General features: G+C 36.1%; 14 protein-coding genes and 1 long non-coding RNA gene across 19 annotated transcripts; 9 read left to right on the top strand and 6 right to left on the bottom strand.

Annotated features, from left to right (window-relative positions):
• Positions 1-20,337: 20,337 nt before the first annotated feature.
• On the top strand, positions 20,338-26,992 carry LOC130729404 (probable mitochondrial-processing peptidase subunit beta, mitochondrial). Its single transcript, XM_057581157.1, has 9 exons — positions 20,338-21,147; positions 21,532-21,696; positions 21,884-22,021; positions 22,102-22,253; positions 22,335-22,443; positions 22,874-22,972; positions 23,715-23,780; positions 26,424-26,531; positions 26,652-26,992. Exons 1-9 carry the CDS (start codon positions 20,491-20,493, stop codon positions 26,736-26,738), a joined length of 1,581 nt encoding a protein of 526 aa, XP_057437140.1. The 5' UTR covers positions 20,338-20,490; the 3' UTR covers positions 26,739-26,992.
• Positions 26,993-28,455: 1,463 nt separating this feature from the next.
• LOC130719721 (uncharacterized) lies at positions 28,456-29,316 on the top strand. The gene has a single exon (XM_057570334.1). The coding sequence runs from the start codon at positions 28,456-28,458 to the stop codon at positions 29,314-29,316; it is 861 nt and encodes a 286-aa protein (XP_057426317.1).
• Positions 29,317-30,630: 1,314 nt separating this feature from the next.
• Positions 30,631-35,545, bottom strand: LOC130729405 (enoyl-[acyl-carrier-protein] reductase [NADH], chloroplastic-like). The gene is made up of 13 exons (XM_057581158.1): positions 35,351-35,545; positions 34,129-34,448; positions 33,835-33,944; positions 33,651-33,706; positions 33,485-33,569; positions 33,348-33,395; positions 32,235-32,309; positions 32,049-32,160; positions 31,916-31,967; positions 31,786-31,837; positions 31,586-31,643; positions 31,030-31,128; positions 30,631-30,937 (listed from the first exon to the last, which is right to left on the bottom strand). The coding sequence occupies exons 2-13, from the start codon at positions 34,409-34,411 to the stop codon at positions 30,783-30,785; spliced, it is 1,185 nt and encodes a 394-aa protein (XP_057437141.1). The 5' UTR covers positions 34,412-34,448; positions 35,351-35,545; the 3' UTR covers positions 30,631-30,782.
• Positions 35,546-41,573: 6,028 nt separating this feature from the next.
• On the top strand, positions 41,574-45,305 carry LOC130729406 (uncharacterized). Its single transcript, XM_057581159.1, has 4 exons — positions 41,574-42,599; positions 42,696-42,789; positions 43,881-44,515; positions 44,621-45,305. The coding sequence occupies exons 1-4, from the start codon at positions 41,607-41,609 to the stop codon at positions 45,131-45,133; spliced, it is 2,235 nt and encodes a 744-aa protein (XP_057437142.1). The 5' UTR covers positions 41,574-41,606; the 3' UTR covers positions 45,134-45,305.
• A 3,366-nt stretch (positions 45,306-48,671) lies between these two features.
• LOC130729407 (U-box domain-containing protein 9) lies at positions 48,672-51,792 on the top strand. The gene is made up of 2 exons (XM_057581160.1): positions 48,672-49,291; positions 50,445-51,792. Exons 1-2 carry the CDS (start codon positions 49,007-49,009, stop codon positions 51,519-51,521), a joined length of 1,362 nt encoding a protein of 453 aa, XP_057437143.1. The 5' UTR covers positions 48,672-49,006; the 3' UTR covers positions 51,522-51,792.
• A 3,175-nt stretch (positions 51,793-54,967) lies between these two features.
• LOC130729408 (disease resistance protein RPV1-like) lies at positions 54,968-62,379 on the bottom strand. 3 transcript variants are annotated; one of them, XM_057581161.1, is made up of 9 exons: positions 59,414-60,116; positions 57,301-59,214; positions 57,149-57,210; positions 56,564-56,635; positions 56,354-56,391; positions 55,787-56,260; positions 55,566-55,646; positions 55,395-55,445; positions 54,968-54,984 (listed from the first exon to the last, which is right to left on the bottom strand). In XM_057581161.1, the coding sequence occupies exons 1-2, from the start codon at positions 59,654-59,656 to the stop codon at positions 57,382-57,384; spliced, it is 2,076 nt and encodes a 691-aa protein (XP_057437144.1). In that variant the 5' UTR covers positions 59,657-60,116; the 3' UTR covers positions 54,968-54,984; positions 55,395-55,445; positions 55,566-55,646; positions 55,787-56,260; positions 56,354-56,391; positions 56,564-56,635; positions 57,149-57,210; positions 57,301-57,381. The 3 variants fall into 3 exon arrangements, with proteins under 3 accessions (XP_057437144.1, XP_057437146.1, XP_057437147.1); XM_057581163.1 differs by having other exon boundaries at positions 55,743-56,260; XM_057581164.1 differs by lacking the exons at positions 54,968-54,984; positions 55,395-55,445; positions 55,566-55,646; ... (2 more) ...; positions 56,564-56,635; positions 57,149-57,210 and adding exons at positions 60,602-61,676; positions 61,810-62,379 and having other exon boundaries at positions 59,075-59,214; positions 59,414-60,447.
• Positions 61,508-62,321, bottom strand: LOC130719730 (TMV resistance protein N-like). Its single transcript, XM_057570342.1, has 3 exons — positions 62,216-62,321; positions 61,810-62,152; positions 61,508-61,676 (listed from the first exon to the last, which is right to left on the bottom strand). The coding sequence occupies exons 1-3, from the start codon at positions 62,319-62,321 to the stop codon at positions 61,508-61,510; spliced, it is 618 nt and encodes a 205-aa protein (XP_057426325.1).
• Positions 62,380-74,579: 12,200 nt separating the features above from the next.
• Positions 74,580-77,827, top strand: LOC130729409 (pentatricopeptide repeat-containing protein At1g74600, chloroplastic). The gene has a single exon (XM_057581165.1). It carries the CDS (start codon positions 74,705-74,707, stop codon positions 77,420-77,422), a length of 2,718 nt encoding a protein of 905 aa, XP_057437148.1. The 5' UTR covers positions 74,580-74,704; the 3' UTR covers positions 77,423-77,827.
• Positions 77,828-82,580: 4,753 nt separating this feature from the next.
• Positions 82,581-87,720, bottom strand: LOC130729411 (adenylylsulfatase HINT3). 3 transcript variants are annotated; one of them, XM_057581167.1, is made up of 7 exons: positions 87,373-87,720; positions 86,446-86,501; positions 84,825-84,882; positions 84,016-84,082; positions 83,367-83,449; positions 83,196-83,249; positions 82,581-83,101 (listed from the first exon to the last, which is right to left on the bottom strand). In XM_057581167.1, the coding sequence occupies exons 1-7, from the start codon at positions 87,571-87,573 to the stop codon at positions 82,967-82,969; spliced, it is 654 nt and encodes a 217-aa protein (XP_057437150.1). In that variant the 5' UTR covers positions 87,574-87,720; the 3' UTR covers positions 82,581-82,966. The 3 variants fall into 3 exon arrangements, with proteins under 3 accessions (XP_057437150.1, XP_057437151.1, XP_057437152.1); XM_057581168.1 differs by having other exon boundaries at positions 83,367-83,422; positions 83,998-84,082; XM_057581169.1 differs by having other exon boundaries at positions 83,367-83,422; positions 87,373-87,717.
• Positions 87,721-90,775: 3,055 nt separating this feature from the next.
• LOC130729410 (protein MAINTENANCE OF MERISTEMS-like) lies at positions 90,776-92,720 on the bottom strand. Its single transcript, XM_057581166.1, has 3 exons — positions 92,158-92,720; positions 91,312-92,072; positions 90,776-91,223 (listed from the first exon to the last, which is right to left on the bottom strand). Exons 1-3 carry the CDS (start codon positions 92,387-92,389, stop codon positions 90,882-90,884), a joined length of 1,335 nt encoding a protein of 444 aa, XP_057437149.1. The 5' UTR covers positions 92,390-92,720; the 3' UTR covers positions 90,776-90,881.
• A 5,655-nt stretch (positions 92,721-98,375) lies between these two features.
• On the top strand, positions 98,376-99,918 carry LOC130729412 (serine/threonine-protein kinase OXI1-like). The gene is made up of 2 exons (XM_057581170.1): positions 98,376-98,820; positions 98,930-99,918. Exons 1-2 carry the CDS (start codon positions 98,444-98,446, stop codon positions 99,852-99,854), a joined length of 1,302 nt encoding a protein of 433 aa, XP_057437153.1. The 5' UTR covers positions 98,376-98,443; the 3' UTR covers positions 99,855-99,918.
• A 2,227-nt stretch (positions 99,919-102,145) lies between these two features.
• Positions 102,146-103,377, top strand: LOC130719738 (uncharacterized). Its single transcript, XM_057570349.1, has 2 exons — positions 102,146-102,167; positions 102,818-103,377. The coding sequence occupies exons 1-2, from the start codon at positions 102,146-102,148 to the stop codon at positions 103,375-103,377; spliced, it is 582 nt and encodes a 193-aa protein (XP_057426332.1).
• A 1,257-nt stretch (positions 103,378-104,634) lies between these two features.
• Positions 104,635-107,074, bottom strand: LOC130729414 (60S ribosomal protein L32-1-like). The gene is made up of 4 exons (XM_057581171.1): positions 106,929-107,074; positions 106,128-106,224; positions 105,129-105,310; positions 104,635-105,031 (listed from the first exon to the last, which is right to left on the bottom strand). Exons 2-4 carry the CDS (start codon positions 106,215-106,217, stop codon positions 104,902-104,904), a joined length of 402 nt encoding a protein of 133 aa, XP_057437154.1. The 5' UTR covers positions 106,218-106,224; positions 106,929-107,074; the 3' UTR covers positions 104,635-104,901.
• A 14,542-nt stretch (positions 107,075-121,616) lies between these two features.
• On the top strand, positions 121,617-123,289 carry LOC130729415 (uncharacterized). Its single transcript, XR_009015973.1, has 2 exons — positions 121,617-122,431; positions 122,550-123,289. It is a non-coding gene; the product is annotated as an uncharacterized LOC130729415 (long non-coding RNA).
• A 2,589-nt stretch (positions 123,290-125,878) lies between these two features.
• Positions 125,879-128,112, top strand: LOC130719785 (uncharacterized). The gene is made up of 2 exons (XM_057570398.1): positions 125,879-126,350; positions 126,443-128,112. Exons 1-2 carry the CDS (start codon positions 125,879-125,881, stop codon positions 128,110-128,112), a joined length of 2,142 nt encoding a protein of 713 aa, XP_057426381.1.
• The last annotated feature ends 417 nt before the right edge of the window (positions 128,113-128,529 follow it).

Here is a 128,529-nt window from a genome sequence, read left to right on the forward strand (position 1 = left end):
AATCATATATACATCATCGGTTGTACCATTTCTAGTCCTAAATTAAAACAAGCCTGTCCCCACTCTCAAACCAATTCAAGGGTGCTCTACATTTTCTTCCATACAGAGCTTCATATGGTCACATGTCAACGCTAGAGTGGAAGTTGTAATTGTTATATGTCAGCTCAACTAGAGGCAAAAAAATGATCTTGACTTGCTTTATGTTCTAACACAAAGTTCCCCTCCTCTAGAGTCTTACGGTTCTTTATATTTGTCCATCGGTGCGGCCGTGCGGGGATGATAAGCAATTAAGCATAACTAAACTTGTGCTTAGTCCCTAAAGCCTTGTGGAAACTTCCCCAAAACCTTGAAGTAAATTTAAGTCCAAAATTAAGTATCCTTTGAAGAATGTTATATGTGAATATAGTATATTAGGATTTGCAAAGGTTTCAAGGTTCATCGTTGGAGGCCAAAGTGGAAACAGAGAGTTTGATGGCAATCGCATTGAGGGGATTAATGATCAATCCCCTTTTAAGAAGATTAAGAATCTCTTCGAGAAGATTGGGGAAATTAAAAGCATTTAAATTAAAAGGCATAAGAAGCTTGAAAGATTCAAATTTGGGTTTGTAGGGTTCGAAAATGACAACCTTGCAGCTGTCGGGGAAGCAATAAGGTTATAAGCTAAGTAAGCTTGCACGTAGAGGTTCAAATTTGGGTTCATCCTTAACAATTTAATATCTATGTTTGTAGTTAAAATAGCAAAATTCCCTAGACCCCTAAGGCTAGGGTGCCAACTTTAGGGCATGGCGCCCTGCCCAGTCCACATGCCCACATGACATCAAGTCTGAGGCACGAGGATGAAGTGCGTTTTTATATGAAATTGCCAAGCTTCCACATGCAACCTGACAACTCCATCCTTTTAATCTCTCTCAAGTCACATCATGTGACGTCCTCAACATGCCTTCTTACCTGCTCCGGGCAAAAGATGTTATTTTCGAATATCATGATTGCAACATTTCAAATCATCCTCAAAGAAGGCACTTGCCAATAGGAAACAACTTCCCAAACATCACTTGGCGAGCCCCGGCCCAAACGTGTTGTAGTGTTTTCACGGTGTCGGTGACCCCCACAATGGCTATCCTAATGTTTGGGGTTGTTACAGCAAATAATCTTTGGGGTTAGTGTCTCCTAAGTAAGACTCGAGCACCAAGGCCTTCAGGTGCTCCAGTATGATAGTGTAGGCGACCGCCACCGCGAACAGCTGGGAGTTCACGAAGGTCGCCACCGTGCGTACTTTAGGTAGTTGTTATAGCATATCCCAATGGAAACATGGACTGACCAACTTGTAAGAAGTGGATCAAATTGTTTGTAAGTAGTCCCAATGGAATCATGAACTGACCAACTTGTAAGAAGGACAAAAGGAACATCAATTAGGAACTATCCAACTTGTAAGAGGGACAAAAGGAACATGCATTAGGAATAAGGATCAATCATCATTCACATAAGTCGTATCTGTTACATTACAACAAGTTGATACTACAACGACTTAATATAAGGATCTTTACCGGTTGGTCGATCAGTCCCTTAGGTGATTAGATTATTTCTTGTATTGATTAATATTATGACTGAATTGATTTTAATTTATAAAAATAACAATAAACAGGATTAAATAGAACCAAAACAATAAACAGGACTAAATGGGGATCCAAAATATGTAAAATAATAAGAATTTTATAGTAATTAAAAATATATGTACGTAGTTCAAACATACAATTGTATTTAGTCGTCCATCATTTTCTTATATATTTATCCTTATTTCAAAATAATCTAAATTTAATCATCGACCACTACTACAGAAAAGGCCTTTCGTCACGGTTAAAACCGCTCATTCGTCACGGTTTAACCGTGACGATAGAAGGCGTGACAATTGCTCAATTGTCACGGTTATAGGCGGAACCGTGACAATTGACTCACCTGTTATCGCGGTTAGTAAATCGCAACCGTGACAATAGGTTCCACCTATTGTCACGGTTACGTACTTAACCGTGACAATAGATTCCACCTATTGTCACGGTTAAGTACGTAACCGTGACAATAGGTGACCTCTATTGCCACGGTTTTAACCGTGACAATAGGTCATACAGATCTGTTCTGCGAAATAGCTACAGATTTTTTGATTTTTTTTTTCCTGGTCTGTGCATAAATTTTAGTACGTTTATATTGAAAAATAAATTGCATAAAATCACCAACATTCAGATATTCTAGCCAAATTACTCAAATATTCCAACCTTGAATAAGAAAACAATACTAATTGTTATTGAGAACATACTCTCACAAGGAATTAAACCAAATAGCCCACACTAGCTAGTACAGTACACTGTTTGAACCAAATACTTTCAAAAAACATGCAGTACAGTTCCTAACCATAAGTAGTCCATACTCTCACAAGGAATTAAACCAAATAGCCCACACTAGGCAAAATTCTTTAACACATAAGTAGCCCACTCTTCTTTAATTTCATTTAGTTGATCCTCATCATAGAAGCCAAATTGACAATCGGAGAAGTACTGCAAAATAATGGTAAAAGTAAAAAAATGTGCACCCAGTTATCAATCCAGAAAGTCTACAGCACAAAAGAAGAGCACAGGTAAGGACTGTGCAAAGGACATGTGAAAAAAGGGGACCTACTTTTCGATCACTTGCTTGATTAGCACGTCCATCTTGAGAGAAGAAAGCCAAAACCAAATTTCCCAAAAATGCTCCAATGTCAAACCCTATTAGTCCATAGAATGCAAATTCTGGATCAATAAATTGTGTTGATTCAGGAGTTACCATCACAGAACCAGTGTGTAGATCTCCATGTATTAGTGCCAGAGCCCTCTCACAGAACCTGCACGGATATAAATTCTTATAAACAAAATGCTGATAACATAACTACTAAATAAAATGGAGAAAAAAGTGAGTCATAATACTTCCATTTGAGCTCAGCAACTTCAAGCTTCAGAAGAATGTCTTCCCAAACAGCCTCCGCATCACTATCGAGATAAAGGGAAGTCCAATGATTATATTGAGAAACTTTATAAGGATCAGAGAAAACAACCTGCTCAGTGAGCCTGCATAACTCCACATTCCCACAATATTCGCCAACTGCATGAAGCTAGCACGAGATCAGGCTAATATGTAAGAACCTTTCTTATCCTAACAGGAAGATAATATCATTTCTTCCATCCATTTTGAAAGACAAAGCTTAATTATCAAAACCAATGAATCAAAGCACATAAGAGTACGACTATCATAAATTTAATCTCTTTCATTACAACATTCTGCTCAACAAAGACATAACCAAGCTCAGTATCTTTCTCTGAAATGATTCCCAGCAATTGGGGGAGCTGAAACAAAATATTCCACACACAAAACCAATTATCAAATTCAAAATCAAAGAAAGTTGAAAACCAACAAAAACCATAAGAATGAAGAAACAAGGAATAACCCCTAGGTCACTTGTATAAAAGCAAGCAAATGAACAGAGTGCTAGTACTAGCTATATTTCAGACACAGATTCCATAGATGTCATATGCTCCTAAATTCCACTGCCATTAAGTATGTAACGTTAATTATGATCAATCTGCATAAATACTTTCTTTGGCTGTGGACAAATCTTCATTTCCACTATGATTCATAAAGAGGCAAAACAAAACACACCCTACTTTTAATTAGACAATGATAAGAAATAAACACAGTGTTGATATCGTTTCCCTACTGGAAAATAAGATGGTGCAAAAAGACTTGCCAATAGTCATTTTGTTCCACCCTCCACAAACGCAGATTTGAGATTTCACACAAATTCAGATATTTCCTGAGTTGCCAAGTTCAAAGTTAAGTGGTAAACGATCCAAATTTATATCTCTGAGCTGTCCATTTCATGAACCTTCGGATCTCATCAACAAAAGCATCTCTGCAATAACAGTAACAAACACACATGAAAAAAAATTCCATCCTCAGATAAATGGTTAAATACCCATGAAGCAAATCCATCCTCATCAAACTTCAGATGACAAAAGAAGCAATTCCCAGCAGATATCAATTTCAAAAAGCACATCAAGATCTATGAACACAAAATGGAACCCACAAAACTAAAAACAAACATCGTTTAAAAGGGGCGAAACGAAAACATTTTGACGATTGTAAGATAAAACCCATCACAAAGAGATCACCTTGATTTCATCCTGCCGCACCGTCCTGTCCTCCCTCCGCCTCTAGCATGACGATGATGGGCGATGGCGCGATCGAAGAACAACCACAGAAAACGGCGCGATGGAGAACAACAGAACGAAGGAGGAAGACGCGACGGAGACCTGTAGATGATAGAGGAAGAGTAACGAGCTTGACCTCACGAAGAGGATAAGCGAGGCCATGGGACCGTCGCCGTGAACAGAAGAGAGGCCGCGAGCTCGAGCTCGACCTCAAGAAGAGAGAGCTTGGGTTTAACGCCGTCGTTTTGAAGGGTTGGAGTCGTCTCCACCGTCGTGAATGGTAGCGACCTTAACATGCTCACGCCGCTGGGATGGAGTGTGGAGAGTGGGAGGGAGAGGGTTTAGGTTTAGTGTGGGAGAGAGAGGACAAAATCAATGGGGAAAGTGAAAAATTGGGCAAACAACTTCTATTGTCACGGTCCCTCAAATAAATAATAAAATATTACCCCCTATTACCACGGTTCCGCCCATAACCGTGGCAATTGAGTTTTTGCCACGGTTCCTTCTATAACCGTGGCAATTGAGGCGTGGCAAAATGTCATTTCTGTAGTAGTGGACATTAACACTATGTTTGGTATGAGAGAGGTTGAGAAGAGAAGAGAGAGTTAGAGGAGAGAAGGGAAAATCACCCTTGTTTGGTGAGAGAGAGGTTCAGGTGAGAGAGAGATAGAGGGGGCCACTTTTCCCCTTTTTCTTCTCTTTGCAAATTGCGAAGAGATACGTCCCTGTCACCTTTTTTTTTCGTCTGCTGTGCAATTAGTGGCGGTTTCAAACCGCCACTATTTTTTTTAAATGCTTTTTGTGTGCAGTTAGTGGCGGTTCTGAACCGCCACTATTTGCTTTCTTGACTTTTTTTTTTGAAAAAAATATTTTTTAATCAAAAGTTAATTTTTTCTCTCTCTTCCACCTCATTATTACTCATCTCTCTCCTTTATCTCTATCATACCAAACAACCTCAAAATCTACTTTATTTCTCACATATTTCTCTCTACTCAAACTCTCTCTTCTCTACTCTCTCTTCTCTATCTCTCTCTACTCTACCAAACAGAGCGTAGGACTAAAAACATATTGAATTCAAATAAATAGTATTTTTTTTTTTCTGAAATAAATAAATAGTATATTTGTTGTTTGCAGGGCTAGCTGGTAGCTGGTAGTAATCTTCATGTGTCCGAAAGGTTGATTAGAGAACCTAAAAAATAAATTGCACTGAACTCGAGGTCAAAACTTAATATTGTTGTATAAGAATAATGTTAGTTACACACCTCTCATTTGAGGTGGAAGAGGTGGAATGAAGAGAGAGATATGAAGAAAAGAAAAATTAAGAGAGAGAAAGTATGAGATGTGATAGATGATAAGATGAGAGAGGTAGAAACAAAAAGAGGTGGAAATGAAGTGTTTAAAAAATGAGGTATGTATATATCATTGTTGGTTATATAAATGAGGTCTTACCCATTGAAAACAAATAAAAAAGCTTTCTTTTTTACACAATAATTTTTTTTAATACTTCATCCGTCATAAAAGATTGTTGTTTTCTGCTTTTAATATTTCAAAATATTTGTTATTTTATGTCAATGCACTTTTTGTTATTTTTTCTACCTATACCCTCATTTAATAAATTTTCTCTCACTTATCACCTTTCATATTAACCAACTACAAGTCATCTCTATCACTACATTCTTCTGACTAAGTAGAAGTTAATAGTTGCGTGTAATATATACTATAGTAAAATTAAATAAAGTTATTTTAGTAACATTATACTATCAATAATTGTTACCTTACTCTTTATGCCACAGTTTTAAACAACAATCTCTGTGGAAAGGCAGAGTTATGTAAAGGCCTAGGCCAATGGGGCTATAGCCTAAGGCCCCGAGTCAAGAAAACAAATTTAGGACCCAAAAAAATAGTTACTATTACAAAATTTAGTAATGAGATCACATATTCACCTGAAGAATCTTTTCGTATTGAGTATTTTACTATTTTTACACATAATAGACCATTTTTATTGAGACATGATTTAAACAATTATTGCAATATCAATACAAGTATTGAGTTAAAAGATTTTAAGGTTTGATGAATATTGTGATGAGGGTCTTAATTTAATTGAAAGTATTAAGAGAAATGTTAATAAAAGAAATTAGCACATCAATACAAGTATTGAGTTATATTAAAACTTTAATTTTTTTTTCAAATGTATATATTGATAGGGAGTTCATAAGTGTATATATTCTTAAAGAATACTAGTTAGTTTTGATAAATTCACAACTCAATTTGTATAATAAGTATATGATATTATACATATGAGCATTTTCATATTAACAGTGAGTTCACTTATGAACCAACTCTTTACTAGTCACAAAAGTCACTAACATACTAAGCATATTATCACAAGTCCACAACCATCCGTTATAATATCATCACTAGAAATAATACACGTGCGTTGCACGGGTTTATTTACACTATTTTTTTTTAATGTAGTATAAAAATTATTACAGTGTAATTAAATTTCTTTTGTATTAGTATTAAATTAATTTTAAAAACTTTGGTTGTAATATATTTTATTGATTTGGGTTCTCTGTTTTTAGGTTTATTATTGTGGTTTTAATTGCAGAGGTGCTGATTTATCATATATCCGGTTGTAAACATTGATACTCAATTATTGTCCCCATATGTTATTCTATTTTTCAATCATAACTAATCTTTAAAAACCAATTTAATAATTTGAAAAATCCTTAAGTGAATTCAAAATATTTTAAATCAAGTAATAAGGTTTTAATATAAGTTATAATAACATATTTTTTATACTTTTTTATCAACAATAAAATAATTTTAACTTTTTTTTAACTTGAAATATTTTTAACTTAAAAATTATAATAAGTTATAATTTTAGTATCGTAAAATATTATTTAGTAAATTTAAATTTATTCAACTTTTGTTATAATTATTTTTTCTCTATTATGCTTCCTCAAGTTATTTTTACTTCTATATAATAGATCAAAAATCATATTATTTTTTTTTTCAAATAATATACACATTCGATATAGTAATAATAATATCTCATAGAGTCATTTTTTTAAATTTTCAACTATTTTTTCGATATTAATTATTAATATATATTTTATTATAAGTAGTGAATAGTAATAAGTTTTATTTTTTATTTTTTTAAAATTTCTCAACTTATGATTAATAACTAATAAGATGACGTTTGAAGCCATTTAGAGGATAATGTTTTTTGAGGGGTTGCTTATTGTGTGGGAACTTCAGTTTTTGGGTCTTTGTAATTTGTATCTGCTTTGAGAAGCTTTTCCTCGGGCTGGATTTTTATTAATAATAATACTTTCATTTTCAAAAAAAAAACTAATAAGATTTATAATTATTATTAACAATAATGTAAAGAATATAAACAAATTATTATTAACAATCTATTATTGTCATTAATGTAAGGTAGTCAATTTCAATTATTATTTTTTAAAAATTCACCTCAAGTTGTAATGAATAATTAAAATTTAAATAATTTAAATATTTCATTTTAAATTAGAGAAATTGAAAAGTTTTAAATTTTAATATTTACTTTTAAATATGAGAAATTGAAAAGTTTAACAATTAATAATTAATATAATGAATAATAAAGTTGATGTAGTTTTTATTTTAGTTTTCAATTTTTTTATTTAATGTTTTTAATTCAAAATAAATTTACTATTTTTTATGTGTTTAATGTTATTTTTTCAAGTCTGCTTTACATATGTATATAGATAAGCATGTTCAATCATAAGCAACATAAATCTTGTTCTCCAACGATATCATAGGTCAAGTCACTGTTAGATTCTAAATCAGTCAATCTATATGTCGACTCTCAACAAAAATCAGGATATACGCCAACAACCACACATGGGAGGCGGGACAATCACATAAATACTCAGTTCACTAGTCTTTCGCAGCCATCATATAAAATAAATAGAAGGGTTAGCTCAGTTGGTAAGAATTAGTAAACATAAGGGTTGGGGGAACGAAGGTTAAATGATCTAGAGTTCAAACCTTAAGGAGGGACTAATTTACTAACATTATTGACAACTAACATTTACCAATAAAAAAATATAAATTAAAATAAATAGTTAAAAATAATAATTGCAGAGATAGTACTTTCAGAAAAAAAAAATTGGAGAGATAGTGAGTATATTAATACTTGTAGTTGTAATATTTAAAATTTTCATATTAAAAATAAGAGACATCATAAGCATTTTTTTTTGGTCAAAATAAGCATTTTTTAAAAAAATTACATAGTTTTAACTTTAAGCAATGATGACATATATATGCGTCGAACAAGCTGTCTGCACTACTTTCTACTTTGTCGGAGCCCATGGTTTAGAATTTAGATCGAAGGCACATTTTTTCAATATAAATGACTATGTATAGTGTATGAATAAACGTATAAATGAATTAAAAGCTTTTAAGAAAATAAACTATGGAAATGGATGAAGTAGTAAAGTCAATTTGAGTTGTACTTCACAAGGCAGCAAAGAAAACCCGGCCTATACCTTCAGCAATTTAGTTATGATTTGTGACTGAAAGGAAAAGAATTAGACTCAAATTATCCACAACACTCTCAAAACACTAGCAAGAAGCAAATGCCAACAATTTCATTTTTCTGACCATAAAAGAAATACTATTCCTGTGTGATGTGTTTGTTTCAATTTGGGGGTTAACGGGGCTCAGTTTTAAGGGCCTTTTGATCCTTTGGTTTAGGCTTAATACTTGCTTAAGCAAAGCTTAGATCTGATGAGTTTGGGCCACGTTACTTGTTTGTAGTAGAAATCCATTTCATTTTAGTTATGTTTAAGAGTTTGTCCAAAAAAGAGTTTGTCCAGTTTTTTTTTTGTGAACATAAGTTTGTCATTGAAGTGGGTTTATTCAGTGTTAACAAATTGGGGATAAGTTAAATGGATATTTTTCGCCAAAAGAGTTAAATGACTACTGACTTTCTTGGTTCGCAACACCATTTAGTGTGTGAATTTCAATTTGTAAAATAGTGTTTGAATGAATGAGAGTTTGTAAAATAGATTAGGATTAAATTGGGTTGATTGTAATGTAATTTATATTTTGATACTTTTATTTTGAAATAAGGTTTGATATCTCTAATTGCTAAACATCAAAGTAAAAGTAAGAATTTTGTTAAGTTGGGTGAAAATGGGTTTTGGGTCAAAACTGAGTTAGGGTGAAAGTTGGTTCAACTTACCCAAACATTATAACACAATGTTTCGTGCAAACCAAAATCACATTGAGTTGGTCAAACAGGAAAACAAACACAGCCTTACACATTGAGTAAAAGCAAACATCATCTACATAAGGCTGAGCAAACAAGACACATTTAATTTGATACAAGTGGAATGAAGAACATTAATTTACCTTAATTAACGGGAAAAAAATATCAAAGGGAACAAGATATTAGCTCGTCATTAATCCTAATATGCATGCATCGTATTTGGCTTATGAAACAAGATTGCGATAATATTGATTTGTCCGTACGAAAGTTTGTTTGGAAGGAGACGACTCAAAGAGGGATTCATTTGGTTAATCTGAACCTTTTAACCCAGCTTAAGAAGTTGGATGAGCTTCGCCTTGCATCTGGACCAACTCTTCATAAAATTGCGACTGAATCGCTTCTCCAAAAACCTCCATCTCCAAACTATCTAATTGAAAGAAATCCGGGAAAATATCTTCATTCAATAAAGACATCTCATCATAGCCAGAAAAAGAGGGAGTCCTTGAAAACTCATCCAATAAGAGTGACTGCGCACCAACCTGATAGGAGCTAGAGGCCATAAGTTCTACAAAAGCACATGAACTAAAATCGAAGCATCTTGAGCAGCTTCTCTAGCAAAACCCGATTCCAAGAGTGTAAGATCAAGATTTGGTCATGTGGTACAACTCTATGTTTTGATGATAACAAGTATTTATTTGTGGATGAACAACTATGATACTCTAATGTTTGTCTTGAGTGTTTTGACAAACAAGTTCTGATTCTGACACCAGAAGATATATTCGTCAGAAGATCAGAGGATCTGAAGATCAGAAGATCAGAGGATCAGAAGATCTGAGGATCAGAGGATCAGAAGATCAGAGGATCAGAAGATCTGAGGATCAGAAGATCTGAAGACCAGAAGCTCTGAGGGACCAGAGGCTCTGAAGGTTCAGAAGCTCTGAAGGTCCAGAAGCAGAAGTTACGAAGGTCAGAGGATCCAAGCATCCCTCTGACTCTGATCACCAAGCTTCACAAGTTCCAACACGAAGCATTCCTCTGATCAGAAGTCATTGGTTAAAGGCAAATGTCTCTATCAAGAAGTACAAGAGCAGTGTACTATTCTGAAAAGCCTACCTACCAAGGTTCAGCCACAGCAGGTTCTGGAAGTTCCAGAAATGCCCTCCAACGGTCATATTCTCTCAACAGAAATATCCTTTGCACCTTGGACTATAAAAGGCTGAAGAAAAGAAGAAAGAAGATATAGCAAGAGAAAAATCAAGAGCTGCAATACAAGAAAAGATTCAGCCTCTACTTTCTTCATCTGTTCTTATTTAGTTTACACTCAGCTTATTTAGAAGCAAACCTTTGTAAACACCAACCTCAAACAGTTGTTTGATTTTCCTTAAGGGACCGGGTAGGTCAGTATCCTTAAGAAGACTAAGAGAGTGAATCTTAGTGGTGATTCCTTTAGGAGATCAAGGTTGATCGGATCCTAGAGAAGACTAAGAGAGTGAATCTTAGTGATAGCTAAGTCAGTGTATCGTTAGTCACTTGTAAGTTTCAAGTGCAGTTGTAACAATTATCTGATTAGTGGATTGCCTTCATTCTAAGAAGGAAGAAATCACCTTAACGGGTGGACTGGATTAGCTTGAGGGATTTATCAAGTGAACCAGGATAAAATACTTGTGTGCTTTTCTCTTCTCTCTATCTTTATCCGCTGCACCATCTATCTTAGAGAAACCGAAAAGATTTACTTTAAATCTTAAGGGGAAAGTTTTTATATTGAAAACGCTATTCAACCCCCCCTTCTAGTCGTTTTTCACACCTTCAATTGGTATCAGAGCGCAAGTTCTGATTACCACACTTAACAGTGTTCAGTAGATCCGGGCCAGTGTGAAAAACTCATGGATTCCACCACTACTACAAGCAAATATCAATACAGTGCAAGACCACCTATCTTTGATGGTCAGAGATTTGATTTCTGGAAAGATAGAATCAAAAGCTTCTTTCTTGGCTTTGATCCTGATCTCTGGGATTTTGTTGTTGATGGCTACACCCCTCCTGTCGATGAACATGGTGTAAAGATCCCAAGGGAGAAGATGAGTGAAGATCAAAAGAAGGAGTTCAGAGATCATCACCGATCAAGAGCTATTCTACAAAGTGCCATTTCATATGAAGAATATGAGAAAATTACTGATCGTGATTCCGCCAAGGGCATCTTTGAATCCTTGAAGATGTCTCATGAAGGAAACAAGAAAGTGAAAGAATCAAAGGCACTGTCTTTGATCCAGAAATATGAATCTTTCCAAATGGAACCTGACGAATCCATTGAGGATATGTTTTCCAGATTCCAGTTGATTATTGCTGGAATAAGACCCCTCAGCAATAGCTACACCACTGTGGATCATGTCATGAGGATCCTTAGAGGTCTTCCTGAAAGCTGGATGCCTTTGATAACTTCCTTGGAGCTAACTAGAGATGTTGAGCAGATGAGTTGGAAGAACTCATAAGCATACTGAAGTGTCATGAACTAAAGCGTGCTGAACATCAGGATCAGAAGAAGAAGTCTATAACCTTGAAATCCAAATCTGAAAAGGCTAAGGCTCTCCAAGCAGAAGCAGAAGAATCTGAAGAAGCCTCTGAAGATTCTGATGAAGATGAGCTGACTCTGATATCCAGAAAGCTCAACTGCATCTGGAAGCACAGGCAGAGCAAATACAAAGGTTCATCAAAGGACAAAAAGTCAAAGAAGCATTTCAAGACCAAGAAGAGTCTGATGGTGACTGTTGATGAATCAGAGTCAGAGGATGTTGACTCTGATGGTGAAGTCCAAGGACTCATGGCTATTGTCAAAGACAAAGGAGCAGAGTCAAAGGAAGCTGTTGACTCTGACTCAGAATCAGAAGGAGATCCAGACTCTGACGATGAAAATGAGGTATTTGATTCTTTCTCAACTTCTGAACTTAAAGATGCTTTGTCTGAAATTATGGATAAATATAACTCTCTCTTGACTAAGCATAAAAGGTTGAAAAAGAATTTCTCTGTTGCCTCTGAAACTTCTTCTGAACATGAGAAAATTATTTCTGATTTGAAAAATGATAACCATGCTTTAGTTAATTCTAACTCTGTGCTTAAGAATCAAATTGCTAAGTTAGAAGAAGTTATTGCCTGCGATGCCTCTGATAGTAAGCATGAATCTAAGTATGAAAAATCTTTTCAAAGATTCCTGGCTAAAAGCGTAGGTAGAAGCTTGATGGCTTCATTGATCTATGGCGTGAGCAGAAATGGAATGCGTGGCATTGGGTATTCTAAACCAATTAGAAATGAGTCCTCTGTGCCTAAAGCTAAATCTTTGTATGAATGCTTTGTTCCCTCTGGTACCATATTGCCTGACCCTGTACCTGCTGAAGCTGCTAAACCTCCTCTTATAAAGGGATCTTTCTCCATGTCTAAATATCATGCAAAAATTCCTGTATATTATCCTGTTGAAAGACCCAAAGTTGTCAGAACTTCTGGGCTAACTAACAAGAAAGGACCCAGAAAGTGGGTACCTAGGGATAAGATTATATATGTTGCAGATATCTTCAGTAGGTCCATCGAAACTCCAACCATGGAACTTGGACAGTGGATGCAAGCAACACATGACGGGAGAAAGGCATATGTCCCAAGATCCAATACTTGAACCTGAAGGTGAAGTTGATCTTGGAGGCATCAGTAGAGTAAGATTTGGTCAAGTCAAAGCTAGCTGAAAAAGCTTGCAGAGATGAGCATGACCGTTTCAGAAAGAGACAAAGACTCAGAACTTGTCAAACCAGAAGCAACAACATCAGAAGATGCTACTACAACTTCTGACTTGCGTCATCAGAAGAAGAGTAGTTTCATAGCTTGTCATTCTGAAGCATCTGAAGATGGAATTTTTTCCAGAACGGAGATGTCACCAGAACCACACTTATGCTCTCATCAGAAGATATGCTAATCAGAAGCCAAGTATCCCTTGGTATTCCTTCTGAGGGGGAGTATTTCGTCTTATGCTCTTACTATTTTTTTTCCCACCTTCATTCTTTTTGCTTATGACAAAAAGGGGGAGAACTTATAGTATCTTGACAACTCCTATTTTATTTAGCTCAGAATCTAGATATTACTAACATTGATATTAAGTATTAGATTCAGGGGGAGCTTAGCTCAGAATCAAGCACGAGTCTTGGATTCAGAAGGAGCAAGATAAACTATACACATCAGGATAAGTTTTAACTCTGATACCCTATACTCTGAGTGTATTCAGTTTATTTGTTTAGAGTTGTTCATCAAAATACATGGTTTTGTCATCATCAAAAAGGGGGAGATTGTAAGATCAAGATTTGGTCATGTGGTACAACTCTATGTTTTGATGATAACAAGTATTTATTTGTGGATGAACAACTATGATACTCTAATGTTTGTCTTGAGTGTTTTGACAAACAGGTTCTGATTCTGACACCAGAAGATATATTCGTCAGAAGATCAGAGGATCTGAAGATCAGAAGATCAGAGGATCAGAAGATCTGAGGATCAGAGGATCAGAAGATCAGAGGATCAGAAGATCTGAGGATCAGAAGATCTGAAGACCAGAAGCTCTGAGGGACCAGAGGCTCTGAAGGTTCAGAAGCTCTGAAGGTCCAGAAGCAGAAGTTACGAAGGTCAGAGGATCCAAGCATCCCTCTGACTCTGATCACCAAGCTTCACAAGTTCCAACACGAAGCATTCCTCTGATCAGAAGTCATTGGTTAAAGGCAAATGTCTCTATCAAGAAGTACAAGAGCAGTGTACTATTCTGAAAAGCCTACCTACCAAGGTTCAGCCACAGCAGGTTCTGGAAGTTCCAGAAATGCCCTCCAACGGTCATATTCTCTCAACAGAAATATCCTTTGCACCTTGGACTATAAAAGGCTGAAGAAAAGAAGAAAGAAGATATAGCAAGAGAAAAATCAAGAGCTGCAATACAAGAAAAGATTCAGCCTCTACTTTCTTCATCTGTTCTTATTTAGTTTACACTCAGCTTATTTAGAAGCAAACCTTTGTAAACACCAACCTCAAACAGTTGTTTGATTTTCCTTAAGGGACCGGGTAGGTCAGTATCCTTAAGAAGACTAAGAGAGTGAATCTTAGTGGTGATTCCTTTAGGAGATCAAGGTTGATCGGATCCTAGAGAAGACTAAGAGAGTGAATCTTAGTGATAGCTAAGTCAGTGTATCGTTAGTCACTTGTAGGTTTCAAGTGCAGTTGTAACAATTATCTGATTAGTGGATTGCCTTCATTCTAAGAAGGAAGAAATCACCTTAACGGGTGGACTGGATTAGCTTGAGGGATTTATCAAGTGAACCAGGATAAAATACTTGTGTGCTTTTCTCTTCTCTCTATCTTTATCCGCTGCACCATCTATCTTAGAGAAACCGAAAAGATTTACTTTAAATCTTAAGGGGAAAGTTTTTATATTGAAAACGCTATTCAACCCCCCCCTTCTAGTCGTTTTTCACACCTTCAAAGAGCATATCAACTTCCTCACAAACAGTCGGGTACACACCCTTCCTCTCCCCCACCAACACGTCTCGTCGAGTTTGAGCAAAGACATTTACTACCTTTTGAGAAGCCAAATAACCAAATGGAACGCCTCCCGTCGTCGCCTTCCGAGAAAGTTTTGCCAATGTTACAGATAAGGATTCCCCACTCACTCTAATACCATCCAAACAATTGATCGCCTCGGCATCAACCTTCGCGGAAAATAATGCACAAATCCAAAGCAAAATCGATGATCACCCTTTTTTCCCTATGCACAAACACATTCACAAATTTTTCGTATTGTGAGAAGAGATCTCTAATTTGGAAATAACCAACCATCTTTGGCTCTCTGCAGTACCATCGACACAGAGATAAACGCAAGACCTCCCAACCCCATCAGAACCTTGGCTAAAGATCGCCCTAACTCCCTCAACCCCCCGCACACAATCCTCGCCATCATCATCGCTAACAACCCTTTCAAGAGATGGCCCAAGACCGGTAGTAGAACCTTACAATAACACCATATAGAGATTTTCGCCCTGATAATTGATGGGGAAATGGAACCCTAAGTAAGCATGCTTACGCAAGAGGGGTAGACAGATCAAGACCAACACAGACGAAACAAAGCCACAAGCAAGCACATTCAAAGCAAATAGAGGCAGAAAATGAAACAAGTCGCAGCTCAGATCATGACTCCCTAGCATTGTGTCTACCAGAGCAGGTCGTCACCGCATGTGAGGTAATGATGCTTGGACCCAACAACTCGCGGTCCCCTGAAGCAACAGTGGTTCAGGTTCGGCGGCGAGGGATCTTGCGGTATAACAGTGACAACAACGACACGATGATCCAAATCTGGTGTAGTAAGTTGTGTGGTGATTGCAACGACGTGGAGGTGCGTGGCTGCAACCTGAATCTAGGGCTGGAACAGTGATATCGAACGGTGGAGCTCCTCTAGTGGTGGCGGAGTTGGATCTTAGGAAGGAGAAGTGGTGGTGGCTTGAACTAAATAATATTATTTTTTACAAAATATGAGATCAACATTTAAAAAATGTATGTTTCATCTTTCTTTTAAATCATTATTCAAAAAGCAGAAATTAAATTATTTGGAGAAGTTACTTTGATTAGCGTATCAGAATAATCTATAATGACAGATTTAAAATTGACAAAACCCCAAAGGTCTCACAGACTACTCTATCTCATACATCAGTCCGTCCGTGAACCTGGCACAAAGATATGTTTCATTCACATAGTTGTTGAATAAATGAAAGTTCCTTGACGATGATTCCATCTTTGTTTCACAATCAAGCAAACGACGCAGAGTTACACAACCTAGCACAACATACCTATTTTCCAACAACTCCTTAAAGACTCGATTGACTTAGTACATCTACTAACAAGCTCAAAATGAACCTTATGATGTTTCATTATTCCATAGAAAAATGAGAGTTAAAAATATAAAAATTAATTTTAGAATATTACAATAGTATATAAATGTGATACATTTCTCTCAAAAAATTAATAACTAAAAGTAAAAAAATAAATCATTTTTTCAATAGAAAGACTTGTGAGACTAATTATAAAAATATTATTTAAAGGTAGAAAATATATCCAGAATCCAAAACTTGAAAAAAAAATCGAAAAGAAAATTTCAAAGATTATTAATATAACCAATAATAATTTTCCACTATTCATCTACCTAAATTAGTTTAATATATATACGTGTGTGTTTCTAATAAAAATATTTTAATTTATGGATTGAAATGGGATCTTTAGCTCGCCCAATAACCAATGTGTGTTAAAATTTTACTTTGGCCCTCATGTGTGTGTATTATATATACATCAATCAAATCACACACAGTCATCCCTATGGTTAATTTATATGCCATGTTCACGCAATTCTCTATAATCTGAACGTAAATGCCAACGCATAATGGAGATGGGACAATCACCCTCATTGATGAACACACTTAACAATTAATTGATAACCTCATTGCCATCAAGAATTGAATACATACACGACCTCATTGTCGCACTGAACAAAAGCAGATACAACCTCATTGTCGTCCTGAGAATGCAGGTACGACCTCCTTGCCTCCATGGGAAAGTATGAATGCATGACATGATCACATGGTTAGTCATACAAAACGAAATCAACCTCCATGGTATCCAAATTCGTTATCGAGACAGTCGCAGCGAAATCACCCTCTATGGTCACAGACAGTTGCACTCCTCTTTTGAGTGACCAAGCTCCACTAAATACCATCTATCTCTTTCACAAAAACATATCTCTTTCCTCAAACCAATATTGACTAAAAGTCCTATATGAAAGTTTCTTTTCTCAAAACAAGGTTTAATCCTCAAATTAGTCCATGTCTTTGTCTTGCCGTCTGATCTAAGTCCCTCATCGGAAAAATTTGTGCAAAAGGTCCTCATCAATGCAAAACGTTTGGAGCAAGTCCTCACCGGAGGGCGGAGCTCCGGCGAGTGATGATATGGCCTGCTGACTGTGTTAATGAGGCTTACATGGATTTTTAAAAAAATAAAAAAAACACATCAGAAATTTAAATTTAATTAAAAAAATAAAATTAATTAACAAATCTAACCCTAAATTAATTAGAAAAATTAAATCCATCTTCTTCTTTCATCTTTCCAGAACCTACCCTTTCTTTTCCTTCTTCCTGAACCCATCAACCTCTCTCTCTCTGTACACCAAACCAAAGCCTTCACCACCGCCGGCCAAACCATGGAGGTAGGAACCACCCCCATGGCAACCTTAAAAGCTCGAAAGAAAGCCATGGTTCGATTCGTGTTCGCTTGGTCTTGATCTGGCTCGATCTGGCGTGATCTGGGTTCAGATGCGACTGGGTCTTGCTTCAGTTTGGGCTTGAGTGGTGGTTATGGCTTGTTGGTTGTCGATATGGCTTCAAGAGGTCGATCTGGGTTTTTCCTTGCTCGTCGTTGGCTCTGGGTTCTTCTTGTTTTGTTCCCTTCTTTCTTCTTCTTCTTAACTGATGGAAGCACGATGGTCGTGGTGATAGACTCTGTGGACGGCGACGAGAAAGCTTGAGGGAGGGCTTCGATCTGTTCCTGGACGGTGGAAACGGTGGCATCAATTTGTTCCTGAGGTTTTGGTTGTTTGTAAATTGGGGATTATGGTTATTTGATTTTGGTGTTTTGGGTGTTGTGCTCTAGAAATTCTGGGTTGAAATTGGGGGTGGGGTTGGTGCTGGATAGGAGATCGAAAATGAGCGATGAATAATCTGATGAAAGATCACTTCTTGTAGCTCAATTGAAATTTGGAACACTCAATTCAGCAGCTTTTTAATGAAAGAATGAGAAGGAGAACGAAAAAGGGGAATTTTTGTGTAATTGAGAGGTGAACCTGGTCGAGATTGAAGAAGGGATTGGTAGCGCGTCGAGGAAGAAGAGAGGCAAGAATTCGAAGAGGAATCAGCGCCCATGATTGTTATCTCCAAGGCACACAAGAACGACATCAAGAAGCCCAAGAGACACAGCCACACTTCCACCCGAAGAAGAGTAAATTGCTGTCGCTAATGGAGCTATTAGGATTCTCAACTTAGATTTCTTATTTAGGCTCTATATGTTTTGTTTTTTTTTCAAACATGTCTCTATATTACAGTCATTTTCATGGTTTGTTCAGAATTCAGACAGAATGGTTGCTTTGATCTGTTTCGTTGAAGACATTTAAATTTTTCTGGGTAGTTCATATGTTTCTGATTTTCTGGATTTTGGGGTTTTATTTTGTGGGTTGGATGTTGTTTTGGAATAAGGTTAATTTGTGGGTAAATTTTTGGAGTTTGGGGGAGGGGTTGATCTTGATTTTCATGTTTCTGAGGCTAGTTGTTGGTTCAAGAACATGAAGAATGTGAGGAAGATGATTTGTTTTTCTGGGTTCAAGTTTAGTTGAGGAAGATTTTTTCTTAGGTTGGAGATCATGAAGGGAAGAACATTGATGAACTCATAATTTTTTTTTGTGTGTGTGTTTAGTTAGGATTAATATTTATGAAATTAGAAATTAAGGATTTTGTAATTAATAATTTTAATTAATTTAATTTAATAATTAAATATGTTATTTAAAATTAATTAAAAATGACGTGGATAAAGCCACATCAGCATTCACTGCCACTCAGCAAGCTCGTCGGAGCTCCGTCCTCCGGTGAGGACTTGCTCCAAACGTTTTGCATTGATGATGACCTTTTGCACAAATTTTTTCGATGAGGGACTTAGATCAGATGGCGAGACAAAAACAGGGACTAATTTGAGAATTAAGCCTCAAAACAATGGCACAAAGTCCTTTTTCGGAAATCTCTTTTCTTGTAACAATGGAACAACGTCAATCTCTTTTCTCAAAACAATGGAACATCATCATCTTTTGAGAAATCTCTTTTCTCAAAACAATTCATTACAAGTCATCTTCAAAAACAACTTTCTCATTCTTTGAAAGTCTTGTATTACAAGAAAACCTCATTTTAATTTATGAAAGACAAGTCCACTTTGATTACTTGTATTAAATTTGGTTTATAAATAAGTAATGAACATGTTTCTTCTCTTCTCTTTTGGAAACTTTGGTAAATTTGAATAAGGTCCCCCAACCCTTTTTTTTATTCTTTTTGAAAAAACACCTCCCATTTCGAAAAAAAAAAACCACTAACTCAAATGCATTGTCAGATCTTTCATCTGACCGACACTCATTTCAATCCCTCCGCCTTCACATAGGGCAACAACAATACAACACAATCATATAACTCAAACACGCATTTAAAGTGTTACTCGCAATATTTCAACAAACACATAGGAAACAATAAAATCAACAGTCACATAGTTCAATCATGCACTTAGAAGTGCCAACACAACAATTCTAAGTCAATCAAACAAATCAACACAACAACAAACAATTGTAATATCAAAAACTCGAAGTGGATTATTTACATTGGACGCATTCCTTTCCGCATACACAATCTCATACAAGTGTCCCGCTAGCACCTTCACAAGGACACTAACTCTAATTAATTTCCTTGGCGCTACTGGAAGAAAATCTGCAAGTGTACAGATTGCCCGAAGTAATAAAAAAAATCAAACCGCAAGATTTATATACGTTTATGCTAAGTTAAAATTTTTATAATTTGTCTGAAGAGTTTTGATTCAAATTTAACCAATCTGATATTTAAAATTCAAATACCTTTTGAAATTATATCCAATTTTTTTTTTATACAAATAGAGATCATATATTTAAAGTTCAGTTACCTTTATAAACCAATTAATCCACTCTGTTATCAATTAAAAGGGAAATTTTCCTCCTAACTTTAAGAAAAAGAGAAAGAGAAAAATTCTTATAAAAATAAAAATAAAAGAAAAAGTCTCTCGAGAACTATAGAAATCTACAATACACGCATCACATTGATTCTCACTCTCTCTCCCCCCTCTCTTCATTCTTCACATTGAAACCCTAGACTCTGCGCCGGAGCCATGCCCACCAACCGCCTTCTCATCGCGGCCCGCCGGCGGGCCTCGGTCCTCTCCGCCGCGCGATCCCTAGCGACCTCTTCCGCCGCCGTGGCCCACTCTCCTTCCGCCGCTCCCCCTTCCCCTCCGCCGCCGAACGCGATGATCTACGATCGCCTCGCGGAGGCAGTTAAATCGAAGCTCCACCAGCTGGAGAATCCTGACCCTCGGTTCCTCAAATACGGAACGCCCAAACCGAAACTCTCGGATCACACCAGGATCCTCGCGGCCCCGGAGACCCGCGTGACGACGCTGCCGAACGGGCTCCGCGTGGCGACGGAGTCGAATCTGGCCGCGCGCACGGCCACCGTTGGGGTGTGGATCGACGCCGGGTCAAGGTTCGAGACGGAGGAGACGAACGGAACGGCGCATTTTCTGGAGCATATGATCTTCAAGGGAACGGAGAGGCGCAACGCGCGCCAGCTCGAAGAGGAGATCGAGAACATGGGTGGGCATCTCAATGCGTACACATCGAGGGAGCAGACCACGTACTACGCTAAGGTCTCCCAAAGCGACGTCCCCACCGCGCTTGATATCCTCGCCGATATCCTCCAGAATTCCAAATTCGAAGAAAACCGCATCATCCGCGAGCGCGATGTCATTCTCAGGGAGATGGAAGAGGTATTGATTTGATTCCCTTTTCCCGGATCCATCCGTTTTGGTTTGTTCAGAACTTTTACTTTTATCAAGCAATTGTTGTTTTGAATTTCCAAACCATGGTTATTTAGATGAACCATAGATTAGATGAACCATAGTCTAATGTAGTTAGAGATTGAGGAGATCAGATACTACTGTAGGCCAAACTATTGTAAATGATTTGTATTTTGGTGGTTTGTGATTTATGATATGACATTATGGCGGAGTTTGATGTACAAAGCGAACCCACCTAGTGGGAAAATATTTTGGTTGATGTTGCTGTGATTCTTTTCTTTAGTAGCTACCTATTTTCTTTTTAAATTGGCATATGTTGTGTTCTCATTTGTTTGCTGAATTTGCTATTTGTAGGTTGAGGGTCAAACTGAGGAGGTGATCTTTGACCACTTGCATGCAACTGCTTTCCAGTACACCCCTCTTGGTAGAACCATTCTTGGCCCTGCTCAGAACATTAAGACAATCACCAAAGCTCATCTCCAGAACTACATTCAGACACACTACACTGCTCCTAGGATGGTATGTGGGTAATTGATGAAGTTGTGTTTGTACATGCCTTTTTGTTAGTGATGTGTGCATAGTGTTCATAACTCCGGAGACATGGTTATTTTATAACTTTTACTCCATGTATAGTTTTTTGTTTTTTTAACATCTAAATATTAAAGTTTGTCTGATGGCTGTTTTATGTGTGGGTCTGCTTTCCAAGGTGATAGCTGCATCTGGAGCTATCAAGCATGAAGAAATTGTTGAGGAAGTGAAAAAATTGTTTACCAAGTTGTCAACAAATCCCACTACAGCATCTCAATTGGTTGAAAAAGAACAAGCAATTTTTACCGGTTCTGAGGTAAGAATATCCATGTCAAGCTCATCCGAATCTGTCTTGATAGTAACTTTAGTTAAAATTTGACTTGTTCTGATAAACAGGTTCGAATGCTTGATGATGAGATTCCACTTGCACAATTTGCTGTGGCTTTTGAAGGGGCATCTTGGAAGGATCCAGATTCAATTGGTCTGATGGTCATGCAAGCTATGCTTGGTTCTTGGAATAAGACAGCAGGTGGTGGAAAACACATGGGGTATGTAACTCTACTGTCATCCCAACCCAAAAGAAAAATATCCTGATACTGATTTAATTGAGTGACTTTAACTGTGAACAGTTCTGAGTTGGCCCAGCGAGTTGGCATTAATGAAGTTGCAGAAAGCATGATGGCTTTCAACACCAATTACAAGGACACGGGTCTCTTTGGTATTTATGCTGTTGCTAAGGTTAGTCTTCATGTGGTTTTCTTATGTTTTTTTGAAACAAAGTAGCGCACATATTTTTTCATTTTAAGGATCACATGACAAGACACCAATCATGTATCTGGTACCGCCAGATGATCACTTATCCCCTCTTTTAAAGTTGTTAATAAATATAACACCTTTTTACTTTGTTTCTTTTCTCCTTTTCTTCTTAAGACTTTTCATTTTCCTTTTATAGTCATTAGGTTTGAAAATGTAATGTTTATTAACATGTGTCTCTGCAATATATGGTGGATTAATTAATCACTTGAAAGAGTAGTATGCTTATGTTGTCTTGAAGATGTTATGTCTTATGTATTCTCTGGTCTTACTAATTTCCGTTTTTATTTCTATGTTCATATTTCAATTATTTCTTGGATAAATCTTTTACCCCCTTAATTTGTTGGTCTTTCAGCCGGATTGCTTGGATGATTTGTCCTACGCAATTATGTATGAGACAACCAAGTTGGCTTATCGTGTTTCAGAAGATGATGTCACCCGTGCTCGTAATCAGGTGTGCTGCTACTTTGACGTATACTGATTCACTGTCTGGCTAATAAATGTGTTCATTGTCCAAGTCATAATAGGAGTTACTTTGTTTTGGCACGTGAGTAGTGTAGCATATTGCATCTACAGTTTACACAATAAACATATGTTCAACTGTATATTTAAGAACTTGTACTCAACATATATTTATTACTTCCATGGTCCAGTTCTTGAGGTATTTTCTGTTTAAAGTGTTAAATTTCAAATTTTACCTATGGTGAGTGAAAATAAAATCCATTGGAGTTATGACTTAGTGCTGCCAATTTTGATGATGAAAATTTCAGATAAATGGAATCAGTGATGACATTTGTTCTGTCATTGGGCACTTCGCTTATGATGCTAAATTTTGCAGTCTTTATTGAACATCTGTTCTATGAAAATTTATTGCAGACATGTATGTATCAGTGCATTAAATATACATTAGCTGGTAATTCAATTGCATTCTAAATTTGTGATGGTTAGCTTTAGCCTCCTAAAAGTTGTAATGTTAACTACTGTGAATTCAAGGTTTGTTAGTTAGAATATATGTGCACACATATAGCCTTCAGTATGCTCAAAAGGTCGTTGGATTGTTCAAAGTGCATTCATGCTCCTTAAAGATATATGCTGTTTTTCGATATACGGCTTCCTTACATAACTTTTTATAATATTTACATTCATTTTATTTCTCTTTCCTTTACTGAAGTCACTTATAAATATGTTATTTGCAGTTAAAATCTTCTCTGCTGCTTCACATAGATGGAACAAGTCCAGTGGCTGAAGATATTGGCCGTCAGGTATAACAAAACTTACACGTCACAACTTCAAGATGAACATAGGGAGATGAAAGAATGTTCGTTATAACTTTAGTATGTACGACTTTACAATGACTCTAGACTGAATCTGGATATATTATAATGAAAGAATTAATAATAATAAACACACAAACATTTAGAAATTGGAACTTGTATGGTCCTATTAACTGTTACTCCTAGAAATAATGTAAATAGGATAATTGTAGGCTGATTTTATGTTTTATATTACTATTTATCGTGGTAATTAACTATTGATCCTTGTATTCATCACTCCTTTTATATATAGTATTCTCTGGTGTGTAATTCCAACACACAGATTAACTCAATTTTCACTATTTCATCTCTATTACAATGTGATGGTCTATAGGATCTCATGAGAGACAAACCTAATTTGTTATTACCACAGTCCATCAGTGCAATTTTTATTTAGAAACTGTGTCCTCATTTTAGTTCCCTTCCCTCTTGACTAACATTTCATCATTCCAATTAAGCTCCTTTTGTTTGACCACCATTAGTGTTGTCTTACTTCTTCCATAGCTAGCAACCCACCAACGCCTCTACCTCTTCTGGATTGGTCGTTTCCTAGTGGATGCTAATAGCCCCACATGTTCTCATGATTGTCATTCTGCCAAATAGGTTGACTGCGTGCTACCATTCTTATTGCGTGTGGTGGTGCATCATTAACCTTCTTAGATAGATCTTCACGTCACCTAACACATGCTTCTATGCTCGTCCCTAAGCTGTGCTTTGTTGACCCATGGCAAGTTCCAGCCTCCTAAAAGTTGTTATTCCCGTTTTCACCAATAATGCTTGTGCCCCCCCCCCCCCTCTCCCCTGATAAATTGGATGGGACCAACTATCATACATGAGCTTTTAACATCATACGTTATGAGGATACCACGTTACCATGAAAGCTGATTCGTGGCTTAAATTGATTGTTCTTTATGGAAGAATATCAATGCCCAACTTTGTAGCGTCATCATATCTTCTCTTTTTAGGGTTTATTGGGGAAGTTTGGGTCCTCTTTATTCCAGTGATACTTAAGGCTTATATGGGGTTTGTGGAAACTCATGAATGTTGTTGGCTTGTTGCCCCTTGACATCTTAATGGCTCCATGGTCTTCTATCTGGCCCTAGTCCATGGTTTCCTGCGTGACCTTAATGAATTCTTGCCCTCTGCTTCTACCCTTGCTAAGGAGCTTTAGCAGAGACATACCGTTTTGATGTTCCTCGGTCTTCATTTAATGTATTGTTCGTTAGTCATCTGACTCGTTCTCTTGACTGTGCGGTCTCCTTTACTAAAGATTCTATTTTCTTGTAGGATCAGACTTTAGGGCGGATGATTAGTGGCCAATGTTAGTCCCATGGCCCTTACCATTTTAATACCTCAACTCTTGCTAGTTCAGTGGTAGACTCCTCTTCTCGTCCATGCTGAGTTGGGTCGTAGCCCTACGAAGTTACAACATTTGGTGCCAAGCCTTTCTAAGTTGTCAACAGTCTCATGAGTCGTATCAAATTTGAAAATATGTTTGTAGTTCATTTCGTAGTGGCAGGGTACGCATCATGCGACGTCTCATTTTACTTTAGTTCACGCTAATGTACGGGTTCCAAGTTTTACTGTGTTCACTTAGACTATGTCTCCTGGAGAAGCAAGATATTGAATGTTGTTTCAAGATCAACGGTAGAAGCAAAATATCGGGCCATGACTTCAGACACGGGTGAACTTATATGACTCAAAACAATTAGTTGAAGAACTGAGATTTGGACACTCGTTTGTGATGATCAGACAGTCTTGCATATTGACTCAAATGATCAACTGACATATAACTTGGCTTAATTTGTTGGAGGTCCTCAAATCAATTATATATTTAATTTATATGCTGCAGCTTGAGGAGAGTGTTAGAGATAATATGAATAGGATAATTATAGGCTTAGTTTATGTTATTATGATGATTAAGGTTATTATTGATCCTTGTATTTATGACGCCTCTAGTATATATATAGTATTCTCTGGTTTGTAGTTAAATTAGATGGATAAATTCACTCAATGCTCTCTGTTTTATTATCTGTCTCAAGTCTCAACAGTAACTTTGTACTATATAATGTTTTCAATATGTGAATAAATTTAGAATAAAATAATAAGCTATTACGGGATAAACTTTGGGCTCATGTGAAGAGAGTAGCTTTCTCATTGATCTGTACGACCGTACCCCTAAATTCATTCTTAAGTAGTTTGGCAGCACATATGGTACTTCTTATAAATGAAAAAAATTGTTCTGAAGAATCACAAATGATGGCCATATTAGTCCTTAGGTACTAGACACATTAGTCTTCGAGAGGGAATAACATGCCTGATATTTATGGTTCCTTGTGGATGTACGAAATTGAGGTTTTGCATTATCTGGGACTGGGACTAGTGAATGTCATTGAATTTCTCAAGCACTAAACATTTCCATGGCCAATATCTTGTCATGCTGCATTGTTATCAACACTTGAACTAGTTTATAGATTGAAACAAATTATCATCAGACAACTTTTTATCTGCCTGTGGCAAGCCTTTTTTTGCAAAACAGATACACTGCTGCCATTTGATGTTTCATTACTTTATATTTTCATATTTTTTCAGCTACTCACATATGGTCGAAGAATTCCATTTGCTGAGTTGTTTGCTAGAATTGATGCTGTTGATGCCAGTACTATAAAACGTGTTGCAAACAGGTTTATTTATGACAAGGTAATGAATGATAATTGAAATATATCCTATTCAGTAGCAGAGACTCCAGTTTTATCCTTAGAATTTTCTGGTAGTGTCATGCTTCTGAATTTATGGTCATATGATATGTTTCTCTTGCAGGACATTGCTATTGCTGCCATGGGACCCATTCAACGTTTGCCTGATTACAACTGGTTCAGACGCAGAACCTACTGGAACCGCTACTAGTTCATCTTAGTTTTTTGCTTCATTTAAACATTATGGGAGGCCTGGCGTAATGTTTTGTTCAATTTTACACCATATATGCCTCTTGACAGCAGCTTTGGCTGTCATTTTTCATTTATTTGTTATAGGGCCTCTTTCTGTAATATTTATGCAATAAAATGCATGCTGTTGTGAGTGATGTAATTGGCATCCTTCCATACTACTTTAATTCTTGTTGAAAATGATACTTGCCTAAAAGTGGCCCTGGTTTAGTTTCACCTGATTTTGGAACAGTTTTCTAATCCCTTGAGTACAGCATTGAAATGATCAAGCTTGAGTACTCTGATTGATTTACTTCATTATCTGACTGTTAAGAAGCCAGAATAACTGGAAAACTGAGTTCTGAGGGTTATAGATCAAAAGTTGGTTGTGCTCACCGGTTTTTCTCCCGTTCAGATTTGCTTCTTGTGTTTTTATGCCTTATTGAAACTGGTACATGGGGTTGACAAGATTAGGTCTATAGATGCTAATAAAATTAAGTATTGGAACAATATATTTAGATTACAAGTGAAGTTCAAATGTCTCAGAAATCTGGTGAAAGACGCAAGTTCTCCAATCATAGATATAACTTGGATTTATTCATTCCTGAGCATCAGACATACAAGTAGATTTTTGAATAAATAAATATTTTGGATGATATTTGGATGTTGATAAAATAAATATTTGAAGGATTTTTTTTGTTACAAGAGCAAGATAAATATTTGAATAGTTAAAGTCCAACCCAATAAATATTTAATTGTTTAAATTAATTATGACATTGTGAGGGAAAATAATTTTTATGCTAGAATGCTCGTTTATTTATTTATGTTAAAATATACTCAAGTGTAATTTATTTTTATCTCTGAGGCTATGTTTGGATGAAGATACGTTGAGTGATATAAAATTTGACCTATTTGTAAATTAAATATACTTTAAAAATATATTGACTTAACTTAATTAGAACAGATCCCCGATTGATAACTCAAGTGTTAAGAATGATTTAGATGAAGGAGGTCCAGAGATCTGCCGGGTGTAATTTATCTTTCCGATGTAAAAAAAAAAAAAACTTAATTAGAATATATTTTAGAAAAAAACTTAGCAAAAATTTAATTTGAAGATAAGCTTAAAGTAAATCACAATCTCTTGTTAAATTGTTTAAGCTATTAGTCTCACCCTACTTTTAAGTTTTACAATTTAATTTTGAATTTTTCTTTATAATTTAAAATAAATAGAATAAAATTTTTATTAATTTATTTAGAAATAAATTTATTAATCTATTGAAATGAAGTTAAGTAACCCTAACGGGTCATTTAGCGAGATGGCTTTGCCTCACCCCATCATCATTTTTTTGACCTATTTTATCCCATAAATAGTTTATTTATTATGCCATATAATTCAAGTTCTATTTGCTGGTAATTGTGGAAATATGAAATGAAGTTGAAATTAATCGCCATCCATCTTTGGTTTTCCATGGATCCATTCTCCCCCATTCCCGGATATGCCAAAAGCATCTACAAAATATAACAGAACCGGATAAGATGAACACGCTACGTACGGAGTAGGAACTGCTTTCCACGAATATTCTCCCCGTAATTCCTCCCTCCCTCCTCTTCAAAACCACCATGATTCTTCAATTCTCAACTCATTCCTCCAATTCTCAAAACACACACCATTTTCATTTTCTTAATCTCTCTTCAAATCCATGGCAGCTTTTCCCAGAACAAACCAACCCACTCACTCATTCGCTCGACTCGTCGGAACCGACCACCGGAAACTCACCTCCGCCAGCGACGACGACTCCTCCCTATCCCTCTCCGATCTCGTGCATAGCTTCCTCGAACAACCCACCGATGACTCGCTGGGTAGCGACTCGGTCGACGAATCTGCCAACTCGTCGGAGAACAACACACAAAGGTGGAGGACTGCAATTACTCTTGCACTCGCGAACAATGCGGATCCATACAGGAACACGCTCCACGCGCACGTTTCAGAGGCAACGGAGAGGTTTGAGTTTCTGAGGGAAATGCGAAACGTTTCGGCTTTCCGTCGAAGCGTGGCGGCGTTTCTGAAAGAAAACGGTCACGACGCGGCGGTGTGTAGAACCGCGTGGGAGTCTGGCAGTGGTGTAACCGCCGGGAGCTACGAGTTCATCGACGTGGCGCGATCGGGATCGCGGTACTTCGTGGACCTTGATTTTCGCGCGCAGTTCGAGATTGCGCGGCCGTCAGGGGAATTCTTGGAGGTGCTGAGCGCCGTCCCCGTCGTGTTTGTTGGCGGAGCGCCGGATGTGAAACGCGTCGTTTTGACTGTGTGCGACGCGGCGAGGAGGTGTTTCAGGAGTAGAGGGCTTTCGGTTCCGCCGTGGAGGAAAAACCGGTTCATGCAGAATAAGTGGTTTGCCCCGTGCCGGAGAACAGTGAACCCGGTTCATGGGAACCCGGTTCGGGCAGCACCTATAAGGGTAACTGCAGTTAACGGTGTTAGTTGCAGGTTAGTTGGGTTCGATGACGTTGTGTTGGAGGCAAGACGCGGCGGCGGCGGCGGCGTTGTCCGCACGAGATGATAGCTTTCATAATTGAGATTTAATTTTGATAAAAAAGTTCAAAATGATCAATTTTGGTAAAAAATTCCCTAGTTTGGAAAAGCGTATGTATTGATTAATGTAATTAGTTTAGGTACTTTGATGTATATGAGATAAGATTTAGAGAATCTCTAAGATTTATAGGTACAAAATACTCCATATTTGTAATAAATCAGCTCATTAAGTTGAGTGAGGATTATCAGTTTTTATTGTAGAATAATTTAATGAAACAATTTTGGATGGATGGATAGAATATGCGGCGAATGCACACATTGAGCACTAGTTGATACTTGAAGCTATAATCATGTCTAATATGATAAACAGTTCTCTCTAATTTTGTCAGGTAGTAATGGTTTTTAAACAGACACAAAATTTTAACACACAAGAGATCTAGTAGTAACCTCTGTTTAAATTGTTTCATTTAGCATTCCATAAAAAATAATGTAAGTATATTAATATAAACACTTGATACTAATTATGTAGATCTATGTAGCACTGACTCTAACTTAAACTACGGTTACTCTTTGTCAATAATAGCTATAGTTAGATAACTATAGTTACTTTAAAGCTAACTGCTATTACTTTAAGTGAGTTATTGTTAATTTTAAGATGTGTATAACATTTGAAAAAATTGTAACATATTTGAAGCCTGGCCTTATGTCTACTATTCTCTTGTGTGTTCAACTCTTGTATTATGTGGATTTTTCGTGTAATAAAAAGATTTTGTGTATGTTTTGTGAGTTGTTAATTCTTATAAAGAAAACACAAAACAACTCCCTATACATGCTGCCTATGCTAATGAGTTTCAAAAATAAAGCATAGCGACTCATTACAACGTGAACACTTTCTCTAGAAGAAGAAAAAAAGCTAATTTATCCAAAATGATAGCTGATGCCGAGGAAACAGTTTTTGTTTCGTCTTCTTCTTGATCATTATCATTGAAAAAATAGAATCCAGCTTTGGATAGATTAGTTTCTCTATTCATACGATTCAACTTTGCATATATGCATTCGAAGGGGATGTTTTGTTTATGGAGCTGTTCAGTTTGGGGAAACTGGAGTCAAGGTTCTACCCTTGGTGCGCTCAGGGAAGATACTATCTAAGGTTTTCACTCCAAAATTTCTATCTCTGGCAGTAAACGAGGGTAGCTTAAAGACACTTGAAATTGTTAACCTTTCATAGCACCGTAGTGTTAGTTTAACCTTTGTTAAAGAACTAAAATTGTTCAATTTCCGTAGTTACACTCTTCGAATTATACAAAAAGTTTTGTGGAGGACAACACAACATAGATAACGATTGATGGAAAATCAATGGTTATTAAGTTCAAGTGTTCAAACAACCAATTACCAATTTAAGAAACTGTGAAAGTTAACTAACAGTTTTCTCATCATCCTAAGCCATGTAGGACTTGAAGAAACGAAAAACTAATCACTTCAAGTTCTATTATTTCAATGATGGCCGCTTGGAATGTCAAGGTCTTTAAATACTGGACTGTCAACTCCAACGCCCATGGCGTTAAGTCCATTGTCAACATAGATAATAGCACCAGTGATAGCTGATGCCAAGGGTGATGACAAGAATGCAGCAGTGTTGCCTACCTCCTCTGTTCAAACAACTCCAAAGTGTTATGCAATTGCAGACAGAAGGTGGAAAAGGTTTCATTTCAGAAAGGAAGAATCTTAAGGGTAGCATTACCGGCATGAAGTTCTTTCTGCAGTGGTGCATTGGTAAATGAATAGTCAATCATCATGTCAATGAAACCAATTGCTTTCGCAGCGCGGCTTCCAAGTGGACCTAGCAATTGTAAACATTTTAATAAGTCAAACATGTCTCACTGAATTCATTGAGAAGCAAAAGTCCATCTTGAAGGAAAATGTAAACTTCCATTTAGAATAAAAGTAGTAACACCACAGCATGTTGAGAGTAAAATAGCTCAGTAATTATGATTTAGATATAGAAAATGATATAGTATAGAACAATTTTCAGATAAATATAGTTTTAATTTAAGCTCCATCAGCCCAAAATATAGCCTAATTTTCAGATGCCAATTGTGGATCAGGATATGATGTATCCGCCATCACCAGTCACAACTTTTGCAGGGAGTTAGACATCAACAAAGCTTGTAGAATGTAGATATATAACACAGACAGCATGTAAAAATTTAGAATAATTCCTTTTTTATTCTGATATATATTAACAGAATTCCAATTGACTTTGGAACTAACTAATGAAGTTATGAATCTTATGATACCTGCAGATATAGTATTCACTCTGATTCTTTTCTTTCTACCAGCTTCAAAAGCAAGCACCTGATACAGTAGAAAATTTGAGATAGAATTTCTAATATTCTAAGGGAGAAGGAGTGGGGAGGGGGGGTTAGGAAAATGAAAGTACCAAAAACACACATCTACGCTTATAATATGAAAGTTTCAAGAAAATAGGTAAACTCACTCTCGTATCACTTTCTAAAGCAGCTTTGGCAGAACTCATACCACCACCATATCTGCATATCAGGCTTTGTTAATGAATTTTTTTATTAAAAAACAAAAAACATGAGTCTGTGAAAGAGTGTCCAACGCACCCAGGAATGATCCTTTCTGAAGCAATGTATGTAAGAGAGATTGAAGATCCACCTAAAACCATAATAGAAAGGTGAGACCAACATAATGAAGAATGAAGCAACAAAATCCAGCCCTCTTGACTAGTAAACATGCCTGGGTTCATGATTGGAAGAAAGTGTTTGAGTAAAGAAACATAAGAGTAACTAGATGCAGACAAGGCAGCAAGATATCCTTTCCGAGATGTCTCCGACAATGGTTTGCTAACCTAAAACAGAGTTGATTGTCTGTTAAATCAGAAGACAGAACACAACAAGAAACTTCTTTATGTAACTATTATACCTCTGGTCCATTAGCAAGTGAGTGCACTAGTATGTCAATAGTACCAAAATCCTTCTTAACGGATTCAGCAACTTCCTATAAGGTAGAACAAATGAGTAGAGTTAGTACAGCTGCATTATTCTAACAAAAGAGAAGCAACCTATGTTTCAACAAAGCATGTCTAGAGTTCATTTCACATATGAAAAAAAAAAAGAACAACATCAAGTCATCATTTGAAATAATCAAATAGAAATGAAGGTTTCCAGCTTCAAGCTTGGTTAGAGAAAAGTAGAAAGTGGAAAACCCTGCGGCTTGTCGATAATGACATCATCTAAGAAGTTTATATAACTGCTGATTAAATAATTCATACGTGGTACTAAATTTGAAAAGCTTCTTGTCAACAACCCAGATAAACTTTAGCACGGAAATTAACCAGGTTCACTGCAAGCACCTTTCAGGAAGGGAGAGGAAGAAAGACAAGATAAGTTACTGTTTATTCCTTCTTTAAATTGCATATCCAAAAGTAGATCGAATCTCGTTATGGAGTTGCAGGCTTCTATTTTCCATATTTTTGGATATGTGACAGTCTGATCGATCATATATACGAGCATGGACTGCTTTCCCCGTCTCTACTAAAGAAAAAGGTTCTAAAATTTATTGAAAAAGGCTCAATTATAATTGCCATCTCCAAATTTTTATGAGCTTACTAGTTTTGTCCTGAAACTACCACTTTATTGAACATTAATCACATGCTACAAGTCCTATTTATATGGGTTTCTGAAATAAGCACTTTTAATTTTAATAATTGTTTTTGGTATTCTGTAAATAAGCTTAATAGCTATTTAGCGGACAAGATTAGTTCAAACTTCAAGTTGATGTATCAGGGGAAAAAACTGATATCAAGTGATCTACTCTTCTTTATGCATCTTAATATGTACAAAATTCCATGTTAATGTTTATGACGCAAACTATAAACTCATCCACACAAGCAAACAAGACTGTTGATATATTCATAGTTGAAGATAATTTGAATTTAAAAGCTTTGTGGGAATTTTTTTAACTTGTTTTGCATCAGAGAAATTGAAAGAGTACTGTAACTGTAGAGAAACATAGATAATAGAATAATTAATATACCTGGACAGTCCAATTTGAGGCTCCAGCATAGCGCTTGTTAGTTTTTACCTAAAAAATTTCCGCAGAAATCATTAGATTGTATGTTTTGTGGAAGTATTTTGTATCTTAATTTTGATAACAGTTATGAACTTGCTTACATCTTCAGGGACATCATCAAGATTGTCATAGACTGCATCCAAAGGATAAACTTTAGCAATCTCCATCAATGAACCATCTTGTAATCTGGAAAATGGGGAGTTTGTGGTTAGCAACACACATAAGTTTAATTAAAAATGAACTCAACAGCAGAATTTTGAAGTATACTTGCGCGACTCGTCGAATTTTCCACGCCGTAGACTGGACTCAAATATATTTAAAGCCTACATGAAATTGTGAAGTTAGTACCTGGCTACTTGTATAATTGCAGAAATATAACTTGATTTAGGTTAAAACTAAAGAATGTACAAAGTACAAACAGACAACATTGTTATCTGCAATATTTACTTACAGGTACCCAGGTGCCAACAAGAATTTCAGCTCCTGCCGCTGCTAGAGATTTTGCTATTGCCCAACCATATCCATTGTCATCAGCCACACCAGCAATAAAAGCCCTTTTACCTGCATCACACTACTTTCAGTGGAGAGCTACTTGTTCTTGTAAAACGATTTCTAGAGTATCGAATAGATGAAGTAAAAACACATTTAGTATATGATGTTTGGACATCCTAGTTCCTAGAACATATATATGTAAAATAAAAGTAAAACATAAATGAAGGATTAATAATTATTAAAAAAGTGAAACCTCTCAAATCAATTGGCAATCCTGTAACTTGGTTGTTTGAACTAGACTCAGACATTGCCTTTGTTATGATTTTGTCAAATTTTACGGTACTTGCACATGATATTAAGCCGTGGTGGAAGGGTCGTGCTGAAGCAACATGACTGACACTTGCTAGTTTATCGCATGAACCAAACTTAAACCTGCCTCCGAGAATTGCAGGACCTTTATTTGCAAACCTTTGTGATGAAGGAATCTGGGGTCTTGACGTTGCCATTGACAAGTTAGAAAATGTTGTTGCTGCCATCTTGAATGAATGTTATATGACGGCAGAGTGCCTAAATCTGCACACGAAACTTACATTAAAACCAGCAAATAATAATACATTGAGAAACTATAGTTTTTCATTTTTTTTCATTTGTCCAAACCCCATACCTGAAAAACATAAGATAAAATCTAAATCCCAAATACCAAATAAGGACAGTTTGATAAGAAATTCAGAAGTTAAATCAGTCCAAATAGTCACCAGTTGAAACTTTCCCAGCATATCCTATATCCATTTGATTACAGAATTTGGCTCCAATTTATATCAAGCATTCTTTTAACTAGACTAGAATTGTCACAAAGTAAAGATTGGCACCATCAAACATATTTTGTAATATTTTTTTAAATAAGAAAACAAATAAAAATTTATAACCAAGTAAAATCATCTAAGCCGGATGAAGCCAATGATTCTACTGATGGCCAAGCATGATCTCACGAGTAAAAAGCATTCACCTTCCATTTTGATCAATTGATTCTAGAAGTAGACAATACAGGAGAGTTAAAAGGTAAGCTTTTTATCTATTACCTTTCAAGTTTCAACACTAAAGCACTTTACTACATTACTCACACATTCTGCAAACCTTTTTCATTACCCATACTAACCCTGAGAAAATTTATTAGATGAGATCCAATACATCTCCCACTTGCTAAAAATTTCCAATTGTCACTGTCTCTGATGACAAAACCGTTACCTAGTAAAATACAAATTGCAGAAAACCAATGGCTACTCCATAAAAAAATGGTAAAACCAAACACAAATCGCTTGATCAATATATATATATATATTTTTTAACAGGTAACATAGTAACATTATTGATGCAGACTGATTAAAGCTCTGTTTCTGAATACAACCCACATTCACATAGCTTGCATTCTACAAACTAAACAAACAAAAACATGATCAAGGGAAGTGGGGTGTTACCTTTAGCCGATGATAAAATGGATCAATGTAGAGAGAAAAATAAGAGAGTTCCAAGTTGAAATGCAAGAAGGGAAAAATGGGGTTTCCTTGTTGGTGTGTATTAGATTGGAGGTAGAAAATGGAGAAGTAGAAGAAGCTTTGGAACTGGGTCTCGATGAAAACGAAGTTGTTGTGTTTTTAAGTGAAGTTGTTCAGATTAGTTGGGAGCTTTGGAACTGTCGAACCTACGTAGTGTAACAGGCCCTGGAAGTTTTCTTATTTTTTTTTTTATCAGGGAGTCCAGGAAAAAAAAAAAAAAGTGATTTACATAGTTAGTTTTCAGAACAGGACTAGTAATATGTACCAAAAAAAATAACAGGACTGGTAATTTATTACTGGTAAATAAATAAATATATGGTTACATTTATAATTATAACATAATATATGATTTATAGTATATTAACCTGCATAAAAATAAAAATGAAAACTAAACTAAACTAAATGTTAGGCCTAGAGGCCCTATTCTCTCTCCACTCTCTCATCAGACATATTTTTGTAAAGCAAAAAATAAAAATGTAGAGGGGCATTTGGGTTAGAATAAAAAGGGGCCCAAGTAGATCTAAACTTAACTTAACCTCTCCCCAGCAAACCTAATCCCTCCCCAACAATTGATGCCTTAGTCGGCCATCAACGAGAGTGTGCAAGTCGTCAATCAAAGCGAGATAAATCTAAGCAAAAGAGCGAGCAAGGGATTATCGAAAGATGGTGGTTAGATGCTTGGAGGAGGTATGCAATGCTTATAGATGGCGAGAAGGTGGAAGAACATGGCATGTTTCTTCATTTGCGTTGTTTGTTCGAGAGATGGTGTCATCTAACGTGGTCGTGGAGTCGCCGAAGGCACATAAACAGGAAAACGACGATCGCTTCGTCGAAGGGATAAGAAACACACAAACAAGAACATGAATGACGTCATTTAACTATAACTCGTTCAGACTGGTAAACCACTGATGTGTATCTACTTCGCCGATTCTTGATCAGTTCCATCGGTTTTTGGTTGATTTTGGTAAGCTTAAGTTACATGCATGGATCGAACCGACCTAGGCATCAGTTCATGGTCAGATCATCTGGTCTTATTTGGTTCTGACAACATTGCTTAAGCACAATGTTTTGAAAAACGGTCAGACTATTGAACCATTGAAGACACTGGTTCATGGTTTACTAGATAAACTGTGGTCAAACTGATAATAATTAAATACTATTTATATAAAAAGTTGCAATAACACATTTTAAAAAAATGAATTAACTACGACTCATGTCCGCTGGTAATTTAAATTCATCACATTTTACGTAAAGACCAGTGACCACCTTTTCAATTTTTGGTTGTTAGTTACAACCAAAGTCGTCACTAGGTCATTGATAATTTCAAATAATTTCTGGCCTCAATAACCAACAATAAGAATTTGAAAAGGTGGTTACCTAACAACCTAATCTAATCAGTAATTTGAATTTACATATGGTTTTAACGGTGCAATTCAAATTGTCGATGGTTACGATTGCCAGTAACATCTCAACAGTCACATTAATGACATCATGGTGAATTCAAGTTACCGAAAGTCTTTTGGTAAATTCAAATTACCGATGACCAAAGTTGTAGGTAACCGACAATCAGAATTTGAAAAGGCCGCCAAATTATCAATGACCTAGTCTATTCGTTATTTGAATTTTTTCCCAAAGGTTTTAACGGTTAGAAATTCAAATTATCAATGGTTGCAATTGGTAGTAGCATCTCAATGGTCATATTAACGAGATCGTCGAGTTACTAACGACCACGATAATTTGAATTTTTAACGACTAGACCGTTAGTAACCTATAAATAGGTTCACAACCTTATTTCTCCCCACGCCATCCTTTTTCTCCTTCTCTTCTCCACTTAAATTTTCTACTTCTTCGAAGTTTAGTTGATCCATTGTTAGTTTTGTGGTCAATTTCTTCTTCATCTTACATTAGTTTTGTGATTTCCTCTTCATAATGCCTTTTTCTAACATTTTCACTTACCTTTGTAGTTTGATTGCGCATGGTTTCTTATGAGGTTGCACATATTTGTTATGCACGTCATTGAGGTTGATAACTGATATTTTTTTCTTAATCTTCTATATTTAGAGTATAATTCATATGAAATAAAAATAGTGAGCATGTATGATCAGAAATGTATGAAATTAGGAATACCTTTTTGTTTTCTAAGATATTTACACCGTCGACAGTCATAAGAATAACCCCCTCGAGGCTCAAAGATCACAGGAAAGGGGTAAGTCTCTTCCAACAAATCATTCTCTATATGTACTGCTTGGGGTCGAATATTGAACTAGATACTTAAGGAATCAACTATCTTATAGTTGTGCCAACCAGACCTTGTTGGTGAAATTAGGAATATTGAAGCATATTGTAAATGTATGAAATTAAGAATTAGAAGAAATATTTGGCTGTTGTGAATGGTCACAAATGTAAAAAATTAGGACATTTGAGCATGTTGTAAATGTATGAATTTAGGAATTAGGAATATAATTGAGCATTTGTATGATTAAAAAAATATGAAATCAGGACTACTGAGTATGTTGTAAGTGTATGAAATTATGAGTATAATTGAGTATGATTTATAACTAGAAATCAGGAACATGAATATGAATATTGAACATGTTTGTTTTGTTATTTTTTTTTAGTTGAGATGCATTGTAAAATTGTATGAAATATAGTAGGGTTAAATTTTTTTTCTCACTTTAATTATATTATCAGCCGAGTTTAGTCCCTCATTTTATCAAAGTTGCATCTAAGTATCTACTTCCTCCGTTCCTAATCTTTTGTTGTTTTAACTTTTAGCCTAAATTCCAAAACTTTTGTTGTTTTACAAACTCAATGCATTTTCTCAATTTATTCCATGTTTACCCTCATTTAATATTATATCTCTTACCTACCACCACTTATTTTCACCGATCAAAATCATAACATGTTTCTTAACTAATAACTATCATTCTCTCTTATTACTCTAACTCAACATTAAATAGGAGTGTTTATGTCAACAAATATATCAATGATTTCACTCTTAAACAATGTAAATAACCTTAAACAACAAAAATCAGAGTTTTTACTCGGACAATAGACTAATATCTAATCTCACTTACAATGACTCCGAATGAGGATATATCAATGATTACATTTGACTCAAATGATATATCTGTTGGAGAGATGTGTTAATAGTTGATATACCGACGATTACTCTTGGCAAAACTTCCGAAGCTTAACCTCAAATGAAGACTCAAATGAGGATATTTCCTTAATTGGAGAGATGTGTTAATAATTTTACTTAGACAAATAGACTAATATCTAATCTCACTTAGACTCCAAATATATTGAAGCCATTTTTGTGTGACTAATAGACCTTGCCGACACAATAAAAGGGCACAATTTGTTAGGGCGGCTTTCAAATATTTGAAATCACATGAAAACGAAAGTAAAGTGAGGTTTTAAATAAATTGTAGTAAAATAAGGGCAAAGTAATTTAGGTGGGTGAAACACTGACATCATTTTAACAGTAGGATGACTTTATTTCAGGTTCTTTTGCACACCAAAACAAAAGCCTTCAACTCAACTTGATGAGTATCGGTTTGTAGTAGTATAAAGTAGTTGCTCAAATTTATAGGTTGAGAATTTGATTCCTAAAAGTTAAAATTTTAGAAAAATATTTGATCATAGTTGCTTAAACTTATAGGTTGAGAATTTAATTCCTGAAAGTTAAAATTTTAGAAAAATATTTGATCATTACCACACTTGAGTTGAAATTACAAGAACAATTTAAAAAAGAAAGAAACCTTCAACTCAAATTTCATGACTCCATTGAATTCCTTTGCCAAAATTTAATCAAGGAATAATGTAGAAAGAAAGAGACAAATAGTCACTTTCAATATTTATACCCCACCCTCCAAGCTCTTGGTAAGCACCTTTCCCCTTTTATGACATTAAACTTAAACAATCCAATTCGAGTGGGGTACATCAGCAACTTAATTTCAATATTTTTTTTGGAATGCCAAAATATATTAATAAGAGGCAGGAGGCACAATTGGTGCCTCAAGCCAAAAGAGATTACAACTTGAAAAAGAAACAACTCAATTTCAATTCACCACCATCCCATTTAAGTAAAATAAATAAATAAGATAAAGAATGAGCAAAGATGAAAAAAGCTAAGCAAACATTGCCAGCAGGTTTTCCTACTTATAAGTGATAAGGTTTTTTAAATAAGCCATGAAATTATATTGATATAAAGTACAATAGATACTTCAACTCAATACAAGAAAAAAAAAACTAGAAAGTAAAAAAAGTAAAAAACTGCAACTACAAACCAAACAATTGCTGTTGAAATAACCCCAAATAAACCCCATCTCCTGGAAGAATAAGCAATATCATTAAAACCTTATAAGAAAAAATCCCTAGGAATAAAAAACTAGAGGAAAAAGAGTACAAATTTCTATAGCTTGATAAGTAATAACCCAACAAACATTCGAGAGTTGGGGAAAAAAGCTAAGCTAGGAGATGATAGTTTTTTTTTACCCGTTTCATATTTCATTCAACTGTGTTTCAATTGTTATTAAAAAAACTGAGTTTAGATTAATTTTTGTGATAAAAATTTGTTCAAGAATTTTTCTGTTTTCTTTTGATTGGTAATTAAATCTTAAACAATATTAAGTAGCCCGTGAGACGAGGTTTTTTAAATAATTTTTTTTAAAATATCATTATGTTTTATGTTTGTAACACTAGGAATGATCACATAAAATTAAAATTATCTAATAAAACATTTAAATAAATTGAAATAAACTTTAATGAGAACCCTCCTCCATCGTCTTCTTCACCATGGAACCCTTTTAGAGTCACGTGAGAAGCATGCGACTTGCCAAGTCATCAAGCTCTCTGAAGAAAGTCACGTGAGACACGCATGAGGGAGCCACATCAGCTTCTCACGTTAGTTTTCTCACAGAAGGCAAACGGCATGTATAGTTGAAAGACGTTTTTTTGAAGTTTGGGAACGATTTTTACAAGAAGGCAAATGTCAAATTGTCAACTACTAAGCAGTTGAATACTTGAATTAGCATCATGAGCTTGGCTGTCGTTTACTACTTTACTGCAGTCTGCAGCAATGCATGGAGCGGGTGCAACAATTTATCATGGTACTGGATACAGAAGATTAAACCCCCATGATGGAGACGAGTACAAAACAAGTTTTACCCACGCGTCATGCCAGCTGTTTAAGCCAGGGAGTCCGTGATTGCGTGGATAATGGACCATGAAGGACCCACCTACTCCATCAGCAAAACACACTTCCCCTTATTCATTTCATTTCACTATTGTTTTTTTTTTGTTGAATGGGAAAATAACATTTCACTATTGTTTAATGTTCATGTTAAATAATTTTAAATATGTTTTACTTGTTAACAAAAAATTTCAAAAGTTAAATGTAGAAAGTGTTGGTTTATTTATAATTTGAAAATATTAAATATGTTTTTTTGAAACAAAAATGTTTTTACTCTATTACAATATCTTTTAATTAAAGAAGAATTTATAAATTGTTTTTTTTTTTCAGATGGGAAAAAATACAGAAGAAAACCACAAGCCTAACAGGTCCCAAGGTAACATGGCCTCAATCCTAGGTGGTGGCCTATCCGATACAGTTAAGAAGACAAACTGAAAATTTGCTTCTATTCTCGCAAGGCATACATACTGCTTTTTTAGATGAAAATTTATATAAGACCACTTACAATGGTCTGTTTTTTCTCTTGTTTAATGTTGTTGAAACTTGTTTAATACTTACAATGGTCTGTTGAATATTGTTGAAGGAGGGAAAATGTTGAATGGTTTCAACATTGTTGAGAGAGCCATCCGGAGCCACGTGGCAGCTCCGGATTGGAGCACGTTGGGCGCGTGCACGACACGCGCCGACAAGGCGCGTGTCGTGTCAGTTGGAGAGGAGAGAGAGGACAGAGAGGATAGGATGGGACGCGTGGCAGCGTCCCATTGGCGGACCGGATTTTTTTTTTTTAAAAACTTTAAACTGAATTATCTTGTTGAAAAAAAATAATTTTAATTTTTTTTTTACCAAAATTCATAACTTTTTTTTCTCTATAAATAGAGACTTGGTTTGTTAGATTTGGACACAGAAAAAAAAACCAAGTTTTTCCCCATCTTATTATTTCTCTCACCATCTTATTATCCTTCTATTAGCATTTGTTTTGAAATGGATCCCAACAATCATCATTACAACACCCAGAATTCTTCAAGCTACCCAATTTCCAACCAAAATCCCAACAACTATGAAGATCCAAATCAATTTTCTTACCCACGTCCTCAAAATCCCACCAATTATCAGGTCACACATCAATTCTCCAACCAACGTCCTCAAAATCCAAACTATTTTCAAGTCTCACATCAATTCTCCAACCAACATCCTCAAAATCCAAACTATTATCCAGATCCAAATCAATATTCGAACCAGTCATCATTTGTTCCAAACTTTCATCCATCTTATGGATCTGTGAGATATCCATCTCAAACACCCCAGTCTAGTGGTTATATGCCAATGGTTCGTGAAAATTTTCCTAGTGTTGATGGACCGGAATTTCCGGAATTTTCAACACAAGTCAATCTTGGTGACGGGTCAGCTGATAATGAAGTCAATGAAGTCACTCCTAAGAGCAAAAAAACGCATGCACCCGCATGGAACACTGCACAAAATTTGGTGCTAATTAGTGGGTGGATTAACTGTGGAACAAGCAGTGTTGTGGGGAAAAACCAGAAAGGAGAAACATTTTGGAGAGATATTGCTGAGTATTGTAATGAGCATTACTCATTCGATCCTCCGCGTGATGGAATTGCATGTCGAAACCGTTGGAATTATATGAACAAAATACTGGGTAAATGGATTGGCGCTTATGATGCCGCTAAGCGTCAACAAGGAAGCGGTTGGTCGGATAATGATGTTTTGGCAAAAGCGCAGGAATTATTCGCATGTGGGAAGAATGTTCAATTTACTTTGATGGAAGAATGGATCGCTCTCCGTGATCTACCACGTTTTTGTAGTCAAGTAGGAGGAAATGGTGGCTCAGCAAGTAGTGGATCTAAGAGATCTCACGACAGTGATGCATGTGGCTCAACCACTATAGGATCAATTCCTCGTCCAATGGGTAGGGAGGCAGCTAAAAGAAAGAATAAAAAGAAAAGTAAAGAACCTGTCGTTGAGGAGAAGGGGAAAGTTTGGGTTGAATACAAAGATTTGAAGGCTCAAGAGATTGCACGAATTGATAAGCTAACAATGGTGCAAGAACAGACTAACCAATTGATGAAAACCAATTTGTATCTCAAGCTAAGTTCTGAAGAGGATCTCGATGACCGTAAGAAAGAGCTGTTGAGTAAGTTGGCCCAAGACCTATTTGGTAATTAATTTCAATCGAGTATTTGTCTGTATTCGGTCAAACCCGCCAGTGGTGTCAAGTCTGTGGTGTTTGCTTTAACCATTTGTCAGTGTTGTCGTCAAGTATGTTGTGTTTGCTTTAATAATTTGTCAGTGATGGCAAGTCTGTAATGTTCGGCTTTAATGTATGAGTTATTGTGTTTGAATATGTTCCACTCAATTCGAATCTACTCCTTTTCCGATTATTAACTCTAGTGGGTAACTTGTTTCGAATCTGTCAGTGGTGTCAAGTCGGTGGGGTTTGCTTTAATAATTTGCCAGTGGTGTCAAGTCTGCAGTGTTCGGCTTTAGTGTATGGGTTATTGGGTTTGAATATGCTCCACTCAATTCGAATCTACTCCTTTTCCGATTATTAACTCTAGTGGGTAACTTGTTTCGAATCTGTCAGTGGTGTCAAGTCGGTGGGGTTTGCTTTAATAATTTGCCAGTGGTGTCAAGTCTGCAGTGTTCGGCTTTAGTGTATGGGTTATTGGGTTTGAATATGGTCCACTCAATTCGAATCTAGTCCTTTTCCGATTATTAACTCTAGTGGGTAACTTGTTTCGAATCTGTCAGTGGTGTCAAGTCGGTGGGGTTTGCTTTAATAATTTGCCAGTGGTGTCAAGTCTGCAGTGTTCGGCTTTAGTGTATGGGTTATTGGGTTTGAATATGCTCCACTCAATTCGAATCTAGTCCTTTTCCGATTATTAACTCTAGTGGGTAACTTGTTTCGAATCTGTCAGTGGTGTCAAGTCGGTGGGGTTTGCTTTAATAATTTGCCAGTGGTGTCAAGTCTGCAGTGTTCGGCTTTAGTGTATGGGTTATTGGGTTTGAATATGCTCCACTCAATTCGAATCTAGTCCTTTTCCGATTATTAACTCTAGTGGGTAACTTGTTTTGAATCCGTCAGTGTCCACCATTCAATTTACTTATATATATGGATTCATAGATCAATTTATGTACCAATATCCAAAACCTCTTACTTTCTACTTCGAATTTCACAACAAATGGATCCTTTTGATCCTTTTGAGAATCCTTGTGAAAATCCTTTTGATATTGCAACATACCTTCAAAATTCTCAACTTGAAGAAGCTTTTATACTCAACCAATTAGGGTTGGGTCCAAACCAAAATTTGGAAGATAGTGCACCTCGTAGAAAGTATGTCCGTAGAGATCATGCAGCAGCAAACCGAAGGCTAATTGACGACTACTTTGCCAATGAGCCTACATATGACGATTCAATGTTTCGTCGTCGGTACCGGATGCAAAAACACGTTTTCCTTCGAATCGTTGCGGACCTTTCAAGTAGTGATAACTACTTCACCCAGCGAGTTGATGCAGCCAAGAAAGAAGGTATATCACCCTTAGCAAAATGTACCACAGCAATGCGAATGTTAGCATATGGTGTGGCAGCAGATGCAGTCGATGAGTACATCAAAATAGGAGGTACTACAGCACTGGAGTGTTTACGTAGATTCTGTAATGGAATCATACGATTGTATGAGCACGAGTACCTGAGAGCACCAACTCAAGAGGACCTGCAAAGAATACTACAGGTTAGTGAACAAAGGGGGTTCCCAGGCATGATCGGGAGTATTGACTGCATGCACTGGGAGTGGAAAAATTGTCCTAAAGCATGGGAAGGTCAATTTACTAGAGGGGATAAGGGAACCACTACAGTTATTCTTGAAGCAGTTGCATCTCATGATCTATGGATCTGGCATGCCTTTTTTGGATGTCCGGGAACGTTGAACGACATAAACGTTCTAGATCGATCACCAGTGTTTGATGATGTGGAACAGGGAAAGGCTCCAACTGTGAGTTTCATTGTGAATCAACGTCCCTATAATATGGCATACTATCTAGCTGATGGTATCTACCCTTCTTATCCAACTTTCGTCAAATCGATCAGACTTCCTCAAAGTGAACCGGATAAGTTGTTTGCACAAGTTCAGGAGAGATGTCGGAAGGACATCGAACGTGCATTTGGAGTTCTTCAAGCTCGTTTTAAAATCATCCGTGAACCAGCTCGTTTGTGGGACATAGCTGATTTGGGTATCATTATGAGGTCATGCATCATATTACATAATATGATTGTTGAGGATGAACGAGATACATTTGCTCAACGTTGGACCGATTTTGAGCAATCTGGGGAAGGTGGATCTAGTACACCGCAACCATACTCGACCGAGGTGTTACCCGCTTTTGCAAATCATGTGCGTGCTAGATCCGAGTTGCGTGATTCGAACGTTCATCACGAACTGCAAGCAGATCTAGTGAAGCACATATGGACAAAGTTTGCAAATGCTTCGTGATGGAAGATGATTTGTATCGTACTAATTACGTTATTTGTGTGTTGTGTGCTTAGTTTGTTGTCTTGCATTTTAAGTTAAGAAAATAAAATATATTATTGTGTGCTTCGTTTATCGTCTTCCATTTTTTAGTTAAGGAAATAAAATAAATTATTATCTATATTAAAAAAAATTAATTCGTTAAGTGTTTATTATTTAATTTAATTTAAAATAATAATTGTAATTTTATGTAAATAAAAAAAACAAAAACATAAAATTAAATAAAAATATGAAATAAAAAGTGGTGGGGTAGGGTGAGTGGTGGGGTAGGGTGTTGAGAGAGAAAACCATTGGAGTGGGTATTTGTTGAAAGTGTGTTGAATTGGAGAGAGAAGATGATGTGGAGTGTTGGGAAGAGAAAAAGTGGTGTTGAATGGAAAATTTTTGTTTAAACCATTGTACATGGTCTAAAGATGGATGAACTATCACCTATCTGCCATGCTGGCCAGGATCCACTGCCCCTACTTGACACCAATTCTATTCAAGATACACCATATTTTTGTTTTTAATCTGCAGTGTCATCGTATATTTTTTTTCCTTTTATTCCAAAGAAAATTATAGTTCAATTAAAATATGGTTTAAATCAAATGATTGAAGGGGTTGATTGACACTCTACATCTTCATATCGTCATGCAGAGTTTGGATTCTTCTTCACAGTCATGCTCCCTGAATGTAGACCTTTTATTTTCTACAAACTTCAAGTTACATGTTTACCTGAAAAATTACATTTCTTTTTTTTAAACCTATCGTCACGGAGTCAATTCTGCTCGAGCACTTATATGAGTGTTAAATCTCTTCCAACCAATCAACATTATAACCTATATCATTGGTGTATCTAAAGGGGTTAGCAGGAGTCACGACCCCAAAATTTCGTATTTCTTTATTGACTAGATATATTTTATGTGATTTTTTTTTCATAGTCCCCCTTTAAAGATTTTGTAGATTTTCTATCATAATTCATAATTCGTCCCCCAAAATTATTTTCTGTACATTCTTAATCCGCCCTTTTAATTATCACGAAGTTTCATTATGTCCAAAAAATAAATCAAATAAAATTAAACTTTGAAGTAAATAAATGATTGATTAAATTTATCTTTTATTTTGAATTTTAAGAATTGATTGAATAAATTTATCTTTCCTTAGCAAGCAATGCAGCGACAGCTGGTTTGAGGCTTGGTGGTGCGTTGTCTAATCACAGATTTGAGCAAGTCAGTGACGACGATGATGGAGTGGAGCCGAAGGATGAGCAAGAAGGAGTTGACAATGCTACTTGATGCGTCGGGTTAGGTTCAATTTATTCTCCCTTAAAGGATCTGGCGCAACGACTGCTTCTTCTGGCGGTGGCGTTCATAACTTAGTCTCTGATGCTTAAAAATGTATATTTAGCTCATTGAACTTTATAAAATGTAAAAAGTAATCTTTACATTAATATTTTTATTAATTACCCATGTTCGACTCCAAAACTACCCTTGTCCCTCATGAGTCATGACCCTCTCCCATTCTTTTCTCCATATTTTATTTCATGCACTTTTTATCTATTATCTATTTTTTTTATGTCATTAACGGATATCGTCATTCATCCGGGAAACAGTTGCATGCCCCTTGTAAAATCCCTATATGACGACTAATCTTACGATAAAAACACGAGTTTTTCTAACGTGCTTAGTCCGCACTCTTAATTATTAGAATACGCTTTTTTTTTCTCCTTTGGCCACCAGTCTCCACGGGGGAAAGGGGCCCCACGTGACTAATTTGGCTCGGGATACGGTAGTGATGTCCCTGACCACAAAGGTTTTTTATTTTTGACCTTAGAGAGGATCGAACCCGGGTTAGAAGCCTAGGTGAAATCCCTTAAGGAAATGCACATTCACCACTTGTGTCACCCCTTATGATTATGATTAGAATACTTTTGATAAAACGTAAGTAAATATAGCGTTTTTTTGTATTTAATTTCTTTAATTTTGAGCCGAGTATGACAGCTATTTAATTGTATCCAATAGTATTTGAAATTATAAAATAATTAAGATAGAATAAAAAAATGTACATCAGAGGAGAGGATTTTATACTTTTCCATTTGGGAATTGATTCTACGTGTGAAACCCACAAAGTCATATCTATATTTACAAATAAAAAATAATTGTATCCTACTATGCAAATAAAAAATATTGTTTAACTTACTTTTATCCTTAAAAAAAACTTACTTTTATAATATTATTTATGAGCAAAAATGAATTTTCTCAAACTTAATTTTATTAAATTTAGTTATAATGAATATAAATTCATTAAAAAAATTTCAACACTAAATTTTAAAATAAACCTAGCCATACTGGCTAAATTAAGGGAAAAATCCCAGGTTATATATCATTCACACCCACACTTCATTTTGACACCACTTTTTATTTGTTGGCATCTAAAAATCATATATCTTGAGCATGCGAAAAGACTGGATAGCCGTACCATAGAAACTAGGCGTTAGAGGAACAACCGAAGACATGAGATTAGCCTTGGTTTTTTTTTTTTGAAAATGAGATTAGCCTTGGTAAAACAAATGAAACGGCTAAATTGAGGCAAATGTGTATCTGGGCTAGGTTTGTGGACATATTCACATGTTTGGAAAGAAAGTAGAAAGGTATTTTGGAGGTTTTAGAATATTTTTACGCGCAAAATAACAGTGGTTCACTTCCTTATAATAGGGAATATGGTTTTCCACTTGTGAACCAGTTGAAGTAAGAAAGAACGACTTAACAAAAGCTTCCAAGCTGATTAGGAGAGGTCGAGCACTAGCAGTTCATGATTTATGAGCACTTGCAAGAAGTAGAATGTGGGTTAGCGATTAAGTGTTTGTCAACTGCTATAGTTAGCCTATTTACTCCATATAAATAGGGGACATTTTTAAGACACACAACTCAAACAATTAATACAATCTACAAGTTTCCCACATTTACCTCTATTATTTCCTTTCTTGCCTTTAATCTTCCAACACTTTTCTTTATTCTAGCTTTCTTTATCGAAAGCCTTGATTTTGAGCTTTATTTCTAGTCGTTTAAGCTTTTATTTGTTTATTTTAGTCGCTTCTTTATTTAATTAGACCTACTTCGTCATCATTATATCAATAACAATCACCAAGAGTTTTCCGAAGTGGCTTAGAAAACTATATTGAGGAACATAGTCCTCGAATAATTGCTTAATTAAGGATTCGTTACGTTGGTTTTCCACTTGTCAACTCATGCAGCTGGTCAGCTACCATAGACCCATATAAACCACACCATCTAAATCTCTATTATCTTTCGATCATATCATCAATTTCATCTTTTACTTTCCCTCTCTTTTTTTCATATCTCTATTCAACCCCTCATTTTTGGAGTGTGAATTCCAAAACCCCCATATTGAAACTTCGAGGGTAAGACTATTAATTACTCCTAAGAATATAAAGTTTTTTAATCTTTCCCTGAGCGAATGACATGGGAATCATTTATGCTCCAATAAATGAAGTGAGATATTATATAAAGAACAAAGTCTAGTGATAGAAAACTAAGGTTATGTATGATATGAAAGCTTTGTGTGTATGTACATGGTAATGTCCTTGATTTCCTCTCAACAATTCCGTGTTACTGAGAATAGAAAAGCAGCAGAGTAATAAAAGCATCCAAGCCTCCACTTAGAGAGAGACACATTTGTTTTCAACACAAAAAGTGGTCATTACGTAACACAAAGAGAGAAAAAAGAGAGAGAGAAATTCAAGATGAAAGAAACAGAGTGTTTTCACTGAAACATTCACTGCTTCTGAACCAAAATTCAATCTTTCTTTCTGGGTTTTCTTCAAAATTGGATCTTCACATGGCCAAGCCTGGGGTGTTGGATTCTGATCCGGAGGCGAAGAACATCACTGAGTTGAAGAAGGAGTTGCAGAGGTTGGTGAGGTCCATTGTTGATGATGAGGATTGCAGTGCTGAGGCCATTGATCAAGCCAAGGAGACCCTTTCTGTTCTCAGGGATTTGAAGCTGAGGAAGAAATCTTCACTGTCTTTGAAGCTTCAGAAGACTGTGGTTTTCCCAGATGAATTCAAGTGCCCAATTTCCAAAGAATTGATGAAAGATCCTGTCATTGTGGCTTCTGGTCAGGTTAGTGTCAGAATTTGGAGTCTATTGATGATGATTTGCTTTGTTTGGTATATGGGAAAATGCTGGAAACAGAACAGAAGAAAAAGTAAAATAAAATAAAATAATGCCTGCCACTTGTTTGAATTTTTGTTTCTTTTAAAAATATCTGGGAAAAAAAAGAGATAGGAATTATCTAACTGTGACTAGGAAAAGGGGTAAAATGTTCTTGAAGAAATTGGGTTTCTCTTTCCATGATTTTTATTTTTTGTGGAATTAAATTTAACTAAAGTGAAGAAGGTATAGATTCTGGTTTTGGCCTTTTGTCCATTCTTTTGTAAGAATTTCTGTACTTTATTCTATGCTAAGTGGTTAAAAGGGTAATGGGAAAGATGGAAAAGAATATATTCAGTTCCTTCCTCATTCAGAGCCTCACAGATATATGTATTTTCTATTTTGTGAAGTTAATAGTATTGTTCTTGTTAAATTTTTCTAAATTGTATATGAAGATAAATCATCTCAACAGTTGGAACTTTCTCTTTGTTTTTCTTCTGGTTTTCTATCAACCAGTTTTCTTCTGTTTAATATTTTCTTGTTCAATGTGTGAGCTGAATTTACTAAATTTTTCTGTGGGATTTTTTGAGAACATTCTGTCAAAGAAATGCAGTCATAATTGCTTTTTGTTTGATCTGCTGAATTTCTGTGATCTTCCCTTTATTCATGTTGTTAGCTTTTCTGTTCAAATGTATGTTGTAGGGAGAAAATAAAAAGAAAAGTAGAAGAAAAGCAATTTGATAATATATCTGGGAATAGCCATAGTGGATGGAAAGAGAAAAAGAGTGGGAGGTGAAAAAAGAATTATATTCTTTGTCCATAAATCAGATTCTTGAGTGAATGGCGGTGGTGATTGTTCCTTTGCACATAAATTTTGACTGATTTCCTCAAAAGGGAATAATTATAATTCTAGTGTTCTTGCCTTTTCCCCCTCAAATTTCTGCACTGATGCATTCCCCACGCCAACTACTTTTTTTCCCCTGTCTTAGGCTTTTTTTTTTCTGATGCTTTAGATTGTTTTTAGCTGAATCAATAATGATTTGAAACAATTGTAGATTGTGTCCTAATTATGAACCAAATTAATTCTGTTCCCCTCTTTTACTTATTGGATTCAATTATGCAGACATATGATAGACCTTTCATTCAAAAATGGCTGAATGCTGGTAATCAGACTTGCCCTCAAACCAATCAAGTCCTCGCACACACACTCCTTATTCCAAATCACCTTGTGAGGGAAATGATAGAACAATGGTCTAAAAAGCAAGGGCTTGAATCACCCAACACTGTTCCTTATATTAATGAGGAAGCCATCAAAGAAGCTGACAGTGACCATTTTCTTTGTTTGCTTGAGAAAATGTCTTCAACACTATCTGATCAGAAAGCAGCTGCGAAAGAACTTCGCTTGTTGACAAAGAAGCATCCTTGTTACCGGGCACTTTTTGCTGATACTGAAGATGGCATCCCCCAATTGCTTAAACCAATTTGCGAAAGCAATTCTCTCGATAGCGATCTCCGAGAAGATGTAATCACAACACTCCTCAATATCTCAATTCATGATAGTAACAAAAAACCAGTAGCTGAAACTCCAATGGTCATTCCACTTCTTATGAAAGCATTGAGAACCGGAACAATTGAAACAAGAAGCAATGCTGCAGCAGCAATTTTCACTCTGTCAGCTCTTGACTCAAACAAGGAACTGATCGGAAAATCTGATGCCTTGAAGCCGTTAATTGAGCTTTTGGAAGAAGGGCATCCCTTAACCATGAAGGATGTTTCTTCAGCAATTTTTTCTATATGTCTCATTCATGAGAACAGGGCAAGAGCAGTGAAGGATGGAGCAGTGAGGGTGATTTTGACAAAGGTAAAGAACCGGATTCATGTGGCTGAATCACTAGCTATCCTCGCACTGCTTTCAACTCACCACACAGCTGTTCAAGACATGGGAGAGCTTGGAGCTGTTCCTAGCTTGCTAAGCATCATGAGAGAGGGCTCGTGTGAACGCAGCAAGGAGAATTGTGTAGCAATCCTTCAAGCTATTTGTCTCTATGATAGATCTAAGTTGAAAGAAGTAAGGGATGAAGAGAACAGCCACAGAACAATCTCTGAACTTGCAAGGACTGGAACATCAAGAGCCAAGAGGAAAGCTACTGGAATTCTTGACAGACTGAACAAGATTGTTAATATCACACACACTGCATAATGTGGCTTGGTTCCTCTCACAAGCTCACAAGCTACGTTACATGATACATTCTGCACCTTTTACTAGATCTTCAAATTGTTGAAAGTTAGTCAGCAATTATGTCCCATCACCAATTTTGTACATTCTTGCCTCAACAAAGTCATTCTCATGTTCATCAGTTAGTCTGAATAAAGTGTAGTCATCTGCTTTTTGTCTATAAATTGTTGAAAACTTCTACAATGTTCTCCAAGTATATTATATGAGCTTAAACACTGTAGTAAGGTTGATCTCATCCCTATTTCTAGTTTCTTTTATTGTTTTAGAGAAGAATATTGACATAGATACATACAAACTTATTAGAAGCCTTTTATAGTTTCATATCTTCCATAGTACCACTACATTGCACCTGATTAAACAACCATGACTAATGCCAACTTGTATTTGAAAACTCGTTCGAAAATCGCAGTGGACAGAAGAAAAAGCTAAGGCAAGACTTAGCCTTTACTTCTACCCACCATGATTTTGGCTTCAACGTGCTTTTCAAACGAGTTTCCAAAGATGCTCTTAATTACTCACATTCCTTGTTGTTCACAAAATGTCCTAAGCATAACTAGTGGGACCCCTCACTCTAACTTCAAAACCTAAGTGTATATACCTAATATGCAACTGAAGTGCCCCTTATATAATCAAAACCTTCATAGTTACAATAAATGTAGTATGAGGAAATAATGCAAGTAATTAAACAACCATTATGTAGTTTGATACATTATGTATATAGTCATTCGGGCGAGAAGATTATGGAACCGTTTCTGTTGACCCGGTCATGACTGTGTGGCCCCATAAATGTCCCTAATGAGGGTGGTGAATCCGGTCAGCTAAATATCAATTTGATCGGTCCATTTGCTAATAATGATGGCGGAAAAAAAAATATATGACTCAATAATTTGTTTCATAATTTCCATTTTGTAATGTTAATGCATAAAGTCTTGTTCACACTTCAATTAGTGTGTAAATGGAGTAGAGAGAAGAGAGAATGAAAAAAAAAGTAAAATATGTGATGGTTGATATGATTCAAAAAGGTGTAATTAAGTGGAAGTGTGAATCAGAACTCTTATTTATCAATTTATTGTTTAGCAGTTGTTGTCACCCCTAGAAGATTAACTTAATTATATCAATGTTTCAGTTTATTTATTTATTTTTGTAGGGTTTCAATTTCTTAGTCAGAGTTTTCTTTCATTTCCTTTTAGTATTAAGGAATTCAGGATCCGACCTTTGCCTCATCAATGCCAACTTTTGGAGTAGCATCCACTTTCACCTAAGAATTGTCAACACCTTCACCGATGGATTTGTTCCGGAGGGTTAACTCAAGTAGTAAGAGTTAGAGAGCATAAGGGTTGAGTGAGATGAAGGGTGAAGGGCTTAGGGTTCAAACCCTGAGAAAGAACTAATAATTTACTAACATTACTAACAACTATCATTTAACTAACATTTGCTTATAAAAAAACCAGAAGCATTTACAACAGCGGTGATTTGAGTCATTTTCTTGCCTCTTAGTCTGCTCGAGATCTAGCTCGACTTGTATTTGTGTAGATTGCTATCTTTGATCTATACGTGAAATTCAGATGTATGAGTGAGGCTTATAGATAACTTCTGGGTTTGTGCAAGATAATGATATTACTTTTGCACTACAGATATGAGAGAAATAGGGCAGGAGATAAATAGCTACACCGTTACTAGTGTACTTTCTGCTTGTGCTAGATCTGGGATGGTTGTGGAGGCAGGCCAAATTCATTCCTGGGTTGAATTTGGATGTTAGTGTTGGGACTGCTTTCTCAACATGTATGCAAAAATATGAGATGCGGGACTGTCTGAGTTAGCCTTTGGCGAGATGAATTGCATCAAGTACAAATGTACAATTCAGCTTTATATACACCGGCTCTATACCACTATAAACAAGCTCCTCAAGCTGAATAACCATCTAATCTAACAGAAAACTAACTAACCTAACTAAGTTGGGCAGTTAGCTAGCTAATCAGTACTTTATAACTAACATGATGAAGAAGCTACAGTAAGTGCTGAAAAAAAAAGTAAAAGGTGCATTATTAATAATGGTTCTTGATAAATCAGCAAGTTGAAATCAATTGTAATTCAATTTCGATAATCAAATTTAATTAGTCTCTTCTGCAACACATTTGAAAGTTTGGAAGGTTTCATTATTTGGAAAACATTGTATTGTTTAGGCTTTGGAGTGCCAGAGAGTGGTGGCAAGTGAAACTTACAAGTGAAACTTTGTAATTTATAGGTTCATTGTGTTATATATAGTTGGTGCCATCAATTCCTGTGTGGCTGGTTTATATTTGAATCTTTGAAGGTGGAATTAAAATTGTACTACTATTATTTTTTCATATGTTTTGGGAAGGGTTTAGCATTGCAATGATTTAATTTTGGAAGGTTTGTCTATACCAGGTTGGCTATGAACTAAGCTTTTTTTTTTTTTTTTTGGTCGAAAGCTATGAACTAAGCTTTTAATCTGTTTTTCATTTTGCCTACCTGTAAAGGCTTAGTAACTCAGTTTCATTGTCAATTCACTTTTTGAAACAGTTAAAATAGAATAGCTCGCAGCTTGAGTCAAACTAATTATTTTATCAGCAAACTCTTCACTCGAATAAAAAGTGTATTGAAGAGTGAATTGCTGATATTCTTCATGTAGTTTTAACTCTGATAACCCACATGATGCAACAGATTAAATCACAGGAAGAATTATCTTTCAGTTTTGCGAAAAGAACCTGAAATTTATAAGAAAATTAAAACTCATCCTACATTGATAAAACCAGTCCCTTGTACTTTAAGAAATCAGGATAAAAAAACCAGCATGAAAGAAATCGAACACAATTTTAACCAGCATACACAATATGCAAACTCTAGAACAAATTGAAAGCTGGCAATGGAAATGGAACTAAGCATCTGTGATAGGATACTCAAACTCAAACACAACATCTTTGCTGGATAGCTTCCTGTACACTGCGGCAAAAGTCTCCAACTTTGTATTTGGTGCTGTTTCGTTTCTTTGGGTCCAAGAAAATCTATCGACAGAAGTACAAAAATACAATTCAGAATGAATGAATAAAAACTTGTGCAAAGGTAATCATTTTGCAAGCTTCAGCGGCAAAAATGACAACAACTTCCACACACGTTTTACCAAGGGAATTCATTTCCAATACATACATTGGCATGGTAAAGAGGCGTTTTATCTTATAAGAAAGCTTTAGAAGTTAATAGGAAGCAACAGCTCTACATTCATAATCTTGGATCCATCAACTCGGTACCTAACACGCTTCCCAACAATCTCAGCAGGCAACATGACATCCTCCAGCATTGCTTCATGAACAGCTGTAACCGTAAGGGTTCGCGTGCGGGGACGTTGAACAACAAAACCCTTCATTGGTGGCCTCAATATCCTCCGGGTGGCAATCAAAATTACACCCTACAGGTTTAATATGATTTAAACAGGTCAATGACAGAATGAAAAAAAGAAAGCAACTCAAAAGTAAGGAATAATCAAGATGAGATTGTTCAACAAGTCTTCTTACTGAGGGGGAAATACTTAGTAAGAGCGGGTTCAGAAGGGTCACAAAGAAATTCCTCAGGACAGAGGAGTAACTAGTAGCACATTCTTTTAATGACACACTCCCTGTGTTCAGTTCATTTCTTAAAAAGTCAATACATTTTTTAAGAAGAGGTAGAAATGTGTTGACTTTTCAAAAAATAAATGTGTCTCTAAAAGAGTGAGTTGTTAGCACTCTTCTGAAATGAATTCAAACTAACAAAAAAATGTCAATGAAAACAAATTAACTACTTAGTCTACAAAACAGAAATAACTTAAACTAAATTTACCTTGCCACTAAACTTCTTCTTGGACAAGTCTTACTGAAAGATTTTCTCAACCTGTAAGGGACATGAATAACAACAGTTTGTCAGCGAATCAGTAAAAACACAGGTCACAATACATACAGAAAACTCATGACCCTTCACACACACACAGAAGCATGTAATACTCATCCTTACACTGCTGAATTGATGTATAGATCCTTCAAATCACTTTTAAGCTCCTGAAAGTTATTTTCCAGATCATAAAATCCCTGTAATCTGCAACAACAAAAGTCAATAAAAAACATTTACACATTGGCAAAAAGTGCAACCACTCAACCAGCAACTGCATCCACAACAACATTCAAACAACACCTGCCCGACTGACTCTTCAAACTCAGTAGGATCAGCATCCTTACCCTTGTAGATTTTCTTCCTTGATGTGTACATCTTCACAAACTGCTGACAAAGAACAAAACTTGTGAGTGCATAACAAGAATAAGGACTCCCCACTTTTGTATAATCCTAATATTTTATAAAGAAAAAGTAAAAATGATAAGATTTTAGCTTGTAAGTAGTTACATAGAAACTATTCGATCTTGATTTTAACGCTAAATTAAGCTTTTCCACTGTTGTTTTATAGAAATTACTCAAAAAGTTGTACATTAAAAACTTAAAATGGATATCAAAATAGCTGTCAAACCACAATTAACTCTACATGTACATGCCTACAACATTTACGAATCATGGACTCAAATAATATGAGTAGGCTTAGTGATGACTCGTGCTCAACATAAAGTGGGAACAAGCTCGCCAAGCAGCGCCTGAGTGCAGAAATTGAGACCAGAGTTGTGGGAGTGTCCACCATATCCAAATGATTTTGAAATAGATACCTGCAGCAATAAAAATAATCACCTATTAATGGTAACACATAAAGTAAAACACAAAGTAAAAGTGAATTCGCATGGCTTGAAAGCACCACTTACCAAAACCAAGATGATGAAGAACAACATTTTGTAATTATCTATTACAGGTTAAACAAGCAAAAAAAATTGTCAGTTCTACAAATACATTGACAAATCTAATTCAATGATATGAGATTCATTTATAACTGTCAAAACCTTGTCATAAAATTAAAGCTGGGAATATTAGGCTTGACAGGATTCAGAAGACTATCAACATGATTATTGACTTACCATTTCAAATGGAGATCCTGAAGAATTTATACTGCCTCTCATGCCATGTGAGCAGCTGTATTTGGCAACACCCTGCACAATGCTAACAATTTGAAGGAGCAAAAATGGGAAGAATACAAAGAAATTGAAGCTGACTTAAAACAGATCAAGTTTTGACAAAACATTCCATAAAAATCTCTAACTAGTTATGTTTTTTCATGTCTTGAAACTAATTGTCTGGTGTTTGAATTGCGGAAGAGTCACACGAGTAAACCATCCTTTCCATTATTATTTCGCATCCTATCTTTAATAAGCATAATTACATGCTAAGTCAAACAGGTAGAACAGATTGAATATTAGGAAAAATAAAAAATAGCAGAGGACACATGTGATTTATCGCCTTTAGTACTAGAATTGATTGTGGCATATAGCACAGATGAAAATAAAATAATAGCATTTACATTTGGTAACTTTTCAACTAATTTCACATATCGAGTACCTCCAATTGATAATAAACATGTTAAGGAAGAAAAGATTAAAAGGAGTTCTTCTGATACTTTAAAACGAATTTCAAATTAATTGAAATCCACAATTAACACGACATACCTAAATCATGGACTCATAAATATGAGCAGGTTAAGTGACGACTCTTGCTCAACTTGAAATGCCTGCAATAAAAATAAATCACCTATCAATTAAGGTTAATAGAGAAAAAAAAAGTAAAAAGGAAAGTTATTTAGCTTGTTAGCACAACATACCCAAACCATTTGACAGCATGTTTCTTCCGACTACGTTCTTCTTCGAAGTCATTATTTGAAACTCGAACAAGGCTAAAAGAGTCAGTCAACTAGGCCATCATTCAATTTCCTTTTTTTTTCTTTGGTATAAAGAGGGCATATTCCGCACCTTTTCACGGTGGCAATATTTAACCAAGTGAGAGTGCTGGTCTCAAATGTGAATTTGAGGGCATGAAAGGTCCCTTTGTCGATGTTTGCAGAGTCCATTAAGTCATATTTCCATAGGAATGTGTGAAATCCCATGTCATCTTCCATTTGAAACAAACTCTTGTTCAAAGATTTTTCCAGCTGATCATCATCGCAACGAAGTTCGTGTGTGCGGCCATCAGATTCATATGTTAAGCTGAATCTAAGATAATCACAAAATGGATTTTGCAAAACGACACACACAGCCAAACCAGAGACCCTGTTATCATGCCACATATTTAGAGAATCTTTATCCAAAGTCAATGAATTCCCCTCACAATGATAAGGGAACCAATGGGGAACTGCACTCCCTGGAAAGCAATAGTACACAGACCTATATGCACCCTCAATGATCCTACGCCTGGCATCTTCCACAATATTACAATGAGCACTTGGATTGTGTTCACCACTACTGGTTAAATTAAATATGAAGGTACCCTCTTTGGAATCCGACGGGTTTGGCACCACTCTTGTAATGGATGGGCAATTAAATGCCAATAACTTTTTCATAGATGGTGGAAGTGCCGGGATACATTCAAGCTTTTTGCATCGACTTACATCAAGTGATTCCAAGCGTGAAAGATGAGCAATACTCTCCGGAAGGCTAACAATTCCGATATTTCTCAGTGATAATTTCGTTAATGATGATGACAAGCGAACTATGTCATTTGGGATTTCTGTTAATTTATCACAGGATTCAATGTAAAGGCAAGAGAGAAGGTTTAGATTGCCAATGGTGTTTGGAAGTGACTCTAGATCATGAGACGCTATACGCAAGGTTTGAAGACCCACCAAGCGGTCCAATGATGAAGGGAGTTCTTTAATTTTTGTACCTATTAACCCAATGTGAGTAAAACTTTCTGCAGGCTCCAAGATCTCTGGGAAGGTCTTTAGCTTTGAGCAACCAGTTAAATCAAGTCCTGTCAACTTCAATTTGAAAATGCTGCTGGGAAAAGTTTTAAGTGATTCACAGTAGCGAAGATCTAACTTGCAAAGTTTGGTGAGTGTTCCAATGGAAGACGGAATCATCTTCAACCTATGGCAATTGAACAAGTTCAATTCTTCAAGCCCGACCAAACGGTGCAAGGATGAAGGTAGTTTTTGTATTGATGTTCGCACCAAAGAAAGCACCGCTAAGTTTTCCATTGGCTCTTCTATTTCAGGGAAATTTACCAAATCTAGGCAACAATCTAGATAAAGTCTTCTTAGCAATATCAACTTACAAACGTCAGCTGGAAGACTTTTAAGGTATGAACAATCACTGAGGTCTAACCAACAGAGCTCATGGATAAATCCCGACGGTGTAATTCCTCTTAATTTTCCAAGATCATTTGAATATTCTACATCCAGACATCGTGCATCATCGTAAATTTCTTTGGCTCCTGAGAATTCACCAACCGCCCTAGTTCCACATATTGAAAACTCGTTGAGTCGCCAACAATTATAGAGCCCCACTAATCCAAAAGATCTTGATAGAATATTGCTACGAATATTCAAACTCGTAAGCTCAACACAACTATTTAACCATAAAAGTTTGAGCTCGTTGAGGAAACCGGAGGAGTGAACTTGAATCAAGCTTCTACAACAATCGAGAATTATTTCCTCAATATTTGGAAACTTAAAAAGGTCTGGTATTTGAATCAGATTCGAAGAAAAACTGAGATCGAGTCTTTTCAAATTAGGTAATTCCTGATGCAAAAGTAAATAATTAGGTGACAAGAAAGTACGTAAACTTAATCCTATATACATGGCATAATGAACAAAAGTGCTATATATTATTATACATATATAAAGCAGGAAGAGCATTCAATTCTATACTGATAAAATTGAAAATCGAACACTATTCATAATTCATAAATAAAATACAAAGGAATTAAGATTGACGTACCAGGTCATCCTCCGAAAGTTGTTCAAGATGGCTATTGCGCATGTAAAGTTTAACAAGATTTTTTCGACGAGAGCTCAGCAGCAAAGATCTTAGAGGAAATCCCTCCCAACAAAGAATTTGTAAACAATCCGGAAGATTTTTTCGACGAGAGCTCAGCAGCAAAGATCTTAGAGGAAATCCCTCCCAACAAAGAATTTGTAAACAATCCGGAAGACTTTCAAGAAATGTAGGAGGAAGGTTCATATTTGATTGACCTTGCCCGAATAAAGTATTGTTAGAAGTCCCACATTGGCTAGAGATAAGGCCAATCAAGTGTTTATAAGGGTTGTGCAAACCTCAACTCTTGAGCTAGCTTTTGTGGTTGAGTATAGGCCTCCCAATTTCTAATATGGTATCAGAGCCTATCCTAGATCCATTTGTTGTGTGGAGACCTCCCATATTTGGGCCACCCGTTGTTGTTCCCACGTTCCAGTCTGTTCAATCCTGGACGTGAGGGGGTGTGTTAGAAGTCCCACATTGGCTAGAGATAAGGCCAATCAAGTGTTTATAAGAGTTGAGGTTGTGCAAACCTCAACTCTTGAGCTAGCTTTTGTGGTTGAGTATAGGCCTCCCAATTTCTAATATGGTATCAGAGCCTATCCTAGATCCATTTGTTGTGGAGACCACCCATATTTGGGCCACCCGTTGCTAACACACCCCCTCACGTCCAGGATTTGAACAGACTGGAACGTGGGAACAACAACGGGTGGCCCAAATATGGGATGTCTCCACACAACAAATGGATCTAGGATAGGCTCTGATACCATATTAGAAATTGGGAGGCCTATACTCAACCACAAAAGCTAGCTCAAGAGTTGAGGTTTGCACAACCCTTATAAACACTTGATTGGCCTTATCTCTAGCCAATATGGGACTTCTAACATATACTTATAGAAATAGAGTATTCTCAGACTATGCATGTTTTTGAAAGTTTCAGGATCAAGTTCATCTTCTTCTATTTTGCACACGCCGAGGAAATTGATTGCATCCGTCCCCTAGAAGTAAATACAAGGAATTAGAGATAAGTAAACATGAAAGAACATGGTTGCATGAAATTTAATAGCAGCTAAGTGCTTAGTAGTATGTGAGAAGTAAGGCCACTATACTATGTGAAATATCAAGAGGGGTTTAAGATGCAAAAGAATATACCTGCTTGTTATAAATTTCTTCATACTTGCATAAACCAACATGTTTTCTAGGATTGTTGTTGACGTGTTGTTGACTAACAATTTGTAGGCCCATTTCCAGTATTAGATCATGCATCACGATTTGATGGTGCGAAATAGATATAAGTCCCCTATCTTTAAGAACATCCATTCCAATGTGAGCAGAAAAACCACAACCATCTAGTAAATCCAGTGCTATGTCCTCAAGTTCGCCTACATAGAAGCAAACAATCTCAAGAAATATGTCCTTCTCTTCATCATCCAGCCCATCATAACTTAATTTCAACACATTGAAAACCTCATGATGGGGAAACTTTTGCAGCTTTTTTAGCATACTTTCCCATACTTTGATTGATTTACCACAAAGCAACCTGCCCAAAACATTGAGAACTAATGGAACCCCTTGAGCATATTCTAATACCCTTTCTACCAAGGTCTTATAAGTTTTTACAGAAGGGTTCTGTTTAAAGGCATTTAAATTGAAGAGTTGTAGGGAGTCTTCATCACTCATCTTTGTGACTTGATATATTTTATCTTCTTCAGCTTTCTGAAGCGCCTGCTTGTCTCTGCTAGTGATAACGATTCTACTTCCCTGGCCGAAGTTGTCATGTCCACCAACTAATTCTTTAAGTTGATTTGAATCTTTGAGATCATCAAGAATAAGGAGAACCCTTGCTCGTTTGATCCTTTCAATTGCATAATCCAATCCATTGGAAGGGATAGCTTCGTTGTCTAGAAGTTCGGAAAAGATTTTTGCTTGTAGAGAGTCTATTCCAACTCTTTCTATTTCTTTATGGGCATGTAAAACACAGCAGCTGGAACTGAACTTGGAAGCCAGTTTGTTATGTAGTGCTCGAGCAAGTGTAGTTTTACCTATTCCTCCCATGCCCTAGATTCCTATGATCCGAACACCTTCTGTCTCAAGTTGCAACAAGGACTCCATCTGTGCAATATGTTTGTCGATTCCAACCATTCCTTGATCATCAGTACTTGAGAAAGAACGATTTAATTTTTTTACAATATCTTCCACAATACCATCAACAACCTTGATTTCTGGTCTGGAACATACAAATGGAACTAGAGCATTAGTCTTCCTGGTGTCATCCTATTAACCTTGATTTAACCCTATATATTATAATTAAGGCCATCCTATTAATGTAATAAAAAATAATCAAGGCAAAACATAGTCACCTGGTGTCATCTACACTGTTGCCTTTGAGTCCAGCTGCATTGTTTAGAGCAACTTTCCAACTCTTTATTTCTTCCTCGTCAAACCGCTTTTGATTGATATGGTCAGCGAAAGCTTTTTCATAACTCCCCTGTTGATACTTAATAGTTGCTGGTTCCACCTTGTAGAAAACCGGTATCACATGCCTTCCATATTTCTCCTTGCATTCCCAGATCTTCACAAGTTCCTTCAGACACCACGCCGAAGAAGCATAGTTTTGAGAGAAAATGATGACATAAATCATGGACTCTTCAATCCCTGTGTAGAGCTCATCTGAGATCTTATTACCTCTGTCTATGTTGTAATCTATGAATGTTTTGATTTTTTTCTAGACAAGTTTATCGTTAAGATAAGTTGTGAAGCTGTTACGAGTGTCCACCCCTCTAAAGCTCAAAAACACTTCATACTTTGTAGCAGGAGAAGGATGAGCCATAACACTTGTTGCAGCAGCAGCCGAAGAAGAGCTCCCAGACATTTATTGTAATCAAATTTTCTTTGTTTATGGTGGTTATCTTTTTGTGCAAAGTTACGAGTGTCCACCCCTTCCGTTTATACTATCTTGGCTTCGGCCCATGATTGAATGAAAGTACCATCATTGACCACACAAAAAAGATAAGCCTTTTCCCATGTGCTTGCCGACATTGAGCTCTCTGCCCACTTGTTTGACGTTCTTCATCATTACTGTTTTTACTCGTTCGTTGCACATTAAAATTTACTATTATATTTTAAAAATCAATAAATATTTTGATTAATTACACCACCGTCGGTGCATAGAAATTAATCTCATAAAAATTTAAGATACTAAGAATGAAAAAACAATCATAATAAATTTGTAAATATTTATTTTTTTTTGGAAAATAAAAATGTAAATATTTTGATAAAAACTTAAATTCAGACACTTAATTTTAGTGTTTTGTACCATACACTAAATTAACAAATATAAAGATTATGAAAAATACATGAATTAACTGACCAAATCTTCATTTTTGCACTGGTACAACTTTATTTTATTTGCCAAGATGTGTAGTTGTGTGATGCATTGAAGGTATGGTTCTTGTTGTCTAGATATGTAATCGTACATAGATATATAATTATTGTTTAAATTATTTTAAAATTATTAAAAATACACTTAAATCATATAAAATGAATTTTAAATTTTTTTTAACATGAACAATTTTCATGTAAAATATTCCTCCTCATGTAAGCTTATAACACTAATATGTTAGCATAAATACATTTATAGTACATATATAAATATACATTCTTAAATTATGAAAAGATAATAAAATTAATTATATTAAATTTATTTTTCTATTAAATTTAACATTAATTTAGGGTTAAGTCGGAGAACCTAAGAGTTAAATCGTGTTAGCCAACGTTTTAATTTTTAAAGTTTTTCAATATACACGAGATAACCGGTTTAATTATTGACTCAATGGTTCGATCAATAATGTATTAACCTAGTGCTATGACAGAATCGATGACCAGTTCAAATTCAATACAATTCAATTGAAATTCAATTTTTTTCTTTAATTTTTTAAAATTTTAATTTGATTGTTTTTAATTTTTATGGTTAAATGTTCGATTTTTATTGCAACACACTATTACTTTTAGGTAGCGTTTGTTGACGGAACAGAACATGACAGAATATAACGGAACGGGACAAAACAGGATGTAACAGGACAATTATGTTTTGTGTGTTGTGTTTGCTAACTCCAAGTCAATATAACAGAACCATGATTTTAATTACATATATAACCTTGCATGTTTAATATTTGATTGATGAAAATAAATTGAACTTAATTGAAGATTTTGCATAGAAACTGTTTGTTTATGCTTACTTCATGAAATAATCACTAATTTCTTTAAAATAATCACTTATATATTGTTTAAGTTGTTTCACTATGCTATTGAAAAAAGCACAAACCTAATTATTTATTTAAGCTATTTTAAGTGTGTTTGTTTAAATTAAAAATATTGATTTTTACTATAATTTTTTCAGAGATTTTGAGAAAAACATAAGTTGATTCGTTTTTTACTACTCTAATTAAAATCAATTTTTTTTCATCTCCTCTCATCTATCATCATAGATTTTCATTAAAAATTAAAGTAACTGTTACAAATAATCTGTTTTGAGCTTCAACTGAAACAAACACAAAAAATGATTTTTGATTTTAAAAGTTATTTTTTTATTAAAAAGTGATTTTTCCAAAATAAGTTGAATCAAACGCACTCTAATTGGCTCGTTTATCATTGCTTACAAAAACTGATTTTACTTTTGCAAAAATAATTGATTTTATTTTAATTAAGTCGATTCGTGTTTGACTAGTCTAATTAAAATCACTTTTTTTTATCCCCTCTCATCTATCATCATAGATTTTCATGATAAGTTAAAGTAATTGTTTTAAATAATATGTTTTTAACTTCAGCTGAAACAAACACAAAAAGTGATGTTTTGATTAAAAAGTGATTTTTATTAAAAAGTGATTCTTTTTTCCAAAATAAGTTGAATCGAACGCACTCTAATTGACTCATTTATCATTGCTTACAAAAAGTGATTTCACTTTTGAAAAAATAAATAATTTTATTTTAAGTGATTTTTTGAAAAAGTAGATTTTCATTTAATGTTGTCTACAAATATAATAAGTGCTTTCAATTTTAGAAGTGATTTTTGTAACGCCCCGATTTCTCGAGTGTTACACAGTAACTAATTAACCAATTTTCGTAAAGAGTTTTCGTCGATTCATTTATTAATCTTGAATTAATGATAAAAGTTCAATTTTACAAAATTCTCGAAACTTAACCATTTCAAACTTGCGGAAATAATCATCAACGTAAACCTCAAACTTTATTAATCATTGAAAAGAGTATGAAATAAATATCCGGAAGAAAACTTCAAAGTAAATTACATCAAGTTAAACTATCTCAACTAAAATAAAGTAATGGTTCAATACTTCCAAAACTCGGTACTCTCAACCCAAAAGAAAAATGGATGTCTCACAATCCAACCAAATCCTTGGCCCCTTCCTCTTTATCTTCTTCCTCTTCATCAGAAGTGTAGTCGTCATCCGGTAGTGGCTCGTCACGTAGCATCAACTCCCAAGAATGAGTCGTCGCCATTATCTTCACGACCATCTACCCCCCTCCCCCCAAATAAACACATAGCAAACAAGCAGGGTCAGGTCCAACAAAAAGAATGATAATGACAAAATCAACAACAACATAATATAAGTACATTATATGTCTTTTATGGGAAAGAGTCAGTTACTAACGGAATCTCACATCACACAACCCACCAATCCTGCCTTGGTCAATCACTTACATCCGCAGATGTACAATCACGTGAAGCTGCAATACTTCACAAAAATCTCATGGTGACCGCAGTCAACCAAACACGTGGAGCCGCAATGATCCACAAAATCTCTAGGTGACCGCAGTCAACCTTTTCACGTGGAGACCAACAGTCAATCCACAATTCTCCCTCGCGTGCAAGCCCATCGTTCTCATGGACTATAGTCTACACTAGACCTATGCCCATATTATTCACATTTACTTGCAAGCGAGTTAATTACACGTTTCTCTTTGTTTAAGTCTCTAAAGTCAACCTAGAGTCTTACATCAACATCGCATAAATACAACAATTAAACGATCACAGACACATCGGGAATTACAGCTAGATGAGCGACCCTTTGAACAATTTCCAATAATATCACAATTCACGTAAGGCATAGCATAAACTTACACTTACGCATGGCACAACATGGCATAAATTATCAAAGAAGGTAACATAAGGCTTATGCATGGAAAACAACACATTTTCGCAACTTAGCTTTTTGGACAGCAGAAACAACGTTCATTGAAACTGGTCTACAGAATGCGTCCTCCAACAAAAAATCATGTATAATATCTTTCTGAAAAGATATTTTAAAGATCTACAACTCTCTAGTTAAAATAATTTTCATTTGAGACCCAGAATTATGTGATATTACTCCTTAAAGTTTCTGTCCGACACAGGGAAACACAGCAGGTATGACAGTTACCCAAAACGACCTACAACACACAATACTAGACCAAAATTTATGATCTTTATATGCCTGGAAATCTCTTTCGAAGATCTACAATTTGTATGTTAATCATTTCTTTATTTGGCGACCAGAAACAAGTGAAAATAGGACCTGAAGTTTACTGTCCAGCACAAAAATCTGACAGAGAATGCATTTGCCATCAATTTCGTTTTAGCCATTCTATTCTAAGGGTTCTAAGTCATCTACCAGCATCAAATATAGTAACATGTTCACAGTGTAACCCAATATCACATGGAAAAAGTCCAGCACACATCGCATATTCAAAACCCCAAGCACATCAATCAAGTTCATACATAAAATCATGTCAAAGCATGGCAATATGGCCTAGACATGCTACCCAACTCCTAGGACCAGCCCTTACCCTGTTTTAGAGCTTGAAAATAGAAAGAAAGAAGATGCTTCTCCTGCTGTCCAAACCTCCTTGGCTTGCTCTCGGTCTCTCCCACTTCCACTCGCGATCTCTCTCCCTCTCGCAAGCTCTCTCTCGCGCGCGCGTCGTGAGTGGTGGTGGCGGCGACCTCCCCCCTTGCTCTCTCGAGTTCTCTCATTGTTCTCTCTCTGGTTTTTCACGTGAAGAGATGGGGTGCAGTTTCTGTTCTGAATGAGGGAAAGAAGATAGGGTTTTCCCCTTAATCCCATGCAAACCACAAGTGGGCTAGGGTTTGGTTTTCCCTTTTCAAGCCCAAATCTCATCACCTTTGACCCAATTATTTAAAAACCCTAACCCGGTCTTATTTAATTAAAAACCTACTCCTTTTAATTAAATAACCTGACCAAATTCGGAATTAAAATAAAAATGCACAAATTAATTCACTGGCACTTTACTGCCAGAACTACACTCGGTAAAATTCGAATATCTCGAGCTACAGGGGTCGGAATGACCTGATTCCACTTCGAGAATTTTCTACACTTAAAGGGCTACAACTCTCTTGAAGGAAGGTTTCCCAAATGAGGTCTTTAAGACCCTCTAAAAATTCACACAAGTTGACAGGCGTAATCTGTCAAAACTCAAACTTAGCCAAAAGTCTCATTTAATTCAATCTATCACTTCAGCATTACATAGGTAAGTCTAGGGTCTTACAATACCACCCTCCTTAAAAATAGCTTCATCCTCGAAAATACTATAGGAAGACATACCACGCTTCCATTGCGCACTCTGATATTCCCTACAAATTTCCCAGTCGTCTCGACGCATAGGTTATTGTCCTTAGTCTCATCTTTCTGGTCTTCACGTGACATCTCTAATGGTCTAGTTCCACATCATTCTCACAAAGGGAATGCGTCTCTCCTTAACGTTCCTTTCATAGTCCAACACCAACTATCATTCCGATCACCATTTTCCAATATCAAGTTGATCAGGCTCAATATCCAAAAGATGACAATCAGGAAAAATATTTGGTAAGGATGTTCAAGTCACTCTCATTTCACTGTCTATAACCTAGACACCCGTCGTAGAACCTCACGGAACTCTCCCGTTAGAACACGACCCAAACTGCCTCACTGCGGTCACACAAAACAACAAAAGTTTAAGTCAAACAGGTGTTATGCTCATGCCGGTACACGTTGGTCGGCGTCCCGCCCAGGTGATCCGGATGCAACATCAACAGCTCAGACACGGGAAAACAAACTTTTCGGACACCGAGCTCAAAGGTTCCATCCACCAATTCACTCGTTCAGTAGTTCCATCCACCACCTAGTCCATTCGACGGTTCCATCCACCATCTGGTTTGTTCGATCTATGGTTCCATCCACCATATACGATCGTTGGTTCCATCCACCAATCCCGTCTTTCCTGATGGTTCCATCCACCATCTCGGTCTGACCAATGGTTCCATCCACCATTCCTGCTTCACCGATGGTTCCATCCATCATCTCATCGACCTTGATGGTTCCATCCACCATGACGCACTCCATTCACTGGCTCCATCCGCCATCTCATCGACCTTGATGGTTCCATCCACCATCTTGATCGACGCACTCTGTTCACTGGCTCCATCTGCCATCCTTTTCTTAGCCGATGGTTCCATTCACCATCTTTGCTAAGTAAGGAAAAACAAAATCGAGAGTGTAACACAATCACACAAAACACCACAAAAACGTAAGGAAGACATTGACTCGGTCAATGTTCTTCCCCGCCTCTATGACTCAATGATGAGCATTCAGCACACCAAATCATATCACACACATAAATCACAAACTATTCACAAAATGAGATAATACCAATTATTATTTATTTTACCAAAATAGACACAAAGTCTCGATGTGGTCAGGCGTGTCCCACTTGGAGCGTCCCTTCCAATCTCAATCCTTGGGTAAGCGACAACCCTTAATTAAAACATCCTTTCAATCCCTCACTTTTCTTCGATCTTACAAGTAGTGTCAGCACGCATCCCAAAACCTGGGAGACGTCATGCAAGTTCACCTCAAGGGTGACATACAAGGCAACAACAACCCTTAGATATCTAGCAATCATCTTCAGATAGACCTAGTTATCACGCTCGTACTAGGGCACTAGGCGCCAAATCCAAGTCCAATTGATCAACCGTTTATAAGCTAATCATCATCTCAATACCTAACAATCCATACGTCATCTCTTGTTTCAGAACTATCCTCATTCAGACCTTAAATCAATCTTTCACTTATCCACAAGTCAAATTATAGCCTATTTTAAGTCTGAAATCTCTGCATAACTCATAATTCATTCCCTTCAAGATCAAACCATATACTGTGCCTCTAGGGACTTAGCCCAACGTTCGCTCCCTAGATTTTAATCTTCAAAGGTTCAATTGCTATCGTCACAACTAAAACCATTAAATCTCTTATTCATACCTGTCTCCCAACTCTCAAGGACAATCTTAACCCCTAAGGTTTTAATCCAGCTTAGTCAATCTCACTTAGTAATCCTAACACATTTCTCTGAAATCCATATCAACATTCTCATGTATTCAACTTATGCTAAAACTTTCTTTCTCTAGCTTGATTACTATGACACCAATCAACTTCTTAATCTCTCAATCCAATTCTAACAAACTTTAAGTCCTACACAATTAGGACAAGAATTTATGGACTTAAAATCTAAACCTTCACCGAGTTCGCACCAATAACGTCCTCTAACTCTTCAACAATTTTTAGATGAATATTCATTTCTTAGCACTACGACTTCTTCACAAAGGGATCAAATACCTAACAAAACTCATCTCTCAGATTTGACCAACATATATCAATTCCTATCAACCTTTCTATCATGGTCCATCACCAGCTACAATTCTGAATATCACCCCCCTTCAATATTAAGTCGATTAGGCTTAATATGTCGAAGATGAAAATTTATAAAAAAATCACTGGAAAGGTCAATGAGTCCCTATCATCCCGTAGCCACATAAATTGAGATCATATCCCATCGATTCAATTTCTAATACTTCAACCTCAAAAATCATGTACCCTTGACATCTCATCTCTGGAATTCATAAGTCATTCCACTAAGATTCATCCTTAGCTTCTACCTTCGCCTCTTGACATGTCAAACACGTTGATACATACTCGACTACTCGTTTCTTCATCCCAGTCCACCAGAAATGAAGTTTTAAGTCTGATACATCTTTGTCATTCCCGAATGAATACTTAATCTACTCTTATGACCCTCATCCAAGATCAACTTCCTCAAAATATCTTGACATAGAGTCAACACTTAATCTCAAGTATCACGGCAATGATACTAATCAGAGACATTCTCACAGTCAAGCAAACATCTTAGCAAACAAGTCTACCTAATCTCACCGCGAAGCTTTGAAAACATCTTTATCAAAAACAAAAACAAAAAACACAACGAGTTCGGAAACTCGTAAGCCCAAAACCCTTAATGCTCTGGTTTCTCAACCGGAGCTCTGATACCACAATGTAACGCCCCGATTTCTCGAGTGTTACACAGTAACTAATTAACCAATTTTCGTAAAGAGTTTTCGTCGATTCATTTATTAATCTTGAATTAATGGTAAAAGTTCAATTTTACAAAATTCTCGAAACTTAACCATTTCAAACTTGCGGAAATAATCATCAACGTAAACCTCAAACTTTATTAATCATTGAAAAGAGTATGAAATAAATATCCGGAAGAAAACTTCAAAGTAAATTACATCAAGTTAAACTATCTCAACTAAAATAAAGTAATGGTTCAATACTTCCAAAACTCGGTACTCTCAACCCAAAAGAAAAATGGATGTCTCACAACCCAACCATATCCTTGGCCCCTTCCTCTTTATCTTCTTCCTCTTCATCAGAAGTGTAGTCGTCATCCGGTAGTGGCTCGTCACGTAGCATCAACTCCCAAGAATGAGTCGTCGCCATTATCTTCACGACCATCTACCCCCCCCCCCCCAAAATAAACACATAGCAAACAAGCAGGGTCAGGTCCAACAAAAAGAATGATAATGACAAAATCAACAACAACATAATATAAGTACATTATATGTCTTTTATGGGAAAGAGTCAGTTACTAACGGAATCTCACATCACACAACCCACCAATCCTGCCTTGGCCAATCACTTACATCCGCAGATGTACAATCACGTGAAGCTGCAATACTTCACAAAAATCTCATGGTGACCGCAGTCAACCAAACACGTGGAGCCGCAATGATCCACAAAATCTCTAGGTGACCGCAGTCAACCTTTTCACGTGGAGACCAACAGTCAATCCACAATTCTCCCTCGCGTGCAAGCCCATCGTTCTCATGGGCTATAGTTTACACTAGACATATGCCCATATTATTCACATTTACTTGCAAGCGAGTTAATTACACGTTTCTCTTTGTTTAAGTCTCTAAAGTCAACCTAGAGTCTTACATCAACATCGCATAAATACAACAATTAAACGATCACAGACACATCGGGAATTACAGCTAGATGAGCGACCCTTTGAACAATTTTCAATAATATCACAATTCACGTAAGGCATAGCATAAACTTACACTTACGCATGGCACAACATGGCATAAATTATCAAATAAGGTTACATAAGGCTTATGCATGGAAAACAACACATTTTCGCAACTTAGCTTTTTGGACAGCAGAAACAACGTTCATTGAAACTGGTCTACAGAATGCGTCCTCCAACAAAAAATCATGTATAATATCTTTCTGGAAATCTATTTTAAAGATATACAACTCTCTAGTTAAAATAATTTTCATTTGAGCCCCAGAATTAGGTGATATTACTCCTTAAAGTTTCTGTCCGACACAGGGAAAAACAGCAGGTATGACAGTTACCCAAAACGACCTACAACACAATACTATACCAAAATTTATGATCTTTATATGCCTGGAAAGCTCTTTCGAAGCTCTACAATTTGTATGTTAATCATTTCTTTATTTGGCGACCAGAAACAAGTGAAAATAGGACCTGAAGTTTACTTCCCAGCACAGAAATCTGACAGAGAATGCATTTGCCATCAATTTCGTTTTAGCCATTCTATTCTAAGGGTTCTAAGTCATCTACCAGCATCAAATATAGTAACATGTTCACAGTGTAACCCAATATCACATGGAAAAAGTCCAGCACACATCGCATATTCAAAACCCCAAGCACATCAATCAAGTTCATACATAAAATCATGTCAAAGCATGGCAATATGGCCTAGACATGCTACCCAACTCCTAGGACCAGCCCTTACCTTGTTTTAGAGCTTGAAAATAGAAAGAAAGAAGATGCTTCTCCTGCTGTCCAAACCTCCTTGGCTTGCTCTCGGTCTCTCCCACTTCCACTCGCGATCTCTCTCCCTCTCGCCAGCTCTCTCTCGCGCGCGCGTCGTGAGTGGTGGTGGCGGCGACCTCCCCCCTTGCTCTCTCGAGTTCTCTCATTGTTCTCTCTCTGGTTTTTCACGTGAAGAGATGGGGTGCAGTTTCTGTTCTGAATGAGGGAAAGAAAATAGGGTTTTCCCCTTAATCCCATGCAAACCACAAGTGGGCTAGGGTTTGGTTTTCCTTTTTCAAGTCCAAATCTCATCACCTTTGACCCAATTATTTAAAAACCCTAACCCGGTCTTATTTAATTAAAAACCTACTCCTTTTAATTAAATAACCTGACCAAATTCGGAATTAAAATAAAAATGCACAAATTAATTCGCTGGCACTTTACTGCCAGAACCACACTCGGTAAAAGTCAAATATCTCGAGCTACAGGGGTCGGAATGACCTGATTCCACTTCGAGAATTTTCTAAACTTAGAGGGCTACAACTCTCTTGAAGGAAGGTTTCCCAAATGAGGTCTTTAAGACCCTCTAAAAATTCACACAAGTTGACAGGCGTAATCTGTCAAAACTCAAACTTAGCCAAAAGTTTCATTTAATTCAATCTATCACTTAAGCATTACATAGGTAAGTCTAGGGTCTTACAATACCACCCTCCTTAAAAATAGTTTCGTCCTCGAAACTACTATAGGAAGACATACCATGCTTCCATTGCGCACTCTGATATTCCCTACAAATTTCCCAGTCGTCTCGACGCATAGGTTATTGTCATTAGTCTCATCTTTCTGGTCTTCACGTGACATCTCTAATGGTCTAGTTCCACATCATTCTCACAAAGGGAATGCGTCTCTCCTTAACGTTCCTTTCATAGTCCAACACCAACTATCATTCCGATCACCATTTTCCAATATCAAGTTGATCAGGCTCAATATCCAAAAGATGACAATCAGGAAAAATATTTGGTAAGGATGTTCAAGTCACTCTCATTTCACTGTCTATAACCTAGACACCCGTCGTAGAACCTCACGGAACTCTCCCGTTAGAACACGACCCAAACTGCCTCGTTGCGGTCACACAAAACAACAAAAGTTTAAGTCAAACAGGTGTTATGCTCATGCCGGTACACGTTGGTCGGCGTTCCACCCAGGTGATCCGGATGCAACATCAACAGCTCAGACACGGGAAAACAAACTTTTCGGACACCGAGCTCAAAGGTTCCGTCCACCAATTCACTCGTTCAGTAGTTCCATCCACCACCTAGTCCATTCGACGGTTCCATCCACCATCTGGTTTGTTCGATCTATGGTTCCATCCACCATATACGATCGTTGGTTCCATCCACCAATCCCGTCTTTCCTGATGGTTCCATCCACCATCTCGGTCTGACCAATGGTTCCATCCACCATCCCTGCTTCACCGATGGTTCCATCCACCATCTCATCGACCTTGATGGTTCCATCCACCATCTCAATCGACGCACTCCGTTCACTGGCTCCATCCGCCATCTCATCGACCTTGATGGTTCCATCCACCATCTTGATCGACGCACTCTGTTCACTGGCTCCATCTGCCATCCTTTCTTAGCCGATGGTTCCATCCACCATCTTTGCTAAGTAAGGAAAAACAAAATCGAGAGTGTAACACAGTCACACAAAACACCACAAAAACGTAAGGAAGACATTGACTCGGTCAGTGTTCTTCCCCGCCTCTATGACTCAATGATGAGCATTCAGCACACCAAATCATATCACACACATAAATCACAAACCATTCACAAAATGAGATAATACCAATTATTATTTATTTCGTTCCCTTCCGTTCCCTTCTAGGAGAGTCTTTTGTCTCGTTCCGTTCTATCTTAAAAATATGACAAACACATAACAGAACCTATGGTAGCGTTTGGTAGACACGTCTGAACGGGACGGAACATGACATATTGGTTCTGTTCCGTGTTTGTCATGTTTTTAAGATGGAACAGAACGGGACAAAAAGCTTCTGGAACAGAACACTTTGGTTCCATAGAAAAGGGTGGAACGGAAGAGAACGGAACGGAACACCTTATTAAAAATTTTAAAAAGACGAAATAACCCCAACCTATTCTCATATTTCCTGATCTTTATCCTTCCATCTCCTCTGTTTCTCATCAAGCCTCCATCTGTTACGTCCGTCTTCTTTCTTTTTTTTCTTCTGCATTCATTCTGCTCAATGTATTATTTCTTGGGACAAAAAACAAAGTGCATTTTTGTACACAGTGCTCTTAGATCCCTCTAGCAATTCATCTTCCATTTTTTTCCTAAATACTCCATTGTTTTGATTTTGCTCAATCATGGTAGAATCAAAATTCATGGAAACCCCAGTCTCAGGGCATCGAAACAGACAAAAGAGGGATGAGAGGGAAAGACGAAGGAAGAGAGAAGAGAGAGGGACGCGCGGTGGCCTGAGCATCCACGACGGCAGATCTGGCCACTGGGCGTGATGGTCCCTGGTCGCGGCGTGGTGGAGGTCCGGTGGCGCCGTGGCGGACTAATTGCATGCGATGGGGCTTGCCGGCGGCTGTAAGAGAAAATAGCCATGAAAAGGATAGAAGCCATAAAAGCTGTTGTTGCAGGCTTGCACGTTTTGTGTGGAAGAAGAAAAACCTAATCATCTTTTCCTTCTCAAAATGTTATAATCAATCTAAATTTTGAATAAAAAGTTCATTTAAAATAATATACAGTATATACGAAACAATATTCAATGGAAAACAAGCTTGATAAAACAATAAATATAATAGGGGTATATGTGTAATTATCTTTATAGTTCTGATCTGTTCGTTATATATTTACCAAACACAGTGTACAGTACATTATCGTCCTGTTCCATCCCGTACTGTTCCGTTCTGTTCTGTTATGTCCTGTTCTGTTATGTTTCCAAACGCTACCTATATGTCCCGTTTCGTTCCCTTCCCACATGTCTACCAAACGCTACCTTAAACATGAAGAAGAGTTGATTAAAAAAAACATGAAGAAGAGTCTGTTGTAGTATTGTATATGGCTGTGAAGTTGTGTGCCCTTCGTTTGGTCCTTCTGAATTCTCTAATCAATGAAAAGTTTCACAGGAAAAGTTCACAACTTGCTTGCAGATTCACCTCTTCCCTCGCTTTTGTTCAAAAGCCATTCGTTTCACTTTCATGCACTAAACATGAACAAGAGACCACCACTTTTGAGTTATTGCGTCATTACGAGTTCTTCAGGAAGCACACTGCTAAGAACACAAAAATCTTGCATGCCCATTTGCTTAAATCTCATGATTTACAATCTGACATCTTCTTAATGAACTCTTTGCTCGATTCTTACTGTAAATCTGCTGACATGGTTGTTGCCCACAAGCTGTTTGATACAATTGCTCTTCCAAATATTGTTTCTTGGAATGTCATGATATCTGGTTATGACCATAATTCGATGTATGAGAAGTCAGTGAAGATGTTTTGTAGGATGCATTTGTTTGGTGTTGAGCCTGATGAGTTTAGTTATGCGAGTGTTCTCTCGGCCTGCATTGCCTTGCAAGTTCCAATATTTGGCAAGCAAGTTTATTCACTTGTCATGAAAAATGGTTTCCTTTCCAGTGGCTATGTTCAGACTCGAATGATGACTATGTTTTCCAAAAATTGTAACTTTAAGGAGGCTCTAAGATTTTTTAATGATGCTTCAGCTTCATGGGCTAATGTGGCATGTTGGAATGCTATTATTTCTTTGGCAGTTAAGAATGGAGATGGCTGGGTTGCAATGGATCTGTTTAATCAAATGTGCCATGCATCGTTATTGCCAAATAGTTACACATTTCCAAGCATCTTAACAGCATGTTGCGGGCTTAAAGAGGTGTTGATTGGAAAAGGAGTTCATGGATGGGTGATCAAATGTGGTGCAACAGATGTATTTGTGCAGACTGCTATCATTGATCTATATGTGAAATTCGGATGTATGAGGGAGGCTTATAGACAATTCTCTCAGATGAAAGTCCATAATGTTGTCTCCTGGACTGCTTTAATTTCTGGGTTTGTGCAAGATAATGATATTACTTTTGCACTACAGCTTTTCAAAGATATGAGAGTAATAGGGCAGGAGATAAATAGCTACACTGTTACTAGTGTACTTTCTGCTTGTGCTAAATCCGGGATGATTGTGGAGGCGGGCCAAATTCATTCCTTGGTATTAAAATTAGGGTTGAATTTGGATGTTAATGTTGGGGCTGCCTTAGTTAACATGTATGCAAAAATAAGAGAAGTTGGACTGTCTGAGTTAGCCTTCGGCGAGATGAAAAATATGAAGGATCAGAGCATATGGGCAGCCATGCTTTCTTCTTTTGCTCAGAACCAAAATCCAGGAAGGGCACTTGAGTTATTCCCTGTAATGTTAGGAGAAGGAGTGAAACCTGATGAATATTGTATAAGCAGTGTGTTAAGTATTACGAGCTGCTTAAATCTTGGGTCACAGATGCATACTTACGTTTTGAAGTCTGGGTTAGTAACTGCGGTTTCTGTTGGCTGTTCACTTTTTACTATGTACTCAAAGTGTGGTTGTTTAGAGGAATCTTATAAAGTTTTTCAACAAGTTCTTGTCAAAGACAATGTGTCATGGGCCTCCATGATTTCTGGTTTTGCTGAGCATGGATGTCCGGATCGAGCTCTTCAGCTATTCAAGGAAATGCTATCTGAAGAAATTGTACCTGATGAAATTACCTTAAACTCAACTCTAACTGCGATTTCTGATCTCCGCTTTTTGCATACAGGTAAAGAAATTCATGGCTACGCTTTTCGTTTAGGATTAGGAACAAACACAGTTGTTGGTGGGGCAGTTGTCAACATGTATTCTAAGTGTGGAAGCTTGAATTTGGCAAGGGCGGTGTTTGATATGCTGCCTCAAAAAGATGTTTTTGCTTGCTCTTCCTTGGTCTCAGGATATAGCCAAAAGGGTTTGATTAAAGAGTCATTATTGTTGTTCCGTGATATGCTTCTGACTGATGTAACAGTTGATGCTTTCACAATTTCATCCATTCTTGGGGCTGCTGCGCTTTTGTACCGGTCAGATATTGGAACTCAACTGCATGCCTATGTTGAAAAATTGGGCTTACAAACAAATGTTTCTGTTGGTAGTTCACTAGGGACAATGTACTCAAAATGTGGAAGCATTGAGGATTGCCGAAAAGCATTCGATGATGCTGAGAAGACTGACCTGATAGGTTGGACATCCATCATAGTGAGCTATGCTCAACATGGTAAAGGTGCAGAGGCCTTAGCTGCTTATGAACTTATGAGAAAAGAAGGAGTCCAGCCTGATGCGGTAACATTTGTTGGGATTCTAGTGGCTTGTAGCCATAGTGGTCTTGTTGAAGAAGCCTTCTTCCATCTTAATTCAATGGTCGAAGACTACAACATTAAGCCGGGTCATCGTCATTATGCTTGTATTGTTGATCTTCTTGGTCGATCAGGTAGACTGAGAGAGGCTGAAAGTTTAATCAACAATATGCCTCTTGAACCTGATGCTTTAATATGGGGAATTTTGCTTAATGCTTGCAAGGTCCATGGTGATTTTGAGCTCGGAAAGTTAGCAGCCGAAAAGGTAATGGAATTGGGGCCAAGTGATGCCGGTGCTTATGTTTCCTTTTCAAATATCTGTGCAGAGGGAGGACAGTGGGAAGAAGTCACCAAGATTAGAAGCTCCTTTAATAGAACTGGCATCAAGAAAGAGGCTGGTTGGAGCCTTGCGTGAAAAGCATAATATCATGATAGCTGCTAATTTCTTCTCTTGCGGATTCCGTTACATTAACATATTGAAAAAGAATAGTGAGTTCACATTTGAAAGCTAGATTCTCATGGAAGCAGATAACCAGCATTTTGGATGATGTTAGATGCACAGTAGTCATCTTAAGAAATGTCAGGATATGGATATATAGCCGTAACGTTTATTACATTGTAACTTGTAAGTATTTGCACAATCCAGCAACATAAATATGTAATGAATCATGATTTTTGCATTTGCTTCCTATTTCCTAACCAATTTCAACGTTTGGCTGTCCTTAGCCTAGAGGCCTAAAATTGTAAATTTCATGAGAAATGTTATTTGAAACAAGAAAATCAGATACAAAATGAGGAAATTGCTGTGTTAATGGTGTAATATTGATAGAAGAGTTTCTATGGTACATAATGCAGGTGAAATGCTATTGAGTATAGAATATTAGGATTCATATTGCCATCTTGTTCTTTATCTGCTGCACTCTTGTTTCCACCAACAGATACCGAGTTTTTTAGCATTGTTATTATTATTGTTATTGGGTATAAGGATTTTGCTGTTTATGGAACTTCAGCTTCACTTTGGTTTTGGTCTTAAAATTACTCCAAAATCCAAAATACTGGTGGCTGTTAAGGTACCAAAATTTCCAACTCCTATTATTTGTTTATTATGCAAATAATTTCCATATTGAGATAAGCTTGGGAACTATTATTATTAGAATTTTATGGGAGTAAAGCATTTTTTTGACATTTTTCTTCCCAACATTAATATTATTAGAATATATATATATATATATATATATCCGAGATTACCAATAAAGTCTTAGTTCACTGGTAAATAAGTTAGACTCTCATAACCATCCACAATGAATGGTTGAATTGTTTGTTGAAGTGTGTTGAATTTTGTTGAAGAGGTTTAATGGTTGTTGAATTTGGTTGAAAAGGGAGAGAGAGAGGGAAATTGTTGAAGATATTCAACAAAATTAAAGAGCCTGCGGTGTGCCACGTGGCGCGAGGTCAGTGGCCACCGCAGGCGCGTGGACCACACGCGCAGACAAGGCGCGCGTGACGCGCCTTGTCTGCAGGAAAGAGAAATTTTTTTTTTTTGCTCCTGCCACATGACTCGTTCTGACTGGTTGCTCCAGATTTCGTTTTTCCTTATCTTTTGAACTCAATTATTTCATCAAAAAAAATATTTTCTGAAAAAAAAAATTATACCAAAATTCATGATTTTTTTTCTCTATAAATAGAGACTTGGTTCGTTTGATTTGGACACAGAAAAAAAAAGTTTTTTCACTCTCTTATTATCTCTCTCACCATCTTATTTATCTATCTATTAGCATTTGTATTGAAATGGATCCCAACAATCACCATTTCAACACTCAGAATTCTTCAAACAACCCATTTTACAACCAAAATCACAACAAATATAAAGATCCAAATCAAATTTCTTACCAACGTCCTCAAAATCCAAACTATTATCAAGTCCCACATCAAATCTCCAACCAACGTCCTCAAAATCCAAACTATTATCAAGTCCCACATCAAATCTCCAACCAACGTCCTCGAAATCCAAACTATTATCCAGATCCAAATCAATATTCGTACCAACTTCCTCAAAACATACAAAATTTTAACCAGTCATCAATTGTTCCAAACTCTCATCCATCTTATGGATCTGTGAGATATTCATCTCAAACACCTCAGTCTAGTGGTTATATGCCAATGGTTCATGAAAATTTTCCGAGTATTGATGTACCGGAATTTCCGGAATTTTCAACACAAGTCAATCTTGGTGGCGGGTCAGCTGATAATGAAGTCAATGAAATCACTCCTAAGAGCAAAAAAGCTCATTCACCCGCATGGAACACTGCACAAAATCTAGTGCTAATTAGTGGGTGTATTAATTGTGGAACAAACAGTGTTGTGGGAAGAAACCAGAAAGGAGAAACATTTTGGAGAGATATTGCTGAGTATTGTAATGAGCATTGCTCATTCGATCCTCCGCGCGATTGGGTTGCCTGCCGAAACCGTTGGAATTATATGAACACAAGACTGGGTAAATGGATTGACGCTTATGATAGCGCTAAGCGTGAGCACCGAAGCGGTTGGTCGGAGGATGATGTTATCGCAAGAGCGCAGGAATTATACGCAAGTGGGAAGATTGGTCAATTTACTTTGATGGAAGAATGGCGCGTTCTCCGTGATCAACCACGTTTTTGTAGTCAGATAGGAGGAAATAGTGGCTCGAGAAGTAGTGGATCTAAGAGATCACACGACAGTGATGCAAGTGACTCAAACTCTATAGGATCAATTCCTCGTCCAATGGGTAGGGAGGCAACTAAAAAAAAAGAGTAAAAAGAAAATTAGAGAAGATGCCGACGAGGTGGTGGACAAAGAGTAGGATTCTTATATCCAATTCAAGGAGAAAGAGCTTGAACGATTGGACAAGATAGCATCGGTGCAAGCAGAGACTAACGAATTGATTAAAGAGAAGACTAATGCGATGAAAGAGAAGACTAATGCTAAGAAAATTAGTATGTATCTAAAGCTAACTTCGGAAGAGCATCTCAATGACCGTAAGAAAGAGTTGTTAGAGCAGTTGTCCAAAGAGCTATTTGGAAATTAATTTCAAGCGAGTCTTTGTCTGTATTCGGTCAAACTTGTCAGTGGTGTGAAGTCTGTAGTGTTTGCTTTAATGTTTGCTTTAATAATTTTCAAGTAGTGACAACTATGTAATGTTTGCTTTAATGTATGGGTAACTATGTTTGAATATGTACCACTCAATTCGAATCTTGTCATTTTCCGATAATTAACTCTGGTTGATAACTTATTTCAAATCCACCAGTGGTGTCAAGTCTGTAGTGTTTGCTTTAATAATTTGCCCGTGGTGTCAAGTCAGTAGTGTTTGGCTTTAATAATTCTCGGGTAACTGTGTTTGAATATGTACCACTCAATTCGAATCTTGTCCTTTTCCGATAATTAACTCTGGTTGATAACTTATTTCAAATCCACCAGTGGTGTCAAGTCTGTAGTGTTTGCTTTAATAATTTGTCCGTGGTGTCAAGTCAGTAGTGTTTGGCTTTAATAATTCTCGGGTAACTGTGTTTGAATATGTACCACTCAATTCGAATCTTGTCCTTTTCCGATAATTAACTCTGGTTGATAACTTATTTCAAATCCGGCACTCAACCACCATTCAATGTACCTACTTATATGGACTCATAGATCCATTGATGTACCAATATCCCAAATCTCTTCCAATCTACTTCAAATTTCACAAAAAATGGATCCATCTGATTGTCCTTTTGATCTTGCAGCATACATTCAAAATAGTCAAATTGAAGAAGCTTATGTACTCAACCGATTTAGAGAGCGTCGAAGAAAAATTCGAGAAGATATTGCACCTCGTAGTAGAAAATATCTCGGTAGAGATCATACAGCGGCAAACCAGAGGCTAATTGGCGACTACTTTGCCAATGAGCCTACATATGACGATGCAATGTTTCGTCGTCGGTACCGGATGCAAAAACATCTTTTCCTTCGAATCGTTGATGACCTTTCAAGTAGTGATAACTACTTCACCCAACGAGTTGATGCAGCCAATAAACAAGGTATATCACCCTTAGCAAAATGTACCACAGCAATGCGAATGTTAGCATATGGTGTGGCAGCAGATGCGGTCGATGAGTACATCAAAATTGGAGGTACTACAACATTGGAGTGTTTACGTAGATTCTGTAAAGGAATCATACGATTGTATGAGCAACAGTACCTGAGAGCACCAACCCAAGAAGACCTGCAAAGAATACTACATGCAAATGACATGCGGGGGTTCTCAGGCATGATCGGGAGTATTGACTGCATGCACTGGGAGTGGAAAAATTGTCCTAAAGCATGGGAAGGTCAATTTACTAGAGGGGATAAGGGAACCACAACAGTTATTCTTGAAGCAGTTGCAACTTATGACCTATGGATCTGGCATGCCTTTTTTGGATGTCCTGGAACATTGAACGACATAAACGTTCTAGATCGGTCACCAGTGTTTGATGACGTGGAACAGGGAAAGGCTCCAGCTGTGAATTTCTTTGTGAATCAACATCCCTATAATATGACATACTATCTAGCCGATGGTATCTATCCTTCTTATCCAACTTTCGTCAAAACGATTAGACTTCCTCAAAGTGAACCCGATAAGTTATTTGTAAAAGTTCAGGAGGGATGTCGGAAGGACATCGAACGTGCATTTGGAGTTCTTCAAGCTCGTTTTAAAATCATCTGTGAACCAGCTCGCTTGTGGGACATAGATGACTTGAGTATCATTATGAGGTCATGCATCATATTACATAATATGATTGTCGAGGATGAACGAGATTCATATGCTCAACGTTGAACCGATTTTGAGCAATTTGGGGAAGGTGGATCTAGTATACAGCAACCATACTCGACCGAGGTTTTACCCGCTTTTGCAAATCATGTGCGTGCTAGATCCGAGTTGCGTGATTCAAATGTTCATCATGAACTGCAAGCAGATCTAGTGAAGCACATCTGGGCAAAGTTTGGAATGTCTCAGGATTGAAGATGATTTGTATCGTACTAATTACGTTATTTGTGTGTTGTGTGCTAAGTTTTTCCTTGTCTTGCATTTTAAGATATTGTGTGCTTAGTTTGTTGTCTTGCATTTTATTTTAAGAAAATAAAATAAATTCTTGTATGCTTAGTTTGTTGTCTTGCATTTTAAGTTAAGAAAAAAAAATATAGTCTATATTTAAAAAAAAAATAAATTGTTAAATGTTTATTGCTTTAATTTAATTTAAATCGATAATTATAATTTTATGTAATTATAAAAATAAAAATATAAAATTAAATAAAAATGTGAAATAAAAAAGTGATGGGGTAGGGTGAGTGGTGGGGTAGGGTGTTGAGAGTTAAGTAAAACCATTAGAGTGAGTAATTGTTGAGAGTTTGTTGAATTGGAGAGAGAAGATGATGTGGAGTGTTGGGAAGAGAAAAAGTGGGGTAAGAAAGGGTTAAACAAAACATTTTTTGTTTAACCATTGTATATGGTCTAAGAATGAGAACACAAAGTTTGAATCTCAAAACAATATTTATTTATTTGTTAAGAGGGACATAAACCGTTACACATCAAAAGACAAATAGAAATAGATTTATAGCTGTGTCAGTGTAGAGGAAAGCACAAATTTGGGATATCACGATTGTGAGCGTAAGAGTGTGAAGTGTTAACATATATTTATACAATTTTCTTCAAGCAAATCCCTCTTTTTAAAAATAAAAAATAACTGCACAACTAGGCAAATACATGACAGAAATAATGATACATGCACATAACAAATATTTGCATAGCCCTCACATTCAATAACTGAGGAACTGGGATTAAAGCTACGTTAACAAAATCCCAACGGTTTTATTAAATTTGAGGGTTATGTTAAATTATTATGTACATATAACATTTCCCTAAATGAAAAATATGAGCTTTCAAGTTACAACAGACAAAAAAACCCAACTAACTTTTACTTGAACAAAAATCTTCATTCTTGCTATCATGGCAAGAGTCTGATAGCAACAACTGTTCCTGAATACGAGCTGCCAGCTGAGAAACTTTGTCATCATCTAAATTAAGGGGACGCCTTAGCAAGCTCTATAAACAATGAATTTTGCTACGGATTAGTTCCCCAATTACACGATTGTATGTCGATATCATTTCAGACTTTGAGAAGGAATTGAAACATTACCTCAGAAGCCCACAAGCAATCGAATGCTTTACGAGGAATTATGTGGATATGAGTCTGAAATGCAACAAGTTATACTGAAATAAGCCACATTTCATAATTTTCATAAATGCAGAGTGAAATAAATATATGATTCCATAAAAGTGTAACATTTTAGAAGATCTAAAATCTTACATGATATATTACTTGGCCAGCAGCTGCACCGTTGTTAATTAACAGGTTGAATGAATCTGCAGAATTCCAAACATCACATGAAACTGTATGGCGTGAGAATGTGAAATATAATGTCATGCATAAACACATAAATAAAAGTTTTATTCCGCTAAGTGAGGTCGGCTATATGAATCACATGGTCCATATTAAAGATACGGTCAGTTTTACGTTGGCTGCCACAGGTTTTTTTTTAGAGCAAAAGAGGTTAAACACAACTTCCTCCTTTATCTGTGCTTAGGACCGGCTATAACACAACATAGGCAGAGTTTGAAATAATGTCATACAGAAGTATCAAAAATCAACAGAGCTGATGCAAATATGAGAAATAATGTCATACAGAAGTATCAAAAATCAACAGAGCTGATGAAAATATGAGATCATGCAGGGTCTCATAATTTTCTCCAAACAAGCAACCATAAGTTTGATATCCTCAATTAAAAATTGTTAAACTGCGAAAGATCCATAAAATCACATCAGGAAACAAGAATCTACTTATATACAAAGTTAATGACTCGCAGAAAAGGCACAGCTAGGTATCTATAGTCTAAGCCACATAAAAGAACAAAACATAGCAAAGATCAGATAAATTTACAAGTATAAAAGAACATACTGCAGCCAGTAGCCTTCATGATTGCATTGCTAATGAAGGGAACTTTTGAACACATTGCAGCTACAACCTGTACCATAAGCCAATCAGGCTAGGCAAATAAACAGGACCATTGTTTCACAATTATAAAATATTTAAATTGATTTAACACACAATTACACCGTTTTGCAGAACTTCCCATTTCGCACTTTGCTTAGCAACTAATTTGGCAGGGTTATTAAGCTTGATGACATCGCAAGAATGAAAGGAAGGTGAGATATTGAAAGAATCCAGCTCAGAACTGATATTATTCCACAGTAGAACCCTAATCCTCAATTAGGGAATTAGAGAATGATACAAGAGAGATCTCCTCTCCCTATTCCCAAATCCCAAATGAATAAATGATATTCAAAAGATATCCTCTCTAACTCACTCAAATTTATAGGCAACATACCTCTCTAACCCTCTACTAAGTAACTAACTCTAACTCTCTAAGTACCTATCAGATATTAACCCAAAAATTCATAAAATCAATAACATGTGAGCCTCTTCAACATGGCAATATGGGTTTTAATAGGTCATCTACTGCAATAAAGCCCTATTACTATTAGTGTATTTTCTGTTTCTAATATTCTGCATTTATTTTTATTTCTTTGCATAGATATTATATTTTATTATAGTCGTCAACTGCTAATAAAAAAAATTAAAGGCCACAACGCCTTCCACCATATTGCTATGGCAGATTCTTGGCTTGCCACCATCCACAAAACAAAATTGACAAACACAGGCTTATGTACAAATTCAATCTTCTTGAACTTATAAAGATTACTTACTGATGGAGGAGTGGCATCCAGTGAAGGAAAATGAGATTTTGGGATAATAAGAGAGTGCCTAGTGAACAAAGATTAGATATGAGACACAGATAAACAAAAATGCCATGCAGAATAGTTAGAAAAGGCAATGATAGACATAAATGAAATGAAATCAAACTATATGCAAGTATCAAATTATGAAACTATCCAACACTCCTAATATTTAACCGTTTCATTCAAAATTGATATTTTTGGAATTCCTCTAAAACAATACTTGTCTTTTCGTTCTTACATTCCAAATTAACTTTAACAAATATGAATATCTTGTTTTGAAATGTAATACCAGGAAAAAAAATGGATGAATGGCATATTGTAATTAACTGGAAATAAAAAACTGTCCCTATACTTATTTATCAACCCTTCTTTGTTCCCCAAATCCACTACCCCTGTTTTCCTCATTTTCTTTTTTCCCTTCCCCTTCTCATTTCTCAAAGTTATGGTCATGATTCTGTACATCTATCACATACCCACTTAAACTAAAGCTTTAGACCACTGGTTACCATCAAAATCTGCATATTCTCTTACGTTAATTCCACAGAACATCCCACGAAACAGCCACTGCAACACTAGTGCTTTGTAGAATTGAGGTTTGAAACAAAAGGGATTGTGAAAATTTAAGGTCATTCTTGTGCCTAAGCTTAACCTCATGTTAATCTTTAGCTATTTAGAAACTTAGTCATGAAACCTTAACACTATAGGTAGTTTCTCCTTGAAACTTTCTCACTAATTGTTTTGTACCCTCCCATGTAGTTAGATCGAGGAATGTATCTCCCAATCAGAGAACTCCAAGCTCGGGACAAGTCTCAGTACGGACAGTGCAAGCTTGTTCGCCTCTAGACTCCAGCCTTAAGGGGCTGTGTACCCACTTGCCCGATCGGGATCCAGTATATACTCCCGAGAAGGGGAGCGTACGTTGTGGTCAAGGTATCTCAGATCCTATCTGAGCCCGCCTACACCCACAAGGGTTATTTGAAAAATTACATACCTCTTAACTCGGCTAGCAACGACTATAGGAGACCACATGCAAGTTATGCAACAGTAAAGAGAAAAAAATCCTGAAGACATAAGAGCTAGAGACAACTACGAGTAGGACAACCACTAATTTGTCAAACACTTATGATTCAAACAGTTAGCTTAACAGCTTTAAGGTTTTAGCTAATAGCTTTCAACTAAAAGCTAGTTTTTCAGCTCTGACCAAGCTTATTAATTACTTGTCAAAATAGCCTTGGCTTTTGCACCGGTCATGGCTCGAGATTGAGTCATGATATGAAGGGCATGGAAGGAATATATTGTTAATTGTTATTACTCTTATTTTTACTCTTAGTATTTTAAAATTTCTCCATGACCCCTCCATTCAGAAAAACTTAGACAAAAGTCTTTTGTTTTTGTTCAATATTTTGTACACAAATTCAAAACCATAAGTATAAGTTTATTAAATTAAATTATAATCTAAAATCTAAATTCATTAATGTTATCTGATTTCATTTAATAAAAATATTAAAAAATTAGCATAAATTATGAAAAAGTTAATATCATAATTTAAAGACATATGAAATTGCACCTTGGACATATGATACCTTACCCATGACTCAGCGGATTTGTATCCAATATGCACAGGCACATGTCATCTTCATAGAGCTGTTAGTTTGAGAAGATATTGACAAAAGCAGGGTCAAGGTAATGAGGAAATATGGTTGGATAGTCTAACAATAATTACTAATTAGTGAAAAAGAAGAGTTATGCTAAGTACAATGATTGAAAATGTACAGCATAGGTGGAAGATGGGATATATTTGTAAAAAACAACCTCATTATCAGTAATATCACTCATCGTCCGGTTTATGATCGAGCTCAATAGCTTAGTGTGATCCATATAGCCAACCTCATTTAGTGGGATAAGGTTTTTGTAGTTTGTTTGTTTGTTATGTGGAAGAACTTCAAAGAGTTTCAAGTTTTTCTTTCTGTCTACGCACTAAAGCTAAGGGCAGCCAATAAAGCTACCAGTACGGATGGCATCCAATGAAGGGTTGTACCCCTTATCCACATCCATAGCAGGTAGCCTTAGCTGATACAACAACTTAAACATTTTGCAAAGCATTAAAGCTGACAATTGGAAAAAAATCATGTGCACTATCCTGATTCAAATTCTGAATCATGGTGTCAGTTATCCTGATTCAATAACACTCTCCCTCCCTCCCTCTCTCTCTCTCTCTACTAGATTGATTTATTGAACAAAATGCAGCTTCAAGATGAAATTCCAATCAAAGATGACCCTCTAACCAATCAACAAAATTTGAAACATGAGCAATAACCCTTCCTAGATAAACACTCAAAGTTCCACATGTTTCCATTTATTCATGTTTTGACAACCAAATGAACCTGTATACTCATTCATTGAAGTTAATATATGCAACCATACATCAGTGACACCATTTCCAATCCCCAACTTGATTAATAGTTGAAATCAATTTAGTCCAACAAATAAGAGTTGAATCCAAAAAAATGGTTACCTTCAAAGCAGGTGATTGACCACGGACAATGTTGCAGAAAACGCAACCCTTTTGGTGGTTGTGGGAATCAGGCAATCGTGGTTCAGCAGCGGAACAGAGAGAAGCCGAGAGCGGGGAACATGGGGGATCCGAATGCAAGCGGGTCGGGGTGAAATGGGAGCAGAGAACGGCGAGCCTCGTCCTTGAGTCCCTGAACGACATCGTTTGGTGGTTTTCAAATCAGAGAGGTGATGGAGAGTGAAGGAGCATTGGCCACCATGGATGATGATGATAGTGGTGATGATGGTGTTTGATGCTGAAACGCACGAACGAGAACACGCTTGGTTTGGTTGTGTTTGTGTGTTGTTGTTTTGTGTAATCCACGGCACAGGCTTAGAGCTTATCCACATACCCGTAGGGAGTTGGGTTTGGGGCCTCCCTATGGGGCTGCGCGCCCCACCCTTTTTTTTTAAACCCAAAAATGCCCTACGGAAAGGTACTTTCCGTATTCAATTTAACTGACTTTCCGTATTATATTTTGATGACTACGAAAAGGTATTTTCCGTATTTAACTCTGACAGGATTCCCCCTTTTTCCACCATTACTCCTCCCTCACCAACCTTCACCAACCCCTCACCAGCCCCCCTGAACCTCCTCAATGCCTCCAGACCACCCTCTCTCTCACCCTCTCCTACCTCACTTTCATTCCCAAGCTCTCCACCACCATCCACTCCTTCATTTCCCAAGCTCTCCACCACTACAACAAGTGTTGTAGTAGAGGTAAGTCTATGTGTTTATTTGTTGTTATTTTGTAGGATTAAGTAGTGGAAGTAGTTAGATTAAGTAGTTTAAGTAGTTAGATTAAGTAGTTTAAGTAGTTAGAAGGATGGGTTTTTGAATTCTGAGTCGTGATATAATACGGATTGTTATCTTCCGTATTGAATATGGAAAGGTACTTTCCGTATTCAGTATGGAAAGTAACAATCCGTATTCGGTATGGAAAGTATATTTCCGTATTGAGTATGGAATGTAACTTTCCGTATTCTCTTCCAGGGATGACAGATTCATTTTTCTTTGGTGAGTCACAATTGATTGAAGCTGGATTTCACAATGGTCAACCTGAAGAGGCCACTACAGAGGTGCCACCACCAGCATTTGTGCCCCCGTGTATAAGTATAGATGTCTCGCATTTATTTGCAATTGATCAGGTATTCTTTGAACATATTTTTGCATTGTTTTGAGAGTGTAATATATCAATTCTTATTATGTCTTGATCACCCTTGTAATCAATTCTTATTATTATAACAGATTTTCCCTACCCGTGATGATCTTATCAATTGGGTTCATGGAATTGCGATTGAAAATGGATATGTTACGTTGATCACAAAGTCAGATTATGGTGGGAATGGAAGCAGAAAAGCTTATGTCATGTTGGGGTGCGAGAAGCATGGTAAATATGTTCCTTATAGAGACCCTGACCTTGTTGAAGGGACGAGATCACAAAAGACAGGTTGTCCTTTTAGACTAAAAGGACGACCTAGGAAAAATGGCATAGATAGAGATTGGCGGCTAAAGGTGATGGAAGGTATACACAACCATGAACCAGCTAGGTCACTACTTGGGCACAATTTTGTTGGTCGTCTAAAACCCGGAGAGAAGGAGCAAGTGGGAAAAATGACAAGGAGTTGGGTTCCACCGAGAAAGATGTTGTTGACTTTGAAGGAAAACAATCCTTCAAACTTGACTACCATATCTCAGATTTATGGTGTTTGCAAGAGGTTAAGAAAATCCCTCCGCAGGGGATTGACAGAAATGCAACACTTGTTGAAGAAGTTGGACGGTGACAAGTATGTCCACTTTGAAAGACATGAGCCTGGATCGGAAGTCATTAGGGATGTATTTTGGGCTCATCCAAATGCTATCAAACTGTTCAACACATTTCCATATGTAGTGATTATGGATTGCACATACAAGACAAACAAATATGCAATTCCCTTGCTTGAGATTGTTGGACTGACTTCCACAGATAAGACATACTCCATAGCCTTTTGTTACATTGTTAATGAGGGCACAGATGACTACGTTTGGGCACTGGAGTGTATGAAGTCTCTATTAGCTAATCAAGCCATGTTGCCTAAGGTGAATGTTACTGACAGGGATCTTGCCTTATTGAGTGCTGCTAAGCAAAGCCTTCCTAACACTACACATTTATTATGCTTGTGGCACATCAACAAGTGTGTTTTGGCAAAGTGCAAACTCTATGTTGGCACAGATGATTTTGCTGAGTTGGTTATGATGAAGTGGGCAGAGGTGGTGGATGCTGCAACAGTTGAAGAATTTGAAGTGAAATGGATGCAATTGTTTAATATGTGCAAGGCAAAATACAGCAACTTTACCTCCTATTGTTCTACTACATGGTTGGTTCACAAGGAGAAATTCGCCAAGGCATGGACAAATCATGTGATGCACTTTGGAACAACAACAAGTAACAGGTAAAAAAATTACATGAGCTTAATTTATGCGTTGTTTGTTCATTTGATAGATTGTTGTTAACAAGACTGGGATGCATTAGTCCGTCGTTGCAAACGTCAAGGCAGCACTTCTAGCAGCTCTCGTCCTCTCATTCATGGGCCAGCTGGCGCCGTCCAGGCTGCAATGTATGGGCGTAGATCCAACCCTAACACACTACTCATTCCGACCCAAGAATTTGTGAGGCGTGCGCTCGAAGACAGATCAACCGAAACCGATCCTGATTTCAATTCAAATGCTTGGCTTACAGCCCTGCAATTGGTGGAATCTGCCACTCCGCTGGGCACAATCACAACGAATGTTGAGAGAGTAGAGAGTGTTGTTGCTGTTATTAAATCATGCACTCCCAATGGTTTTGGAGATGCCAAAGTTACCCTCAAGGTATTTGCTCGCTTTTGTCCAGCTTCTTTAACCGTCAATTTGTTGTCTCATTTTCTCTCACGATTGCATTGATTTAGGACCCTACGGGCACCGTTGACGCTAGCGTCCATCGCAAGGCCTTCACTGACGGGGAATTTAGGAATGTCATAACTGTTGGATCTGTTCTTGTTCTCCAAAAGGTCTATTACCTTAAACATTAATCTTGCTTCCTTTGAACAAGTACGCATTAATCTTTTAAATTTGCAATTTACTTGCAGGTTGCTGTGTTTGCACCGAGTAAATCTGTTCGTTATCTGAATATAACGTTGCCCAACATAGTCAAAGTATTTCCACAGGATAGCGGACCCCACGACTTCATCGATATCACTGAGGATTAATTTTGTTTTCGTGTTGCTTTTGAATAATTTCGTGTACCCTTTAAACTGTTTGCCATGAATTATTTATGTTACTTATCCTGCCTTTGATTATTTACGGTGTAGTTATACGAGTTTTTTTCAATACAAGAGTCGGCATATAATGAGTGAAAATAGAAAGCATGATTAATATAAAGAGAGTCCTAATACAAAGAGTCACATGTCATAATATAAAAATACAAAAAAAATATACAAATATACAGTCAATCACTCGCCCCGACCCCTACCGGCCCCTCTACGACCTCTAGGTCCACGGGCTCTGCCTCCACGGCCTCTGCCTCCACGCGCACCCTCTGCAGGAGCACCCTCTCCACGGGCTCTGCCTCCACGGCCTCTGCCTCCACGCGCTCTGTCTCCACGACCTCTGCCTCCTGCAGCTCTAGCTCCTCGGACAGCAGCAAAGGCTACCCCCTGGGTACCAATGAAGGCATTGGATCTAATAAGATCCAGCGCCCTCTCAGTGAGGGATCGGGAATGCGTGCCCTCTGCAGGAGCATCTGGCACCTCGAGTGACTGCTCCAACAAGTCCACGGCCCGACGCATAACAGTCTGCAAAAATAATGTAGATACATTAGATACAAATAAAATATCATGAACAAAAAATCACAATTGAATGGAAAATAAAATTCAAACTTACCACTGCACTGAACTCCTCCCTCCTATCATCAGGGATGATGAACCGATGGGACACAGCGCTGTACCACCTCATGTAATCCTCCACAGCCTCTCCCGGATATGTAGCGGGGATCCCCTGAGGGCGGAGGTGCGGCGCAAACTCAGCAAAGGCAGCATCTGCGGTCTCAGCAAGGGACCCAGACGTCTGGATCTCAGAGGGGTGTCGAGGGACATCCTGTATGTAGCCAAACTGGCGCAGAACCCTCTCTGGTAGATGCCGTCGAACAACACGGCCAAATGGCGACCGGATGTAGCCAGAATACATGGCCCTCGGATCCCGTGGTCGATGAGCCCGATGGTCCTCAAATGGGGTCCATATAACGTCATCCACTGTCAGCTCATCGAGCATGACTCGCCTCTCATCAAGGCCTGCATGCCCGACCCGGGACATAGCCCACCGCCGCGCCCTAGGCTGGTCCTGCGAGTACTCTGGATCCGCCCTACGGATAATGACGCGGTCAGAAAGGTACTCGTAGACCCATCCTAGCAGGAGCGAGCTAAAACCTCCCATCTGGGTCGTCCCCCTCCTGGACGCTCGACTAAGCTGGTCGTATAGCGTAGCGAGCGCAATCGCGCCCCACGCGTACTCGCACACTCGACCAAGATCCTCCAACATCCTTATCCAGTAGACGGTCGTATGGTAGCCTCCGCTCTTGCTAGCAAAGAGCGTGGCGCCTAGCTGGTTCACCAGCCAAATCCGTGCAGCGTCCTCATATCGGTGCTCTACAATGAAGTGAATTAAGTTAATAGTTTATAACAATACAATAATAATAGATACAAAGACAATACAATAATAATTAAGACATACCCGCCAACGCAGCCTCATACCGGGTCTGCAAGACCCCAAAGCGAATAGTCTGGGACCTATTCGTATCAAACTCAGCCTCATAAATACCAACAGATCCTCCCATCAACTGAGCACAGAGCGCTGCACACTCGTCCCTCTCCCCCCTCCCAGGCGTATAGAACCTCGACCCCATGGGGAGATGGAGAAGAGCCGACACGTCGTCCAAGGTGATAGTCATCTCCCCGAACGGCATGTGGAAGCTACTAGTCTCCTCATGCCATCGCTCCACAAGGGCCAAAATAAGGCCTGCATCTGTCACCGGGTAGCTGCAATAGGGTAGCTGATGAAGACCCGTCTGCTCAATCAACTCTCGAACCCGCCTGTGACTGTCTGAATCACCATCACAAGCAAGGTTCCAAACCTTCCCCCCAGCTGTGGCCACCTTCAACTGTCGACGGTCCACATACCGCTCGTCTGTGCGTAGGAGTGCATGCCACGCCCAGGGAGCCTTGTGATCAGCATAATGGGTGAGGAGCGATAGCTCAACAAGCCCCCCCGGAAACGGCGGCAACCTCTGGATCAGGTCCTCCTCGCCACTCTGTGCCCCCTGCTCCCCCTGCTCTGGCGGCAGGACATCAGCATCAACAGTAGGCGGAGGAATACTATCCTCGTCAGATCCTCCCATGCCGGATGAGGCCTCGCCTGATGACTCCTCGCCGGAAGACTCCTCGCCTGAGGACTCCTCGCCTGATGACTCAACCATGGGAGAGGGCGGAGAAACAACTGTAGGTATCTCAACCGTGGGAGACGGCGGATAATCAACCAGAGGAACCTCAATCATGGGAGACGGCGGAGAAACAACTGGAGCTGAAGCCTCCACCGCCTGAGAGGTTGCAGCATGATCGCCGCGCCGGCTAGAAGCATGTAACCGCCGGTGTCTATCCTCAGTAGCCCCGACATCCTCACTAGAAGCATGAGACCTCTTTCTGTTCTTCATTCTCACTATATATTCAGAGCAAACATTCACTATATATACCATTTCAGCCATAGACAGAAACATGATGCAAGCAAATGGAAAATTCCTAGAATTTTATAAGTACATAGATGATAATCGGATCTTCTGTGGATTATGCATGCTTGGATCAACTTTTATTTTCCTAATAATCAATTATGGCATCTAGAAACTACTCACAAATGCTTTGGAAACCTTCTATAATTGATTCTGAACCCAGAATCAATTATAAGTGTTGGGTTTGGTTCTGAGATGAATACGGAAAACGTTTTTCCGTATTCAATACGGAAAACCATGTTCCATACTGAATACGGAAAACCATTTTCCATATTCAATACGGAAACCTGTGATCCGTATTTACCCAGAAACGCCATTAACGACAATGAGCTATCGGCCCTAAACCCAAACCACATTCAAGACATTTCAGCCAACAATACCTCTACACAAGCAACAATCGACTACCCTAGGGTTCAATGATTAACATAATTTCAAGTTAAATGGGGAAAATCCAAAAATCCTTACCTCTAGGTTTCAATTCTGAGAATGGGGTTGTGAAGAGCTTTGATGGAGATGATGGAACCTTTCAAGTACACGGTTCAAGCAAGGGGAGCGACAGAGATCGAAGGTTGAAGAGGGGAGAAGAGCTTGGCAAAATACGGAATGAAGTTTGAAATGGGTTTGAATAAACCCTTGCCGGTTTACATACTAATATAATACGGATATAAGACTTCCGTATTGAATACGGAAATGTTGCTTCCGTATTCTATTAAAGGGGGGCGTTCCAGTAATTTCCCCACTTTAAGTGGGGCGGGGAGCCCCATAGGGGGGCCCCAAACCCAACTCCCATACCCGTAGTATTCATGTGTCTGGGTGTGGCGATGCGCTGACATTTCTATCATTGGTGGTTACAACATATTTTCCTCATTAAATAAATATCATGACTTCATCACAATATTTTAAATAGGAGTGCTCTCATCACTCACTAAATTGGAAGCTGGGTATATATTTTTAGTAAGCTACACATAAATTTGAATCAATCATCAATGAGAAATTGTTCCATAATACAAAAAGATAATTAAAGTAAGTATTGCTACCATTTTTCTTTTAGTTTATTCTAAAAAATATTTTTATTAATTCATAAAATTACAAAATTATGTTCTTTTAATAGTTAAAAGAAGTCTGGTGAGTAATTAAAAATGCGTTATCAACAATGTGTTGGTCTAGTAGTATGCAAGTTAGATCTTATAAAGATGAGATTACAAGTTTGAATCTCGAGAAATACATTTGTTGAGAGGGACTTGCTAGTCGAGGTTATTACTAGTCAAGGTATGACTTGACACACTAAAAACCAAATCTATGTGAGTTAGTTATGATAGCAATGAGAAGTCGGTTAGGCTGTATAAACAATTATGAGGTGGTTATGTCGTGAGGGCAAACTGTTATGTCACATTAGCAACTGGTTACTACTAGTAACTGAAGAGGCGATAAATGTTCATGTGTGTTAGTATAAATACTCTCAAAACAGAGAAAAAAGTTAGACTTTATGTTTTCTATTGATTTCCCTTAAGCATTAAACTCTTTGTAATGTGACTTGAGTGTTAGAGTGCCTTTTGAAAGTACTCCATATCATACGCCTCTCATCCTTGTCGTAGAGCATCATCGTACATCTTGGAGTACGAGTTGTTAAATAAGATTCATAATTGGAGAAAGAAGAACCCGTCTCGTCTATGATAAACTGATAAAGAAATTCCCATCACAATTGTGGGTACTTACCTCCAAACAACTCAAGAACGTAACAAGTTGAGATCAATTTGTGACAAAACTTTCAATTCAACGTGAAGAAAAGGTTAGATAAATTATTATAAATAAAGAGATTTGATTAGACGCTAGGAACAATATACTCATGAACTAGAGAAATTTGTCTAAGTTTTAAATTCGAGTAGAGAGGGAAAGAGGTGAACCTAATTACAGAAGCCGATTTGTGAAACAATTAGATCATCATGAGCAATAAAAGGAGGTTAAAAATTGAGATGATGTGAAACATAATTATGGAAATCTAGAACTTGGCATGATGGATTTTTTTGCCAAACTACAAGAGTTCTGGCCCAATCTTGCCATCCTTTTATTGTATAGTACACAATAGTGAGCATAAGGGGTTATAAAAAGGGATTTTGTTCCCATTTGTTGAAATGTTAAAAAAAAAAAAAAGATGAAACTGATTATGTATAAGCTAAAATATGTGAAGGAAGTTGTGGTCATCATTTGGGAGGACCAACTCTAGTTAAGAAAATTCTCCACACACGATATAAATGGCCGAACATAAATGATGATACGGTGAACTTTAAGAAATGTGATGCTTGCCAGCAATATGTCAACATACCTTAGGAACCTTCAGATGAGCTTATTTCTTCGGATGTTCCTTCGATTATTCTCAACTAGGCATTGGTATTTAATTGTATGAAAAATAATTAAGTTCATTTAAAATATTTTTAAACTAAATTTTTGCTCCAGTAACCAAAAAAATATTTTAAACCAAGACTTAAGTTTTTAATATCATCAAATATAAATATTATAATAACATATTTTTTGTATACTTTTTATCAATAATGAAGTAATTTTACTTTCAAAATTGTATAAGTTTTAACTTTAATATCCTAAAATATTATTTGGTAAATTTAAATTGATTCAACTTTTCAATCTATGTCTTATACCATTTGCCATTTTATTTATGAAATATGCTTTGAACCTTCAAAATAATATTAATAATAAGAATAATAATAATAAGAATAATAATAATAAGAATAATAATAATAATAAGATATAGTTAATAGTCAATACCTTCTACCTTCATTATAAAAAAAAAACTTCTAGTGAGATTTCTTAATTTTAAAACCATTTTTTCTAAATTGTTCTTTAATAACTAAATTTTTACTATTCATTAACTCAAGTTCTCAATTTATATATAAAAATACTACTTTGTTTTTTTTAAAACAATTTAAAATTTCCTCAACTAATGATTGATGGTTAATATTCTAAGTATTTTTAATTAATAGTTATTAATTGTTTTATAAGAAACTAAAAAATTGATAATTAATAATTAATATTTAATACAATTAATAGCATAAAATAGTTATCAATAATTTATTACTATTTTTATGAACATAAATAATAATGAAAATGACAATAAGTAACAAAATAAATTTTCCACTAATGCAAAACTCAAGTCAATTTTTCATATATTTTAGTAATGTTTATATTAAGTTAATATATATGAATTGGAAATTTTTACAATTAGTTGTAAATATCAAAATTATTAATAAAGATTTAATATTATTATTTATGTAAAGGTAGTAAATTTTAACTATTATTATTTAAAATATTTTCACTGTCTGTGATCAATAATTAAATTTTAAATATGCAAAATTGAAATGTTTTACAATTAGTAATTAACTTGGTTTATCTTTGGGGGTGATTGCTGAGGAATTTCCTCGCAAATTGTTAAACAAACTCTCTTTTTTGTTGGTATATTTTCTAACTTGGAAATGGAGTTATTAATCTTTTACACACTGAGCAAAATATTCCGCTGAGTTATCAACTGAAGGGCACTGTGTGATGAGATATACTTTGGTAATAACTATGGCATGATTGAGACACTAATTATCACATTAGGAGAATAGGAGGAGAGTCAAACATGTCCCATTTGAAACTGCATCATAGTAGAGCAAATTTGGAGGAAAGTGAGGTTATATGTATTTTTTAATCAATTTTGTAATGACAGGTTTCTATTAGCAGCAAAAGTCTTAATTTTGTCTTTGAGAAGAGGCTGAAATAGTACCGATTGTAGTTCTCTATACAATGTTTAATGCATATGTTGTCAATTTAAATGTCCACTTATCTCTAAAAAAAGTAATTAACATAATGAATAATATAGTGGAGGTAGTTTTTCAATTTTAAGAAATAATATATTTAATAAAAAAAAATATTTCTTTATGTATTTAATGCAATGGTTTAAAAATTATTTCTTTATGTATTTAATGCAATGGTTCAAGTGTGCAATGTATTTAATTCTATAGTTTAAGTGTGCTTTACATATATACTCCCTCTGGTCCTATTTATAAGCATGAAAGAGAAGAAAAATCTTGGTCCTTTTTATAAGAACCAAATGAAAGTTTGAGCTATATTAATTATTTTTTCCAATGATGCCCTTATTAATTCTAACTTGTAAAATGTGTCACATTAACTATTCTCTCTTTCTCACTTTCCAACACTAATAACAAAGGGTAATTTTGGAAGTTTGTTTTGATTCAAGACAAATTTAATGCATTTTATCTAGTTTCACTACATTTCTTAAACTATGTGAATTTTTTTTTTGTTGCTTATAAATTGGAACGGATGGAGTATATAGATAGATAGATAGTTGGTGGAGAGGGGAGCATTGATCACGTCTACCAATAAATATAAATTCTTCCAACATTTAGTTCCTATGTTACGGTTAGCTTGTCTCTTCTGCTGCCGGAAGCGGCCGTTACGATTTTTTGAGTGCCAATAAATGAAAATGATGAGATGTTGAAAAAAGAGATATAAGAAGTAAAGAGAAAAAAATAAGATGTGATTAATGATATGAATTTTTTTTGGTACATCGAAAACTTAAAAGACAAGAAAAGAAAGACTACAAGGCTAACAAATCCCTAACCAAGATGGGATGAACCTCTTGAAGAGGCACCTCAAGTCGAGTTAAAGCATAAGGGCTAGCAACTCTCAGGCCTGCAAGACAATCCGCCACATCATTCGCACTCCGGGAAATATGCAGAAGCTGAACATGCCAATCCTGGTCAAGCAAGCTTCTAATCTCTAGGAATTCTAGTGCAAGATCATGAAAGTGGATTTCATTCCCTTGCATGGTATCAACGATCTCTTTGCAATCTGTTTCAATGATATGATTGAAAGAGTAAAAAGATATAAAAATTTAACCAGTAATTTAAAAAAGAAAAAGTGAAATAGATATGTTAACAAATCATAGTTCAATAAACATTTTCTTATTATAGCCTCTTTTGAATATGAAGTTGGAAGTTGGAACATTCCCTCTAGAATCACACGCATTACATCATTTTTCAATGAGCTGTCGCTAGGTTAAGACATGCAAGAGATTCACCTATTTTAGCTAGTAAGTAACAGCCCTGCAGGATCAAATTCACACGTTAATCATCCTCCCTATAAAAACATTTCTATTTTCCACACAACAAATCACTCTGTGAGAAACCGTATCACGGGTCAATTACCTTCGGGTCCTCCGCCATGAACGGTACCAACACGCTTGACCTCCCAACTTTGAAGGTGATCTCCGCCGTCGGACGCGGCGCCAAGGGCGTTGTTTTCCTCGCGAGAACATGCAGCGGGGCCGCGTCGTCGAACGGGGACGACTGGCTGGCCTTGAAAGTGATATCCAAAGAACTGCTTCAGAAGAAGAATAGGAACAACCACCGCGAGTGCAAGAGGGTCTCGTTTGAGCAGCGAATACTACGTCGTTTCGACCACCCTCTGTTGCCGCGGCTGCGTGGGGTTTTCGAGACCAAGAACCTCACAGGCTTCGCCATCGACTATTGCCATGGTGGGAATCTGCATTCTCTCCGGAAGAAGCAATCTCAGAACATGTTCTCCGAAGAAACCATAAGGTACCCAATTCATACGTTTTCTGTGAAAAAAAAAAACATTCTCAGAACATGTTGAATTTTTCCTTCATTTTGGAACTGATTTGATTCAATGTTCTTTTTGCATGTGAAGGTTTTACGCTGTTGAATTGGTCCTGGCGTTGGAGTATTTGCACAATTTTGGAGTGGTGTACAGAGATTTGAAGCCTGAGAACATCATGATCCAAGAAACCGGTCACATAATGCTGGTGGATTTCGACCTCTCCAAGAAGCTGAACCCAAGATCACCGAACGCGCTGAGTTGCAACTCGTCCCCGGGTTCTGACTCGTCCGGGGAGGGATCAGATCGTCGTCCGAGGAGGAGACGCTTCTCGCGGCTCTCCTGTTACTGTAACTCAGGGATACCGTCGCATGAGTTGGTGAGTCAACTCAATGCCAACTCGGCACGCCGGAGCGAGTCAGACTCGGTGGAGAAGTCCAACTCGTTTGTCGGAACGGAGGATTACGTGGCACCGGAGGTTATTTCGGGAGGAGGACACAGATTTGGAGTTGATTGGTGGTCATTCGGCGTCGTTTTGTATGAGATGTTGTACGGAACGACGCCGTTTAGGGGCTCAAATAGAAAAGAAACTTTCGATAGGATTTTGACGGTGGAGCCTGATTTGAGCGGCGAAACGACGCCGTTGAGGGACTTGATTAGGAAGTTGCTTGAGAAGAATCCTGACCGTAGGATTGAGCTTGATGAAATAAAGGGCCACGATTTCTTCAAAGGTGTGAAGTGGGACACGGTCTTGCATATAGCGCGCCCACCGCACATTCCTCAGAATGATGTTGAGGACAAGGCGGGGTATTCGACAAAAGATGTGGAGTTGTTTGTCCATAAGATATTTTTCACGAAAAAGAAAAATAGTTTTGATGGAGAAGAAAATAATGAGCCTGTAAAAAAGAAGGATGAAGGGGAAAATTACAACAATAATAATCACAGTTGTAAGAAGAATGTGTGGGTTCAGATGTTGTCTCAAAATCCCACTAAAGACGAAAACTTTTTAATTTTTTGATTGGATTATTTAATTTTTTTTATTCTCCTACATGTAACTTCTAGATGTAATTATTTTGAAATTATAAATTTGATTTTCTTATTATAACTTTGTTTCAGTTTTTTTATAGTAAAGGACTGAATGAGATAAAAGATGAGAAGATATTCGGCACAATAAAGTACAAGTAACGAAGAGAACATCCAAGAGGTGTAGCTCAGCTAGCAACGCAAGCTGAGTATATGGGAAGAACTCTCGAATTCAATCTTCGTACAATACATTCTGGAGGAGGATAAAGAGTCTTAACTGTGACTAAATCTCGAATCTGTTGACCTCCCGAATTTAATCATAGCAATAATATTTTGAATTTAAATTGAATTAAAAAAATAAAAAATTCATAAAATAATCCAATGTTTTTTTAATTTAAAGATAATAATATACTAATATAAAAATAAATTTAAATATGGAAACCAGAAAGATTTGCATAATCGTGCAAAGTTGCAAAATTATAAAAAGAGAGTTTTTTTATTTATTTGATTAGGGGTGTACATGGGCTGAGTTAACCTAATGAAACTGCCTAACCCAATCCGATCCAAGAGTAAAAATACAGGTTGGATTGGGTTGGGCAGTTTATTACTTGTTGGATAAAATCCATACAATCCAATCATCTTTGGATCAAATATCGTATTTCATAATAATCGATCAAACTCAACCCAAAATCCAACTATATACTAATAATATATTATTTAATATATATTTTTAATAGTTTTAATTTGACCTAACCTACTACTACATGTAATACCTAAAAAACCTATTTTTTCACTTTTCACTTTCTTCTTAAGTCATGAGCTAAGAGTGATTTTTAGGATACTTGAAGACTAATTTGTTTGTAATTATTTATCATATTTAATGACTTAGAGTACTTGTTTAGTTATGTGTTGTTGTATGAATGTATGTAGACGGTAGCTATGTATTTATAATGTAATTGCATGTTGGAGACTTGAAGTGCTTGTTTTTTAATATTTTTCAATATTTCAGGTTTATAATTATTTTAATATAGTGATCCAATCAACTCATCCAAACTCTGAAGATTGTCAGATTGAGTTGGTTCGGGTTTGTAGGTGAAAATCTAGGAAATCCAACCTAACCCCACCCAAACAGTTTTGATCAGTTCGGATCCTGATTAGCTTAAAAATTCATCCAACCTAACTCATGTGCAGCTTTAGATTTAATAATGCGCGGAGGAACTATGTTAGCCACATAATACCTCAAGTTTATAAGTCAGAGCTCACATTTAATAGATACATAGATAAAAAAATTGAAATGATAGATAGATAAAAATAGATTCCAATGAATGTGGACTATCAAGTTTGTGTACTATCAGATATTTGAATTAATTTGATGTGGATTACAGAATGAAGGGATTTGCAAGGTTTCGGTCAGGAATAATTAACAACTAACATTGATCTATAAAAAAAAAAAAACTAACGCCCATATCTAGATTTTTTTTTTCAATGAGTACGCCCATATCTAGATAAAGATTACTTATTTGGTTTTTTAAAAAATTACTTATTTGTAAATCATCTTTGTATTTTAAAATTAAACCTACTCCGACCTTGTTTCTATGAACTCAAAAATCATGTATATTTTGGTCTTGACCAAGGTATTCCCACAGCCGACAGCCGTAAGACTAATCCCCCGTCCCACGGTCAGCGCACTAAGCGGTAGGGGGCTGGCCAAGGAGTTTTTTCTATTCGCAAGTATATGATAACTATTATCTGTATATTTACAAACCATTGACCTTTTCTTAAATTTATAGTTTTCTTTTTCATTTCAAAAAAAAAAGTTATAGTTTTTTATTTTCTGCTTTTGAAAAAACAAAGTATCTATTAGAAGTTAATTATAGAGTTATTTTGTTCAATTATCCACAGAATTGAATCATATCAAATTTAATTTAAATTAAGAATCAAAATCCCAGAGGAAAGGTAAATAATACCAGATAATTGAATCAAATACATGTAAATAATTTTAAATTGAATAATAATATAAAACAAAAACAGATAACATTGAATGCGATTTAGATATAATTTTAAAATAAATTTCATTAAATGATAAAATAAAAGATCAGATTGAACAAGATCAGATTTATTGAAAATTTAAAGTTCAAAAAAAAAGATTTATTGAAAATTTACATGTCTCTTCTCTTATAAATTGGACCACTGGTCAATTTATTTGGGTGGAGTGACAGTGAACTGTGGTAATTTGCTCGGGGCATTGAATACATAGTGAACTTCAAGTTCTCTGTCAATAGCAACATGACGTTGACAATCACTAAAGGTATCTTTCGTTTTTTCTTTTTCTCTGTTTAATTTCCACTTTCTTTCAAGTTCTCTGTCAATACCAACATGACATTAACAATCACAAAAGGCATCTTCTGTTTTTTTCTTTTTCTCTGTTCAATTTCCCCCTTCTTTCAAGTACTAGTTTTCTTTCATCTATTTTGGTATCTTATTTTATCTGTTTCATGGGAGGAATTTAAGTTTCTTTGCGATTTCATATAGAAGCATTGCTTTGATTGAATTTTTCATGGTTTAGAATTAATATGTTTTCATTCTTCAATAGATGCAACCAAAGAGCCTTGCTATATGTTATGAAACGAAACACATGATCAGATTTTGTTTCCAATATATACAACTTTTTGAAACTAAACAAAAGGATTTGACTTTTTTTAAAGAACTAGTCACCCATCAAATTAAGTTGAAATTGATTCTTGTGTTTCGTTGTAGTAACAATTAGAACTTCTCGCCATGGAATTTACTCTTAAAAAGAAAACGCTTTTTTCATGCATTTAGGCAAAATTTCATGATTCTGAGAACGAATTTCTTACTTGCATCGTTGGCGCAGAGATTTCTGTTCCTAAGGCAAGGCATGAGAACAAAGCTGCTAGTATAACTGCCTCATTTTTTCTTTTTCTTTTTTTTGATAAGCAATAACTGCCTCCTTATCATCTGCACTAGCTTGTACTAATAATGTGGGATTGTTCTCAGCCTCAATTGATGAGCTTGTGGAATTCAGAGGATTAGGGAAAATAGAAAGGACTTTCGTTCCGCTACTTGAGGAAGTGTGTTCTCAGCATCCATCTCTTATTGAGTGCCAGAAGAAGAGAAGCCGCATGTTTACCGAATGCGCGTTCACCGCTTTGGGTAGAGTTCTTTACTTCCTCAAGACTAGGAAGGTGAAAGATATGGATGAACAAGCCTGTAAGGATCTTCAACTTTTGTGGGAGGAACTAGAGACATTTAAATTTGATCTCTCTTGGCTGAAGGCCTATGTTCAATTCGCCTTAAGCATGGAAAATTATGTGGAAGAATTAGTGGCGGCGGAAAAGCTAAAGGAGAATGTGGCAGCTCTGGAGTTGAAAATGAAGAGGCTTAACCTGAAGCTCGTTGCTGCTAAGGCGAATCTTGATAAAGTATCAAACTTCTTGAAAGAAGAAGGCTTCCATAAGGTCGATTGGGAGGTTGGACTGGGGTATGGAAGACTTTAGAGCTGTTATTTAGTTGGAAGACTCACTTGATTGGATTAATTTTGATGGCTTAAGTCATTTATCAGTAAATTTTTACATGAAAATGTTATTTCTGACCTAATTAAGAAGTCATTCCTCATTTCCTTTACTACTTTTCAATTTAAACGTTTACTGACATGAAATTCTTAGAGCATCTCCAATGCATAGTTGCTAGTTGGGTTGCTTAAAAACTATTTTGGTGGGTCCAGACTGACACATAGGATTTAAGCAACCCAAGCAGAATTCGCTCCAACCACGGTTGCTTAGTTTACTTTTAGTTGGGTCCCATTATACCTCTTATATTTATATTATTTCAAGATAATGACACTATACAAGTACATGAATGAAAGAGAAAATATGATTTTTTAGTCAAAAAGTAAGGAGAGAGAAAATAAGCAACCGTTGCTTAAATAAGCAACCGTTGCTTAAATAAGCAACCGTTGCTTAAATAAGCAACCGTTGCTTAAATTTAAGCAACCCAACTGCCACGTCATGTTGCTCCAGTGGTGCTCCAAAATAAGCAACGTTGCTTAAGTTGCCAACTGGATTTAAGCAACCCCATTGGAGATGCTCTTAGATATGTTGGCAACTTTTGCATTTAACTAGTCTGGTCTATGTTCTCTAAAGCGTCACTTCCTTTTGTATAATTGCAGAATCGTTCCTTTTAGGTGTGGAATGTTTAGCCTTAAGAAAAATGAAGTGCACATTACAGATGAAAATTAAAATAAAGTTAAATGGGTACCCATAGAATTGTCCACAATAGGCATTGTCCATCTAATTGAGTTCCCTATGATTGAATATAGGCTTGAGTAACCTATGTGTTACAGTACTTAACCCAACTCATAAAACGTGTTTAAGAATTGATAATTTTTTAGTTTCGTTAAATGATCATATTTGTGAAGTTTTAATAAATAAAAATTAGATAGTATTTGGATATATTATACTTTTTATTAATTATATATCTATTATTTTCCAAGTCAATATTAGGTATTTTTTTAATCTATACAAAAAAATACATCATGAGACCAAATTTGAGTTGGCCAAAAGCCCAAAACGTGGGTAGTGAGTATGGATATGACCATTTACCTAGCGGGTAAGAGAATATTTGTGTGGGAGCTTTTGGTGGAAAGGGGTTAGGACAACTTTGGTGGCCTATGTTCGGTTTGGCATTGCTACATATGCAAGCGTGATTTCACATATCTTAACGTGCTTTGAGAAACTAAAATTTGACACGTTGAATTTAAAATGGATCGAAAAAGCAAAATTTCCCACATTAGCTTCAACAACTTCAACACGGCACTGGGTTCAATAGAAATCGAAACACACTAAAGCAATAGGGAAAAGCACTAGATAACTATTAATAGAATGTGTCTAACAAATTAAACTCAGTAATCAGTGCTAAAAGCTCTAGATCAACAAACCACAATCCAAAAAACACTAATTTTGAAAAGGATTTTGTGCCATGTCCATACCCAAATTGAGAAAAGCAGAATACAGCAACGGCAATCACTCATCCTCTTGGCTGCGCAACCTGGCAAGTTTGTTGGTGACAACAACATCCAACTGTGCTGCACGCTCTACAATATCCTTCCTTTTCCTGGTCGATACATTGTGCGCTATCTCAGCACAGTATGTCCTGAAATTCAAATAAAGTCAGGAACAGGATGCAGTTACAGAGGGACAATGCGAAATTGAGAACAAGCATGCAAAAACCAAAAATATTATTTAGTTACCTGTTGTGCATCATCAGAAGCTCAAGATCCTTGACATTGTGCACGACAAACTTCTTGAATCCATTAGGCAGATAGTGGCGGGTCTTCTTGTCTGAGCCATAACCAATGTTGGGCATCAAAACACATCCTTTGAACTTTCTCCTAACACGGGAATCAATACCCTTCGGCCTGCGCCAGCTGGGCTGCATACCACAACAATACAATCTAAATGTTATAAATCAGTGGATAATTTTCAAAAGATTTAGTGTGTATTTGGGTGAAGCTGAAAGGACTTTATTTTGCCTAGGAAAGCGAATTGCTGCTTTCCATGGAGAAAAACATCAAAGGAGGAATGAGGAAGAGTTCATTGAACGGAGCCCATATTAAAGAAATCACACCCTTAGCCAACATGTACAACTTAGTAACTAAAATGAAAGTCATAATAGATGCAAGTGTAACAAGTTCTCAGTAGGAATACGAACATCAAAAAGAAGACGTTGATTTGTTCCCCAAAATGGAATAGGGAAAACAATGCAACAAATGTTTTTTACCGGTCCACATGTTAAATATAAAAGACATGAAACAGGGAAATGACACATAAAATTGACCTCAGCCACATTAAACCATACTATAGGAATTGACACAATTAAGCTCATCCATTATCCATACCAGTTTTATCTTACATGACCGGGCCGTTTAATGCTTGATTACAAAAAAAATTAGATTAGATCAACAGCGATTAATTATATATAAAGTTCTAGAGTTCCAGGGAACATGAAACCACACACAATAGTCAGAACTCAGAACTCTGGGTATCACATTATGTTGGTAGAAAAATGAGACAAACGAGGAGAACAAATCAGACACATCTCAGCCCGCTACCCTGAAAGATTTCTAAGGTTCCCTACCAAGTATTTTGATAATTCAATTAAAAAGCATAACTGATACTTTGCAAATATACAAACCAACACACACAAACATAAAATCTCATCTACGAGCAACTAGTAATTATTCACATACCTTAACACAAATTTTCCTGTCACTTTGGGGCCTAATGAACCTCTTCACACGCTTCTTCACAATTTTCTTGGTCAGCAAGGGAACGGCCATCTTGTCTCTAAGAAATTCAGATTAAAAATATATTTATTATCCTCACAAACTATATACAACAAAGGAACATAGGGCGAAAAAAAGAATACATAAAACTAGAGGTCTCAACAGTACTAAATACTCTTAAACCATCTATTATGATCTATTAAGGCACAGAGAAGGCATAAATTCTAATACTAACAGAAAACTTAGAAGGGTCTGTGGCATTTAAAGAAAAATGATACCCTTAAAATCACAGAACTGTTACTCATGGGCACTATCAGAAAAGCTAGAATGAAATTAAAAACTAGCACTAAATTAAAATAAAATGCAGAAATCTGATTCCAGTTTTTGGGTAAACCACACAAGGCCTCTACACTAGTTTTGTATACAAATCGAGCAAGAGAAAAACCACAACCTCAAACAAGCTGCATCTCCTAACAGAAACAATACCCAATTCACAATACAAAATTTAAGCTTAGCAAAAATAAGCTCTTCAGGTCCAAAATTGAAATTTAAGCTCAACCATTTTCAGCAAAAGCATTTCCGATAATACCCGAACATATTGTAATTCTATTAAAATCAAATGAGATAGAGAGAACGAAAACAATGACACGACACAAAAGGATTCAAACAACATCATCGTATAAGCAGAATCATAACACGACGCAATCAACCTCAAATAACAAAAGTAATAATAACAACAACGAAATTGGTGACGGTGTTGCGTACCTTCTGGTAACGGTGCTCCTCCGAGAACTGAGCAGCGATGTGATCAAACCCAGAAGAGACAGCAGAAACTAGGGTTTTAGAGTGCTATATATATGAATGAATTTTGTAATCAATGTTATTCGGTCCTCCTTATTTTTATTTTTTTTACTATTATTATTAGTACTTTTTACACACTCATTTATTTTAAAAACTTAAAAATAAAATGAATATGTTAGGGAGTGTAAAAATAAAAGAGGGATGTGTGACATATGATGACCAAAGCAAAGGAATCGTGCCTAGAGAAAGAAAAAGTTAAGGGTTTAATATAGAGATGTCAAAATTACCCACATCCGTGGATACCCGGGATAAAAACCCGCTATGGGTAAAATTATCTATGCCCACGAGTATCCACGAATTTAATTCATGAATATTTCCACTATCCATTTATTAATGGGGCGGGTACGGATATTGATGTATCCATACCCATAGATACCCACCCGATATATAAAATACTAAAATATCTTTTATATGCATATACATAGATGTATATTAAATATCTAATGAATTTGTGTTTTATAGTTCTCTTTCAAGTAAACTTATACAATGGTAGTAATGATAAAAAGAAGCCTTTAGACCCAAAAAAAAGGGCAGAAAATATTTTCCTTTACACATTGATTGACTGTAAAGTCCAATGTTAAATTTTATATTTAATATAATTTTCTTTTGAAGAAATATATGTGAATTCATTTATGTTCATGGGTGTCGGGTGCCCACTGATATTTTAAAATTCGGTTAAAGCCCAATAAATAGATATTCATGCAGGTATGGAGCGGGTATGGATATAAATTTTTACATGTGGAGCGGGTGGTGGGTATATACTATCCATGCTCACCCATACCCATTGACATCCCACGTTTAATACGTTTTTGGTTTATGCGAAATTTAATTTCCTCTCCTTGTCGGAACAAAGTTGCAAAAGGTGTGAGTATTTCGAGAAATATCCCACTTTGAGTTTAATATGAAGGAAGAGCTCCTGTGACCTTGCTATGTTTCCGGCGAAGGTAATGTGACACACTCACGTGTTTAAGGAGATATTAAAATCAAACTTGTTTTCCTTTAACTGATAAAATTCAATGCACATTTATACAGTCTTCATGTGAATTTATGTTTATATTTTGAGAAGGAATCCATTGATTCCAAGAGTAAGTTATATAACTTGCTCTGAATCTCAACCCTTGATTTTATTAGAAATTAAGGGCTAAGATCAATACCTAAAAACCATCATGTGACTCCCTATCCCTTTTTCATTGTTCTTCTTAATCTTCAACCCAAAAAACTTAAAAACCGGAGGCTCATCAACTCTTGATTGTCCACCCTAACCCAACAATCAGTAGTGAAATCGTGCAAATAACCACTCGGCGCCCTTCTTGTCGGAGTCGACGCGCCGCTACAAGATCCATGAGCGCTGACACTTATCGCAGCCAAATTCCTGCTAAAAAACAACCACTTGGTGCCCTTCTCGTCGGAGCTCGTGCATAGCTACAAAAACATTATCGTCGATACTGTTCGTTGCCTCAACACAAAGCAGAACATGTAAAGGGCACTAAAAGTTGTAGGGCTTAATTGCACTTTTCGTCAATAATGTTAGGCCTTTGTGCAATTCGAATCCTCATTGTTTAAAACGAGCAATTTTGATACACGAAAGATCAAATTGTTGGATCCTTCCGTTAGTTGTCCGTCTAAATTAGCCTACATGGCGTTCATTAATGATGTGTCACTATTACTAATGCCATTAGAATTCCACATAATTAAAAATATATATTACATCTGTAAAAAGAAAAATAAATATATTAAAAAATAACCCTAAATATCTATCACCATCTTCAACTCTCCCTCCCTCTCAATTGTTCTTCATTTCCATCATCTTCATCATCTCCATCTTTTAGCCCCCCAATCCAATTTTTCCCCATTTGTTTTAGGGAATATTGTTAAGAAATTTGTTATCTACTTGAGAAAATTGGGTGGAGTGTAATATTTAAGTAAGTTTGAAGTTTAGTGTTATATAAGGAAACCTCAAGGTAGTTGAGTGTAATTTACTTTTTTTTTTAGTAAATTACATTCAATTACCTTGAGGTTTCTCTATATTACACTAAACTCCAAACTTACTTAATATTACACTCCACCCCATTTTTTGTTAGGGAATATTGTTAAGAAGTTTGTTATCTACTTGAGAAAAATGGGGTGAAGTGTAATATTTGAGTAAGTTTAGAGTTTAGTGTAATATAGAGAAACCTCAAGGTAATTGAATGTAATTTACTCAAAAAAGAGTATAAGGGGTACACCAAACCCAATTACAAAATAGCAACATACTAGAATCAGTTACAGTACATGCACTAGAAATTTGTCCATTTATCCAAAAGATTTTCTTTTCCACTTTCTCTTTCAAGTTCTCATGGAGACTCTCTATTTTATAAGGAAAATGCTAAAAGGCACGAGCCTTTAACGCACGAGAGCGCATGAGAGTAAAAAATTAACATTTTTAAAATTAAAATAAAATAGATTGAAGTTTCTAGATCTTTATCCTCTGTTATTCCTCTCTTGTATCCTTGTGAGATGCTAACTACATGCCCTGCGAGAGAGAACAGTGAGGTCCTGGGAGGGGAAGACGACATTGCGGCGAAGAAGCACCTGCCAAAGTCTTGGCTCTCCGGCGAAGGGTTCAAGGACGAAGCAGCTGTAACCGTTTGTTATCAGGTGAGAGCAAAGTAATGGAATTGGCAGATGAGAAAGAGGGGCCATAGGAACATGGTGTTGGTGGAGGCGAAGCAACGGGTAGAGATGACGGTTAAAAATCTATATTTGCTTTTAAGAGCTCCTTCAATGACAGCATCTTCTTACCCAGAATTGCTTGATTCTTCTCAAAAATGAAAAATCCCCTTTTTTCAATTTTTTATTTTCCAAAGTCTGGCTTGAATTTTTTGATAACAAGAGGAAGGGTGGGTTTAAAATATGAATTGCGATGAGGGAAGGAAAGAAGGAAGAGATGCAGATGGGTGGGGAGGGCGGGTTTGATTTGATTGATGAATATTGATGGATGAGGGATAAGGGCACGTGACTGTAGAGAGGGAAAGAGTAGCAATTATGAGTCGTGCTCTCTCGTGCTTTGTCCATCGTGCTATATAGCACTGCTCATTTTATAATCACGTTATCTCAACTAATTATATTTACATTATAAAAATAATTAATTGAAGTAATAGTTTAGCTTCCTCGTGCCATCTCCAATTTAGAGAATGTGCTACTATCTTTTTATTTTTTTTAGAATAAAAAAGTATATTAAGGCTATGTTTGGCACGCCTAGCTGATAAGCTAGCTGAAAACTGAAAAGCTAGCTGATAACTGAAAAGCTAGCTGAAAGCTGAAAGCTGAAAAACTACGTAATTGGAACAAAAATGTTTGGTAAAATTAGATGTTGAACAAGCTCAAATTGTAAAATGACATGAAAGGACATACTTAAATAATTTTTTTGATATTTAACATTACTTTATTTTCACATTAATACCTATATGATATTAATATTAAAATTATTATAAATATTTAAATTTCACTCAAGTTATTTATCATCTTAAAAATATAATATCTTAATTTTTACTTATTTATTTTTCTATATTTTTATTAAATTAAATAGAATAAAACAAATAATTTGTAATTTGTAATATAAAATTATTTGTTTTATTCCGAAGTAGTAATTATTTGTGTTCGGGAACAGTGTACATATGAGACAAGTGTGATAACTGATAAGTAAATAGGTTTACATTAAGGCTAAAGGTGGAATTTTAATAAAATAATAAGGATAAAAATGAGAATCTATTTAATAAGCTATAAGCTTTAAGCTACCTGAGATAGCTTATAGCTTAAAGCTTTAAGCTACTGAAATAAGCTCTTTCACCAAACACTTTTATGGAGCTTTTAACCTAGCCAAATAAACTTTAAGCTAGTCAAATAAGCTATAAGCTAGCTGAAATGACATGTCAAACATAGCCTAAATCATCAGATAATAGCAACATACACCCTAGATAAAGGTAGAAACAACCCAACCAAAATAAAGGTAGAAACAACCCAACCAAAAGGGGGAAAAATGAACCTCCAAAGACCAGATAAGAAGATCCTAAAAAAAAGACCAACCACAAGATTAGATACAAGATGGCCCACATAAAAAAATGATATAAACAACCACCTACAAAAAGGCCTCCAGAAAAATTCCTGAAAACTCAACCATAAGGCCTCGGGTAGCTAGAAAATAAAATATTTTGAAATTAATTATCATTTAGATAATTTCCTTGATTCGTAATTAAAATCAAGTCAGGAAAATAACTTAAAAATAATAGAATATAAACACTCAATTAATTAATATAATAAAATTAAATAAATAAACTAGTTATTTATTTCATGGTCTTACAAGAGAAACACCGCAACAATGAAAACCTAATGAATTGGGTTATAAAAACCAAACACAATGACAGAAAAAATGAAAACAAATAACAAAATGTTGAAGCAATGATCAAAATACGGTTTCAAAAATCAAACTCAGAATGTCAGCAAAAGGAATACCAAACAATAGAATGTGAGATTAAGGAAACAAACACTTCATAGTGCTTACCCAAACCATGGAATTTCCAGAAACGGCGCAGTCAGAGCGACATTCACGATGACATTTTCCCTTAAATTAAAGCCTCAACCCTAGCAGTGCAGGTCTGGCAGTCGAGCCACCAAGGGTCGTCGCTGGGACCAGAACCACCATCACTTTATCTCTCATTATCCCTATCTCTCTTTCACCAGCTTTAGGGTCGCACTTTAAAGTGTGTTTCTAGCTCACCTTAAAGTGCGAAAATTGCAAATTCCAATGTTTGTGTCTGAAAATCTGATTTTTTTTGCAGTCTCGGATCAAGACGGAGTCAACTACAAAGTTGAAGAGAAAAACAAAGTAATTGCACGCTTGTCGTTTGATTACAAGAGCTGTGTCCCGAACCCAAATTCCTTCATCTGGTATTTTATTTTGAATTTCAAATTTTTTTTACTCTACCATAAATCTCCAAATATTCTATCTTAATTTACTGTGGTGGTCTCATAATTTTTAAAAATCATCTGATATAAATTATGTTGAAATTTGCAGCTAAATGTACTTTAAATTGCATCACATGTGCACTTTAAAGCGTGTCGTCACCTACGCACTTTAAAGCGCGTCGTCACCTACGCACTTTAGAGAGTGCGTCGTCACCTACGCACTTTAAAGTGTGTCGTCACCTATGCACTTTAAAGTGAGTTTAAAGTGGGTAGGTGACGACACACTTTAAAGTGCGTCACATGAAAACAATGATTGTAAAGGCGACGACAACGATCGACAAATAGGAATGAGCGACGACGACGATAGAAACATGAGAGAGGAGAAGATGGAGATTGAGTTTGGAGATGAGTATGAAGATGGGTATGAAGATAGGATGAAGATAGGATGAAGATGAGTGGTTTAGTGAGGGAAGAAAGAGGAGAGAATATGGGGGTGGAGAGTTGTTATGTTTTTTTTTCATTAATGACATTTTATAATTTTTCGTTTTTTCATTAATGGCATTTTAGTATTTTTCGCACTTTTAAAGGGGTGGAACTAAATGTGAGAGAGGTGACAATAACAATAACCTTAATGGATTGACTCTCTATTCAATAATTCACACAATTACATAATTATCCATGGAAAAATATTATCCATGTGTCATGGCTTCTATCTTATAGGTATTAACTTATAGGCAAAGTTAATTAGCGCTTTTTCTTGTAGTTTTTTTTTTTTTTTTTTGACTTTATCATGCAATTATATCATCCATTTTTGAAATGAAGGTCTCTAAAACAATTTAAAAAAATATAAAACAGTAGTTAACATATTAATCGAATTTAATCTGATTGTTATCGACAGTATGGGCACGTTAGTTAACACATAAAATTATTAATCAAATTAACCAATAAAAGAACATTAATTTTTTTTATTTAGTCATCCTTTTTTTTATTGATTCCATCCCATCACATACAAAATAGATTGAAATAAAACACAATCCATTTATAATCACTATCAATACCAGCTATAACACACCACTGATAGAATGTTGTCTGGATTTTTATAGAGGCATAGTGCATCTTGCCTTACAGACCAATAGAAGTGTCTACCGGAATATTTATGTGCTTTGTATACATCGAACGTTCTAGTGATATCTTGCCAATGAAAGCTACAATAAAAAAGTGTTGTGCCCCAAAAGTTGGGTCTGAAACTAAATTCATAGAATTGATTTTGATGGATAATCTTCACTCCAAGATCATCATCCCCAGATTTGCAGTGAAGCGTCAGGTCTAAATTCCCATCCAAATAATTTGTGACTCTCACATGTGTTTTATCCCAAAAAGCACCATATACTACTGGTAGAAGTAAACAAAGTAAAAGAGTACTTTTATGAAATAGATACATTGTACCTTGGATGATGCATTAGCTTGTGTGCATCGTTGTTATAAATAGGAAATTATCTCAGGGTCTTGCTCCTTTAAGTGAGTCACTACTAGATAGTAAGGTAAGTCATCATAATTATTTATTGAGTTACTTTATTCATTTTCAAAGAAGATAATCACTTTTAAAATTAGTTAAAATAGTAGTTGTCAATCATAAAAATTTATAAAACAAATAAATGAAATTAAGTAATAATTTTATACATAAAAAATGTTTCAAAAATAAAATAGTACTACCACAATACAATTTGCTAACTATATTAAAAACTATATTTGGAAATTTTAAATGATATTGTATGTTATATAGTTTCAAAAAAAAAGTACTAGCACAATACAATTCGCTAACTATACTAAAAACTATATTTTGAAATTTTAAATGATATTGTATGTATATATATATATATATATAAAAGTAAAATTAAATTCAGGAAACATGATAAAAATAATAATTAGTTGATTGAAATTAGAAAATATTAAAAATGTTTTACATTTTGAAATTTACAAATTATCATAATATTTTATGTTAAAATTATTTTAATATTGAAATAATGAAATAATATAAATTAATTTTTTTTACAAAGCAATATAAATAAATATCTGCATCACATGAGTATTATATCTATCATCTTTTAATAATATAACTATTGAACTTATTTCATACACGGCTGGAATATGCAGTGCACAAATAAATAAATGATAAATAAAACAAAAATATAGGTAAATACAAAAAAATTAAAATAAACATCCTAATAAACATTATTCGTTGTTGTTGAATATGCATTTCCTTCATCTTCAATTGAAATAATCTTCAACATTATCCGGCTTGCAACTCTTGAAAGCGCAACATATTAGTAATGGCTTAAAATGTTATTAAATGTCATTTTTTATTATAAAATCATATATAAGTTAGGAAAATAATTAGACCAAATTATAGTTATTATTAGTAAAAATTAATTATAACTTATACACATTTTCGTTTCCTTTGTAGCTTTGTTATCAAAGCTGTGATTAATATATTCTTCTACTTTCTAAAAAAAACTTCTACACATTTTAAAAAATGATTGAATATTTTTCTTTAAAAGCAAAAAATGATTGAAACATTTTCTTTGAACATATTTAAGGAAGTTTGTAAATATAAGAACTTATTTAATTAGCTTTAATAAGATTAAAAGGAAAAAAAATTAATTATTTTTTTCATAAAATATGTTTAGGTGGATAGCACATGCAATGTTAAGGCAAACCAAAAAGTTTTTTTTATAAAATATTAATAAATACTATTAACAATATTATTAAAATATCAATAATTTAGTTATCTTCATTACGAAAAATTAAATATAACTTATACAGAGTTTTAAAATTTTAAACTTTAATTTCTATGTTTAAAAGTAAACAAAAACATTAAAAAAATTGAAAATGCTGATTGTAATTATTAAGTCAAAGACACAAAGGCCACCAAATCAATGTTTATCAATGACATGAGGTCCGGTGAAACATCCTTCACCCAAACACAATGACCAAAAGAAACAACATTATGAGCTAAATAGTCTGCGACACTATTATCATTACGACGAACAAAAGACAACTCAATAAAATCAACAACAAAAATAAAGCACGGGCCTCCTGAACCATAGAAGCTAATTACCTCCCATGCCCCGCTCTCCTTCACATCTCAAAAGGCTGCAAGCATTCTATCTCCACTCTCCATGCACACCGAGCGAAAGCCAAGGTCAATAGCTAGAGCCATAGCCCAACGGAGACTAAGAGCCTCACCCAACACTAGGCACATGACACAACCATGTGGCATCGTCGCCGCAGCAAGCACCACCCCATCTACATCTCACACCACCATTCCAAGACCACCACCACCCTCATCCGCAAGAGACACATCAAAGTTCACCTTATACCAACTTGCCCAAGGTCGCTGCCAAGAGGATGGGAGCTCCCGCCGTGGTCGTGAAGGTCCACCAGCCAACACTACCGTCCCAGTAGCCCAACCATGAGCGCGCTTCAGCACCAAGTCACACAGGAAAGGGTCTCCATCGAATATCCACCTGTTACGGCCAAACCAAATATCATATATCAGTGTGAAAATCCACCCCCACAAGCTCATCATCTGCTCTTTGCCAAACTTGTTGCAGAAAATCAATCACCCCACCATCAACAACACCCGTGCGAATGCCCAAATTAGACCTAAACCAAAAGTTCTAATAACCTCGCAGAACAGGAGCGCATGAGCCAAAGTTTCCTCTCCCTCCTCACATAAAGGACAACTCGCATCCTCCACCACACCTCGCCGGAATAGAACCGCCTTCACCGGAAATATAATAACTCATTTAATTTATCTAAATATTAATTCAAGAAATATTTTAGAATATGCGTATTATGTGCATAACACGTGCATCATTAGGGAAATAACCTTCATGAGAACAACACTCTCATGAAAACTTATACTCCCTCCGTTTCAAAATAACCTTCAATTTAGAGAGAAAATATTTGTTTCATAATAATTGTCCACTTATCACATTTCATATTAACCAACCACAATTCTTCTCTATCAACAACATTCTTCTCTTTCCAAGTAGAATTTAATAGTTACACATGGTACATACTTGAATGCTCATAAATTCAAATGAGTGTAGGCTACATGAGTAAAGTGCACCAGTAATTTTTGTCCACTTAATATGACATGAATAAGTAAAAGCTGACTGGATTCATTTTTACACTATGTACAATATCGGCCCAATTGAATTTTAGTTTACTAACTATGCCCCACATTTTTAATAATTACCTCTATAAATTAAGTTTTTAACCACAATTTTTTAGATAAGTCAGGGTGCCACCCATACATAGTACACAAATGCCTAATTAAACCAGAATCATGAAAACAGAAACAAAAACCTGTGAAAGCACACGAACAACACAGTGCAGTGCCACACCAAATAAGCCTCCTATAGCAACCCGCAAAGAGCAAACAATCCCACGCAACTCACCTCCTTACTACCATGTATCCATATAAGAATGGCTAAGGGTTCCATTGCTTCCATTGCCGCACTTCAAAATGGGCAAATAGTTTGATGTTCTTCCTCGTTGAATCTAGCGTTTAGTAGTTTAATATGCCCCCCTTTTTACTGAAAAGAGGAAAATTAAAATTCCAGAAATCCATCTAATCCCTATTTTCTAATCTGTCATCTTCTTCACCATTCTCAGAATAACAAACAAAAAGGGGTTTTCAGTTTTCCCTTTTTCCTTGCACGAGAATTTCTCTTCTCATCAACAACACCACCACCGCAAATGGCCAATGCACTCGTGGGTGACTCATTCGTCCTTGTCGCTGTAAGACCCTAAATTTATTAAATAATTATATTATAATTATAATAATAATATGTTGCTTGTTGACTTTGACTGTTGTCTGTTTTGACTATGCCGCCACTAATTGTCTTTTGGCTAAAAAGCACTTTTGGCCCCTGATGTTTCAAGTTTTTGCAAATTATGCCCCTACTCTATTTTTGTCGATGTTTCTACCCCTCATGTTTTCAAACAGTGCACCGTCTACCCCTCCGTCACTCTCACACGTTAAAAAACTAACGGAATGAGCTGATTTGGCTTTTTTTTTATATTATTTGGATCTGTCACATGGAAATTACAAGTGAAATTGGAAAAATTGGGCATGGGAGATTCAAACTCAAGACCTGTAAGTAGTAAAACATGTATTTAACTAGTTCAGTTACATACATAATTGATATATACATCAAGCAAATTTAATTGATATCATTTCCTTGATCATTATCAACTTCATATACTCCTCTCTTCATCTCTCCAATCCACTCAGGAACCTCTCCTGAGAAAGCATGAGTGACGGAGGGGTAGACAGTGCACTGTTTGAAAACATGAGGGGTAGAAACGTCGACAAAAATAGAATAGGGGCATAATTTGCACAAACTTGAAACATCAGGGGTCAAAAGTGCTTTTTAGCCTTGTCTTTTTTTGAATGATTGATTGTTTGTTGGAAATGAGGAAATGGTTGAATTGCATGGTGTGCATGGGAATGTGAGAGATTCCTTACGAGGTCATTGTTGTTGTTGTTATTATTATTATTATTATTAATTTAGGCTGAATTATTGTTGTGTAGCATAGAAGTTGTTTTGAAGTTAAACGGTTGTCATTAAGCAGCAGAAATGGATATTAAATAAAAAGAGGCTTAAGAAAATTATTAAATTGAAAATATAAGTCATAAAAATAAAAATAACTCTATTTATTTATAATTTTCGAAATTGATGACTAGGAGAGAGAAAAGTGGGTTAGAAGATTTATTTTGGATTTGTTTAGGGGGTTTTCTATAAATCTAGATCAAATCTTTTAAAAAATTGAAAAGGAGGATATAAAATTGAAATAAATTGATATTAGGTCTGATATGACTTAAAATAATTATTTTTAATATAAATAAATAAATCCTTAACTTATATGTATTTATTTTAACCAAATGTTAAAATAGGTAACGTAGAAACTGTGTCTTGAAGATATTTGTTTAAAAATTAAAAGATGGGTTGTAAAAATATTAGAAAACCATCTTAGGATGATTATAAATATTTTAGAAGTAATTAAATATTTAATTTCTGAATTTTTGTAATTTCTTTATATTAATTAATTAATTAAACTTGGAATTGCTTGTTTTGTTGTTGCTTACTGCTGTTGTTGCTGTTGCCTGTGTCTGCTGCTGCTGCCGTTAATAAATCGTTCAAGCCTGCTGTTGCTGCTGATTTACGTGGGCTATGATGCAAATTGAAGTAGATTTTGTGATGTAAAGGGTCATGGTTTGAGCTAGTGCTAATTTTTTGTTTCAAGGATTGTTGTGCTTATTTGTACTAGTGCAAAATGACTATCCCATGATTGTGGTACTCTTTTTCCTTGCTTGGTTTTTATACCATTGGGTTTTTCCAAGTAAGGTTTTAATGAGGCTCCTTCTTGGGATTTCGACTATATCATTATGTGGGTTGGTGGTGGGTTTTAGCACAGCTCAAGTTTCTTTGTTGCTTTTGGTTATGTTATTTCAGATTGTACTTGGCTCATGCCTAGAGTGTTTTTGGCTCTGGTTTTTAATAATAATATACATTCCATTTTCAAAAAAAAAAATTAAGGAAATTAAGCTATTTTGGTTTCAAATTTTTAGAGAGACTTCTAAATTAGGGGGAATATCATTAAATTGATTGTTGATCATTTTTTATATGATGGAAATTTAAAATAGTTAATTTAGGAATTTTCAGAAAGAAAATCTGCTGAGATTTTATCAAAAAATTAGAATAAGGGAAAACTAATGAACCATGACTTAGGGAAAGAGCAAAAAGGGGTGAATTCAGAATATTTCCTCCTCTTAGAGTGGGTGTGGCCGAAATTTAGGAGGCCTAGGGTTTAGGTTAAGAGTTTTCTTATAAATAGGACCTTCAGTGTGTGGAAAAGTCACAAACCCTGAACCTGCCTCTCTCACTTGAAAAAAATACACTTGAGAGCATCACACTCAAGTGCCCTTGCTCTCTCTTTAGTCGAATCCCTTCCTCCCTTTGCTGATCAAGAGTGATTTTCCTTCCTTCGTTCAATGAGGTTTGTTCATCGTCGAAACGCCTTCTCCTTGGGTCGTGAATTATAGTAGGGTCAAGGGGGGTGGTTATATCGTTTTTAGAACCTATTGCCGGTAAATATTGTTCTTTTGTTTAGGTTCCCTCGTATCTGCTACCACTTAAGAAGGTAAGGGTAGTCTCTTGATTAGTGCGTGAGTATGTATGTTTTTCATTTTTTTGCATGATACGTGAAATGAAGTTGTAAAAAGGCGTTGTGAATATGATTGTATGTTTGTGCTATTTGTTGATCTTACATGTTGATGCATGCTTGTTGATGATATAAGAAACATGTCTTAAATTTGGATAGAAATCGTTGAACTATTGAAATTTGGAAAAATTAAACGACCCATTTGTTGTTGATGGTCGTGGGCCTTGAATGCTAACAAGAGCATCTAGGGTTTGGAATTTGAAGTGGCAACATGGTGGTTATTTGTCCCACCGTTGTCCCATCTCGAGGAGATGTTTTGAATTACTCGACAACGTGGTTGTCTAGCCTTGTGAGGATTTTGATCGATCAATCTTGGTAGAAACATGTAGGCATTAGGACTAACCTAATTTGTATGACTTGTTGTTGTTGTTGATGTTCTTTTGTTATCTTATGTTATTGTTCAAGATAATATTTGAGTTGTCGTTATCCTTTATTTGAAAATCTCTTCTCATCTTTTACTTTAATTTGAAATTGAAATTCAATATCTTATCTTAAATTTTGAATTTTTGTTGTTGTTTGTTGAGACTAACCCTTAATGTTTGCTACTTGTCTACTTGGACGCTTAACGCTTTAGATGACGAGCCGTTTAGTGGTGAAGTTTGATTGTTCTTGACGACAGGAGTGGATAGGCGACGCCTTGTGCTAGGTGACGAGGCTTTGAGGCGACAAAGATGGAAAGCGTGTAAAGCGAACGTTTATCAAATAATTTTATACTTTGTTTTGTATGCCGATATTATGTTGGTTTTGGATTTTGAATTTTGCACTAGCGGTTTAACTAGGAATTTTTATCGGGATATTATTCCTATTATTTCTATTTATTTTATTGCGATAGCCGACATTTAAATTTGGATATTGTCAATCGGATAATGGTTTATAAATCAAATGATAAAGTTTTCGCAAAGTTTACTAAAGTAAAGTAATCAAATTGACTTTTGGAACTTAAAGGATAATTGAATCGATTTTTGAAAAGTGATGTGAAATGATATTGAAAAACCTCATTTGAGTTCAAGTAAGAACTCAGGTTGTTCTGTCTAAGGCAAGAAGGGCTTTTAATGCGGCATTGTGCCCGACTAGCTTACCCGGGAACTTCTCGTGCCATTGCTTGGGTGATGATGGACCTTTGTTATCGAAATATCACCGTTTGGAAAAGGAAAAAAAAACCGAGTTAGTCCCCATATTTTGTTGGGCTACTAATGTGATCCCCAGTTTAGAAATTGGGGCGTTACAACCGTCGGGAAGCTTCGTCGTGCTGACAATCCAGACGGCGGAGAAGTTGCCCCAAAGAAGCTGATGTCGTCGTTCAACCAAGCGGCGCACGGTGTCTTCGGTCCGGTGGCGGCTCTAGCGAGCGTGCGCCACGAATTTGGCGATCACGATGGCGTGAACATGTCAATCGATGTGACACTCGGGGCCGACGGGGGCAGAGAGTGATCGCCGGTGCAGTGAGACACAGACAAGGAGCGGCTCCTGGCAGGCTTTTAGGCGAAGGGCATATGAATGAACCGATCTCGCACCCGAACAAGAGGTACTCCGAGGCTGTATAGGTATGAGACTATACAGTCAAGGAGGGTATAAAGGATTTGATTGGTACTACTCATGACAACAAGATGCACCTTCTTTTCAGGAGCCCAAATCATAAAAACTCCAAGGTTAAATGTGCTTGCCTTGGAGCAATATTATGATGGGTGACCTCCTTGGAAGTTTTCCCGAGAAGTGCATGAGTGAGGACAAAGCGCATTGAAAATACTCATGTTGTTACCGTGAGGCTACTCGTCAGATCGGGATGTTACAATCGAGACTTCGACGACGTTCACCATGATGGAGCCGGACAAGCTGCGGTGATGTTCGCGAGAAGAAGGAGATTTAAACCAGTGGCAAAATGAAGAGGGAAATGAACAGATGTGAAAGAATGTCCGAAAAAATTAACTTCATCTGACGTTTATATTTTTTCACCTGATAGAAGGACTAAATTCCTAACAAACGTAAGTTTTGGGGTTGGTTTATAATTACAATAAATCTATTGGGTTGATTCAGAGTTTTAAGAAGTTCACAATTTAATTTACCAATAAATCCAAGTGTAATTATCCTACTTGTACATGTCACTCATATAATTAACCCACAACTTTTGCTTGTACCACATGTAACGTCGTTACACATAATATTAGTAAAATTAAATAAGGATATTTTTTTAACATTATACTATTAGTAATTGTCACATTACTCTTTGTACCACAACTTTAAATAACAATCTTTGTGGAACGAGGATGAAGTATATTGTAAAGTTAAGAAAAAAAACAGTTATTGTAAAATTAAAAACAGTAAATGTTGACTAAGACATCATCTACTTCTACTACTACTTAAAGTTAAGCCCCATGGCTACTATTCATAAGAAACCTCAAATCCTGGCCATTTATTTCGAGATTTAATCTGACGGTTGTTTGCAAGCCTGACTTATCACACATCAAGGATTAGGTTATCCTTTCTTATTTCTTCCACAGCTCATAGCCGACATCGACATATGAGGCGGAGGAGTAGTAGTTGTCAGTAAATCATGTATTTCTTTGTAGATTATCGTCACCCTATATAGAGGTAGGATTGAATGTCATGGAGAATAGGCATGGAGGGTGGAGAAAGCAAGGGGAAGGAGAATTTTGATGATGGAAGGTACTAAAATTTGTCACCGTCGATAGGTTTTTTTCAGGTTCAGAGGGACTAGAGTTGATGGTAGAAGGAAAAGGACTAATTTTTCCTTGTGAATTGTTTGGTGAGCCAGGTCAGAAGATGGGATTGATCATGAACTTTGTATTATAGTTCCCGATTTTGTGAGGAAGAGTGTAAAAGATGGAAGATGTTGATTGAGAAAGAGTGTTGTCAGGTGAGAATCAGAGATGGTGATGCAATCTTTGTTTATTGATTTCTTTGATGTCATTGTTTCATCACGTTAGGTTAGTAGGGGATTGCAAGTGTTCAATTTTCCCCTCATACCTCTATAAATACTCCTAATCTGTGGTATTTTCCCCTCATACTTCTTCTCAATTTTCACTTTGCTCAGTTGTCTTCTGCTTTGTATTCGATGATGTCTTTTGTTGCTGGTGCTTTGAATTTGTTCTGATTTGGAGGTTGTGGAAAAGTTTATTTCTGACTTAGCAGGAACTATATCATTGAAGGTTCGTAAGTTCATAACTCTATAGTATTTTCATTATTCCTTATAAGTAAATCCTGTGGTAGTTTCTGTTTTTAATTTTGTATAATCGTTGCTTCATTATGATGCATAATACATTACAGAGCTTAGATGATGATTCAAAGCTGTCTGAAAATTTTGTTGATGATGGAGAAAGCAACCATGATTCTGGTGGTCCAAAGAATGTGAAAAGGAAGTTAATGGTTCTATCTGAAGATAAGTGAGTGAAGATGTTCAATTGAAGTTAAGGCAGAAGCAAACTCAAGTGATGGAAAAGTTTGAAGAAGGTTCTGTTGTGATTCCCATTGCTAAAGATAGCATGTTAGATGAAATTCAGCGTCTAAAAGCTCTTAAAATCTCTGATGATCTGTCTATTGGTGAGGAATCTATGTTGTCTGAGATTAATCGCCTCAAAGCATTTAAAACTTGTGATGAACTGCCTGGTATGGCTGTGTGTGAAGAGAAGACTGAAGGTTTGCCAACTGATTAAATTCAGTTTTGAAAGAAAGATGAAGATTTCGTGAAGTTCAGTTGTTGATGTGCATGTGTTTTAAGTGGAAACTGTTGGTGTTAGAGCTCAATGGAGACATCCTTAAATTGTATTTTGTTTGGGACTTACTATTATCTTTGTGGACTACCTATTTGTATAACAAAGGTGTCAGTGTGTTTAATCCAGTTTTTAGAATGTGTAATGTGTGATATTTTGTATTTCACTTCTATCATTGCCAGGATTTTGCTACAAGTGATTCATATCAGGCAGATTGTAATATTTTGTGAACAAGGTTGTTTAGTTGTACTGTGTTGTTTCTGCACTATTATTATATATAAGTGGTTGTTATATGAATTTTTGAGTATTCATGAGTATGGTCCGTATGTTAAATTACCTTATATTACTCACTTGCATTATTTCAATGAACCAATATTTTCTACTAATTTTGTATTTAATTAGTTATTTAAATTTGAAATTGTGTATAGTTTTTAAGTCAAAACAACTTTCCTACAGGTACTTTATTTCTATTCAGGATTCAAGGCAATCATAAGGAATATTGGCAGTCAAAAGTATAATTAATGTTTTTCACAAGCTTGATAACATACTTAATGCTTTTTACTTGAATCTTTAAAGGTTTAGAAAGTTCTTTGGACCTGTAGATTTTTACACTTTTGTAATATTTTATAGCTGTTATCAATGACAAAGGAAAGGAATAATTAAGTGTGTAATAAACATTAATGTGTAAGTGGCAAATTAGAATTAGATTGTTCTGATCTGTATAGGGGACTCATTTTTGTGAATTCGACATGTAAGAGAAGATGGAAGCATGATGGAAATTTGTTGTTTGTGATTCAATTTTGATGATCCAAATCCGATGAATATTCAAATAAAAGTTAATGAGTTTTTACAGTTTACAAGTTTTCTTATGGTATGCCTTAAGAAGCTTTTATTAAGTTATCATGGTGTGATTTAATTTTCTAAAAAAAAAAGACAATATTGTTGTGTCATTGTTATTTTTAAGGAAAAAATATACTCTCTCTATCCCCTATTATAAGTCATTTTTATGTAATTTATAGGATTAAGAAAGGTGGTTATTTGCAATAAATTTGTAAAAAGTCTTATTAACTTTCCTTAATTACTCATGAATTTTTCTATCCAATATAATAATTTTTCAAAATGACACTCTCTTTCATACTCCCGTTGTCCCTAATTATAAGCTAAAGTTGAGACTTATGTTTTGTCACTAAATATAGCTGAAGTTGTAAAAGTTAATATTTCTTTCCATATTTACCCTTGCATTTATTTGTAGTGGAGCACTATTAATAGTATAATAATTAAAATGTTTTATCTTAAATAGGGGTAAACATGGAAAGTTGAACCTTTTTTTTAACCAATGCATCATTTAAAACTTTCATGATAAGCGTGATTTTTACAATTTTAGCTTATAATTAGGGACATAGCTTATATTAAATAATAAGGGTAAGTTTTGAAGAGGTGACTATTTATATCTAGCAAGATTTTCAAAATCATTTTAAGCTTAGTTTACTTTTCTTCAATGAATTCTTACATTTGAATACTTGGTTGAGGCAACGTCTACTCAAATTTGAGTAGGTGAAATTATCTTTTCTTTGTTCTTTTTCAATCAAGGGGTCTGTGATTGTTGTGTTGCATTAAATGCTGGGGCTGATATTTCAATTCAAATGATTAGAATTAAATCAGTGAGTTGTTTTTTCATATGTAATGATAATCATTGTTTTTCATTTAATGAACCTACCAACTATTCATAAAAAATTGTACTTAGTGAGATAGTCAAATCTTCTCATTTAATGCTTTGAAATGATCTCACACACAAAATCAAAAATAAAAAGTTAACTCCCTTACTATTTGCAGGGGAAAATCGATGTTGTCAAATCATCACCAACTTAAATCAAGTTCTTTGGTTTTGCACAAATGTAGTACATTAATTTTTCTTTTAATTTTTTTAGTGATTCATATTCATAATAAAATTAAGGAACAATTTTTTTTATTAAGTTTTTGAGGAATGTGCAAATTTAGTTTGGTTCTTAAAAAAAAATAGAGGGAGTATAACTAAGTTATGAAAGTGATATAATATGTGATGTGATATAATATAGATGTTGAATTTTACTTAGTTTAAATGTGTTTTGTGTATAACTTATTATTGGATTATTGGATACAAATTTTCTTATGTGCCATTTAGACAATACTAATGCTAATTTTTAATATATCCTTGAATATTAAATTGTTTGTTGAAATGATTAGTGATATATTGATAACGTAATTTTGAAGCTAGGTGTACTGTTGATTGAATTATAATAATTGTATAGGTACAATCATGTTGATTAATTATTTATTTATTGAGTTTGACTCCAATGTTATATGGGTACACTATATATATACCTAATGGGTGAGACAAGTAGGAAAAATTCTCCTTGCATGAAGAATGGTCGTTGTTCCAAATTTTTCCCAAAAAAATTTGTGGAAAAAACATCATTTGATTCTGATGGCTATCCAGTTTATAGGAGGAGAAATACAGGAGTGTCTACAAATAGGAGGAGGTTGATTTGGACAATGGTTTTGTTGTTCAACATTGAGTATTGCAACAAGTCGAATTCTATAAAATATCTTTTCAAGTATATTAACAAGGGAGTTGACAGGGTAACAATGTCTATGTCTGTTGGCTAGAAGAATAATGAGGAAACAAATGTTGTGGATGAAATAAAGCAATATTATGATTGTAGATACCTTTCTCCATGTGAAGCTGTGTGGAGAACATTCTCATTTGACATTCATGATAGATGGCCGGCTGTTTATAAACAAAGCTATCATTTACCCAAGAAACAAGTTATATTGTTTAATGAAAGACAAACAATTGGTAATGTGTTTGAAAGAAATAAAGTAAAGAAAAGCATGTTCTTGGCGTGGATGGAGGCCAATTCTAAATATCCAGAGGGTAGAGGACTAAAGTATGCTGAATTTCCTGCATCATTTGTGTATGATAAGAAAGAGAAGAAATGGAGTCCTCGGAAACAAGGATTTTCTATTGGGCGCATTAACTTTGTTCCACCTGGATGTGGAGAGTTGTATTACTTGAGGATGTTGTTGAATGTTCAAAGAGGATGTACCAGTTTTGAAGATTTGAGATCTGTTGACAATCGTGTATATGATACTTTTAGGGAGGCATGTATTGCATTGAATTTACTTAAGGATGATCGTGAATATATAGATGGTATACTTGATGTGTCCACACTTGCTTCTGGTTCATACATGAGGGGATTGTTTGTTTCATATCTATTGGGAAATTCTATGGCAGATCCCTTGCATGTTTGGATGAAGACTTGGTCAATTTTAGCTGATGGAATTGTGCATGATATACGAAGAACTCACAATAATTTAGGTATAAATCCCCATTACTTTTGGTTTATAATTAAAGATTGTATTTTGTGTATCATATAATATGTAGTTTTTTTATGAGATTTTTTTTTGTAGATTTGGTTATTGATGAAGAACATCTAAAGCAATTATGTTTGATGGAGATAGAGAAGGTATTGATTGTGAATGGAAAATCCCTCAAAGATTTCCACAATATGCCATGTGTTGACTCCAGTATTTTGACACAATATGGTAATATTTTGCTATTGAATGAGCTTAACTTTGATACCATTGAGATGAGCAAATTACATGTTGAATGCTTTAGTATGTTGAATTCTGGCCAAGCTAAGATATATGAGGAGATTATGTCGGCAGTTAATAGTGATGATGGTGGATTTTTCTTCGTTTATGGATATGGTGGAACAGGCAAGACTTTCCTTTGGAAAACATTGAGTTACAAATTAAGATCTAAGAAAAAAATTATCTTAAATGTAGCTTCAAGTGGTATAGCGTCACTTCTACTTCTTGGTGGTCGAACTGCACATTCTCTATTTTGTATTCCACTTAATGTGAATGAGGATTCATGTTGTGGGATTGTGCAAGGAAGTCCTAAAGCTGAGCTTCTTCAATTAACCAGTCTCATTATTTGGGATGAAGCACCAATGGTTAGTCGATATGCTTTTGAGGCGTTGGATAGAACATTGAGAGACATCATGAGGTTCTGTAACCCAGATAGTTTTGATAAACCATTTGGTGGCAAGGTTGTTGTTTTGGGTGGTGATTTCCGGCAAATTTTACCGGTTATCCCTAAGGGGAGTAGAGCTGAGATAGTTACGGCTACCATTAACTCGTCTCGATTATGGAGGTTTTGTAAAGTTCTGACTTTGACTGAAAATATGCGTTTGTTTTCTAACTTAGTGACCCCAGATGTTGAGGAAATTAAAGTTTTTGCGAAGTGGGTTCTCGATGTTGGTGATGGAATTCTAGGATATTATAATGATGGTGATTCTGATATTAAAGTTCTTGATGAGACTTTGGTTCCACAATCGTCTAATCCCGTAGCAGATATTGTTCGAGCTATTTACCCTAATATTATGGACAAAGTTGGTTGTGTCGATTATTATGAAGACAAGGCTATTCTTGCTCCAACATTGGATGCTGTTGATTCGATCAACCAATATGTGTTGTCACTATTCCCCGGTAAGGAAAAGATTTACTTAAGCTCTGATACAGTGTGGAGTGTGAGGGAAGAGATTGGTATTGAGGCTGATTGGGTAACAACTGAATTTTTGAATGACATTAGATGTTTTGGTATTCCTGATTACCGATTAGTATTGAAAGAGGGTGTTCCTGTTATGCTCATGCGTAATCTAGACATTTCAACAGGTCTTTGCAATGGAACGAGGTTTGTTATTACTCATCTCCGTCCAAATGTTGTTGGTGGTATTGTCATCTCGGGCACCCATATTGGTAGGAAGGTCTTTATTGGTAGAATGAATTTAATGCCAACTAATGAGAACATGCCAATTAAGTTCCAAAGAAGACAATTTCCGTTACTACTTTCATTTGCAATGACTATTAAGAAAAGTCAAGGTCAAACACTATCACATGTTGGCATTTACTTACCAAATCCCGTCTTTTCACATGGCCAATTGTATGTTGCTATATCTCGAGTAAAGACAAGAGCTGGATTGAAGATACTTATATGTAATGAAGATATAAGTCAAATAAATGTTACGAAGAACATTGTCTTCAATGAGGTTTTCCAAAAAATTTACTCTTCTTAAATGTTGTAATTTACTATTATTTTGTTTGTTATTTTTTGAAATATTATGTGGTTTATGTTTTAGATGCATAATACTTAAACGTATATTTATATATCTTTTCCATAGATTTTACTCTGTGTGTAATTGTTTAATTTTGTAGAAATCACCTTTTCTTATATGAAATTTGTAATAATATATATTTATATATTAAAATTTTTAAATGTATAATATTGAAATGCGAGTTAAAAAAATAATAATTATTGAATACACCTAATTGATTCATTTAATTAGATTCCTTAATCCTTAATATTCGTAATTTGGTTTAGTTAAATATAAAATGATAAAAAAGTCTTATTTTTGTTATAATATTGGGTATGTAACTAAACCCTAAAGCTATCCGTTAATTAAATATAATTGATTTTTGTTATTGTATTGTAA

The sequence above is a fragment of the Lotus japonicus genome, chromosome 1 (genome assembly GCF_012489685.1).
Source record: "Lotus japonicus ecotype B-129 chromosome 1, LjGifu_v1.2".
NCBI classification, from domain to species: domain Eukaryota; kingdom Viridiplantae; phylum Streptophyta; class Magnoliopsida; order Fabales; family Fabaceae; genus Lotus; species Lotus japonicus.

What these genes read in the sequence shown, in the direction of transcription:
- LOC130729406 (XM_057581159.1), top strand. Translation starts at nt 41,607, where the DNA reads ATGGATCCCAACAATCATCATTACAACACCCAGAATTCTTCAAGCTAC. An exon ending in AAAAGAAAAGTAAAGAACCT is followed by an intron (nt 42,600 to 42,695) that starts GTCGTTGAGGAG and finishes GTGCAAGAACAG; the next exon opens with ACTAACCAATTGATGAAAAC. An exon ending in GCTGTTGAGTAAGTTGGCCC is followed by an intron (nt 42,790 to 43,880) that starts AAGACCTATTTG and finishes TTGATATTGCAA; the next exon opens with CATACCTTCAAAATTCTCAA.
- LOC130729411 (XM_057581167.1), bottom strand. Translation starts at nt 87,573, where the DNA reads ATGTCGTTCAGGGACTCAAGGACGAGGCTCGCCGTTCTCTGCTCCCAT. An exon ending in TGGATGCCACTCCTCCATCA is followed by an intron (nt 84,083 to 84,824) that starts GTAAGTAATCTT and finishes CTTATGGTACAG; the next exon opens with GTTGTAGCTGCAATGTGTTC. An exon ending in CATGAAGGCTACTGGCTGCA is followed by an intron (nt 83,450 to 84,015) that starts GTATGTTCTTTT and finishes CACGCCATACAG; the next exon opens with TTTCATGTGATGTTTGGAAT.
- LOC130729405 (XM_057581158.1), bottom strand. Translation starts at nt 34,411, where the DNA reads ATGGCAGCAACAACATTTTCTAACTTGTCAATGGCAACGTCAAGACCC. An exon ending in TTGATGATGTCCCTGAAGAT is followed by an intron (nt 33,396 to 33,484) that starts GTAAGCAAGTTC and finishes GAAATTTTTTAG; the next exon opens with GTAAAAACTAACAAGCGCTA. An exon ending in TCAGAAAGGATCATTCCTGG is followed by an intron (nt 31,838 to 31,915) that starts GTGCGTTGGACA and finishes CCTGATATGCAG; the next exon opens with ATATGGTGGTGGTATGAGTT.
- LOC130719785 (XM_057570398.1), top strand. Translation starts at nt 125,879, where the DNA reads ATGGAGGCCAATTCTAAATATCCAGAGGGTAGAGGACTAAAGTATGCT. An exon ending in AAGAACTCACAATAATTTAG is followed by an intron (nt 126,351 to 126,442) that starts GTATAAATCCCC and finishes TTTTTTTTGTAG; the next exon opens with ATTTGGTTATTGATGAAGAA.
- LOC130729408 (XM_057581161.1), bottom strand. Translation starts at nt 59,656, where the DNA reads ATGAACCTTCCTCCTACATTTCTTGAAAGTCTTCCGGATTGTTTACAA. An exon ending in AACTTTCGGAGGATGACCTG is followed by an intron (nt 59,215 to 59,413) that starts GTACGTCAATCT and finishes CTTTTGCATCAG; the next exon opens with GAATTACCTAATTTGAAAAG.
- LOC130719730 (XM_057570342.1), bottom strand. Translation starts at nt 62,321, where the DNA reads ATGTCTGGGAGCTCTTCTTCGGCTGCTGCTGCAACAAGTGTTATGGCT. An exon ending in CTTTAGAGGGGTGGACACTC is followed by an intron (nt 62,153 to 62,215) that starts GTAACAGCTTCA and finishes AAACATTCATAG; the next exon opens with ATTACAACATAGACAGAGGT. An exon ending in AACAGTGTAGATGACACCAG is followed by an intron (nt 61,677 to 61,809) that starts GTGACTATGTTT and finishes TGTATGTTCCAG; the next exon opens with ACCAGAAATCAAGGTTGTTG.
- LOC130729412 (XM_057581170.1), top strand. Translation starts at nt 98,444, where the DNA reads ATGAACGGTACCAACACGCTTGACCTCCCAACTTTGAAGGTGATCTCC. An exon ending in TTCTCCGAAGAAACCATAAG is followed by an intron (nt 98,821 to 98,929) that starts GTACCCAATTCA and finishes TTGCATGTGAAG; the next exon opens with GTTTTACGCTGTTGAATTGG.
- LOC130729407 (XM_057581160.1), top strand. Translation starts at nt 49,007, where the DNA reads ATGGCCAAGCCTGGGGTGTTGGATTCTGATCCGGAGGCGAAGAACATC. An exon ending in TCATTGTGGCTTCTGGTCAG is followed by an intron (nt 49,292 to 50,444) that starts GTTAGTGTCAGA and finishes TCAATTATGCAG; the next exon opens with ACATATGATAGACCTTTCAT.
- LOC130729410 (XM_057581166.1), bottom strand. Translation starts at nt 92,389, where the DNA reads ATGCCGTTCGGGGAGATGACTATCACCTTGGACGACGTGTCGGCTCTT. An exon ending in GTATGAGGCTGCGTTGGCGG is followed by an intron (nt 92,073 to 92,157) that starts GTATGTCTTAAT and finishes ACTTCATTGTAG; the next exon opens with AGCACCGATATGAGGACGCT. An exon ending in GGGAGGAGTTCAGTGCAGTG is followed by an intron (nt 91,224 to 91,311) that starts GTAAGTTTGAAT and finishes TTATTTTTGCAG; the next exon opens with ACTGTTATGCGTCGGGCCGT.
- LOC130729404 (XM_057581157.1), top strand. Translation starts at nt 20,491, where the DNA reads ATGCCCACCAACCGCCTTCTCATCGCGGCCCGCCGGCGGGCCTCGGTC. An exon ending in ACTACACTGCTCCTAGGATG is followed by an intron (nt 21,697 to 21,883) that starts GTATGTGGGTAA and finishes CTGCTTTCCAAG; the next exon opens with GTGATAGCTGCATCTGGAGC. An exon ending in TCACCCGTGCTCGTAATCAG is followed by an intron (nt 22,973 to 23,714) that starts GTGTGCTGCTAC and finishes TGTTATTTGCAG; the next exon opens with TTAAAATCTTCTCTGCTGCT.
- LOC130729414 (XM_057581171.1), bottom strand. Translation starts at nt 106,217, where the DNA reads ATGGCCGTTCCCTTGCTGACCAAGAAAATTGTGAAGAAGCGTGTGAAG. An exon ending in ACAGGAAAATTTGTGTTAAG is followed by an intron (nt 105,311 to 106,127) that starts GTATGTGAATAA and finishes TGTGGTATGCAG; the next exon opens with CCCAGCTGGCGCAGGCCGAA. An exon ending in CTTCTGATGATGCACAACAG is followed by an intron (nt 105,032 to 105,128) that starts GTAACTAAATAA and finishes TTTGAATTTCAG; the next exon opens with GACATACTGTGCTGAGATAG.
- LOC130719721 (XM_057570334.1), top strand. Translation starts at nt 28,456, where the DNA reads ATGGCAGCTTTTCCCAGAACAAACCAACCCACTCACTCATTCGCTCGA.
- LOC130719738 (XM_057570349.1), top strand. Translation starts at nt 102,146, where the DNA reads ATGACGTTGACAATCACTAAAG. An exon ending in GACGTTGACAATCACTAAAG is followed by an intron (nt 102,168 to 102,817) that starts GTATCTTTCGTT and finishes TTTTTTGATAAG; the next exon opens with CAATAACTGCCTCCTTATCA.
- LOC130729409 (XM_057581165.1), top strand. Translation starts at nt 74,705, where the DNA reads ATGGCTGTGAAGTTGTGTGCCCTTCGTTTGGTCCTTCTGAATTCTCTA.